Consider the following 144,179-nt stretch of genomic DNA (forward strand, 5'->3'; position numbering starts at 1 on the left):
CAATTTGGGGAATGTTGTCCCATGTGCCTAGATTCATCCAAAATTGTGACATGTCTTCATTCATTGCTCGATTAAGTGCCAATTATTAAGCTATTAAGTTTACTCTTTGTTATTAGTTAATCTCAATTATTAAGTAAAAGAAAGATCGATGGCCTTATATGATTTTCGAGTAAATTTTGGGAACGTTATCGCTATTGTCAAGAATCATCTGAAATCATGACACGTATCACAATTCTAGATGACTCTTGATAACAATGATAATATTCCACAAATCGACCCGAAAATCATATCGGGTGGGGGTTGTCGATTATTAAGTTTGATTTTTATTATTTAATTTATTTAAAATGTACAAATGTATTATGAAATTAATTAGTGCTTTTTATTATTATAATTATGTGCATTATTGACGACGGTAACTTACATGTACATTATATAGAGTATAGTACTTTAAACCATTAATTACTTATGTTTTAACTTTTAACTATTAAAATTTTCCAAAGACTGTGACTAAATTTTATTTTATGTTTTGAAGATTGAAAGTCCAAAACTTGAGTATCACAAGAAAGCACCAATTATCTGAGTATCTGCTAGCACCAGTATTATTGAATCTCGATTTCAGGTATTTAAATTATTATGTAGTGCACTTGCAACAATAGAAATGTTACTACCTTAGGTTTACACTTTACAATTTTTTTTATTTGGGCTTGAAGAAGAATTTTGTCTAATAACTAGTAGCAGGAATGGGCAAAAAAAAGCTAAAAACCTCCAATACGAGTGCAACTAAAAAGGAAAAGAAAGACATTATAGAACTCAGGCATGTGCTAAAAACCTCAGGTTTCACTAATGAATATTATGAATTTTTTTATCATGTTATCCATGGAGATTTAGGAACCATGGGAATTAGAGATTCATTGTTTAACAAGTGGAAAGATCCACATAAGGGGAGAAATTATTTCAAATATAACAAAATTATTGGCATACATACAAATTAACTAGCTACTTTGGTTAATGGATTAGCAAACCTTGATGTACCTAAAGTATTCCCTTGCCTTGAAATTGTGATGCTATGTGCTTAGAATTATGATGAAAATAGAAAGGCATATGTAAACCAAAACATTGAGGAGGAAATTTTATTGATAACCAAGAGTGAATTTTTCACTGTGTTAAACCTAGGGGTAGGGTTTAAAGCAGAAAGCTTTAACGAGCACATTAAGTTGGATAAACTAGCACATGCTTATAACAAACTGGATAGAGTTTTTCAAGACTCGTATATTAAGGGTTTAATAAACTCAAAGTCATCTACTAATCATGCTAGTGTTACTTTTACACTAGACATAGATCATAAGCCTCCTTATCATTATGATATTTTTGTGTCATGAGTTCATAATACTATTTCTTTGTTATCATTTTGTTTGGGATTGGACAGTAATAAGGAAGTGGGGGCCAATGTTCTTGAAATGATTCATAATATCCATTGTCAAGGTTAGTTAGCTAAGAAGATAGAAGTAAGATATAATTATGTTCAGTACATTGTTGAATTTATGCAACAATTACTAATGATTAAACAAAGTACAGCTACAGGAAAGATGAAGACATTTAGGTTCACAAGTTACTTGTGCTACCTTCTTTTAGAAAACCATCACCCAATATTTGAGACTAAGAACAAAAAGCTTGATATTGAAGTCTATAAGTTTGATGAGAAAACCCAAAAGAAATCAGAGATTCAAAGTCTAGTATATGAGTGGACACATAAGATGAGGATGACTAGTAGCGATAATAACTACAACCATTTTGTAGACTTTTTTGGCACCTATTTACCAAAAAATTATGGTCACTACGATGCCTAGATTGTCAGTGTCTTGTAAAGATTGCATTCAACTGGGAAGTCAAATTCAATTGATTGACTAGTTTTTCATGGAAGACTACACTATGTTAAGGTTTTACGGTTCAGCAATTGAACAGTGCAAACTTCTAATGCATGTTACAGAAAGGGTTTTTGCACTTGAATATGTATGGAAGATGGAGAGCACAACTAAACTTTTTAGTGGACAACAAAAGAAACTGATATTTCCTTCCTTGCCTTTCACAATTGGAGGCCTCGCATTTGAGAGAAAGGCTTTCAAAGTGGCAAAGGAATTGGTGATTTTTTTTAGCTTTGATTTTTTCAATCACTGGAATTATGATCTACTGAACATAATTAAAAAAAGACTTACTGCCAATGGGAACTTTACAATCAAATATCAACATTAGGAAATGTCATTGATAGAAAAGTTTAAAAACATGAATTTGTGGGATTAGGTTAAGAAAAATATGGAGAAACATGCAATAGAGAATAATATTTCAATGCAAGAATTGTCATCCCAAATTATGACATTGCACATATTAGAGTCACATAAATCAAATCTTGTGACATACTTCAATTTCTACAAGGAATCCTCTTAACCTTCTAAGAGATCTATGCCGAAAGAAATTAAAGAAGCATGCAGATATGAATTATGGTCTCAAACCAAAATGAACAATTTTTTGGAAATTAGGAAAAATTTGGGTGAACCAAAGACCTCTACAGCTTTTGAGGAAATTGAGGATGATGAACTTTTAGCAATTATTGGAATAAAGAACATCCATCTATAATATATCAATTTGGCACTTGTAATGACAGTGATAGTTAGGGATAGAAGGACTTTGACTCTAATGAAGACATCTAAGGTACTCAGGATCCCAGGTCAACCAAACATATTGTCAAACTTCAAATGAGTGATTCTATTAAAGAAATGTATAGTAAAGGGGCAACTATGATACAATACAGGGGTTATGAAGGTATAGGTCCCATTGGTGCAAGTGGTGAAGGGATTTGGAATTCAATTGTAGTACCAAACTCACTCAAAATTTGAAGTCAACTAGTCATTGGACTCTCCAATGATATTGAAGATGATTAGAAGTAAAAAGGGTAAAAAACATTATACTTCTAGTTTTGAAGGTCATCCCAATCCAATATTTGTTAAATCTTCAAATCCACTGGAACTGGCACTAGCACTAGCATGGGTGAACCTTGTACAACAAAAAAAAAAAAATTATGACAATTGCAATGAAAGCAATGTCAGTGGTTACTTCACCAATGTATGCACTAGTAACTTATAGACAAAACTCTAAAAATAGTCCTAAAACACCGAGATTTGGAACAAGCCATCTTCAAGTTCTTGGCAATCATCAAAATACAATTGTAGGTGGAGTATGTATAACTGGATTTGGAGGAGCATACAACAATACAACTAATAATTCACCTTTCAAACACTCAATTGTGTCAACAAACCAAGATTTTAGTTTAAATGACTTTGCAACAAAATTTGATCAGACAAACAAAGGAAATAGGCAAATTATGAAGACGTTGAAATGAGATGCAATTGCTAAACATCAGGGATCTAATAGTAATAGTATATTTGCAACTTATGACCCAAACACTGAAATGATGAATGTCATGGTTGTTATGCCACTAGCTAGAGATAATAATCCACTAGAAAATCTAATAAATCGTAATGATGTACAAGTTACCAATCTTCAAATGGATTTCTCAAAAGTGAAAATTATTGACAAAATCAATATATCAAAAGAGACCAACAAAATGGTCTACTCTACACTTTTGAAAGCGAAGAGGGAAAATAGAAGGCTTGTAAAGAAAATAGAAAATTTACAAGCAAACCTTGATAACGTGAATGTCAAGGAGAAAGCATCAGACAATAGGTTCAAAGAAAAATAGGATGAAAAATTATTCTTCTACAAAGGCAGCTATCCAAAAAGAAAAGATGAATGAACAATTGAAAAATATAACTAAAGAATTAGATGAGTGGAAAAAAAAAGTTGAGAATGAAAAAGCCTCTACTAAACTATTTTTCAAGTCTATAGAGAATAGCGCACAGATAAAAAATAAATTGAAAACTAACCTGGACTCTGTTGTCAAGGAAAATAATAATTTGAAGATTGAATTGGATAATGAAAGGAAAAAGTACACCTCTATTGAAAATACAATCCATAATTTGAAGATGGCATTGGAGAAAGAAAAGAAAAAATGAGGAGTCTAATGCAATGATAATTCATAATTTGCAGAAGGAATTGGGGAATGAGAAAAAAAGAGGAGTCTAGTGCAAACACAATCCATAATTTGAAGATGCAATTAGAGAATATGAAGAAAAAAGAGGAGTCAACTGCAAAGACAATCCTTGATTTGAAGAACGAATTAGAGAATGTGAAGACAACGAATTCTAGCGCAAACATAGTCCGCCATATGAAGAAGGAATTGGAGAATGTGAAGAAAAAAGAGGAGTCAACTACAAAGAAAATCCTTGATTTGCAGAAAGAACTAGAGAATGCGAAGAAAGAGGAGTCTACTCATACTGCAAAACCACTCCATGATTTGAAGAAGGAATTGGACAATGTGAAAAAGAAGGAGGAGTCTACTGCGAAGATAATCCATGATTTGAAAAGGGAACTCGAGGATGAGAATAAAAAAGAGGTAACTACTGCAAAGACAATCTAAGATTTGAAGAAGGAATTGAAGGATGAGAAGAAAAGAGCAACTAATTGGCAAGGGGAGGTAGAGGAAATACAGAAAAAGAGTGAAATGGAGATGTCTGAAATGAAGAAAAACATGGAGAATGAAATTGCACAAAATATAGCTACATCTTTCAAAGACCAGCATGTCAAGGATAGTATAAGAAACACAGTTAAGCTTATCAAACAAGAAAATTGAGAGAAATTAATGTAGAGCACTGATAGCTTGTTTGAATGGATTGATTTAAATATCAATATCAAAGATGTCTTTGAAAATGTAAAAATAATTGTTGAGGATAAAAAATGTATCTTCAACAGTTCCTTAGAAAATTTTACAAAACAAATTTTGCATAGAGCACAAAGATCTAATGATAGGGAAATGGAAAATCAAGGAATAAAAAACTGCTATGATGTCTCTGTAATGACCTTAGTTGTTTGTCAAAATTGTGAAAAATTAATGGAAATAGATGAAGTTATGAAATCTGCTTCCAGAGACTTAATGAAGATGAATCACAACATACTTCACTTGATAAATGTTGGATTACCAAATCCAGCTAACTTAGACAATAAATTCATTGGAAAAGAAGATTACATGAAATAGTTGCACAACATCATGAACTCTGATTTAGGCAACTTGCCTAAGGAAACCACTCCAGAAAGAGTTGCAAGTTGCATCAAACTACTATCAACAATGAAGGAAGTTATAGATAAATTCCTTGATTCATATACAAATATATCTTCAAATTATTCACTATTGATGAGGTTACAACTATTTATGTACAACCTAAATAAAATAGAGCTTCTAAATGATGCAAAATGGAGTGCCCTAAAGAACATCCTTGGAATTGGGTTATCTACTCAATATGATAGTGTCAGTCATAGCATTAACAAGTAACAACTTAGTAAGTGATAATAGTATAAACTTTTTATTACTTTTTGATATTTAATTTCAACTTTGTTTAATGTTAATTGTTACAGGAATCAAGAACTCGCCTATTAGGATAGTTGGACAGCCTACTAGTACTACCTAGAGTCGATGAAATTTTTTCCCTACTCCTACTTGAAAAAAGTGTACAATTGGCAATGTTATTCTACACACATAATGTAGTAGTGATCTAACTATATATACAATTTCAAAATAACCTACATCTATTATTTCTCCCTTGTATTTGTAAAAATGAATTAAGGGTCATTGACTCATTTGCAAAGGGTTTTAATATTCTACTTCTCTAGGCTCTATATTTGTATAATTGTTAAATGTATTATGTTACACACTGATTTATAGATTTATAAATTATAATACAATTTTTTTAAAGAAAGTTTATTATGTAAAATTCATTATGTTACAATTTCTTAAAGAAACTATAATCAATTAAAATCTCAACATGTCTAGACTCTAAAAACTAGTTTCAATGAAAATCTCAATATGTAACATGTTTAAAAATATATTTAAGCATTTATAATAGGATAGTTAAGGGTATAAATTAACTTCTACAAACATAATTAATTAGTAGATACAGTCATAGACATTGGTAAGACCAAAGCACATAAATGAATTGAAATTGAAATTGGTAAGACAAAGCTACTAGCCTACTACTAAACTCACAAAGAAGTTGCTATAGTTGTCACTTTGGGTGGACCGGCTCAACATCACTATCATTAGAAGCCTCCTCATTTATTTTATATAACATTTGATTGTTCATTGTGTTTTCTTCAGATTCACTTTCAATATGCATGCCAAAGTCAACTTTATCATCATTGCTTCCAATATCAGGACATGAACCACTGCCACCACCATTGTCATTACCACTTGGGTTTGAAATGTTGGCCATCCCTCTTCTTTGACATTTTTTTCTCTAAATGTTAAGAGCCCTATCATAAGGGAAGTTATATAGACCTCATACCTAGAATTATAGATCCTCAAACAATTATCCAATTTTTTGTCTAATTTGTTTCTAACCTTTGAAATCAGGAAGCCCAAAATACTAAAAACTTTCTCATCCAGCTTGAAATATTATGGTATTGACTCTCTCAATTGATTTCTTTGACCAAGGTTTTTCCAAAGTTTTTTTAACACTTCCTTTTTATTTGGATTCTTCGTAAGATCATATTGTTCCTTCATTATATTTGCAAAACAATATGATTGATCTCTCCATCGAGATTCATCTAAAATTCCATTTATAGTTACTCCACTGATTACTTTAGTTTTTAAAAAATGCTTGATCAAAGTTATCATCCTTCTTCAAAATTCACTTGAGTAGTTTAGAGACCAATATTTAGAAAAAAACAATAGACATTTCTTTGAGAAGCTCCTATGGAGGGAATTTGTATCTAATTTGTGATGAAAGATTGTAGCAAACTCGCTTGACAAATTCAAGCATAGAGTTAATGATCTTCTTGAAGTCTTCAATTTTAACACATGAAAGTACCTTCTCTAGTTCAAATTCGACTTCACTTCCTGATTCATTGGGGTTGGACTTGGGGTCAACACGGACACAAAACTACATTGGTATGTCAACTCGACATACCCTGGTACATACCTCATCATTTACACCAATATGTAAAAAATTCCCAAGATTGTTCAAACCTATGATTTCCATCCACTTTGCAAACTTTGATTCATCTAATGGTTTTAATCAATACAGAGTATCTAGGCTATTACATGTTATTTTATGCAACTTATTATATTTTGCAACATATGTAGCTCTTTGTTGAACCTTTTTCATAATATTTCCCATGCCCTCTAGCATGGGGAGAATAGTTGATAAAGTTAAGAGTATCTTAACATTAGTTAGACTTGAATATAGTTGAGGGAATCTATCTCACACCAAGTGGATTAGTCCAAGCAATGATGAATATTTAGAGAATACTCAATGTGTTGGTCCATCCAAAGATATCCATCTGGTATCATTATCTTTAAGAAGCTTCCTCCCATCGGTAAGTCCTTGAGAAAAGTGTTGAAATTCCCAGACTCATTTTGGACTTCAACAAAAGCATTAGTAAATCTCTTTGATTAAACATTCCACTTTACAAACACAACCAAAATCATTGAAAATTCCAAAATCTAGATTCATTCAATGGGCCATGCAATGAATGGGAATAACATAGTGTGCCAAATCATTCTGGATCTTTTTGCAAAGACCGCCTTTATGGCCTTGCACAACCAAAGCTCCACCCACTCCCACACATGCCAACTTTTTGAAAATCTTCATGTTATCCATACCTCCACAATCAATTAGAGTACTATTTAATAAATCATATAATTTTTTTGTTGTCGCACTACAATTCAATTTAGCAATAAATAGTAGAAAGGGTTGATGACAAAGATTGTTTATAATATAAACATGCATGCACACCCAGGAAGGTATTATCAATTGTTGTAACTTCATCTAGAGAAAATTTAATGAAATGTGACTGCTTTATTTTTGCCTTCATATCTTCTTTTCCAACCTATGCAAGATAACTAGCCCATTCTCATCTGTTGTTTACTGACCAGTGACTACTCGAATAGTTTTGAATTTTAAAAAAGTGCAATAAACTAGTAATTGAAGAGTAGTCTATTATAGGATGCCCTCTACTCAAAATATAAAAGATGACACTTAATTAAACAAAATTTCCCATATTTTCCACTTCCATTGCTTTCCTAAGGAAATCTTCAATAAAACCTTTTAGTAGAAAACACTTTTCCTGTAATTGCTTGTGTAACTCGTATAATTTTGTATTCATGATATGCAAATAGTTGTCCTTCATTTTCCAAGTTAGCATAGATTTTTGAACTCCATCTATAGTTTCCCTTTTTAAAACTTTATCAACATGCTTTTTTATGGTATCAAGTTTAAGCTGCAACCTCTTTTCCTTATTTGTTATTTCTGTGCAAATCTTACATCTACATTCTACAAGAGGCTCACCATCATTTGGATTGGGCATGAAATTTTCTACCCATCCTAATTGAAAATTGTTTTTGGACAGATCCCAATGAGATCAAACTTTTTTTTATTCCACTTTTATTTTCCCCTTCTGTACACAAACACCATTATGACATCACTTTTGGTTTTCTCATCCAAATCTATAATATCATTTTGTGACTCCCTCCTCAAGAGAACTACCTCAAAATCATGTTCAAGTTCATCCTTGACTAAGATATTAGGTTCACCAACTTGAACTTCTTCAAAATGGTCTCCAACTTGTGATGAATCTCCTTTTTTAATATGCACTAGAGATGTAGGTTGTGAATCTTGTTGGTTGCCAACATTTCCACCACCAAAGTATGCTAATAAGGTTCTACATTTTGGTGGTCTCTCTTGGCTTTTAGGGATCTTATTGAAACCCCTCTTGTTTGACATTGCAAACCAATAAAGGTTGCAAAAAAAATATCAACTTGTTGAAAAAAAGACTATAATAGTAGAATACATATAATAATAATCATATAATTCCTTCATATAAAAAGGGCATACCTACTATAGTCTACGGTACTACTCAATAAAATTTGCAAACATATCTAAGCAAGTGAGATGTCTAGTGGACAATAAAAAATAACCACATGAAAAATAAATTAAAAATCATTTACCTTTTACAAAAATCACGAGTCATGACTGCTCAATGGGCAATGCACTCAGCACTTTGAAACTTTGCCTTCGGCAACAATAAGAAATTTTAGACTAGAAAAGAGAAAATTTTGTAGAATAATAATATCTAATGAATGTATATATACCAAACTAGGTTGGCGAATTGTGCGGGATTAACAAGCGAGAATGTCAAAAGTAGGCAAAACAAACCTTCCTATGTAAACACAAAATATAAAATAGTTGGCTAAATGGGGCTAATAGGAAACAAACATCAAGAAAATGGTAGGCAACGCCCAACCCAAGGGAAAATTAATTTGTTATACTAATGGCAAAATAATGTTGTCCAATAAGAAAATGATAGGTGAAGGATGGTAAAAAAAATTAAAATAATTGTATCCAAATTGTATATTACAATGGTGATTGGACCAGGTTTTTCAACCAATCGTGTGAAAACAAATGGGTGACTAGCATGGTCTTTGGACCCAATTTTTGTAATTTTTTGGTGACGTGGTTGACCAATTTTATATGCTCTATTCACCAAATGACGATTGACTGATGATACAGGATTGACAAATGGCGAAGATTTGCTACTAAAATAATCTCTAGTAAAATATGAATCATAGAGAATTTTTTGAATTTATAGAGTTGCTAAATGATGAAATGAATAATGCTCAAGGTGTGAATTTTGCAAAAGCAATTAGAGACACATATGATCAAGTTAAGGCTATCCTTCAACAAATTATAATCAAATAAAAGAGTAAGTAGATAAAAAGAGGAGAGATGTATAATTAAAAATTAGGGATTTAGTATAGGCACACTTGAAGAAAGAAAGGTTTTCAAAGAGGAAACACATGAAAGTGATGAAGAAGAAGATTGGCCCACGTAAAATAGTTCATAAGTTTTCCCCTAATTCTTATGAAATTGAATTGCCTCCTAATATATTTATATCATCAATTTTTAATGTTTCAGATCTCATTTTCTATAAAGTTCATGTTGTAGGTACTCAGATATGTATATAAGAGGAAGATGATGTGGAATTGTTGAAGGATCTCTCTGTAATGTCCCCTTTTTAGCATTCATAGCATGATGTTGTCGTTACCCTATTTCCCCACGGTCTCGTAGGCTAACCAGGACATTAAAGGGGCTTAGAGGCCATTTGGCCTAGATAGTTTCAGTTGCAGGTCTTTCTGAGGGGTTTTGAGGCAACTTTGGGCATACTTACTATTTATAGTAAGTCATCTTGGGCATGGGTGGACATCCAGTGGCAACGGTATGTCGATGGTAATTGTTTAAAATCGGCAAGAAGACTTGTTTATCATTGATAAGATTTGTTTTGCATTAATAAAGCTATTTTATAAAGTTAAATTTAAATATTTAACTTTATTAATGCATAGACTATAGTTTGTGGGAAATATTTAAATTAAAAGAGTCCCCTTTATTTTAATACACATTGGAGACATAAGTTACATAAAGGGAGTTATGTTTTATCCCACATTGAGAAAACGAAGGATGGAGCTCTTGTGAGAACAATATAAAAGAAATGGAAGAGCTTTTTTTAAGCAGGCTTGGAAATATCAAAAAAATTGGGGAATTTCCTAGAGATTATGTCTCAATAGTTTGGAGGACGAAATCCCTTCAAGCTGGAAATCTTGACGCCATTGAAAGATATGGTCTTGAGATTTAACATAGTAGCAATCCAAAAAAGCAGGTACGAAAAAGCAGTCCGAAAAAGCGAAATCGAAAAAGCAAGCTAAAAAAGCATATACGAAAAAGCAGTCCGAAAAAAGCGAAACCGAAAAAAACAGTCCGAAAAAGCGAAACCGAAAAAGCAGGCCGAAAAAAGCAGTCCGAAAAAGTAGTTTGAAAAAAGAAAATCAGAAGGGGCAGCATTGAAGAAGATTATTACAGCCATCTACAACCAGGTTCCTTTATTAGTATTATTTTTTAGGGGGTTATAAGTTTCAGCTGTAAGTGTGCATTATACCAGCATTATCATTTTGTAATCCATGTAAATGCCAAAAGTCTTGGCCATATTTCATGAGCATTGTATTAGAAATTTTATTGCAAATTAAGAAGATAATAGTTGCTGGTGTCATTTAAGCAATTTAATATCATTATTTATTAGCTAGTTAGTTTGCATACCAACTATTTGTAAAAATGCTAGTTGGTTGTAGGTGTACATTTCTCATGCTTAGATCATATATATGCACTAAATATTGTCAAAATTAGTAGCACACTCATGTTAGGCCATTGTGTAGTCCATTTGGAGTCTTCTAGCATAAGTTTTTCATTGATGCAAATTGAAAAAGTCATTTGAAGCTAGCTAAAATACTATATCAGTCATACGTCCCTTGCATGTGAATTGTTTGATGAAATTCCTTGAGCTTTCATCAGCATTTTTGAGGGCAGATTTGAGGAGGGTTATTACAGTGGTATCAGAGCTTGCTTGCAAAGTGTTTGACAAAATGTCAAAGAACTGAAGTATAAATATTTTTTGGTGTTTGAAGAAGTTATAACCTATTGGGGTTATTACACTCTCATCACCAAGCCAAATTTTGAAGCTTGAAAGAATTTTGGATGCAAAATTTGTGAAGAAAATTATGAAGAACACATACAAGAAACTATTGGCTAAGTAGAAATGATTACCTAACTGAAAAGTAATTTGGATGGATGAGATGGATATCAAAAATCATTGAAGTAGTCTTGATGAACTCATCTCAAGTGGAGCTTGAGATTCTTTTACCCCTAGGAATATGGTGTAGAGGCACCTCAAAGATTTAGGATGGTTTTGGAGGTCTCGTGGTCTTTCATGATTTAATTTGGATGTAATAAAGTCCTAAGGACCAATTGAATCCTTTTCGTGATGATTTGGACCCACTTGTAAGGTCATTGGCCTTATAAGGCATCAACAAGCCTACTTGGTTAGACTTGGTCAATAAGCAAGTATGAGTCTGGAATGTGTTGTATGGTGTCCTATGTTATTTTGGATCATAAATGATAAATTGGGCATATATTTGAGCTGATAGGAAAGAAAATGTCCAAAATTGTCAAACAGAGCAAAAATGTTGTCAATGTTGCTTGACAACATTGGCAACAAATTGTTTAACTTTTGCAAATTGGCTTCCAATGAGCACTTATGATTTGAATTTTAGTTCGGGTAATGAGAGGAAATTTTAAAATGTCTATTTGGGCATCCCGTGATCAAGGAAAAGGTACTAATGAAGTTTTTGATGATTGAAGCAATAAAAACACTTTCATTTTTCGGCAAATTTTGAGTCTCTATTGCTTATATGAACCAACATGAATTCAATGTTTGATCAAATGGCTATGGTTGAATATAGTAATGAAGTATATTTTATGTTGGTGTTGGTTTGGTAAATTTTCATGTTTTTTTGTTGAATATTTGCAATTTAGTGTAGATTGGTTCAAAATCTTTGTTCACCTAATGTTTCTAATGCAGGAGCATCCAATAGTATAAGGGCAATCCTGTATCACCCAAAAATATTCTTAGTGTAAATTTCTATTAAATGTGTTTACATTTCTAGATACCCATTTGGACCAAATAGAGATTTCAACTCTCATAGTTCCACTATTAGTTTTTTTGGGTTTATATTTGTTAGCACCTCGGGATACGTGTTAGTGTAGAAAATAGGTTATGTTGTAACTGAACCATAATTATGACGATTCATAGGGTGTAAGTTGGAGGATGATCTTGTAATTTCAAGCACTCCAGAAAAAAGAATCAGGTCAAAAAGCTTTATGGTTTGAAAGTTATTGTAGTTTTCAGTTGCTTGGAGACCTCCTAAGATCACTTTAAAGTTAGACTTGAGGGACCCAATGGACTCATATGGGCCCAAAAATTAGGGAACAAGAAAATATTGTTTAAAAGCATATAGAGAGCTTAGAGAGCTTTTCAAAAATGTAAACAATTCGTCAATTCGAGCCCCAAATCAAAAGTTATGCCTCCTAGAAGTTGGACTACCATTTCTGGATTCTTCTAATTTTGCACTAACTTCTAACGTGTCTTCTAGAACCTTCTACTTTGGAAGTGGATGCCAAATGGATTTTTCTAAAATTTATTCCTAACCCTAAACCTAATTTGGGTTACTTAAGGTCATTTCTTGCATTGTAAATGTAAGTTTTATGGAGTTTGGGAAAAGGTACTGTGGGAAGGGTTTTTCTCCAAAATCTTATTATGTTGTAAGCCCACAAGGCATATGATTGAGTTTGTTTTTCTGTAATGAATGTACTAGCATATAATTTTTATAATATAAGTCTCCTATTGTGTTGTATTCATTTTGACTTGGGTTGTATTGTCATCAATTTCACAATAAAAATGTAAGAATCTTAAGTTTGCATTGAAAATTATTCCCATTGGTGGAAAGATGAGGTTTCTGATGTACTTTAGGCTGGTGGTCATTTCATACTAGGAGATGAAGGTGTTGGTGAGTTGGAACCAATAAGTGATCAGGCATCTCTATGTGCTTAGTTATGAACAAATTGAAAACTTAGTTGTAGAGAAAAGAGTGGATGGCCTAGGCTTAATTTGATAGTGGAACTGGTATTTTGGGGTGTTTGCAAAGGTGTTCCAAGCATTGGATTAATGAGAAGAAAAAACTCAAATTTGAGGACTTACTTTGTAAAAGAGGGTTAATTCCCAAATTTGACCTATTTGATCAATGTTGAGTTAAGACCCATAAGGGTGATACCCAAAAAGTGTATCTAGAATTGCATTCTAATTTACAACTTGTTTTAGAGTTTGGGAATTTGTGGAGTAAAAAGCTTGGAAGTAGGGCTAGTAGTAAATTATGCATCTATGAGGTTTTACCAATAAGGTTTTGGGTGCAAACAAATTGATGGTTGTTTTGGGTTTAGGTCAATCCCTAGCAACAAGTGAAGGAAGAAACCCAAGCCTTATGTGCCCAGGATTGGGCCTAATTGGAATGGTCACATCAAAAGAAGGTTTTGATGTAAGAAGTTATAACTATTGAAATGTTTCCAGTGTTGATGCCAATGGGTTGTATAAGTTTATATTGTGTCCTAGTCAAGTGGTTGTTTGTAGTTCATGAAGTGCTCAAAAAGTTATGTGGTTGAGGGTTATGGTGAGACACCTTGTTTCCCTTGTTGCTTTGCATCAAATGCCAAGTTCATAAACATAAAATGTTGAGTTTAAAAGTTATATCATTCATTATGAAACCAATCCATAGTTGGTGTTTTTTCCAAGCTTCCTATAGGAGTAGAATTGTCACATGAGAGAGGAATATGTATTTCAATTGGGGTAGCAAAATACACCATTCGAAGAGGAACTATTTGATTCAACATTTCTTCTTCCCTCATCTCATGCCTTCAATAATCATGTTATCTCTTACCACCATTCCCTTCCAAATTTTCTTGGCCTTGATCGTTGATTGGAAGGCCTAAATGTAAGGTGAAAATTAGACATGTTAGAGGAATTGAGATTCCTCTAAGGGTGAAAAAAAACCTACCATTATCAGAGAAATTTTCCTTACTCCTATTCATTTTTCTCAACCTTCTCTTTATTCTTTAGCTTTAACCCATACTTAGCCCCTTGCTTCATTTTCATATTACAATTTTGAAGTCACCAACTTTACGTTTTCATCTCATCAAACTTAGTAAAAATGGGAGGACAACTTTAGCATCTAAAGTTTTAGCTCTTACTAGATCTCATGCTCCCCCGTAATACTATTTATCATTTTCTTCAAATCATCTCCAACCAAGGAGCCATCTTACCCAAGTTTTCATGAATAAAAAGATCGCACTTATGAGAGGATAGAAAATTCCTCCTAGGTTGTCATAATATACCACCTTTAGATGAGTTTTCCTTGTACTCTCTCACTCTCTACAAACAAAAATTAGTTACTTAAACTTTCTTGATTACGCAATCCAATCATTGATTTAATTATCTTATAATTTAGAAGGGGAAGAATAAACTTTCCATGCCATAAGCATAAAGCATAAATTAAAATGTTAAGAGGAGTTTTGGATCCTTACCCACTCTAATATCCATGTCACAAAAAAACCAATCTTAAGTAATCATACTTCTTCATTTGTTGGATCAGACTGTTATTAAATTGAATTTCCCTCAAATCTAAGGTCTTAATTTTGCATTTTCTTCCTTCAATGTAAGGGCAAAGTTCTTAGTGTTGGGAGGAAATTTGAATTCCTCAAGGCATGGAGAAATTTTTCATCCTTGGAGGAAATTTATCATACATCATGCTTCAAAATTACATCTCCAAAAACTCACTAAACCTTCCTCCATCAACAACACACCTTTGCTTTATCATGGAGGTGTAATTTGGGAAATTTGTGTTTATTTTTAGCCAATCTAAGCTTCAGTGTAAATTTAGGTGGTGGGAGGAATTTTCCTCAAGGTGTGGTGGAATCTGCTAGCCTTGCAGGAATCTTCCTCCTTCACCTTGATCACTTCCCTTGCCTCTAATCAACTCTACACAATAACTAGCCATCTCCTAGAAAACTTTTCCTCGAATATGCCCTTACATAGATTTGGATTGCCTAGAAAATCACAAGGATGATGAATTTAACTCATATTCATCATTTTTAGTATTGTCTAGCCATATTTTCCTTGAAACACCTTAAATTTTTTATTCACTTGTCACTTGCAATCTTAGTCTTAAGGTCTATGTTTTGATTCTTATTACCCTTGTCTCCACCACACCCTTAAGTTTTGTCGTGAATTGCCTATGTTTAAGGAGGAAAAAAATTTCTACTCAAGGGATTAGGATACTAAGGGGGAAATGAATTCCACCCCCTCATGAGAAATCCTATCCTTTGTTCTTGTACAATCCCCAAATCACATTACTTCGTTCAAACAATATATGTTATTTTCATAAAACTAAAGGCAAATTAGATGTTCCTCTTAACTTTTATTAAATGTTAAGTCTGACTTTGTGTTCTAATTTTCATTATTCCTTGTGATTTTACCTTTCATCTAAGAGTTTGACCTCTAAGCTATAACCAAATCACCCTTGATGTAGATTTAAGATATAAATGTCCATGCAATTTTAGGAGGTGGTTCACTATTTCAAACCATAAGGAGAGAGAAGAATTTGAGGTATGGGACAATTATGAAATCCTCAAGGGTAGGTTGATTATGCCTCTTCCATGAGGATTATTTGTCATGCAAAATGTTATTCCCAGATTAGAAACTTTCCTTTTTTCTCAAAATTTCTCAAGGTGAAAATGCAAGAGATGTTTGTTTATGTTGTCCTAAAGTGTCGGAGACTAAACAAAAAAAAATGGTAGACTTAGTCCTCAAAGGTTTTGTCATTGTTGGCAACACAAGAAAATGGATCTAGATCGATAGATTGACACAATTGGTAAGACACACTAATGTGGAACCTGACTCAGAAGTGAAGGAAGAATAAATGGTAAGCCCGATGGAAATAATGGAAAGGGTAATCCATTTACACTTAGCACATTAAGAGTGCTAAAGGAAGCCCACACAAGTAGAAGGAAGCCAAGTGATAGGGATAATAAATAGAGTAGCAAGATGAGTCACCATAAAGAGCATGAAACAAGATACCCAAGACTGCTTAGTCATGTAGAGGGTAAAGAGTGCACTCAACATCACATTTAATGGTAATTGGAGAAAGAATCAAGGAATGGTCAAAAGAATTCAAATTTGAATTCTTTCCAATAGATGTAAATCACCAAAAACACATGGCACCCATGACTATTATACAAACACACCAAAACCTATTAGAACCGACACACCATTGCAATGGGCAACTGAGTTGGTAATGGGAAGGAAATTCAAATTTTGAATTCCTAGATCAAAGCTTCTAAGAGAAGCATGAAGAAACGTATAAAATCAGATGAAGTTGAAGGAGAGAAGGTTAGATTTCCTAGTGAATAGCCAAAGAGCTTGAAGAGCCAAGCTAAAGCAGAATATCATATAATAAAGGAAAGTGATTTGGGAAGAAATCATTTCCAAGGAAGCATTTTTGCTAAGAAGAAGAGAGGGTATCCATACAACACAAAGGGTATCATGTGCTTCAATGAGGTGAAGAAAGTGCACAAGTGAACATAAATTGAAGTTGCAAAGCCTAGAGAAGGTAGAGCACAACTTCAAATTGATCAAGAGAGCCATGTAAGGATCTATGCTAAAATAAGTTTAGTAGCTAAATTATTAGATTAATTCTCTATTGTTTACTTACCTTTGCAACAACAAATCCCATTAAGAATGGACCTTAATAGGTTATCTATATAAATCCCTTAACAAGGTGGAATATTAACTCAAGAGTTTTAAAGTCCTCTAACAAGGCTGCTCCTAACAAAGCAAGATCTTAATAGGTATCATCAAAATCCCCTTATAGGGTGGCACCTCACAGTGTCTTTGTAATATTTTAATAGGGATAAGATCTTGACCAAGCACACTTTAGAAGAGTATAAACTTGTGAGGATCGACTCAGACACTATGGTTTTTACCCTAGCTAGGTTTCCACAAGATAACTATTTTGTTATGTGTTGCTATTTTCATGTGATGTATTTTTGCTTTACCTTGACCATTTGAGTTATAGTCTGCACTAACTTGTGAAGAAGTAGTGAGTGTGTTTTGAAGTTAAAAAGTTATGCACAAAAAGTATATTGATTCCTCCCCCTCTTAATAGATTGACCCTAGGATAGGACTAACAATTGGTATCAAAGCCCAGATCCTCAAGGAGACAAGAGATTAATAACTCAAGGAAAAGATCAAGATGTTTAAAAGACATGTGCTAAGTTCTCTAGGGAAAACTATAACTCATGGTGCAAAAAGATGTGTTTACATATGAAGACTCTTGGATATGCTTATTGGACCCATGTCAAAGTCAAATATGTTGAACCATCTGGCCCACTCAATGTCAACCAACTAAAAAAGAAGGAGATACACGCTGTCACAATTGATGCTCTAGTGAGTACCCTATAATTCTCTACATATAAAGATGTCAAGGAACAAGAGACAACCTATGAAATGTAGAAGAAGCTAAAGGTCATCGATGGTGGAGAAAATGATGTCATGAGGGTCAAGGCTTAAAGCTTGTGAGGAAAGTTTGATGACATGAGAATGAAAGAAGGTGAAGAGATTGAAGCCTATGGAAAGCAAGTGAAAGACATCATGTTATCCATTAAAGCATGTGGAGGAAAAATATCAGAAGATGACTATACGAGATAGATGCTAAGAGCTCTGTTGCCTAAGTATGCTATAAGGGTGTTAACCATCCAAGAGCTGAGAACCATCAACAAGATGGAGATGTTTCTCGATGCATTGATAGGCAAGTTCATTACGTTTTAGCTTAGAAATTTTGAGAACAATCCACCATCAAAGTTTGAAACTGCACTCAAAGCCTCAATAGTATCAGCTGCAACACTAAGAGAAAGAGGAGAACCAAGCTCATCCAGCCATATAAAAGAGTTTGTATGTTGAAGAAGTCGAACAATAAGAGTTGGAGGCTTTGTTCATGAAAAGAATGGTCAAAGGTAAAGGGAAGTATAAGGGTAAGCTTCCTTTCAAATGCTTTAACTAAAAAAAGGTAGGATATTATGTTGCTAGATGTCCAAAACTTGTTAGAGAGGAGACCAACGACTAGAGAGAAAACAACAACTAGAGGGTTCCAGCAAGAAGCGGTCAAAAGAAAAAGAGAAGAAGTTTTGTTACATCATAGAAGAAGGTGTGACTGATGAATAGTCAACCAGTGACAAGGATGAAGTATCCTTTGTAGACATTACAAAAGAAAGGGTGGAGAGAGCCCTGATAACAATTACTAGTATCCATAAGAACTAGATAATAGATAGTGGTTGATCACACCACATGTTAGGTGACAGAAGCAAGTTCCATGAGGTTGAGGCCTACAATGGAGAAATGGTGAAGTTCAAAAATAACTCACCATGCATGATGATACGTAATGGTACTATAGCCCTAAATGAGTCCACTACTTGTGAAGATGTGTATCTAGTGGAAGGAATGAAATATAACCTATCAAGCATGGCTTAGCTGATGGACAAAGGCTATAGATTCAAGATCAGCAAAAGGTCTATATTTGACAAGACAGGAAAGCTACTGGCTATAGGAGAACAAAGCAGAGGTAACCTTTTCTACCTCAATATTTCTGGTAATACTTGCATGGTGACTAGAAATGATAATATTTGGTTATGTCATAGGAGGTTTTTGTTGTGCTAATTTTGAATGTATTGTCAAAATAGGAAGGAAGAACTATGTAAATGGTTTACACCTAATCACCAAACTTGACAATGCGATGTGTAAGGACTGTTAACTAGTAAAGTTAGCAAGTTAAAGTTTCTCAAGCAAGTACAATAGAACATGCATTAGAGCTAGTGCACACTAACTTGTGTGGTCACACGAGGAAAATAGTGTATCTAGAGACATATACTTTATGTTGATTGTTGATGATTTTTCTAAAATGATTGGACTATTTATTTGAAAGAAAAGTCAAAAGCCTTTCACATGTTCAAGGTGTACAAGACAAAGGTAAAAAAAAGAAATATGGTAGGGAATTGAAGTGCTTGAGGTCAAACTAAGGAGGTGAGTTCAACTCACAAGAAGTCAAAAGCTACTATGAGAGTCACAAAATTAGAAGGAAAATGTCAACCCCGGAACACCACAACAAAATGGCATTGCCAGAAGAAGAAAACAAAATAATCATAGATTGTGCCAAAACACTAATGATCCAAAATAATGTTTTACAGATATACTGGAGAAAGGTTTTAAGCACTATAGTGTACACCTTGAACCAAGTACAAGTAAAGAAAATGACAAAGAAGATTCCCTATGAGCTATGGTTTGGTCACACACCATCCGTTAGCTACTTCAAGGTATTTAGAAGCAAGTTTTATATCAAGAGGGGTGAATACCAAGGAAATTTTGAGCCTAAGAGTGATGAAGGTATCTTTTTGGGATACTTTACCAAGAGCAGAACTTATAGGTGTCTGAATTTTGAGACAAACAAAATTGTGGAATTTGCTAGTGCCAAGGTGGATGAATTCTTAGAGAAAAATGAGGAAGACAATAGAAGGGAACTAGAAGACTTCAAACAAATTGGGTACATTCCACTTAGTGATACAATGGAAAGGGTACCAATTGAGGTAAAACCTATACAAGAAGTTGTGTCAGTTTGAGCAAAAGAAGCCAGACCTAAAGAGAAAAGGGTAGAAGCACCCAAAGGGGAACCTGTGTTAGATAATTATGTGGGAAGACATCACAACATACTAGATCATTAGAGACAAGTATGCTAGAGTCTTAACCAGAAGAAAGGCAAGAGATATAGTATGTTTACTCTTACACATAGAACCTAAGGCGACAAAAGAACCATTGAAGAATGGATATTGGAGAAAGGCCATGGAAGAAGAAATTGATCATATAGTAAAAAATGACATGTAGACCTTAGTGACCTAACCAATTGACAAAAATGTCATCAACATGAAGTGGGTGTTTTGAAACAAAATGAATGAAGATGGAGAAGTGGTTAGAAACAAGGTCAAGTTTATTTCAAGGGATATGCATAAGAAGAAGGTATAGACTATGGAGAAAACTTTGCACCAGTTGCTAGATTGGAAGGTGTTATGATACTCCTAGCATTTGTGGCACACAAAAACATAGGTATATCAGATGGACGTAGAGTTTGCATTCTTCAATGGAGTTATGAAAGGGGAAGTCTACATCAAAAAACCTGAGTGATGTGAGAATGAACAATGCAAGAACCATGTGTGCAAACTGAGAAAAGCTCTATATGAACTGAAACAAACAACAAGAGCACGGTATGAGAAGATACACTCATACTTGATAAAGATTGGGTTTGTAAGAACCAACGATAACTAAAACCTATACATGAAGCAAGAGACAGATACAAGTCTATTAATTGTAGAGGTTTTTGTAGATGATATCATCTTTGGTGGAGATGATAAGCTAAGTGATGACTTTTTTGAAGCGATGAAGAAGGAATTCAAAATTTCTATGATCAGAGAAATCAAGTTATTCATTGGACTTCAAGTGTCCCAACTAAAAGTGACTATCTTCATAGGACAACCAAATTATGTCAAAGAAATACTAAAAATATTTGGCATGGAAGATGCAAGACTGGTAGGCACTTCAATGGAAATTGGTTGTAAGCTATCAAAGGAGGATAAGATACCTGAAGTGAATGAGACACTTTACCAGTCAATGATTGGTAAACTACAATATGTGGTACATAAATGACTAGACATAGCACAAGTAGTTGGGTTGGTGGTAAGATTCTTAACAAACCCAAAGGAGTCACATATGGTGGTTGTGAATAGAGTCTTAAGGTACCTAAAATGCATTGAAGAATATGGTCTATTTCTATCATCAAAAAATGGAAGCACTTCCATTTAGGACTAGTTTAGCCCTTCGAGTAGGTGGTTTGGGGTCATGTCAAGTGCCTTGAGTGGTTATTTGACTGGACTTGGCTTTTTCCCCCTGTTTTGCCTCTCTCTCCCTTGTTTCCAACCCTTTTTTGAAGATCTAAGATCTTTGACCTTCTGGGTCAAGGATGACCTCGACTTTGACCTAGGTCAAGGATGACCTAGACACTAACCTAGGTCAAATTAGACCCTGACCTTGACCCTAGGTCCAAATTTTAGGTTCTAGAGGTTTCAAGATGTTGAGCTTCATAAAGTTTTATTTCCTGCTTTTGGGTCAACTGTTTTGGATTTTAGAATGGTAAACTCTTAAATTGTATTTAATCTAGGTCCATTTCTAGGGTTAAAACTTAATTAAAATTTAATTCTCCCATGTCGACCTCTCTAGAAGGTTGTACCCTAAACTAGTATAAGAGGAAGCCTTCCTCTCTCATTTTGACATCCACTTTTCATGATCAAGCATCCACCTTCCATTGAATTTGAGCATAAGTGAAATCAAGTGATCAAAAAAGCAAGGAGAAGGAGAGCATTCAAGAATTCATTCCTCTTCAAGAATTCAAGTATCCAAGCATTCAAGCATTCAATTCATCAAGGAGATCCATTGGTAGCTATTGAAGGATTCAATCTCTTTGGAGCCCTTTTGTTGAAGATTCCAACTTCCACATTCATTCAAGTTTCTTTCTATTACAAGATCCATTCAAGATTGGTGTTGAAAATCTAATGCAATTGATTTGAGACATCCTACATTCAATTCTACATTCATTTGGAGCATCCATACTTGTGGATTCAAGGATTCGAATCCTCTACAAGGATTTCAACATAAGCAACGTGACTAGTTCCATTTACTTTGTTTATCTATATTCCAATTTCAATTTCAAGGTTGATTCCAAACTGGGGTTTGACCAAGGCAAACCCCTCATCCAACAAACAAAACTCCTTTTTCTTGCAGGAGTAGGTGCGGGACAACAAATATCAATGCAGATCTGAGTACCCTTTTTAGCGAGCTTTTGAGATCCATAAACATGATTTCTATTAGAGTAGTATAGGTCAAGGTTGACTTTTTGGGGTAAGATTGTACTCTGGGTAAGATCTTACCTTGGCTTTGGGTCAAGGTCAACCTTCCTCAGAAAAGCAAAAGGTTTTTGGGTTTTCTCTATTTCTACATTTCTAGCCCAGATCCAATTGCAGAATTTTCCAAAACTGCACACAGACATCAAAAAACAACATTTTCAAGATTTACTCTACTTTAAGGTTAGTATTTGTCTTCAATCTAATTAAGATTTCAATACATACTTTTCATAACAAAATATAAGGTCTTCTACTCTATTCATATTCTCCATAGATTGATTCTTTTGTGCATTAATCTTTATGGTTGAACAATTAGGATCTCTCCTCTGAGAAATTGGATTTAGAGGTGGATCTTATATTTTCCCTTGTATACACATCATTATATCAATCATTCCATTTAGGAACACCCCTTTTATCCCTCTACATTTGATGAACACTCATTATTAAAAGGAACTTTGAACTCAATGTCTTTATAGATATTGATTGGGTAGGGAACATAGATGACAAGAAGAGCACAACTAGAGGTTCATTCTTCCTTGGAGGAAGGCTAGTGGCTTGGACCAACAAGAAGTAGAATCACATATTGTAGTCAACTGCTAAAGCAATGATTCCATTTAGGAACACCCCTTTTATCCCTCTACATTTGATGAACACTCATTGTTCATCTACACTATTGTATTCTCACAAAAGGAACTTTGAACTCAGTGGCTTTATAGATATTGATTGGGTAGGGAACATAGATGATAGGAAGAACACAACTAGAGGTTCATTCTTCCTTGGAGGAAGGCTAGTGGCTTGGACCAACAAGAAGTAGAATCACATATTGTAGTCAGCTGCTAAAGCATAATATGTTGCTGCAACTATGAGTTGCACTCAAATTATCGTGATCAAATAACTACTTAAAGGAATCCAAGAGAAAATGAAGGAACCAGTAGTTATCAACTATGATAACACTAGTGCTATTAGTATATCGAAAAATGCAATTATGCACTTGAAGATCAAGCACATATTTATCAAGTACCATTTTGTAAGGGAACAGGTGTAGGAAAAAGAGGTCAGGTTGGATTATGTGCCAACCAAGGAGCAACTAGCTGATATCTTTACCAAGCCTCTTCAAAAATATATGTTTGAGTATCTAAGAGAAAGGGTAGGGGTATTATTCATTTCTAGTATGAACAAAGCCAAACCAAGCCAACATAAATCCATGGTCAAGTAATGTAACACACTCCAAGTGGATTAATGGGAATGAAGGACTACTTCATAGGGGGAATTGCCATGAAAGAAATTGATAAGGAAAGATGGTCGCCTTTGGCATTGCTATCAAAGGGGGAGAAGTTGAGAGGAGGGAAACATGTCATAGATGATCAAAGCATGAAAATGCATTATCTCAAGGGGAGACAATGGAGGAAGAGGAGTGCACACACTCAATGTAGAACATGCCAAAATTACTAAGTGTCACCATCAATGCCAGATGGGGAGATTGTTGGCCTAAAGTGATGAAGACTAACCAACAGATAGATTGACAAACTTAGTCATAAAATGTGTTGTCCTTTCTAACAACACTAAGAAAAGGGATCTAGATTGATAGATTGACACAACTAGTAAGACACACTAATGTGTGATTGATGAAGGTACGCTCTGATACCACTGACGAAGTACTGCTCTGATACCACTGATGATGGTACGCTCTGATACCACTGACGAAGGGCCACACCACCCTTACCAAATCACAACCAAGAATGCAACAATATGAAGACAATTTTATTATACTTGAAAATCCAATTACAATAACATTTTTGCAAGATCTCTCAAGATCCAATCCAAACCCAAGCTAGCCCAGATCCACACTCTGGTAGAAACCTCTGAGATCTCAACTTGTTCTCTCAAGCCACCAAGCAACCTCCTTGTTTCTAAACCGCAATCACTAGCTCTTCTCACAAACCTAATCCAAGATTCAAGTGTAAACTGCCTCACATTCGACGCTCTGTCTACACACTCACAAGTCCACCACAATCTTGCTATAAACTGCCTCACATTCAGCGCTCTGTTCACATACTCAAGAAAACTCACTCTTCACTTCCTCCTTCTCTTTCACACCTTCTAACTTTCTCACCTTCAAGCTTTTCCTTCCAAAGCTTCTACTTCCCAAGCTACTCCTTCTCGAGCTTCTCCTTCTCGAGCTTCCACTTCTCAAGCTTTCACCTTTTTCTCAAGCTTCTACTCCTCGAGCTTCTCCTTCCACAACCTTCTACAACTTCCATAACCTTCTACAATATCCACAACTTTCTACAATATTCATAACTTTCTAGAATTCTACCCACACACCTCGATAAATGGAATGACAACCATTTAAAAAAAAAAAAATTGTATTATGCCACCTATGCACCTCGAAAATAGAAATCCTCTTTTTCTTTCTTTTCTCCTTTTTCCCCTTTTTTTATTTTTTATTATTTCTCCTCTAATTTTCGTCACTTTCTCTCTCCTCCAGATTTTTTTTTTTTTTTTTTCAAATTTTTTTTTCCAATAATTTTCCATGCAAGATGTTCCTGCATCAGAGACCTTAACTCAGAAGGGAAGGAAGAACATATGATAAGCCCAATGGAAATAATGGGAAGGGTAATCCACTTAGACTTGGCATGTTAAGAGTGCTAAGGGAAGTCCATGCAAGAAGAAGGAAGCCAAGTGATGGGGACAACAAATAGAGTAGAAAGACGAGTAATCATAAAGAGCATGAAGCAGGATACCTGTGACTGCCTATTCATGTAGAGGGTAAAGAGTAGACTCAACATTGCATTTAATGGTAATGGGAGAAAGGATCGAGGAACATGAAAACACATTGCACCTATAACTATTGTACAAGAATGCCACAACTTGACAAGTTTGACACACCACTACAATAGGCAGTTGAGTTGGTAATGTGAAGGAAATTCAAAATTTGAATTCCCAGATCAAAGATTCCAAGAAAAGCATGAAGAAAAACATATAAGAAAATGAAGTCAACGGAGAGAAGGTTAGATTGCCTAGTGAATAGCCAAAGAGCCTAGAGAGCCAATATAAAGAAAAATCTCATATAGTAAAGGATAGTGATTTAGGAGGAAATCATTTCCAAGGAAACGATTGTGCTAAGAGGAGGAAAGTGTGTCCATATAAAACAAAGAGTATCATGTACTTCAACGAGGTGAAGAAAGCACATAAGTGATCAAAGATTGAAGTTGTAGAGCCCAGAGAAGGTAGATCATAATTGCAAATTGGTCAAGAGAGCCAACCAAGGATCTATACCAAGCTAAGTTCAATAGCTAAATTATTAGATCATTTCTTTGTTGTTTACTTACCTTTGTAACAACAAATACCATAAAGGGTGGACCCTAATAGGTTCATTGGATAAATCCCTTAATAGGGTGGCACATTAATTTGTGTTTTAAAGTCCTCTAATTGGTCAACTCTTAACAAAGCAAGAAATTAATAGGTCTCATCAAAATCCCCTTATAGGGTGGCACATGAGTGAGAAAGGTATGAAATTGCATCATTCGAAGAAAGTTTTACTAGGTCTAAAATGTGTCCATATGGATTTATGTGAAAGTTGTGTTTATTGAAAACAAAAGAGAGTGAGTTTTGTGAAGACTAGGAAGGAAAAGAAAAATGAGAAATTAGAGCTTGTGCATACATACGTATGGGGACCAATAGGTATCTTCCCTTGGTGGATCTCATTATTATGTTACATTAATTGATGATGCAATTAGAAAAATATGAGTTTATTTCCTTAGACACAAATATGATGTATTTATAACTTTTAAGAAATGGAAATGCTTGGTTGAGAATGAGACTGGTAAAAGGCTAACATGTCTTAAATTTGATAATGACAGTGAATATTGCAACAAAGAATTTGAAGATTATTATTCCTCTAATGGTACTCGTAGACTAGAAAATTGTACCAAGGACTCCATAGGAAAATGGAGTGGCTGAACGCATGAACAAGACAACAATAGAGCATGCAAAGAGCATGAGGTTGTGTTGGTGTAAATAAGTATTTACTATTTACACTTACTTAAGTTTACTTAGGTTAATGTATTATTTAATTATTTTGCATTATTTTATTATTTATTTAGGTGAGACACTTAGGAGTTTGTGTACTCTCATGAGTTACGCAACTCTAATTATGCACATGTTGTCTACAACAAAAGGAGTTTGCATCATTCACTGAGTTGTCATGTTGACAACACAGTTATCTGCACTCCTAATTTAGCACATGTTGTCTACACCATTGATTTGCGTGATACGTCATTGTAGGCTTATCCTCACATCATCACACTTAATTCTGTGCTTAATGGAAGATAACCCATATTTGGTGGACACGTGCCTGGTTGTATGACTTATTCTGTTGCTGACTTCTATGCATTCTAGAAGCTCTCTAAAGGCCGTTATATATAAATACTCCTAGTATACTCTTATGATGGCTATATGGCATATTGAATGAATCTATTGTCATTTTGATCATACTCTCTCTTTGGTCTACTATTGTGCTTGTGTTTGAGTTCCTTGGTCTTGGGTGAATTCTGGCCTAAGTCAAATTCTTACATGGTATCAGAGCTAAGGGAGATTCTCTACACATAGCCATTTGAGACTGTTCATGCTTAAGCACCTAGACATGAATCTAGAGAATTTGCAGAAATTGGGAGTGTCTAGAGCCATATCTGATCTCATCGTTGCGTCCGGAGCTTCAATTCGATGAAGATTGACTATAAATTTGCCTATGTTGGGTGAAAGTTGATCGTGAGGCAATTTCTTTTTGCAAATCGAAACCCAAAGGCCCCAATTTGCAGTTCGGGTATGATCATTTTCGAATCTAATTAATTGTGTTTCAGATTTGAATTTATTTTTATTCTCTGCAATTTATTTTTTGAATTAATTTTTTTGAAATCTCTGTCAATTACCCAATCAAAGAATTTTTTTTGTAGAACTGGGTCGTCACACCTTAACCTGCAGATTATTTTACTAATTTTGTAGACATTATTAATTAGCGAGCTCATTAGTCATTAAATCTAGGTTATATTATTATAACCGGTGGCTATCAACTCCATTGATCCCGGGTGAGCTTTGCCTTCACAATCCAACAGGCTCATCTATTTATCATCCTTCAACAATTTATTGCTTTTATAAAGTTGTTGCTTTCAAATCCACTCACATTTGGGATTAATAATCCCAACACTGGTGGTATATACTCATATTTTGACAATAGTTGGAAAGTATTATGGCGCCCACTGCTTTTGGCTCTCGTCGGCACATCTGTAGGTTCTAGTCGACAATTATATAAAACTGGCATACTAATCCAAATCTCGAACATGCGTTGAAAAATAAGTGGCTCGCCTAGAGCACCACTTGCAAACAACGCCTCCATGCGGCGCAATACCCTTAGCCTATGTGGAAGCCACCTTAGCGCAGGTCCCAACCCCCTATGTCCATGCGACATTTTTCCATTCGCCAGTGACACATCAAGTTTATACAACAGTAGCCAAATCAAACCTAGTCAGTACCACATCAACGTACTTTTTGTCATACCAATCCATACAATTCTGTACATTAGTTGATGTCATGCTAACGTCATCAGTGGGGTAGGAGGATGATGACATCATCAATCCATGAGCCTAAAATTGACAGCAATCTAACCCATCATACCAAGCTAAATTTGAACTATTGCGATAGCCGTATGACCATCAAATTTAACCTTGTCATTCACTAATGCAACCCCTCTCCAAATTGATTTTAGTTTTTGCAGTCCAACTTCGGAAGGGCATAACTTGAACATCCAAACTCTAAATTGAGTGCAATTTTTTTTTGAAATTGGGTAGAATTTCTTAAACTTTTTGCTGGTGCAGCTTTTTTCTGGTTTTGGTACATAGATTTGTCAAAATTTACATTTTTTGGCAATTGTACCTACATAATCCTACATTTTGCAATTTCAAATGCTCCGTACGGGCACATCTGTATTCGAAAATAGGTTCCATTTTTTTTTAAAGTGTGTTATTTTTTGTCTACTTTCCAAATCTACTATCAGATTGTAGGGTTGTGTGGACAAAAGTGTCACTTTTAGTAATAGGGCCTTTCTTTTCTTTGTAATGCTTCAGAATTGTAGCACATTGTAAAGTTCTAGATTTGTAATCTTTTAAGAAGTTGTAACAAGCAAAATCAGAAGTCCACTAAGGCCAAAATTGGCAAGTGGCCCATTGTAATTGCACTACTGATAAAGTGCCCAAAGCATCTTTTTTTTTTTTGGGGGGGGGGGGTTGTTTCTTGATTTAGTGAAAAGGGGGGGTGTTCTTGGTGTTGTGTTCTCTCTTTTCTACACTTTTCTTTCATTTTTTGCATTATGGGCAACTTTAAGTTTCCTAGATTAACTCCTCATAACTATGCAACATGGTCCATCAAAATGTGGTATCACTTAATGCATAATGGAGTTTCACAGTATATAGATGGTACTCTTCCTAAACCAATAGGTGATAATGTATCAGCAAGTGATATTTTAGCTTGGGTAGCAATGGATAGGAAAGCCCTAGGTGATATATGTTTGGGGGTAGATGATAAGATCATGTATCAAATTAAGAAGTGTTCTACATCCAAAGAAGCTTGGGATACCCTCGAAAACCTTTACGATAAAGTGTCTGAAGAGGATGTTTTCAAAATTGAAGATGAGCTCGTCTCCTTAGATCCTAAGTCATATGATTTAATACATGATTTCACCATCAAGGTGAATGAACTAAGGACAAAGCTTATTGATTAGGGGAGTTCTATCAAAGATGACAGACTGATCCATCTCATTCATAACATGCTGCCATAAGAGTATTCCACATTTGTATCTTCTTTTAACACGTCAAAGACTACCTTAGGGTCTGCCTATAAGAAAGTCATTTTTGATGAATATGTTGATCTGTTGGATATTGAAGAAAATAAGTTGAAATCAATGGGGATTCTCAAATCACCTCAGTCAAAAGCATTGGTGGCCAACAATGAGGGTTCTTAAAGTTCAGTTTGACAGTCTTTAAATAAAGGAAAGGGTAAGAAGAAATGGAAGAACAAATCTGAGGTTGTAGAAAAGACAACACCACAATCCAATCAACAAGGCAAGTCCTCTAATTTGAACAAGAAGGGGGACACCAGTAAGGAGAAGAAGAAGTGTGCTTATTGCAAGAAAATAGGTCATGGAGAACATGAGTGTTATATCAAGAAGATTGATGAATTGACCAACATCATGAAGAGACATAATGTTCCATTGCCTAATGCTTACAAGGAGAAAGGGTCTTCTTTAGATTCAAAGAGCAAAGATCAAGCACTCATGGCTAATTCAAATTCTTCAAAGGAATGGATATTTGACTCGGGTGCCTTATATTATATGGGTTCTTTAAAGGAGGATTTTTCTTCAATGAAGCAATTAAAGGTACCACACATCTTCATGTGAGATGATAGAAAAATGGAATTTGAAGGGAAAGGAAACATGGAAATGGATAATGGAGAGTTTCAAAATGTTCTTTATGTTCCAAACCTAAGTTCAAATCTCTTATCAATCTACTAAATCACTCATCTCGGAGATGGACATAGAGTTGAGTTCCTTCCAGACTCAGTAAAGGTGCACAGTCTTAAAGACGACTCATTGGTTGTAGTGGGGAAAGTGAATCATAACAAAAGGTTGTACTCTTTCTCTCATTTTGTGCCCAAGTCTCCTTCAAAGGCCTTGTTATCTCAATCAAATTCAAACATGCAATAATGGCATCAGTGGTATGGTCATCTTGACTTCTGTTGTCTTCAAAAACTTTGCACATACAAAATGGTCAAAGGTCTACCCCAAATCAACTTTTCTAAGGGTGAATGTTCAACAGATTCAGTGGATATGCATCCAGAGGGGAAGTTACAGAAAGGGAAGTCTTTAAGAGCACCAGGTGTTCTACAGATGGTTCACATGGTATTAGCGGGTCCTTTTGCATTCAGCCAAGGTCGCTACATACTTACCTTCGTTGATGACTTTTCAAGGTTCACTTGGGTCTACTTTCTTCATAACAAGAGTGAAGTGTTAGACAAGTTTCTAGCCTTCAAGACTCGTGTAGAACAAAAAATCTAGGAAAGCCATCAAAGTTCTCCAAATGGACAATGGAAGCATGTATGTGAAGAAAAGACTTAAGGAATTTTGTAGACTCAAGGGCATTGATCTTCAAACTCTACCAGCATTTAGTCCGCATAAGATAGATGTGGCAGCTTTGAGGATCCACACTCTTAAGTCTATGGTAAATTGCATGATACATGCCAAGTCTCTAGATCTATTATTAAAAGTTGAAGCAATCTCCAGTGCCACTCACATTCTTAACAGATCTCCTCGTCCAGCCTTATATGGCAAGACTCCTTTTGAGGCATGGTGTGGCAAAAAACCTATTGTGACACACTTTAGAGTCTTCAGATGTCCTGCATGGGCAAACAGATCTTCCAAGGGTTGCAAGGCACAACCAACTCAGCCTTGTACCTTCATTGGTTATGAAGACAATGTGAAGGCATACAGACTATTGGATCCTGAGACACATCAAATTTTTATGGAGAAGGATGCACCTTTTGAGGAGAGTTCACCTAGCTTGTCCTCTACTCCTCTCCACACATCATACAGTGTGGAAACTGATAGTGACACCAATGATAGTGCTTCAATAGATTCAGACACATGGTGTTCTATCGACAATTAGAGTGAGAGGTCACCACATCAGTTCAGTCCACATGCATACATAGCCATAGTGATAGGTCCAACACAACAACGTACATCTAGTCTTCTAGGTCTAGCTTTAATGACAAATTTGGGGGACAATATTGATGATCTACCTCTTCTTCTTGATGTAGAATCACCTTCTTCAATTGTCACAAGGGCTCTATCTAACTCTCTTGTTCATTCTCTACGTGATCGATCCTCATAGGTTGAAGTGATTATGGATGCTTATGATCAGCAGGTGCATCAGGGTTCTTCATAAGTTGCAGAGATAGACAATTCTTTGAGACAGGTTCTTTAGCCAATTGAGTAGGTTTCAGAGACATCACTTAGCCAAGGGATTCTTTCCACACACAACAGAATCATCTCATTTGTACTTTTGGCATTGTTTCTTCTTAAGGGGAGGAACACCATTCTGCAGTCTTGGATCAGCTTCTTCATCAGAGTAGTCACTGGTCGGCATTCTTCTTTTGGGTGGGAGGGGGGAGCCTATCTTGTCTCTCTTCCTCTTCTCATAATTCTCTTATGTATATACTGGATGTACGTCGTAATGGGGGGGTCTTGATTACTCCATCCATCCATACATTGTATGTGTTTTCATGGGGAGGATTTTTCCGTGAGGTTTTCCCTCTTTCTTTGCTTTATGAGAGATTGCATTTTCATTATGTACATGGGTACCTAACATGGCCTAGTAGCTGGGACCCATCATGCATTTCATCCTAGATTTCGTAAGCTTAAGGGCATTTCCCTAAGTTGCACTTAAGGGAGGGTGTTGGTGTAAATAAGTATTTACTATTTACACTTAATTAAGTTTACTTAGGTTAATGCATTATATAATTATTTTGCATTTTATTTTATTATTTATTTAGGTGAGATACTTAGGAGTTTTTATACTCTTATGAGTTACACAACTCTAATTATGCACATGGTGTCTACAGCACAGGAGTTTCATCATTCACTGAGTTGTCATGTTGACAACACAATTATCCGCACTCCTAATTTAGCACATGTTGTCTACACCACTGATTTGCATCATTGCAGGCTTATCCTCACATCATCGCACTTAATTTTGTGCTTAATGGAGGATAACCCATATCTGGTGGACATGTGCCTGGTTGTATGACTTATTATGTTGCTAACTTCTATGCATTCTAAAAGCTCTCTAGAGGCCTTTATATAGAGGCACTCGTAGTGTACTCTTATGATGGTTGCATGGCATATTGAATGAATCTATCATCATTCTGATCATACTCTCTCTTTGGTCTACTGTTGTGTTTGTGTTTGAGTTCCTTAGTCTTGGGTGAATTCTAGCCTAAGCTAAATTCTTATAGGTTGCATGTTGGGTTGCCATTAAACATGTGGGCTAAGGCTATTAATACTACTATATATTTGATCAATAGAGGTCTCTATACTTCTTTGGGCTGTGGTATTCTAGAGGAAGCATGAACTGGTAAGAAGTTAAGTTATTCCTTTTTCAAAACCATTAATTGTGAAGCTTTTTCACATATATATTCTGAAAATAGAACCCAACTAGAAGCTAAATCAAAGTGTTGGACATGACATTGATGAATTTGGTTATAGGCTTTGGGATTTTGAAAATCTTAAAATTGTAAGAAGCGAGTATGTCATATTCAATGAGAAAGTGTTGTACAAAGATTTATTGAAACAATATGAGAAGAGAAAAAATGATTATGTAGTGCTAGATGATACTACAAAAGATGATGTTCCAATCGTTCCTTATGCTCCTAATAACAAATACCACACACCCCAATGAATACTAGCTGATCAACAAAGCTAAGTAGACCTCTAGAAAGATTTTCTACCTCTTTGTATTCTATTCTATTAACATATGCTGGTGAACCTGAATGTTATGATGAAGTTGTGTAGGTGGATACAAAAATTTAGTGGGAGTCTGTAATGAAAGAAGAAACAGACTCCTTGCTGAAAAATAAGACTTTGGATTTATGTAAGTTGCCTACAGGTATAAGGGCTTTACAGAATAAATGGGTTTGCAGGTTCAAAGAAGAGGATGGAGGTAAGAAAAGATTTAAAGTTAGGTTAGTTGTAAAAGGATTTACATAGAAAAAGGGCATTGATTTTGATGAGATATTTTCTCTTGTTGTTAAAATGACTATTTGCATTGTTTTAAGTATTGTGGCTACTAAAGATTTGTATTTGGAGTAGCTTGATGTTAAAACAACCTTTCTTCGTGGTGATTATATATATATATATCACAGGGATATGAGGTCAAAGGTATGGAGAATCTAGTGTGCAAATTGAAGAAAAAATTATATGGCTTGAAGCAAGCACCTCGACAGTGGTATCTTAAATTTGACAATTTTATGAATGAGCATGGTTATACTTGATGTCATTTGATCATTGTGCTTATTTTAAGAGGTTGAATGATGGCAACTATATTATTTCATGTTTATATGTTGATGATATTCTTGTAGCTAGGTCTAACATGGGTCGCATTAAGGGGTTAAAACAATAGTTTTGCTATGAAGTATTTGGGGGAACCAAAAGAAATCCTTGGTATGAAAATTTGCAAAGATAGGAAGCACATAAAATTGACATTATCTCAGATTGATTATATTAAGAAGGTGTTACAACATTTCTCTATAAAGAATGCTAAAGCTATCAACACACCTTTACCTAGTCATTTGAAATTGACTAAGAAGATGTGTCTAAAGACACCAAAAGAGGATGCTAAGATGTCTATGACACCTTATGCTTCAGTTGTAGGGAGCTTAATGTATGCCATGGTATGCACTAGACCAGATATTGCACATCTAGCAGGAGTTGTTAGTAGGTATACGAGTCATCTAGGGATTAAGCATTGGAATGCAATTAAATGGATTCTCAGATATTTGAGAGGAACATCCAATAAGTGTTTACATTCTAGGGGCTCTACTACTAATTTACAGGGCTATGTTGACTCATATTTGGCAAGGGATATTGATACCAGACGGAATACTACATGTTATGTATTTATTGTTGGCAGGATAATAGTGAGTTGGATTTCTCAGTCGTAGAAGGTTAATGCTTTATCCACTATAGACGTAGAGTATGTTGTTGCTACAGAGGAAACCAAGGAGATGATATGGCTTCAATTCTTTGTGGAAGAATTGGGACACCCATAAAGGGATAATTATTTGTTTACAGATAGCTAGAGTGCCACAAATTTTGCTCTACATTGAAAGACAAATAACATGCAATTGTGGTACCATTTCATTCTGTTAGTTTTGGATGATGAACAATTAAAGATGGAGAAGATACATATAGATGATAATCCAACATATATGTCTACCAAGGCAGTAGCAAGGGAGAAGTTGAACTCCTCTTCAACTTCAGTTGGTCTTCTAAACTAAACAAAATAAGAAAACAATAGAGTCCAGGGTGGTTTGACATTCTAGTGGGAGCTGCAGGTTTAGTGGTGTTATGGTCAATCTCCAAGTGGGAGGTTATTGGTATGGAGTCTGATCAATCTCCAAGTGGGAGATTGTTGTGATGTGGAGCTTAATCAGACTCATAAGTTAACATTTCCTTGGTTTTTTCAATGTGATTTCCCCCCAAATTATTACTACAGGGATTTGGGTGTAGCGCCCCTTGCAAGTTCCTATTGCAACATAAGGTGGGGTCAAGGGGCAATGCCCCAGCAGGGGTTTTCAGGGGCAACACCCCTAAAGCCAAAAATGACTTTATTATTGTAAAAGGTGTTGGCTGTTATTTTCTATTGGATGATTTATTCTACCTAATTTTCTAAGCAACAAAAAACTTGTATAAAATGGCTTAGGGTTAGGGATTTCATAATGTATGTATGATGAGATTGTAGCTTCTTGTGGTGGTATTGAGTTGTAAGGGATTGCAGATTGTAATCACTAGATGATAATAATATTGGACTTGTTGTTGGCAAATGTAGCTCAAGGATTAAGTGAACTACTTTAAATTTTTGTGTCTCGTGTTCTCTTCCGTGTGATTTATTATTTTATCATATTGATTATATTTGTATGTAATTGTTATTTTTGTCCCTGGTTAATCCTAATAGTTAAAAAAAAAAGTGGGGGTTCCCATTTGCAATTGGGGCGATGCTGTGACAATCTCACAATAAGTAGCTTTTGGCCTTTTGTTGTAGATCTCTTATGCTGGTGGAGATCATGAATTTGTGGTGACCATAGGTGTGGTGGGCCGTAATGGTAGCATGTTATATACAAGGCCTTTTAGGTCTTGCTGGTAGATCTTTGTGGAGTATGTTGGGACCCTTCCCTTTGTGGGTAGTCTAATTTTCTTTGTGTTTAGCTACATTTTTGTTGTGCCTATTCAATGCTAGAGGGTTATGCCCCATCACGCATCTAGGATTTGTACCTCTACAAATTGTAAAGGTCACGTCTTGTCAAATTTAGATGGAATGTGAGGTGTTAAAGTGGCATACACCAATGTCATTCACCTAGTTTAGGCGAATATTATATCACCATGTTTGTTGGATCCTCTTTTATATGGGAGGATTGGATTTGGGCTAGTGGATTTTGTGGAGGCATTATTTCTACTGATCAGGTCATGGTCTTAAATTGATGGTTGTGGACTAAGGGACCTAGCTTGAGGGCACAATTAGATATAATAAAGTTTCTACCCCAAAGGCTCCTATTAAGGTGGGGTTACCTAGGTTTTACTTGCACTCATAATAGTTCCAATGCGATAAGTATCATGTTGCTAGGAAAGTTGGTGCATTTGGGGTCTATTTATACTCATAATAGTAAAATGGAGGTGGATGTTGTGTTATTAAGTGAGGTAGTGGTTTAGTTTTGGTGCTTGCAATTATGGTGCTCTAGTTTGGATTCTTAGCTCTGTCACTGGTTGTTCCATTTCTTCTAGAGGTGGAGAATGTATGATTACCCTTGTATGACTATTTAAGGTCTCCATTGCAGGTGGAAATGGTGTGTCTATCAAGATCCTTACTATTGTCTTCTTTTGAGGTGGAGACATTTTCATGTTTTGAGGTCTCTTAAAGATGGGTGTCTTCGCCCTCTCTTGGATCTTGCCTAATTAGTTGTTGTGCAACGTTTAGATTGGTGGTTAGTTTGCCTCACTCTTGTAGGATGATTGTAAGTTGGTTTTTATTTTGTAAGTAGCCTTTAGACTATGTGCTACTAAGATTGTGTTTGGCATGAGTGTTGTAAGCAACAAATTGTGGCCTTTTCTTCTGTAAGCAATATTTTGGCTCTGTGTTGTTAATGACTTGTTCGGACTGTGTGTGCTGTAAGTGACTAGTTGTGACATGTTCATATGTGACTTTTCTCGAATCTTTGTTATTTCAAGTGAGCACCCCTAGTATTGCTCCTAATAACAATAAAATAAACAAATTTCACTAATTATATAAGACATTATCATATCAAGTAGACAAAATACTAATAAACATAATAAAAGACTACAATTACAAAATATACACTTCTTACTTCACAATCTAATAGATCCTTCTTTTTGGATCGGAGATTTCATATAAATCCATTGATCCATAGGTACTCTCGTACCTTTCAACTTGGCCGGAAACCACTTTACAATCTACCACGAATTTGCATCCCATATATAACCATTTTCAAGTGTCGAGGAAAACTAAATTTCATTAATGTAAATCGCGTTCAATTTAAGTGACAGAATGAGAAAACAGCCCTTCATTTTGCTGACGTGCAATCTTCGTATTCTAAAGCACTAATTCGATTTTTTAAACCCCGAAATGAGGGACATCAAAAACGTTAAATCTCGACGCTCTAAATTCTTTCTCTCTAATATCTTCTTTTTCGATGGCTTTTCAGGGTTTGCAGGGTTAAAAAGCTCACGTAGGAAACGCAGAGGCCATTTATGCTGGCGCTTGCTTCTCTCAGACAACGAGGTAAAACTTCATTTCTTTCTCTTTATCGCGTTTCAAGTTTTACAGACATCTTCAGAGCTTGAAATTATTGAGGAAATAATGGAAAAATCTGATTAAAGCGGCTGTGAGATGGCTTAATGTGTAGGGTTTTAGCTAGATTAAAATGTAATAAACTTTCTTCTCCTGTGTATACGGTAGCTTTATAGGAATGGTCAAACGAAGATTTAATATTAAAGTAAATGCCCTATTTGCTGAAATTTTGACTCTGTAATCAGACATATCAAGATTTTGAACCGGACAAAATACTTCTGAATAATTAATGTCACGCCCCTTAAAAAGCCGAAGTACAGGAGGTCCAAGAAAACTAGAGTATTCGTGAACCGTAACCTAGAAAAGAGAGGCGAATAAGGGCAAAAGTGATATGGTGAATATTTTGGCGCAAACAGCCCAAAGCATGCAGCTTATAGATATCTTCTATCATATATCTGTATTGATTTATGACAAGATAAGCGTTCGAAAAACAGACCTTATTCAGAACTGGATCTAGTACAGTCCTGGAAAGAATTATTACTGAAAAATTTCAAGCGCATAATAACTTCTATTATACAAAATTATGATGCAGGGAACTCTGGGATGTTTGAAGAACGATCCTCGATTTGAATCAAATTAATCACCTCCAGTTATTATGCTGGAGTCTTTTCAAACCAGTTATACGCTATGTATGTTACAAGAAACAAGAAACCAACAATGCAGTGGAAAGCTGAATTGAAAAGGTTACATATGTGTTTACAATGGTGGCCTATGTATATTTCATAGACCTTTCAGCTTCTGTCTTGTCGATACACAAGCTGCTGAAACGGGACCAACTTATTGATGAGGCTACATATATGGATCCACTCTATACATTTATGATGAAGAAATTTAGATACTATATATGGATGAAGGGATAGGACTTGATTGTCTTCTTGAGTTTCTTAGATATTGTGCTTTCAAGCTTCCTTTTTACCCTACTTTGGAGCCATAGTTTGAGAAAGATCGCAATACATAGAGTAACTTGATTGAGGAATTTGTAGTGGTACATAAATGAGCATAGATTAGTTCTGGTTGCAAAAACACTGGAGTTGTGCCTATGGTTGTACTTGAGATCCAAATCTCTCGAGGCTTCAACTTTGTAGTGTTAGAGGCTGAATTCCATAAGGAATAAACAGATAAACTATACTGATGTACATGCAATCCATTGATAAGACAATGAATGGATAGTCAAAAGAAGATCGTTAGTAGAAATAGTATTGTTTAATTAACGAGATATTACATGTATGGATTATAAGATTTAGCCACAGTGCTTTTCGAATTGCTCACATCAACACAGATTATTGTTGAGATGCACTTAAGAGTAATGACTCATGGACAGTATCTTGATTGTGGACTTAAAGGATATAGAGGATGGCTGTAACATAAAATGATGCTGAGATAGAATGCTTTTGATTGTTTAATCTTGTTATAATATAGAATGTTCTGATTTTCAATTTCTTGTTACACCAGGAGACATTTCTACAATGACAGCATGAGGGGTTGTGGAGGGAATTAGTGGTGCTTGTAGTTCTCATGATGTTACAAATAGTTGTTCTAGATGAAGCAGCGGACAATTGTTTTAGGAGCGAAGATTTCTTTAAGGTATTCCTATACTGGGAGTGGGGTCTAGGAAAAGGGTTAATTTTATCTGTATCATATATACATACTCAAGCAAAAGAAACAGAAATAATTACCAATAATCGCTGCAAGCAAGATGAGAAACTCTTTCAAATACCGTTTTGAATCTATATGCCAAACAAATAAATCTGTACACAATAACTCTCAGACCTGTCACACAAAATATAAATGTTATCAATTGATTAATTACAATGAGAAAAACTAAGACAGGGAAGTTAAGGTTGATATCTCATGCCAGTTTATGAAATATTAATGTTTTAAATTTTAATATTGGCTTCTTGTGAATAATATTATGGAGATTGACATGTTTAAAATTTGAACCATGCTATTTTAGTTGAAACTTATTGCAGGGACGTTGGTTATCTGCATAGTTGCTAGGAACTCCATTATAGAAGTGTGGTCTGCCTTCTCAATTTTGTACTGACACCTGATAATTATGTTTATATATTACATAGCTGCTATGCCTTCTCAATTTTGTACTGACACCTGATAATTATGTTTATATATAACATAGCTGCTATGTTATTCATCTAATTATTCACCCTGATTGATTGGTGTCCCTGTCTTCATGTCTGCACCCAGACCCTCGTGCTTCAAAGTAATTGCAACTTTCAGTGTTTGAAGATAGTTTTTACAAATATGTCTCAAATCAGCATCTGAGTTCAACTGAGACAATTTTAGCTCTTTACAATCAATACATATATGAGTATTAATATTTAGATAAAAACTGAGATATTCCCCCGTTGTTCATTAATGGAAGGCCAGGAGTCACCGTTCAGAATTCTATAGCATCTAATTTATGGGGATTTGAACATGGGTCTTTACACTAAGAATTTAAGGATTTAACAAATTGAACTCAACCTAAGGTCTATCTCTTGGTATCTATGGTTTCGTATGTGAACTTAGAGGATGTGGAAGATGGCTATAGCATAATTGATAGCACAGATAAAAGATAGAGAAGACTTTTGATTATTCTTTTATCCTTTAATATTATTGAATCAGTCTTATTATTATCAATGTGTATGATGTTTTTTTTTTGATATATATGTATTGAGGTTCACCTTGATTTTTGTTAAATCTGAATTTAGAATTTCAGTTTGTTCATTCATTTGTGTAAAACATGATTCATTCTTTATTTTTTCATGTTCATTGCTATTGGATATTTGTTTTGTGTGTGCGCTCCTGTGCAATGTAACAAAACTTATCCCATGAACCAGTGGTACGATGATGATTGTAAATCCTTCCATCGTAAGTTGTGTGCGGCCTCCACCATTCACTTGACATCCTTTTGGTAGCTTAAGGACTCATATCACCACTACCTCTGTTTCAAGAAGCACACCTTCATCTCACACTGCACCCAATACCTTCAAACCTCTCTCCTTCAATCCCCCAAGACCTTCTAGTGCACCCTCGTCTCCCATAGGTCCTCGCTCCCGCCCCGCCTTAGACCACACCTCCACTCTTTACAATAACCCAAACCAACCCTCTTTCATTGTCACCCTCCCCCACATTGCCAGATTATCACCTCACCAACTTCTGAAAGGCGATTATACCCATAATGTAGGGCCTACATCAAATCTAGACAACTATAGGAACATTATGGTGGGGCACACTTCCTCTATAATGTATGCCACAATTACATGATATTTTTTCCTGCGAGCTTGATTGGAGGCACATTTGTGTGAGGGGGTAGGCGGGTTTTTGACTAGATTTTTAGACCATTGACCATATCATGACTCTTAGAGCTATTATCAGGGAAGTTCGCCATCGCTCCTTGAAGATTTTTTGTTGTTTTGTGGTATTTGCAAGGTGTTTGACTCTGTCCCTAGGACAACCCTATTCTAGAGATTTCGAGACATCGGTATTTCAGTGACTCTCTTGAGTGCCATCATGAGATCGTTTGAGATGGTGGTTGGTCGCACAAGGACTCCTTATAGCATGTTTGATTTCACCCTCAACACCATTGGGGTGAAGCAAGGCTGCCCTCTTTCCCCCACTTTGTGTGGACTCTACATTGATGAGTTGGAGGAGTTTATTTAGGCGCACTCTCTTTGGAGGATGACTGTTACTTACACCGAGGGTTGATTTTTTTGTCTTGCTTTTTGCAGATGATGTGGTCCTAATGACCTCCTCCCCTGATGGCTTGTAGAAACTTCTTGACGACCTTGCTTCTCTCTTCAAGCTTTAACAGTTGACAGTGAACCTGAGCAAGACCAAGGTGAATGTCTTCAATTGCCATAAGACCTCTCACTTCCACTTTTTATTCTAGGGCGAGGAGATCAAGATTGCTTTCTCCTACACCTATTTGGGGGTCAAGTTTTCGTGCCCTTGCTTTAGCTTGAGACAGTCCAACCTCGTGTCAACAAGGGCTATGGCTCTCTTGCCCTGTTTGAGAGTGAATACTTCAAACATCACTTGTAAGACACTAGGTCTAAGCCGAGTCTTATAGATAATTTGATTTGACAGATTGTGCTCTATGGTTTTGTGGTTTGGGATCGTCCCTACTGGAGTTAGACTAGGCTTCTATTGAGCGGGTCTAGACCCTTCTTCTTCGACGTATTATCAGATGTTGACAGTCTACCCCACATAGCATTGTTCTTGCTGAATTTGGGGCCCATCCTTTTAGACTTTGTACCATCTTCGGTCTTGTTTGGTTCATACATCGCCTATGGGGTTTCACGAACTCCTTGGTGGGGTGTCACATATATTCATACTTGGCTTATTTCTATTCGAAGGCTATTGTATGCTTGAACCTCTTCAATCGGGTCAGTTGCTGGTTTGCCCAAGCCTTGACTTTGTTGGGGTTTATCAAGATCGATATTGTTCGCTTTCCTCCTTCCAGTACTCCTTGGATGCACTTGCTCATCTTCTACCATCCCAACAGGCGTTGACCATGCATATTAGGATAAACATTTACGAACAAGATATTCATAGTACTCGGACCTATGCCCTAGGGGGCTTTGGCCAAAGATAGCATTCTATGCAGAGCATTTTCTCGAGTTACAACACGAGTCATTGTGGGCCCCTCATACCTATCTCATGGTTGGTCTCATGCTCTTTGTATCTCTCTTGGTTCTTTCAAAGTGGTTTCTCATTAACTCCACATCCAGATTGACGATCATTTGGCTAGGGAGGATAGAATTTGCTAGCTATATGATTTGGGAAGGTTGAGATTGAGACACACTTCATCTTTTGCTTTCGTATTTACTATAAGCATAGTTAGAAAAATTGCCAAAGCCAAAAACTCGTCAAGGCCTAAAAAATAAATTTGGGGAAAACTCGAGAACTAAAAAAATTGCTTAAATTTAATTAGAAATGCATTTTTTTTTTTTCAAAATTCAATGAGAAAGTTGCATCCAATGAGTCAATATTATGAGAACACAAGAGAAACAAGCTTAGTCTAGACATATTTAAATACAAAGTGGGTACAAAATTGCATTCTTGTGGGGAATGCTGATGTCTGGAAGCAAAATAGGAAATGATTTATGTAAAACTAAAAGTAATTCATCATTCCAATTACATCTTCCTCTTCTCAGCTCTAGCAAAAACTAAGAGAGAGGTAGAACTAGAGGGTCTAGTCCTAGAAGTTTGCACTCAGCATGACTGTGCCTCTTTGCTTAGTATATTTGACTCAGTTTGTGGCTCATCCTCCGTCCTAGATGTAGCTCAGCCTCTAGCTTCTCCTAGCACTAGGAATGAGTGCTCATTCAATTCAATGTCATCTAGTGTGAAACCAAGTCCATCGCCCTCCTCCATAGTTTGCCTCTTCAAATCATTGATGTTATCCTCATCAAAAACTCCACTTCAAATATGCTTCGAATCAATACAATTCAGTTTTCAAGTGTTTGGAAGACTATTTCCCCTCTCAACAAAATACAAGTTAAGAAATGAGAAATGGATTTGTTTGGGCTGTTTTTGTTTGTAAGTGCTGTTGTAAAACTTCAATTGAGTTTTTGGTGAAAAATTGGCAAGTACTCAACGAGTTTTTGTCAAAAATTCGACAAGTTTTCGGCGCTAGTAAAAGCCGTAAAAACTCACAAGGCCAAAAAACTCGGTTAGTTTTTGCAACTCGGAGAGTACTTTGCCAATAGTCCATTTATGACTATGAGGTTAGAGGAAGATTCTACTTCTTGTTGAGAGATGCCTGGTCTCTTCTAGCCTTAGTCACACATATGGATAAGAGGTGTCCTTTACTTTATCTTCAAGAGACATGATGGCTTCGGGACCTCACCCTGCAGTGGCTCTCCTACATGAGATCACATTTCAACCAGCTCATCACCGCATTTTTCACTGTGGTTCTCCCATGCAGGGCAAGAAGTGGGCTTTGGATCCCTTGTTGAGGTTTCTGAAGGCTGTGAGATTGCACAAATTTCCATTTGGATTCTTCTTCTGCTTCCAGCTATTCCAAGGGTGCTTAGAGGCATCTTGAGATCTCATGTCCTATGGTATATCGATCGATTCTAGACTTCTTCCTGATTAATCAAAGTAATAAGTTGGTTGTGTTTTCTGGTTTGGTGGCTTCCACCTATTGATTGTTGATTTGCTCCCTTAGTTCTTTGCTCTATCTTTCTTCTAGATACCGTTTGGTGCTTCTGCTGTTTTCTTGGTTGCTGCTTGATTTTTGGTAGTCCCTTAGACCCTTTTGTTGATCTCGTATTGGACATTAATAAAATTATCTTATCTTACAAACTATTTGTAATAGTGTTGTTGCATGTATTGTTAGATTGTTTATGTAGAATATTTGTTACTGTCAAACTTTGGTGGTTGATGATTTTCTATAACAATATTGGTTATAGAATATTACTAACTATTCAAATTGGATCAGTCCTTGATTGATTTAAACATTTGACATATATAGATTTAAAAAGAAGAAGAGATCCATTTTATTAGTCTGTGGTTCTGCATCAATGAGATGACCTCTATAGTAATCTTAGGACAAAAGTGTTGCCCTTGGATTCTTCAGGCATAGAATTCTGCTATTAAAGACGTTTTAAAAAAAAATTGTTTAGAAAGAGAACAAGATTTTTGCAGCGTGAATGGTAGATCCAACGACCTGAACATAATTTCCACAAATACCTTCATCTACAGCAAGGGTGTATAGGCATAGCATAAAGCAAATACCAAGCGTTGCTAAGAATTTTGGTTTAGAGTTTACATAATTTTTTTAGTTATACATGGTTAGGAATGTTTTTAAGGTTGAAACTTTATATATTTTGCTTGAATTGTGTTAATTTGATACAAACTTTGGGAGGATTTTTGTTTGAAACTTATGGAGGATATTTTAAATTATAAACCATGTCACAAAACCATTTCAATACAACTCTTGCAATCTTTAGTGATTATTAATTAATTGTTCTTTTTACGTAAGTTGGTGTGGAATTGAATTATTTTAATATGTCATGATCCAAATTGATTATTTTGATGAAAATTTTGCAATTTTTAAACATCCTTTAGAAGGTTTTATCTTATTTTGCAATTTGTAAGAAAAAGTACTTTTGTGTATAGTTGTCTAATTTTTTGATGCTTTGTTAAAGAAACTAAAGTGTCCTTAAAAAATCAGGCAGCTGTGGAGTATCATGCCACTATGCTACAATAATTTTGTTGCATAGATTTCCAAGCTTATAGAGAGATAATTAATCTACTAGGAAATCCCAAGTCAGAACTCATCTTAAGTTTGAAAGCTTATGGCCAATTGTCGATGATAACCATTACCAAACATGCTGTATACTTCAAATAGAAACAAAAATTTGACAAGCCTAACCAGAAATCCAAGGTGATTGTTGAATTTGGTGAATTAGATGTGGTCCAACTTTATCTCCAAAATTTTACTAGTACCAAAGATGCATGGGATGGCTTGCAAATTGTGTACAAGGCAAGGAATCAAAACTAGTTAGTTGCACTAGGTGGAGATAAAATTGTTGAAAATGTTAAAATTTTCCTTATATTTAGTTGTTGAATTGGGGAACTTTTGTACAATTGTCTTGTGAAAATGTGATTTCCTTTTAACCATTCTCTCGAGATAGTTACCCTTTGCATACACAGTCTTTCTGGCATCCTTAAATGTTTCATATAGAAATTTATGTTTGCTTAATTTTTGAATATGCTTCAATACAAAGGGTCCATTCTTGAGGAAAGCATGTCTTAGCTAGAAACAACACAAGACAAGAAGCCTATGTAGTATGGCAATAGACCTGGCAAGCAACAACCACAACAACAAAGGAAACCACTCTTATTCCTGAAAGAAATGTTAAATTTATGTGAAGGATGCATAAAGGCTTGTTTGATGCAACTCATTTATGAGTGGGTCACCTAGTGAGAAACAAGAAAGGTAAGAAGCCTATGTAGTATGACAATAGACTTGGCAAGAAATCACGAAAAGAAGGGAACTGCTCTAATTCCGAAAGAATTGTCAAATTTGTTTGAAGAATGCATAAAATCATGGTTCTTATTGCCTGTGACATCCAATGTATGCTCATCTAGGCATTGACTATTCAGTCGCCTTAACTAGCACGAAAAATAACCTTTCCTCTCTCTAGGAGACTTATTTGCTCAAGTTGTTTGGCTAGTAAAACATTGAGCTCCTTTTGGCTCTAATGGTCATCAAATGACTTGGCCAGCAGATTTAGTGAAAAACATTCTGTGTGGATACATGGCTCTAAAATGTCCTTAATTTCTGGCCGACATAAAGAGATTTAAAAAAAATTCAAAATTATAATTATTAATATAAGTATCCCTGGTTTGATCCAAGTGGATCTCTCACTAAAAGTACAAGTATCCCAAAATCTCCCAGAAGTAGCGATAGATTGAAAAACTCATTAAAATGAATTTGGTGCAACTTGAATGGGCTTGAATGGAGTTTGTTTGCTTGAGTTATGGCTGGTTAAATTATGGTCAAACTAGGCATAGAGGCCATCAAAACTTGAAAAAATTATCATCCCAAAATGGTGAATCTTAGTCCCAAATTAAAGAGCTTGTCGAGAGCTTTCCAATGGCGTTTGCTTCATCAAAAACAAACTTCATATGTGGAAGTTATGGTCGTTTGAAGTTGGAGGGAAACATAAAAGTATTGATGATGTCATCAGGACATCAACATCCTAGTCAGCATGATGATGTGGCACCTCAGACTCAATTCGGTTGAGCAGTGTAACAAAATTGAGTGTGCAGGTTTGAACCTGCGACCACTTAGTTACAAGGGTCCATGACTGCTGCTACACCACATAATCACTTTGATTATTAAAGGTACATTGTTTTATTTAAACTCCTTAGTTTCTGACTATTATGGTCAACCCATGAGGGTGCCCTTGATTTTTAGGATTTCAACCTACTTCCACAACTTTCAAGATTTAAATTGAGGGTGTGTTTGTTTTCTAGCAAAAAGTTGTTAAGGAGATTTGAAACTGTAACCTCTCCATTCCGAATATTTCTTTAAACCAATATAACACACATGTGAACATGAGTACCATTGGCAGCATTGTGGATTTGTACAGCTGGAAACGTTAAGCTTCATGTTTGGTTGCCTTATCTATGTGTTGTGTGCCTTTCTAAGAACATAGAGAGAATGTGCAGGATTTCAACCCATGATATACGAAAGTCTAAGAGCTTTCTTTCCTCACTAAGCCATGCACCATTTTTGACTAATAGTTGAGCGAATTATCAAAAGACAAAGGAAGTTCGAGGATAAGGGACCCAAGCCCAAATGTAGAAGAAGGGTGAAACTAAAAAAATAAATAAAAATCTCCCTTATTTTTACCAAAATAAAGAAATAAACAAGCTCCAAATTAAGTTAATTGGAGTTATCATTTTTAAGATAGCATAAAATTGGGAGATATGGTTTTAACCCCATTTTACTAAATTGTATGTATAAAAGGCGTCCTAAATCTCTTGTAAAGGCATTCGGATTCAGAGAGAAGAAGAGAAGCAGTCAAAGCATTTTCTCCTGTCTAGAAGAAGAATGGGAGATCATCTTCTCATGTGAGGAGAATTCAAGAGTATTCCTTTTGCTTGTAAAAGAAGTCTAAAGAGAGAATTTCTTGCAAATGGGAATATTGAATCTATGTTGTATTAATGCTTTCCTTTTGTAGCAAAGCCTTTTAGCAAAGCCCTTCTCTTACTTTTTGTGAATCAACCTTGTGGCTTTGAGAGCCTTTATGTGAGCTGATTTGAGTGAGGATTTTCTATCACGACTTTGTGGATGGGCTACAGAACATTGTAAGGCAGTATCTAGGAGGCTCTACCTAGAGATTGTATTGCATCTGGAGCATTATTTATAGATTGGTCACTCAGTTGAGCTAAACCTGGAGATGTAGTCCACTTGGATGAACTCCATATCAAACTGGTGCTCTCTTCTCTATCTCTTGCTATGTGTTGTAATTCACACTCTCTTTATCGTTCCTGATATTTCTAAATTTTAACATCCTTTCAGTTATTCTTAAGGCATTAAATATTTATATACCTTTATGCAATTTCACTTAGCTGCTATTGTCTAGATCCGTAAATCAGATCAATGATGGAAGATATGTTTATTGGCGGCATCGTGTGTTACGGGGCTATTGAGGATGATGGAACATGTTTATTGGTGGCCTTGAAAATTACCTATATCTCCTTGCAATTATCAGATTGTGCTTGTCTAGGGTGAAACCATGTGTGGAAGCAAAAGAAAAAGATAAATAGATGTCCAGCAAAACTTTGAAGTTTTTTGGGGAAGAATAGAAAATTCTGTATACTATGTGATATAATATTACTGGCTGCTCTTTTGACAATTTAAGATGCATAGGGAATTGGTAAAAAATAGTTTATACTGAACTGTTTAAAAGTGAAGTGGAGACAGTGGTTATGCTTAAAGATTTAATGATATCGGTTTTCCACAATCTATAATTGTTGTAGTGCTTTATTTCCAGAATTGATCATGCGTTAGTTTTGAATCAACATTTTGGATCACACTTCATGGTCCGTCATCAGGATGAGAGCTAGTAGATTAAAAATAAAGATGCAGACTGTGAACCAGAGCTTAAAAGGAATAAGAGAAAGGAGATTCTAAAATAAATCCATGAAAATTCTGTTGTGGAGCAAAAGTGATATGACAGACAAGGAAGATATGTAAAATAAAAGTTAATTGGATTTTATATACAAAAGCTTACTCACACGGAAAAAAGGTGCATGACAAAGCAAGGTTGCATGGGGACGGGGGTACTTGGGAACTTAGGATACTGGTACTGGGGTATGGGTATGGCTTTTTTTCAAAATAGGGGACGGGGGTACTTGGGTACACCAAACTTTTTTTTAGACAATTCAATATTTATAGAAAATCTTAAAATGAGTCATGACAATGGTCCTTCAAAACAAGAACAGTGATACAGTATGTAGATGCAATGTATTGTTTTCAATTTCAGATTTCCAATATGTTTGTAATAATAATATATGATAAATGCTTAGATGCATAACGGAGAAGGCAAACATGAACAAGAAGATCATAAATCATATAACAATGACATATTGCAAATTATAAACTTCTGACTTGAACAGTGATATATACTGTTAATCAGTATTGTATCAAAGTTTTCAATCTAATTACGCAGTGAGTTAAGCTTGATAAACAACAAGTTGATACACACAAACCAAAACAAAAATCAGAAATCTTAATCAAGGTCCATAGCTGTGACGCTCTCCACTGAGTGCCCGGTATTTGGGTATGCGTCCCAGGGGTGTGTCTAAGCGTACCCATGCAACCTAGTGAACAAGGCATGTGAATATATATTTTTTTCAATTTATATTAAATTTTTAAGAGTCAGTGTCTCTAAAATCATCATTGGAGAAATCATAAAAGGGCTGGTTTAGGGACTAATTAAAGAATGGGACTGTATTTAATGGATTGAAGTTTAAATGTTCAAATCTTTTAATTGTGAGTTTCTTTTTTGAGTTAAATTTCGGAGATAGTTGTTTTATAGATGGAGAAATAAGGATATTATGGGTGTTTATTTATATTTAGAAAATTGCATTGTAAAAGGTGCATGGAATTTTCAAATGGAGAAAACATATGCCATTTCCAAGTTTCAAGGGCTTGATTTTGTAGATGTCAAATTAAGGTGCAATTAGTTCAAACTGAAAAGGATTTATGGGATATCTGTCATCCCTGCTAGTGGGTGAGAATTGAGATCATTGTAGTATAAATAGATAAAACCTAGGCGATTATCTGAGGAGCCAACTAAGGCAAATCAAATTCCAATATAAAAGGCGAAGTGATTCAATAAGGCGTTGGCTAAGAAGCCTTTAGGGGCAGCAATTTTCAAAGTCTATACAAATGAAATTAATTTAAAGCTGAATCAGCAATTAGTCAGGAAAAGATGCAACTCTTAAAAGGGCAGCAATATTGAAGGGTTCTGTCATCCCTGCTAGTGGGTGAGAATTGAGATCACTGTAGTATAAATAGATAAAACCTAGGCGATTATCTGAGGAGCCAACTAAGGCAAATCAAATTCCAATATAAAAGGGGAAGCAGTTCAATAAGGCGTTGGCTAAGAAGTCTTTAGGGGCAGCAATTTCCAATGGGTGTAGATGAAATTATTTTAAAGCTGAATCAGCAATTAGTCAGGAAAAGATGCAACTCTTAAAAGGGTAGTAATATTGAAGGGGTGTATGTCCCTCAAATGGAAGATATAAAAGGGGAGACATTTCAGTATCCAAGGGAGCTTTGTGAAATATAAATGGTAAAGGAATTGAAAATATTCAGAAACCGTTTGAAGAAGAAATTGGAATAGAAATTGAGAGCAGCAATAAATAATACTCAGAAAATAATTGGTGGCAGCCATTTGAGAATTAATTTATTATTTCATCAAGAGACATATTATTTGAATTAATCTAAAGCTACTGTTCGGGTCTGGGTACAGATGCGGGTATGAGAACCTGGTTTGTGGATATGTGGAATTTTTTGGGGGGTTTGAATGTGTTTGGATACATTAATATATATGTATGTATGTTGTAAATTTATATATATACACAACAAAAAATGAAATAAATATACAAAATTAATTTATTTTATAGTTTGATACTTCACCGTTGATCAATGCCAAACACCAAAGATAAATATTGAATGCCAATTGATAGCTCAATTTTTTTTAATAAGCCATATCATATATGTCCATGTTCATGATTCCAATGAAAATCATTACAATTACAAAATATAGCTCATGATTCATCGATCATCAAAAGGATATTTAAAAAAACATTTTCAGCTGCTGCAAGTTTAAAATCATTTGAGTCCAAAACAGTTCCAATTGCACTAGATGCAACATGTTGTAGGGATGTCATCAACATCATAAGCCATAGTGATTCTAGTAAGATCCTCATAAGGTCTGTTTTAGGGTTTGAGAAATCTCTTTTCATTAAGTGAAAAATTGCTTATGGGGCCTGGATGCACTTGAACTGTAGTTGATGCACATCTGAGTGCATCCACATGGTGTGTAGGAACATCAGGGCAGCATCCTACTACATCCAGACTGCATCCAAGCGCATCCACATCAGATGTGGGGGCTGTTAATACGAATCCAGTAATGGAGGAATAACAATAGCAAATTGCTTTCCAATCTATCTTCAATTTATAGAAATGTCTTGCAACTAGGAAACATTGTCAGCCTTTCGAGTTCACGAGAGTTGGACGAACATTGGGAGATGGATCTTAACAAGTTGGTGTACTTGGTTGAACATAATTCCTTTATGCATTAAGTATGCTACCTTGAGATGGAGGGCTGGAAATCTTGCCATGCTTGTCATGGGCTTAATCAAGGAGGATGGTCAGCCTCCAAGGTGGATTGAAGGATGGATGTACCAAGAATCCTTCCATGCTCTTGCAACACAAGGACAACCATCCTCAAGTTTTCTGTTTACAATTGTTTCCAATGAATTTTTAATATAATTGACTAGAAGGATATGCTAAGGTGGTTTGAGAAATGGATGGACCAATAATCTTTCCATGCTCTTGCAACACAAGGATGACCATCCTTGAGTTTGTTGTTTACAAGCATTTCCAATGAATTTCTAATATGATTGGCTATAAGGAATGTGCCTTTGACCAAATAGTAATGATATTAGCCTAGTAGGGAGTATTGATTTAGATATGAATGATGTTTATATGGATTTAATTGCAGTCTTGATTCTTGATACTTAATGTTTTTTAATGTCCCTGTCTAGTGATTAATATTGCTTGTCGGCCCTAAACCGTGAATATCCCATAAAGAAGACTGCAAATGATAATTTTATTATAAAGTTATATTGGCAAAGATAGTAGGATTTGTTGAAATGTGAAGTCATCATGGATGTTTGAGTCATTAATGGGGTTGGATTCATCATGGAGAATCATCTAGTTGTGTTTGAGTCATCAATGTGGTTTGATTCATCATGGAGAATCATCTAGTTGTGTTTGAATCATCAATGAGGGTTAATTCATCATGGAAAATCATTTAGTACACCATGCCAGCACTTGCCTTAAGGTGACCATGCCGAAGGCGTCCCATTGGAGGTGCAATTTTTTTGAGGCTTACTATAAATAGATGTTTTTATTAGCATTTTGGTGAGTTGCCAAATATAGTAATTTCGACAAGTGTAGTGCATGCAGTTGCATGAGTCATACTAAATTTTGTTTGTGCTCTGTAGTTAGAACTTTACAACTTCGTTGTTATATGCAACTCGCTGTCATGTTTGGAGGTACAGAATAAATATTATTGTAATTGTGAATATTTCTGAGAAATAATATTGAAAGATATTTGCTTGTGTTTTTTTTCTCGGTATAATTTTACCAAGTTTTTTACATGTAAATACCATGTGTATTTTCTCTTCTCTGCAATTTTCGACACTTGTTAATTTGATAACACAATTCTAATCTTAAGCTGGAATTACTGTTACCAGACCAAATTTAGATAAATCCTAAAAAGGGACATTAGAATATCATAGATAGAAACACAAAAAAGCCACAAGACATAGATGAAGCCACAAAATGGACCAAATTCAGATAAATCCCAAAAAGGGACATTACAATAACATATCTAGAAACACAAAAAAGCCATAGGACATAAAGGAATCCACAAAATGGCATGGTTTCAGTATATTATTTGTCTGTTAAGCAAAATCAATCTGAGTTAGAAACTGGGATTTCTCCCTAATAGATTAAGAAACTAGAGTCGAGCAAGATCACTTGATTACTTGAAGAAACTACATTGCTTGTCAAGAAGAACATTACGACATGGAAGAACGATGTTTTTAATGCTTCTATTTCTAGAAGATGGATGTTCAGAAGAATTGCATCCATTAAGCCAAGGACCTCATTAATGGAAAATTGAGGACAAGTTAAACTTTGGCTTCCGTTGAAGGCAAAATAGAAGAATAGTTTTGTACTATTGATGGAGATACTCCACACCATGAGAATGATTAAGAAATCAAGATTATGCAGGTCATAAAGGAGGCTGGGGGCACTGGAGGTTGAGGCATTTTCCCCTTCTCAAGCTAGCTTCTTGTACAAGATGATAGATTGTTTGAGAAGCACCACCATGTTTGTGTCCCTTCTTTGAGCAAAGTGGGCTTGGTAGTATTTGTGCCACAATCTCTGAGATAGAAGTGGTTCGTTCATCTGTATTTGTGTTGTTTTGTGGATAGTGTGATCATTGAAATATTTTTGGCTAACATATCTACACTGATTTTGTTCCTGCTGTTCATTGAAGAAGGAATCAGGTTTCTATAGTATTGGAGGAGGCGTATTAAGACTTTGAGAGGAAAATGGACTCTCGGAGGAGAATTATTCTGTCTTTGTGCATGCATTGGAGGAGGAATTTTGGTGCACTCAGAGCTTGGTGTACCATTAAACAGATTCTGTCTAATTGCGCACAGAGTTTGGGTTTCATTTTCTTATGGGGCATTAAGGACTTGTAGAGTTCAATAGTCAGGATGTCTACAATCAGTTTGGTCTATGTTGGGTGAGTGGGAGATATGGTAGAGATGCTTCATTAGATTTCCAAACGCGCTGTTCTGTTTAGTCCATGCAGTGTTCTGTCCATTGATGTAAGGAGGTGAAATGCTGGAATCTTACATCTTTGGTTAATAGGTCTTGCATAGATAAATAAACGTTAAATGAGATATTATGATATGTTAGAGATAAATGTTTGTTATAGAATAACAATGTTGTATTATGTATTTCCTGTAAGTTGTTTTAAGTCAGGTAGGGAAGTCAAGCAATTGCATCAAAAAAATCAAAAGCTTTCTAATGTCAATGTATTAAAATGTATAAATTAATGAAAAAACCCCTGAATGCATGATACAGTTTTTAATATTTCACTGACTGCAATGTAATTTTAAATATGGTTTAGTTCTGCTAGATTTTGTGTTTGCAATTTTAATCTTTTAATTTTAGCAGGGGACAACTTTACAACTGTTTTGATTTGATCCATTTCCTAAAGTGAGTACTGCTTCCTTATTATTAATAATGGTATGTATTTCTTATAAGTAGTTGCTGAGTCAGGTAGGGATGTTAACCGATTTTGTGGGGAAAATCAAAGGCTTTTGAAAACTGATGTATTGAGATGCAAAAGGTACCTAGAAAATCCTCAATGCATAATATACTTATTGATATTTTTATTACTCTGAAATCATGTTGTAGTTTTCAATATGGTTTAGTTTCACTATTTTTTGTACTTGCAATTTTAATGACTCAATTTCAAGAGGAGACAATTTTACAACTTTTTCAATTTGATTCATCTTGTCAAGTGTCTACAACTCATATATTGTCAATTGATTGGGATTCTTAGTTATTTGACTTCCACTTAGTCTGGAATTATTTTTATTGTCAGTTGTCTTTCATAGGCCATTTTGTAACAAGAGTAATGCCACCTAAATCAGTTCTAAGTTGTGTCTGTGATTAGTGCCATTGCCTATAGTTCAAGAAGACTGATCAGTTCTTCTTGACTAACTACATGAATGAAGACTTTGCGAGGTCCTTTGATGTTAGGAAATCCACATCATAATTTGTTTCTATGATCTGGTCTGAGTTTTTGAGAAGTTTTAAAGAAACACAATTCGCTGATCTACATCTGAGGCAGAGTATTGTGCCGCTGGTGAAGCTGTCTATGAAACAATATGATTATTTGTTCTACTACTAAGAATCACATTACCACATACAGAATCAATGATCTCATACTGCAACAACTGGGCTGTTCAAAAACTTGTTCAGTGCCACTACATGTGTGAGCATGTTCTGTTAGATGATATTTAGCTCTAGTTTTGCTCCATTTGAGATCATTGTCCAAATATACCCATCAAATCAGTTGCATGTGAAGATTGAGTTATTTTAAGATAGGCTAAGCTAGGTTATCAATTTGTAATAGTATTGTTACATATATTCCTAGACTGTTCACATAGCATAGTTTGTTGCTTTGAGACTTCAGTAGCAAATGGTTATCTGCAACCATATTGGTCGGATCTTGAGTAGAGTTTAAACATGTAACATCCAAGCTCGTTATTCAAATTGGTTCACTATATTTTTTGCAACAGGAATTTTCAACTTGTGTGTGCCTGTTTATGTGCCTGTGTGCATGTGCATGTGCATGTTTGTTTGTGAGTGCATGGTTACCCAGACCCAACATGCAGACCTACATATTAAAAATGTTCTGCATGTGTTTATGGGTATGCCTGTGTTTTCAAGCACATGAATGCTTACACAGATTATCCATGAAACATATGAGTTTCTAAGATTATATGTTTGTAACCTACAATTCCACTCGTGCTTTTGCAAATTTGATCTTGAGTGATCTTGATGTTGCAGGTGTTGATTGCTGGTCATAAATGTGTTTCATCTCTAATATTTTCAACCATCTGTGCTGCAGGAGCATTACCAAGAGCTGTCACATATGTCAGTCTAAGATATTTTTAGGGAGAACAGAAACATCTAAATCAAGTGGATTCTTGATAAGAAAGATTGCTAATTGTGAGTCCAGGAAGAAGAATAACAAGAAAATGGCAGGGCTTTTGGATCCGACTACTCTTGGAATTGTATCAAGTGGAGCATCCACTTCGGCAAGTGGAAAATTGGATGAGGCACATGGAAAATTAGAGGAGCCAGATCATTCTAGCAGTAACTGGTATTTTGGCAGAGAAGAAATTGAGAAAAATTCTCCATCAAGAAATGATGGAATTGATCTGAAAAGAGAAACATATTTTCGAAAGTCATACTGCACCTTTCTTCAGGACTTAGGCATGAGACTGAAATTGTACGTAATATTTGTCCTATTTGCATAAGAAAGGACTACTTTTCACTTGCATAAAGTTTAATTTAATCTGTCTTATAGAAAATGTCTGATTCTAAACTTATTCTAATCCATAAAGGGTATGTTCTCTCATTGAAAAATGAATTTACCAATTTATATCAATATGTTGAACACCTGTTGAATGCAAATAATGCAAGCGCAAGGTATGTCAGATTCAATTGTTGATTAATGAAAACATCTTCCTATCTGGTGCTGTTTTACATACGTTTCTTTGTTTAAATTTTATATCTGCACTTAACACTCAAATTTTTTTCATAATTTTTTGTAAGTTTACATCTTGAATGTTCCTGAATGTAGACTTTGGCTTGCAACCAAAGTCTATATAGTGTGGCACCACAAGTCATCTAGAAATGCTAATCTGACTTCAGAAGTAATGTGACTTTTTTTAATTGTTTAGCATGGTTTGAAGGGCAACTAATATTTTTGTTTAATATTCTCTGACATTCAAGATAGTAGTGGTTTTTGCCAGGGTCTTTGTAAAGTTATCTTTTCTTATTTTGAAATAGAAGCTCTGGTTCAGTGGATTTGATATTTACTGGGACAAATAGGCAAATGTACACAGTTCAAACTAATGCATCACCTGTGTTGACAGTCAACTGCCTTACGATTAAATGAAGCAAGCTGTGGGGTGAAAGTAGTGGTAGCTTAAATGTCCAACTGATAGGGCAAAGTGCCCTCCATATTTACATTTGACTGTAACCCTACCACCGTAGCAGAGACTGAAGGTAATTTATAATTGTAAATACACAAGGAGTATAGAATCTGGGGTGATCTGTTACACATTATATGACTGCTTCACAATCAAAAACCAAAACTTACACAATGTAAATAGGAATCAAATATGTAGACCTTAACAGGATACGTGAAAAAAAGGTGCCTTAGTGAGCCCACAGGGCATTGGGTCTAAAAGAATGGGAACAAAATTTACTGTGTTGAGAGTGTGTATCGTCTGCAAAGTACGAAGATACGGCACAAAATTTAGTGAAAATTATATGTAAATCTTAAAACAATTTCCAAAGATGCAAGGAAAACCAAAACAATAAGATTGAAACTAAATTAAATTTGAAGGGAAACAATTGAGATCAAAATTATTGCTTGATGTATAAACTTTAAAGAGGCTGAAGTTTAGCAAAATATGTAGAGGTAGCAGCAAATCACAAAATTTGGATTTTAATGACAGCAGAAAACTCTGGGTTAATGTGTTAGCATCCTCATCTGTGGTACAAATATTACTGCAGAGGTACTTCTGTGTGTGTGTGTTGCCCGCTTGTGACTATTAGTAATACTAATTAATAATGTATAATAAGATATAGGTAATAGAAGAAATGAAACTAATAATGGGAATGTACTTCTTTGTTGACTTTACCGTATGTTGAATTCCCCTGCAAAATAAACAAATGAGTTCAACCAAGCAGATTGTCCATTTACTTGCAATGAGAATAGATTTTAGAAAATGTGGTTTGTAGGTTGTGTCATGTTTTCTCATTTATTAGTTAACAGGTAAAGAATGCTTTGGCAAATTTGAAATACCTTATATGCTAAGTTATCGGTTCGGATGCAGGGATGGGTGTGCAACGCAAGCCCGGTATCTGAGTTCGTAATTTTTTTTGGGTTTGGGTGTGTATGGCTATGTGTGTGTGTGTGTGTGTGTATGCAAAAAATAAGAGAAAATAAAGAATCATAATACTAAATCATTTCATAGCATGATACTCGATCATTGATCAATGCCAAAGATAAATATTATATGCCAAATGATAGCTGAAAAAGGTACTTCAAATTTTTTTTCCTCACTTTGGTTCAGAGTCCTCTGATGCAAAAGTGATAGAAGGTGGTTTGATGCAATTCTTATGTTGCAGTTATAAATTATTGATTACCATCTATCAATTTTTTTAGGCATTACATTTATTAATTTTTATTCTGAATAGAGTTTTGTTAGTTATTGCCTTGGCATGCTCTAGTCACTTAAGTACTATGATATGTTGTGTTTCCAAGCATGTCTGTTTGTCTGTCCATGTGATATTTAAGCTTCAGTATTGGTCATGGCCATCACTGTGTTTTTTATGAGTGGCTACCTGACATTTATTGAATGGACACATCTTAACGGTGGATGTCCTTGTATGTTATGAGTGGACATATTTGAGGAGCTTTCCTTGGTATTCTCTTAAGTTGAAATAGTTATCTGTATTTTTGAAAAATGTGTTTTGAATGAATTATTTGTAGTTTAAGTTTTTGGAAACTCTATGTAAGTTTACTATAAATAATAGATAAAGATATATGTTCTGGTAATGTAAAGCAAGCTACAGTTATGAGAAACCAACAAGAATTTAAAAACTGAGCTTAAATCTTGGCAAAGCTATTAGAAGCTCTACATACTTATTTGCTAGATGCAATTCTTGATCTATTGCAGCAAGTTCAACATTTTACACATTGATACAGGTATGCTACGTTTATCTTTACTTCCTCAACTTCCTTCAATTGAACAACTTATTTGAGCTTGTTGCAAAAATCAGCAAAATTTGGTGGATTGGGATCTGAAGGGCATGTTACTTAGTCCTCCCCAAAAATACTCTTATTAAGAATCATAATACTAGCACTTGTACCAACTGGTACAAGGTTGTAGCTGATATCATTTACCAGTTTCCATATTCACTAATAACAAGGATTATCCCATTGCAGATTTGTCAGTATTTCATAACTGTCTATTCATGTTTATTGGATGAATATCCTAATATAAACAGATAATATTGTACCTACAGAAACTAACCTGTGTAGCTCAAACTCAACGATTCTTATTTCTCTCGAGAATATTTTTTACACCCTCAAACACATGGATAATGACCAGACATTTGGACATGCTTAATTTTCCTATAAATTGTATAATTTGACTTTACAATTGATGGGTTTTCTTTTTATAACACATTGAGCTTGAAAGATGCCATTTATGTCATAGCCGGCAAAATCCAAGCCGGAGATAAAATAAAAGAGAAGCCATTCTTTTTTGGAATTGGATAAAATATATCTACAGTCATGTATATGCATTATTTCAACTCATGGGTTGATACTACAAGATTAAAAAAATACAACCAGCAAATGAGGCCAAGCATGCAACGAAACTATCATGATTACCTCAAGAACTATCTAAAAGATCAGAGAGACTTTAATAATGAAAGGAACATAAGGCAACAAGGGAGATAGAGTTCATTAGGAGCTTTAGACTTTTAGTAAGGTAATAAACATGAAAGTGTTGAAATACCCATATTGAAGAAATAAGAACATGTATGTGATTGCATATTTCACAAACTCCGAGTACATTCATTTTACTAATATCAAAGTTTCAAACGTATAGTAATTGCTCCAGCATGACATATAGAGGATATAGTGCCAAAATGATAACTTAATGAAAGAAAAATATGATGTAAGCATCTCTTAAAGAGTAGAGTTTTATTTTAGGGCCTCAATTAAGGAAAGAGAAACACAATATGGTTGAATAGATCATTGTTTCATAAGCTGTCAAGACTTGGAGAAAATAATGTCATAGTACAACAATGTTTAGGAATAGCTCTGTGGAAGACCTGCACAAATCAAAGAAGAAAAACTATTACAATTTTGCATCATAAATTTAGTATCCTAAGAAAATGGTTGTGTTGTGGTGTGGAGCTTAGCAAACGCATGAGGATAATGTATATATATAGCATTAAGTGGCATATGAAAATTGTTGTGTTCAGTTATGTACCTTAGATTTGTTAGAGTGAGCATTGTTGCAACTGGGCGTCCTCTTTTTTCCTTGAGATCCTCTGTAAGTTGTCTTGCATTTTGGAGTATCTCTCGTAGGAGAACATTGGTTGAATGCGAAGGTCATTCAATGTTCTAACTCTAGACATAGATGTGAATGTCAACCCCTACCTTTCTATCTTCCCAATGTCAATTGTTGCTTTTTACAGTGTTAGACCTTGAGATTTGTGTATGGTTATGGCCCATGCCATTGTGAGAGGTATTTGCCTTCGACTACCCAGTGACACAGGAGTTATGGGTACAACCTTGGGGTCATCTTTGTTCCACGGGGGTCTAGTATAATTATCGATCCTTGTGGTAACATACATTGGAATATCAGGTGGTTTTGAACCAAGACTGTACACAATATCAACTACCTCACCAAGAGATCCATTTACAAGACCTGCTTGTGCCCATATGTTTGTCGTGAACATTATGTGTTGGCCTTTATAAAGTAGCACTTGTTTTTTGAGTTTTTCATCACCAATTGCACTGTCCATTTTGTTCCTCGTGTTCACTACAATACTTATTGCAATAGGGTAGTTCAACAATTTCAACATTTGTTTGTTGTGTAGACTGACCAAATCATTGGTGGCAAATAGGTGCATTGAACAATCAAATTCCTCCCTTTCAGATGATATTACTTGTTTGTTTGTTTGGGTCATCAACAACTGCCAATCTTCTTGCCTTGGCTCTGCATTTCGTATGTTTTGTAACATTCGACAGAATTCTATCTCAAAAAATTGTTTCTAAAGTAGCAATTGTTGTGAACTGCTCCCATATAAACCTAGCGCTAGAGTGTGTTGTGTAGATGGGTTTGTCCATCATAGGTGGCAATTGCGCAAGGTCTCCAACTAAGATTATGGAGATTCCTCCGAAGCATAGGTGTTCATTGTAGGAAAATGCTTGTCGTAGTCAACTATCTATTTTTAATAGTAGCTTTTCCCCTATGAAGCTCATTTCATCAATAAGAATGTATTTTATGTCCTTTAATGCTTCTTGGAATGTTGTCAAAGCTTGCCCTTGCAATGGATGCATTTCTCTAATAGGAATCTATAACATTGAATGTATTGTCAACACATGTATGTTGAATGCAGTTACTCTTGTAGGAGCTAGCATGGGTAGTTGGTTTCCTTGTTCTGTTGTCTCACTCTTGAGTGCATTTCATATACAACATTTAAGTAGGATTTTCTTGTACCAGCTGTCCCTTGAATGATCATGTGAAGTGGTTTAGTACTCAAGCGATTCTTGTGGTTTGTAATTATTTCTAAAGCAATTTCTTGCTTTGTTGCCAATGTATAGCTTGGGATGTCAAAGTTAGACAACATGCTTTCCTCTTACCAATTTGTTTTCTTTTCATTTATGAATTGTGCTACAATTACGTGTAAAGGTTCCGGTGTTGTAACCAAATCCCATCTATTGTTTTGATCAAACTCGCGTCTACCAAGCATGTCAAGATCACTTACGTTGACACTACTTGAGGGCCCCATTTGTGAAGACAATTGCCACTCATTTAGCTCTATTGTTTCATCCATGTTGGTATTACTGTTACTTTCATCTTCTTTTGAGGTTGCTTCCTTTTGGGTAATGCGATTGACATGCCATACAAAATATCTTGTTGCATTTATTTGCTTCAAGTTTGTAATTATTTGATTCTTTGTAAGCCCTATTTTGAGCTCTATATGATGGAAATGTTAATAAAAGAGTAGCTCACTCCAACAAAATATTTCAAATTGCTCTGACTCCTCATCTGGGACGCTGTAGAACTTTGGGTAGATATTGACTATGGCTTTTACCTATCTCCTTTTCCGCTTGCTTTGTTTACAATTCGCAGAATAGGTGTATGATCTTGTAGATTCAAGAAGTGTTAGTGTTTCGAGCTCTGGGGGTTGTTCAGTGTAGCTATGTAGGTAAGTAGACTGCGCTTGGCTCTCACCCTTTTCCCTTGTTATTCGTTGGAATACTTTTCGTCCAACATTCAAGGATGCAAAAGGATGACTACATATGACAAGTGGTAATTTTTGGAGCATGTGACATGTTTCTTGTGCCCCTATATCACTCTCTACAACAATCTCCGTTATGAACTTTCAATATGCAGTGAGGGCTGGCATATCTTCTTGTTGTGTTATTGATATTCTTTTGAGCATATTCATACAAGTATCAAATGCTTTCTCTGCTTTTGATGCATATTTGGCAATGTGTTTGAGAACAAGGTCTCATGAGATAACCGGTTGGCAATCTATATTCGCTCTTTAGATCTTTAACATATCTTTGTTGTGTATGTTTAGCCTATCATCATTTCGTGTAGGTGCATATTTTTTAATCCCATCACTATCACATGATAGAGTGGAGACATTTTGTTCTTTCCATGGAGCTTTGTATCGACACTCTATTTTTTTACCCTTCTGCAAAAATGTTCCCTCTTTACATTTTGTGTGTCTTTGGACATAGTTAATAATTTCTTCATAGTCATGTACATGATCTGTATCGAATATCTCAATTGTGTTGAGCAAGCATGGATCATCTAGCGAAGCCCGAAATATTGTATTGCTTCTATAAGTTGCATCTTGAGGGTTCCAAGGGCATACATACATGTCAAAAAATTTGCATGCTTTTTCAACCTCTACATCATTTTTCAAATCAATTTTTTCCATATCCGGTGTATCTTTTAGCCAAATAAATCCATGTATGTGTGCAATCCCTCTATGTTGCCATTCATATCTATACCAATAGTCCTTTGCACCAAGAAGTTTTTCAATCACCTCTTCACGAAATATCGTGAATCGTTGATGCAAGTACAACGATGTGGTGTGGGGATTGTTTATTATGTTTTCCAAATGTTGTTTGCTTGACCACATTTTGATAGGTGTGTCATGTGCAAACAAACATTATAGATCTGGCCACTTTGTGTTTGCTGCACTTAATGTGAAAAATAACATCGATGCTCCTAGTTGATTGATCATATTTGTTAATTCTGATTGATACTTTTTCTAGTATGGTCTTGTACCTCTGATTGAAGATCCAAAGTGCATGAGCTCCTTCGCAAGTTGCGAGTCTGGGAGGTTTTCTAGATGACTGTGAAGACTTTCGATGGTGACTAGTATCTTCTCTTCAATGTTTCTCTTCATGAAGACTGTTGCAAGGGCTTGACTACGATGTCGCAGCAGAAGATTGTAGATAAAATATCGGAACCGAGGGTGCCTTCCAAACCTATTGCCATGAAACCTCATCAAGTGTAATACATACTCATGGAATTGTACCTCTCGTAGTCGTGGTTGCATGTGTTGTGCAGAACCCGTTGGGAAGAGGGTAGGAAAAGCCATATCCAACAACCCCTCGGTGTTGTATTCATTTATTGGAGAAGGATCTATTTCAAGCCAGTTGATGACATCATCGATGTTGCCCTCTAGTTCCAATGTTTTCTTAATAATTTCTAGCTCACGACATCTATTTTTCAATTTAGACATGAATGATGATGTGCATGGAACACTATTTTCAGTCAGATCTCCATCAATTTCCATCTCGTTATCTGGTATCACCATCTCTTCCTCTGTTTCAATGCTATGAAGCATGCTCGAAACATCTGTTCTTGTTTCTGGGATTTTCGCTAAGCATTCAACATCTATGGTGACATCACTATAATATGGGTCATGTTTGACTTTGTATTGCAGTGCATCTATAACATGACTTCTACTCACGTAACAATCATAATAATGTCCTTGTGTATGCACTCTTTGAATTATGAGCACATGTAATTCTTGTATTCTTCGTGGAAGCACTTTTGCAATGTTTTTTATGTCTTGTGCAAAGCTTATTGTGTGTCCACTGTATTTATACTGCCCCCCAAAACTATGGCTAACTTGCAATACTGCATTGATTCTGGCAATAAGCATCTCTTTGACTTGGATTAGTCTTTTCAACACCAGAGGTTGCTCTCCCAGGTCCATGTTGTTCATTGGTGAGAATCGATGTATCACTTTCTCGTTGAAGCATCTCCTGCAAGATGGTTTTGAGCTTGATGACTGCAAAAGCATGCCTGGATAACATTCTTTGCACAAAGTGCATATTCGTAGGTTTGTGTGAGGCCTCGCCCTGACCCATCGTAGCATAGTGATACATTATTATTATTTTGATACTCACGACTCGAGATGCCAAGACATTATCTGATGCTTTGAACATATCATATTATTTCATGCTGTGTGATGTTACTTCCAGATATTTGATGTTCGTCATTTAAGGTTTTATGTATATGTATGTTGATGAATTAAGTACAAGGTAGGGTTAACATTTTTGGTTTAAGAGATTTTAAATGGTTTTTCGATAATTTTAAAATACAATGTGGCATAAGAAATTGATTAACGAAACAAATGTCGTTATTAAATTAATAACAAGAGTTTGAAATTAATATATTATTCCTCCTCAAGATTTTGAACTTAAGATGAAATGTAGAGGACCTATACTTTAATTGTGGACACAAACATATTGATTTAGTAAATTTTAATTATTAATTAAAAAAAAATAAATTGTGTTTTTGCCTCGTAGTTTGGGCATGACAGTTTGCCAAAGAGTCTATTCGATGACGAAATCTTTTTAATGCTTTCATAAAGTTAGCATTGCCATCTGCTGGTGTTGTGATTTCTAACTCCTTTTGTTTTTGGGCTTCTTTATGTGACGCATAGTATTGTCGATTGTAATCTTTTTGTCTCTGTCTATCTATGCCTTTTGCACGTCTACGACTAACTATTTCATCTCTATGGCGTGCATAGTATTCCCGTTTCCTTTTGCAAGCTTTCTCTCTTTGGATTTGTATTTGCTCAGAATCAATTTCAATCTTCTCATTGCAAGATTCCATCGTCTGCATTTCGGAACTACATGTTATGTTAGGTTTTCATCATAATTGCATTTATTAAGAAAGATTAAAATTAAGAAGCCAATTGTTATAGACTATCTATACTGCTATTTAATTCTTATATCAATCTTATGTTAGGTAAATTAAAAACAGATATTCAAGTCTAATACTATAGATGTGATTTAATCCGCTCTCAATAGAGAAAACCTAATTTTGTTTTATCTATTATATAATTCATCATCAAGCTCATATAAATTAGAAAATATTGCAAGACATAATAAATATTTATATTAATGACATAGGTTTTTTTCATATATATTTATCTTATAATCCAAAGATAAGTAAATAAAGTATGATAATTTGATATATTAAACCTATTTATACCGATCAAAAAATATTTTAAACCTATCTATAAAACTTTGATAAATTTCCATCATTGGAACAAGATATTCGATTAATGTTCTTAAAATAATATTTAATTTTTAAACCTACTTTATTATTGAGGCAGTCACCCCTATGATATCAAATTCTCATTTACTCAGAGGCCCAGGCTATATAGTTTACTTAGAGAGTCCAATGCTATGTGTATGGTAGTAGCCTATTTTCAACCTACTTACAAGATAACGTAGAGGAAGTATGATAATTTAATATATTAAACCTATTTATACCTATCAAAAAATATATTAAACCTATCTCTAAACTTCCATGCCCATACCTTGTTCCAAAGCTCCTTATTTTAGAATGGCTAGATTACAACACCAAATCTGAACCACTTGTAGGTAGAAATCTGCAACACAAATCAAATGGGTTATTTACATTGAAGATGTACTAAATTTTATGGATAAAAATAGAAATATCTTTTTCATAAGATGGCATAAGAAATTCCCAGCCAACAAAACAAGAGGTCTCTACTTAACAGGCAAAAGCTGTGGAGGTAATAATAATTGGAAGATAATGTATTTAGAAATTCAAATAGAAGTAATGTAAAAGTACAACCTTTTAATCATTGTGGACATTGGTACTCAATTGTTTCCTGTTCAATATAACAACTGCAAATTTATTTTTTGAATGTTAAAAGCTCAGAGATTCTTGGACAAGGTAGATATTTTTATTGACAATTCCAGATCTGGTATTATGCTATTATGCAATATTTCTCATTCTCTAAACTCTTTTGACTGTATGAAAACATAATGAGGGCTAGTTGATTTTTCTTTGGGTTTTCTGCACGCAGGTTTGAAATATTTTATTGCTGGTTTCAGGCTTTGAATCGAATAATATAGATAAGGACATCCAAATATAATGGATTTGTAAGATTCGCATAAAAAGAGCTTCCCAAGGTTCACAATACTACATATGTCAAAGACGATGGATGAAGTTAACATTAAATGGCACCCATAAAGTTATGAACAGTCTGGTGGAAACTCAATAGTCATTTGCGAGATAAGCAAACTACAAACACTGTGTCCTATAGAATTGGCTGGATAAATACTTCACCTGCTGCATAAGTAGCTAAAGTAGGATGTGAGTTACTCCCCTGAGCTCTGATATGCTGTTTTCAATTTTGCTTTCCGATTGGTAATAGGAAACTGCGTACAGGTGCAAGTGTAAATTAATTAGGTTGTATATGAAAGAATAAAATCTTACGAATCATAAAAGAAAATCTAACAACCTGTATCGATCAAGACTGAGCAAAGCTGTAATCGTGTAATTTGGTGACGGATTGAAAATGAAAGAGACAGCATAGAAAAGGGGAGGAGGATATGAATGAAAGTTACCTCCATTCGAATGACACGTTCCAATGCCGTGGGTGGTTGTCTCATCTCCACGTGCCAATTGTGTGGCCGGATGTCTCTTCTCAACGCGGTCAAACATATCCGGCTCGGTAAGAATATTGACGGATCGGCTAATTAGCCAATAATTATTTTTCTCGGCGTCTAACCTTGAATTCCAGCGGGCATCCCCACACAAGGTAGCCTATCGGCTAATTAGGGGGTCAAAAGATCTTTGGTTTGTGGTTAGAAACATGATTGGGTCAAAGGGGATCTTTGAAACACCGTTCTTCCTGCATGTTGTTAAACATGCTGAAATTAAAGCATTAGCATTGGAAGCTGGACCAAACTCAAAACTTACAACAGGTAAATCGTAGCCACTCCTTAACAAAAGCAACCATGTCAAGCCACTACACAGATTGTGGTGGCATTGGTGTTCGTGAGCTTGCCATGTCACTTGTTAAAGGTTAAGATAAAATCATTGTTTGATTTTTTATGTATATTCTACTCAATACCCAATTTATACGAGTAATAACAAAACTAAGAAAGAGAATAATGGAGTTAATTTACAAAGAGAGATGTACCAATGTGTAGACTTATTGGATTCATGAATCAAGGAGATGACATCTCTAAGAGGTGACAATTTACCTCCCAATCATTCTCAATCAGGATGGGAGTTAGCTCACTTTAACTAGCATTATAGACGGAATATAAATCACCTAGGCTAGTTAAGTGTCAATCAAGGGCATTAATCAAGGCGCATGACTAATTGACACAACTGCTAAGTGTACCTAAATGGAGCGAATAAATAATATAAAAATAATAATTTTTATGCCAAGAAACATTGTACATTGAAAGTGTGGGCCGTGGTAACAAAAAAAAATCTGCTGGATGAATTTGACATTTGCATAATGATTTGAAGAATCTCTACGTCAGCTCAGCTACCTTGGCACCCATTGTGAGGTTTTTACACCATCACTCCATTGCAAATGGGGACCCCATCTTCTCACTTAGCAGTAGTTTTAGTGATCTTAGGTGGTCTTAGTAGCAATTTCCAAGGCTCCAAATTTGAGAGATGAGTTTGAGGAACTTCGTCCCATTTAGGAGTCAAGACCCAAGCCTTAAGATGTGAAGGGGAGATCAAGATCTAGTGTTTAAGACTTGAGAGGTAAAAAGAAAGTGGGAAACACCATTAAAGGTGATGGCCATGGAAGTTGTAATGAGAAACAAGTCCAAATGGCATTGATGTAGAGTGTGAGATTCAAATCTGATTAGAGCTAAGGTATGAACAAATGAATGAAAGTGTGAGAGTGAATTCAAGCTTGATTTAGATTGTGAACAAGGTATTAAAATTGAGGTGAGAATGGGAGAATCTGAGGATGGAAAGCGGGAAAATGAAAATTGCAACATTCAAATAAGAGGTGGAGCTCACTAAAATCTGAGGTAATTATGATCACCAAAGGCCTAATTTCCATGCAAAATGACCAAGCAAACTTCAGTTTTGATTGAAGGAATAAGACCCCGCGCTTAACTGAAATCTCTCTTCTTTGAGATAATCCTGAGAACAGGTCGGATTCCGATCTAGTTTCAGGATTCCTTGTCCTGACAACTATCAAAATTCCGTCTCCGTTCCTTGTAAAAATCTCGACATACCCTAGAATTGTGTCCAAGCCTAAGGTCAATCCAAGGTGAGATTTTGACTCCAAATCGATGCGGATGATGAAAGTTGTGCATGTAAGATGGAAACCAGTCGAAATCTTGGAGATAGGTGATCAAAATTGAAGAAGAATATGGATTGAAAATGAGATTTAAATGAAATTGAAGATGGAAATCTGATTGAAAATAATGAGAGTGAGGATTGAAATGTGAATTGAAGACATCAAATGATAAGATGAAAATCACGCGAAGGAGCCCCAATCTTGACACTAGGTCAGAATCCAACCTCCTGTTAGAATTCCCAATCCAGCCACTAGGTCGGAATCCAACCTCCTGTTAGGATTCCCAATCCTGACATACCTCAAATTTCAGCCGCTAGGTTGGAATCCGACCTACTGTTAGGATTCCCAATCCTGACATACCTCAAATTTCTGCTCCTTGTTGAGGTGAGTTCTAAGTGACAAAAGGGGGTGAACTTCAAATGCAAATCAATGAAATAATGAATGTAATATACCACCCGGATATTCTCCTAAATAATTTTCTCAATAAATTTCAGGATTATTATTAGACAATTTCATGCACAGTTTTGAACAACAAATACTAGAACAATGCCCAATAAAATATACTCAGAAAAGCTATTGTATTATAATATTCAGCAATACAATAACTTCATAAATACTTTGACCTTGGAAACAACAACAATAGTTAGATGAACCTGTAATGCAAGGTGAACTCTGTCACAAATCCACTTTGAAGATGAACTGGGTTTGCATCCAGTCCACTTAAGAAGTTTGAAGGGTTCCATCCTCAGGTTAAGAAAATGAAGGAGCAATTTGACATGTTTTTCAAAGAGAAATCTGAAAACAATTTCCAAATCCAAGCATAGCTGCAAATGAGCTCCTCTCCTTCTTTAAGCTCAACCCAGTGATTCTTCACATTCCTCCTGTCTTTCGTCTTCTTCCTCTTTCATCATCTTTCATCACCTTTTGATCTCCTTTTTAATGTTAACAATGACTTTAAATAATTTGCCTTAAGTTCCAATTAAATCACTTTAAAATATTTTACATGTGTCGAAAGGGGACATTACAATCAACCAAAGGGAAAATGATGTTTTTGCAAATCAAGATCAATGCAAAATCCAATAAAATTCAGATCCAAATGAGAGGAAATTATGAAAAATAAATGGTGAAAAGTAGATTTTCAAGTGGGATCCATGAAGTTTATGGGATTTGAGAGTTAAAATGAAGGAAAGCATAATCCCAAGTGGAGGTCAGAATCTGACTGCTTCTTAGGATTTACAATCTTGAAGGGCCTTGATGTTCTGTCCTGATTTCTTGGTAAAATCTTGACAACTTCAAAACCCTACCTAGGCGTGTGAACTTTCCAATGAAGATTCTCAACTCCAAGTTGGATAAAATGGTGAAGCATGAAGTTTATGGCAAAAATTGATGGAGTTTTGATTAGAGAGGTTTGAAATTTTGAGCAAGTAGTAGTTGGAAGTTGAATGAAAATGGTCTCTGATGAGTTATAAATGCAGAGTACAACTAAGAATATCTAATGATCAACTCTTGAAATGAATTTGGTAGAATAAAATGAAAACCTGAAAGGGTAAAGGGCAGATTGAAAGTCCAGGAAAATTAGAGGTAATCCTAACAGAGGGTCTGATATCGACCCTGTCTCAGGATTCACAATATCAACAAGAACTCAATCTCTGCCATGGTAAACAAGAAAGTAAGCTTCGAATGAGATGAGATGTCTCTCCTCTCTAAAGGCAGATTGAATAAAATAAGAGACAATTTCGACATATGGGTAGAATCCGTTCCCTTGTTGAGATTTTAAATCTTTAATCATGTCAAATTTCCACCCAAGAAAGATAGTGGGCTTGAGGTAAGACAAGAAAAACTGGAAGTCAGATTGCATGGGTGATAGGAAAAAGTTGATAGTAAATGGGGTTTCTGTGCCAAATGCTGGGCTGCCATGGATGCTTAATAATGTTTCTAGGAATGTGCATTTGGGGCTGGTGTTGCTGCAACTTCTCTATGGATGTTCCTGCTTCTGGAATTACTTCCTCACCTATGTTGTGCAGTCACCAGATACTCTTGCTTATCTCACCCACAGTTTTGGAGTCAGGATGCATGATTTTGAGACTGTAAACAATATTGCTGATCCCTATTTCCTCTTCACCAGAACCGTTAACTACACGCTTTCAAATTCAGTATATTTTTTGATGTTAGATTATAGTTTATGCATACTTATGAAGGGAATAAGACACCTGCAATTAATTTAGAAACTAATCTAGATAAATTGTTGGAATAATTGATGGGATATGAAAATGGGATGAAATAATAAGTAGTAATTGTGTACCCTGGAGTTTGAGATGGAAAATGTTGTGATAGATGATGTAAATTACTAAATTTGGTTTCTATTTTAGTAACTCTTTAACTTTGTGAAATATTTTTCTCTGTATAATATAGAGAATTTTGTTCCATGCAAGTAGATCTAGTGGTGAGGCAATTTTGTTTCAAAACGAAATCTCTTGGCATACTTGATATATTTAAAATAAATGAATATAGTTATGCTAGTTCTAGCCTTGTGAACTAACAAGAGTTTAGACTTTTGGAAATATATAAGTACTCTAACAATCCATATGGTATACATCTAGACAATTTTAGAATGACCAAAACATAATATGATATCCTCGTACAACTTCACCTGGGAAAGATAACTTGAAAGGTGTCTTTTGAGACACTAGCTATCATAATCAAGGTGACTTCTTATTACTTAGAAGGGCTTCTAGCTCTCCACTTTTCACCACCCTCAAGCATCCAGCAATCTAGATTAGTGAAAATATTTAATTATTCTAACAATCAACGTGGTTTACATCCACACAACTCCAATACAAACAAATCATCGTATCTTCACACCACTCCACATGGGAAAGCTAACTTGAAAGATGTACTTTGAGGCTCTAGCTATCCTAATCAAGGCCATTTATTATTACTTAGAAGGGCTTTCAACTCTTCATATTTAAGTGTTTCACGACTCTCAAGCTCATTGATGATCAAAAGGGCATTAGATCTATCCCTTCGTTTGGAGGCAAATCCAGCACTCCATTATATTCAAAACAGGAATACATGAACTCAAAATTTTGACCAAGGGAAATAATGTCTTCAACTAAAGTGGAAAGTTCAATTAGGGCAATAAGCTTTCTACAAGTGCCAAGTAACATTAGATTAAGCATCCCCTTACCAATACTTCTTTACACCCATTAGCCTTTGCCAAGACTATAGTCTGGCTATCATTGTCTCCCATTAACTTAGTTGCTGGATGAGTCCCCAAAAAGAGGAACTTTATATCAAATTAATCTCCAGATCTGTTCTAGATAACAACAGTGGCTCTCATTGGGCTTGGGTTTCCCCTAGAAGTCCTATTGAAATTCAAGTTGAAGAAAACATCATGTGGAAATAATCATTTGCCTTTTACTAAAATCTATATTTTTAACCAGGAGAGCACCAAATTCATAAGCTTATGCTTCTAGATTGGGTGCAAAGAGTTTAGCTGTCTTGTTTGTCTATCATTTAGCATTACTCTTTTCTTTGATGCAATAATTACTCACTGGCAGGTGATGTAGATTTTCTATCAGGCCCTTTTGATGTGTTCCTCCCTTGCGTGAGGTTCCAACTCCAAGAAGCAAACTAAATGTTCTTTTTTTAATGAAATGTTTTTTATTGTTAAGACACTCAGAACTGCTTAGCATAAGTGTGATAAAATTCTGCTTGCAACTCTACAGCATCCTGTAAAGGCATGATTTTTGGGAATTTACAAAAAGACTGTATTGCAAAAATAAGATATCTACCAGAAATATAAGCAGTATTTGTTTGTGAAGCCAGTATAGCTCATAGGCACGCAAAGGCAAATTAGTGTGAAATACAGAAAGCAAGTTATTGTAAAAGAAGGCAAGGTAGTGTGGAAGAAGGAAGGTCAGTTAGTGTCATTGTCCAGGGCGGTTGAGAAAAATATCTTTGTCTTCTGTGAAAATACAGAAGATGGTTCAACTTTCAAGAATCTGCTGAATGACACAAAAATTAAAAAATTCACGGGAGGCCTGGCTATTAATAAATTGGTTGGGAAAGATCCAAAGTGCATTTTTTGGAATGGAGGAAGGTTGTCAAGAATGGAATCAAAGAAGAACAACTCTTGGGCCTTGCATCATATCTAATTGGGGCAGTAGTGCAAAAGAATGGGTGAAACATATGATAGAAAATATCACCCTGATCATGACAGATTCCAGGCAATCTTAAATCTGCTCCAATGTCCACAAAACTGCAGAGTATAGCACTTGAAATTGTAGTGGCAGGCTCTAGCTTTACCTATGATATTTATTAGGGGATGACTGATCTTTGTTCTGGAATGAATTTTGAGCACATTAATTTCTGGGCCTCTAGGAAATCCTTAAGTGATTTATTTCATCACTAGGGAAGAGAATAAGTTTTTTTGTTTAGTGAATTTAGTTCATGTATTGAAAAGGGAAGATGAAATTTTCTGTTTGAGACTAAAAGAGTGTGGAGTCGGGCTTGGGCCAGTGGTTAGTCCTCCATTTCCTGGCACATTGAGCACTGTCTTTCACTGACTTGAGAGGCTCTAGCAGTGCATGGCAATTTTATGTAGTTCTTTCCTTCTTTCTTACGACTGTGGAGTGGATTCCTCAGTTGGGGAAGAAATATTGTATAGTTATTATGGCCAATTTGGACAGGCCATAGGTCCTGGTGAAATAAAGCATTTGCAGCCAGGTGTTTGTTCAGGGCAAGGAGTACTGATGTATTTACCAACTTGTAGCTGTTAGGTGACTTTTATTTGCCAGGAAGGGCAAGGAGCAGACCGGACCTTAGTGAGTGCCTTTAAATAAAGGAACATGCAGACCTATATAGAAATCAGAGGTTTTGTGGAAGATTTGCAATTTCAGGAAGGGGTGATCTTTCCCCTTTGTTCATTGATCCACTCATTTGATTCATTAGGTATGGATGTTTATATTCATTGCACTAGCCATGGTTACTCAGAGTCGAAACTTGTCCATAGATACTTGTCCTCACACTTGGAATGTCATCCCTTTGAAAACAATCTGGTGGTGTTGTGATTTTGGAGGGGCTCTGCTGTGGGTGGGATTCTTTTATGCATTTTCTGGCCTGGTTGTGAACCCATTAATAAACATTGAGCAAAATGAGGTAAACAAACCCTTTATGAAATCCATCCTAAAAGATATGAACACCTAGGAATTTCTTATAAGCTATATGCTATAAGGTTTGGTGCAACTCAATCAAGAGTTGGTGGAACACATTGTGCACTGAAGGTTGAAAGTTAATGCTAAGTGATGTTTCTCCAAATTAGTGCTCAGCGTGGAACACTTTTTTGTACTAGGGCACAAGTTCTCAAGACTAAGAGGCTTGATTAACTTGAACATTGGTTTGATTCTACTTGTGAATGGGTAAGTTATGTAAGAAGTCTGTATTTATAGTCGAAAATATTGCACATGTAATATTTTTAACTCTTACATTGTGGCATTCAATTTTTCATTTTTTTAATCTACACTTGAATAATTCTACTTGGTTATGTATCTTAGTGTTCTGTAACATAACTATAGCTATGACTGGTTATAATTCAATTCTTCCTCATTTCTGAATAGAGTAGTTTTTCTCCAATTTCTACTTGAGATTTGGGAAACTCTAGGAATGTTTCTAGTGAAATCACTTGGTCTGGATCATAATAACAACTTTATTGATTACAAGTTGAGTAGGAAGATTGAGGAGAAAGGCATTAGTTTTGGTAGCTTTGAGAATAACAGGTGGTCTGTATTTGAAGGGTTTCAACTACTAATTTTATTCAGACAGAAGTGCTTGCTTATCCAAATGAAGCCAAACATGAGCAATTTTGAAAGAATCAGGAGCTCATTTTGGATATGAAGCACTTCATTTTGGCTTGAGTTTGTTTTTAAATGTCTTGAATATTTGTGTGATTATTGGCCAAAGTTCACAAACAATAAAGCTCTAATTCTGCTATTGCAATGTATCTGCAATAAAAAGAGCAAAGAAAATTTCATAATGTGTTAAGGTTTATATCCTAGAAGCATAAATTGTTTGGGCAATAAATCGACAAATTGAAGGAGTAGGATGTTTTGGAAAAGTTGGAAAAAAGCCGACAAAGAATCAGGAAAAAATGGATTTAAAAATAAGTGTAATAAATTTGAAGAAACACAATCAATAACTATTTTCTTTTTGAATTAAAGGACGTTTTTATAAAAATAGATGATAAAGGACTTATATAAATGATTCAAAGCAATTGCACAACCTCTTGATACATTTTTTGACTTGGAGAACTCAAAGTTTTAACATTGATTTTGTTTTATAAATTTCAATCAAGCTATGATTTGAAGTAGCACCAACATATGATGTGGCTTTCTTATTTTTCAAAATTAGAATGAATCCTTCTTTACAAAATTTTGTCGATAAAAGAAAATCTTCATATTCATATGAGTAGAATTCATTTTCGAGAATTATCTCAAGTTCCTTTTATTATATATATACTCAACAAACAAAAATATACAAAGTTGGCATATAAACCCATATGTGAAGTGATATATAAACATTTATATACCAAAACAACTTTATATATGTTGAACTTAGAGATTGAATTTGTAATGCCCCGCTTGAAGATCCTTGGAAACAAGGATTCAAATCAAGCCAAGATATTTTTTTTTACAAGTATGAATGCACAAGACAACATCATACAGGGATCACAAAGATCGCAACGGAAGACTTCAACACAATCCCGACAACCAATGAATCTCTGAACGCCACTACTAAACTGACACACACAAACAAAGCCAACAAAGACAACGCACATGATGAGGGCACAAGAAACAACCACTCATCAACAAAACCTCTTGATACATTTTTTGACTTGGAGAACTCAAAGTTTTAACATTGATTTTGTTTTATAAATTTCAATCAAGCTATGATTTGAAGTAGCACCAACATATGATGTGGCTTTCTTATTTTTCAAAATTAGAATGAATCCTTCTTTAGAAAATTTTGTCGATAAAAGAAAATCTTCATATTCATATGAGTAGAATTCATTTTCGAGAATTATCTCAAGTTCCTTTTATTATATATATACTCAACAAACAAAAATATACAAAGTTGGCATATAAACCCATATGTGAAGTGATATATAAACATTTATATACCAAAACAACTTTATATATGTTGAACTTAGAGATTGAATTTGTAATGCCCCGCCCGAAGATCCTTGGAAACAAGGATTCAAATCAAGCCAAGATATTTTTTTTTACAAGTATGAATGCACAAGACAACATCATACAGGGATCACAAAGATCGCAACGGAAGACTTCAACACAATCCTGACAACCAATGAATCTCCGAACGCCACTACCAAACTGACACACACAAACAAAGCCAACAAAGACAACGCACATGATGAGGGCACAAGAAACAACCACTCATCAACAAAACCTCTTGATACATTTTTTGACTTGGAGAACTCAAAGTTTTAACATTGATTTTGTTTTATAAATTTCAATCAAGCTATGATTTGAAGTAGCACCAACATATGATGTGGCTTTCTTATTTTTCAAAATTAGAATGAATCCTTCTTTAGAAAATTTTGTCGATAAAAGAAAATCTTCATATTCATATGAGTAGAATTCATTTTCGAGAATTATCTCAAGTTCCTTTTATTATATATATACTCAACAAACAAAAATATACAAAGTTGGCATATAAACCCATATGTGAAGTGATATATAAACATTTATATACCAAAACAACTTTATATATGTTGAACTTAGAGATTGAATTTGTAATGCCCCGCCCGAAGATCCTTGGAAACAAGGATTCAAATCAAGCCAAGATATTTTTTTTTACAAGTATGAATGCACAAGACAACATCATACAGGGATCACAAAGATCGCAACGGAAGACTTCAACACAATCCTGACAACCAATGAATCTCCGAACGCCACTACCAAACTGACACACACAAACAAAGCCAACAAAGACAACGCACATGATGAGGGCACAAGAAACAACCACTCATCAACAAAACACCAAGCTGGGGTAAAATGCAGAATCCCGAAATTTGGCTAAGCCTGAAATCCTGAAGCCCTGAAAATTGGCTAAGTCTAGATTTCTGAAGCCCTGATATTTCCATAACTTATCTCTGAGAGGTCTGAAACCTATCTCAAACGATTTGTCGCATATATTAAAATATATCATAAGTATAAGGAATTAAATATACGTCAACTTATACTTAAACGATATATTTTAAACCCCTAGGAAATCTGTTTTGAACCAGGAAGGTGTAAAAACCAAAAGGGTGTCCAAAACCAACTTCCGAACTTTCATCCGACAAGCCTAGATAGCCCCTGTTTCTCGCGCGAGAAAGAAAAATGGTCTTGAGTCTCGCGCGAGATCTTTCACCGCTTCGCGCGAGGACTACTGAGCTTCGCGTGAGGATTCACATTCTCACGCGAGGATTCCCTACACGCCGCGCGAAGATTTACATTCTCGCGTGGGAAGTGTATTCTTTCGCGCAAGGAAGAAAAAGTCTCGTGCGAGGAAAATACAATTTTGCGCGAGGAAACAAATCAGCGCGACACAAAACGCAAACAAAAAGCTAAACAAACAAGGAAACCTCCACACCGGGGAGTACCGGATCCACGTAAATCGAGGAATGAACACTCGAGAGCACTAACAGCAAGAAAAGAGGAACATCTAACCATCTAAAACATAAAAGCAAAGCACATACTGAAATAAACATTGCAATGAACAAAATACATTCAGAACTAAACAACCAAATAAGTGCGTGGCTCCTCCCAACCGTCAATAGCATCATAAGACCATCGTGGGTCCTAGCCATGCCCCGCGCGTAACATCCCAAGCCACCGACCAGATCGTCAGTACTGTCGTAATAGGGATGTCACTACAAAAACATGCAACAATATAAGCACAAGGAAATCTAACATGCTAGTAATAACGCATAAGATAATCCTACAGTAGATAACATCACCTATCACATGCTAAACAGCAATAAGCAACAGATATACTACTAAAGAAAATCACATCATCTAATCATATGCTAAACATCATAATAAGGGAATGCGCCAAATAAAATAACATCACCTCAACATGATATACAAGCATCCCAATGAAAGCATAAATCACAAGAAAGCATACTCCTGAACTCGAAGTACGAAGTGAAGACATCCAGCAATGGTCGCACTAGGACAAAAGATCGTCTCTGTACACAGATCCCTAGCAGTGGTGAAGGTAGCTACGCCTCCCAACCACGTGGCACCCGTAGGTCCACACCCGCTGTGCTAATGGAGATAATGATCCAACCACGAACACACATAAAGCACAACATCCAAGGCTAACACTCACGCCAGACAGTATGATGGCTGCAACCAAGAACCTAAGACAATGCAAGGAGTATAGGTCCTGGTCAGACACTCAATAGGCTACTACGTAGGGACTAGCATCATGGAGAGTCGCTTGGCATCGAAAAGCCCAAGCTTGGATCGTGCGTTTCAACTCCTCAACGGAGGGCCCCGCACACACATTTTATTATCTTAAGTTTAATTACCAGTCACACATTTTCTTTAATTATCACTTATTTAAAACTTCCTATCCTCTGCCAACCCTATGGGACTAAGGTCACCAGGCTGCGAGATAGAAGCCCCCTCCATATGCTACCCTACCCTACCCATGCTCATCCTACGACAAGTGCCCGTGGGCATGCATACTCCCATCCCAACCCCAATGATCATAACTTCCAGCAAATCCACGGAAGATCGGGCCTTGCAAGTCACCCAACAAATGTACGCGTACGTACTCGTGTGTGGCGCACCACCATCACGAAGATCATAACACAAGGACAGGAATGAGAACACAATGCAAAGAAAACACCCAACTGAAAGCAACACGAGAAGGATGGATTCTACACGAATCCCAAAGCCAATAAAACCATACATCATGAAATCACTCAACCGGCCTCAATCCAAGAGTATGGATTCTACACGAATCCCAATGATGTAACAAGACCAAACATCATGAACTCACTCAATCGGCCTCAATCCGAGAGTATGGATTCTACACGAATCTTAGCGTTCACGAAACAAAAGCAAAGGTCCAACAAAAACCATAACAAGTGTAAAATCACTCAACCGAACACAACGTCGGGAGTACGGATGCAACACGCATCCCAATGCAACATAAAAGTGCAAAAGTGGTCTGACTGATATCCAAATGGATCATCAAGGTCCACGACCCACATTATGCCAAGGAAACCCGAGAAAACAGGGCGGCACGCAAAACGACGTAAAAACCCCAAAAATTTGGAAAACTACAAAATTAAAACCCATTTGGCCTTTGGGTTCAAAAACCCCAAAAATCCAAAAAAAAATGAAATCGAACACCGTATGCAAAAACGGCCAGCATAACGGTGCAAAACTCCAAACCCTCATCCCGAAAAACAGGGAAATGTTCATACCCGCCCAACCGGGTAGAACTAACATACAGAAACGGAGGGGAACACTAGTTCTCAGCCTCCAAGCAAACGGCTACCAAAAATAGAAGCAGAAACAATAAAACAGGAAAGCCTTACCTCACAGACAAAAGGGCAAAACGGGAATCCGAACCATAAAATAAATATCTCGCAGAAGTAGCTGAAAATCGTGGCAATCTAAGGTTTCCCCGAGCTGGATCCAACGAGCCCAACCTCGTGACGATCCCATGCCCGTAGCTCCCACAACGAACAAAACAGTAAATCCTCATGAAGAGGATTTTGGGTTTTACTCTCCAACTTTCCAATTTGAAAGTGAGAAGTGAGGAATTAAATTCCTCTTTGGATACTTATTCACTTTTCAGGTGAATAATCGATTAGGGCATTTAACTAGCCAATCCAGTTAAACCCCGAATCGACCCAAACGAAAACAGGCTATTCTTATAAATAGGAATTCATCTATGGCAAAGCTGCCAGAAATTAAAATAAAACAATTAAAAAGCCCGAAAACCCAAAAACACATAAATCTCCTTAATAACTTTCGCAACAATGCGAACCTCTAAATGCACGGACACGCTTACTGGTCTAATCACATAATGCAAATGAGTTCGGATTTAATAATCACCGAAAGGTTTAAATTAAACATTTAATAAATGATACATCGACCATACAAGGACGACATTGGTAAAATATGAAAGGCTGAATCACTAACTCCATGTGCCACTGCCAGGGATATAATCCTGCACACTAAACAACACGATCAAGTGCAATTGCATATAATAACATAGCCGAAGCAATAATGCGTTAGATCACCTAATTTAACCATTTATTTAATTATATTAAAACAATCTATTTACATCACTCACGTTCGAATAACAACGCAGGAATGAAGTAAATAACCATAGCATTAAATCCATCACATAACAAAATCAGAGGTATGTCCAAATACCAGATAACCAGATATCATCATACAACACACTGTCATCTCAAAATAGCATCATCATGCAATATGATTAACTGAACAACATAGTAGTCTAATATCTATGATACTGGAATCAAAGAGTAACATTTGACCCTCAAGTCATCTCAAATGTAAATCATCACATAAGAACAGATATCTCTCAGATCAAAATAAAACAAGGTAAATGTCCGCAACACATAACCAAATAATCCAACAAGAATAATCCATTTCTAATCATTAATGCATTTAATAAGGCACTTAAAACACATAAGCGAACACAGTCATAAACATGACTAACCACTGCTACAGGAACCTAGTCCAGTGTAGCATGGTAAAAGAACATAGTGCAATCTCTGCACACATCTCAGGGTAATCACGGAACAACCTCATGATACTACATCGATCCTGGTAAACACTGGCCCAAACCTCAGTGAACCAAAAATCACATCATAATCTCAAAGATCAGTCAAAAGCATAATCAATGCAATCGATAAAGAAACATAAATCCAAACACCTCAATGGTGTAGACCACTCAGGGTCACAATCATGATCCATCACAACAAAAGATCAGCAAGGGTGCATCCATCAGGACGACTTACAAAAGTCAAATGGGAGAGGCACTACAGAATTCCATGAATTATTTAATTTAATTTTGAGTATAGTTTTAAATATCTACCGATTTGATTAATTGTCCTAAAATGATTATAATGATTATTGTAGGGGTTCTTTGTTTTCTCCAAAATAAGTAAGGCAAAACTTTGTTACCTTGCGCTTTTAGATAATCTTGCAACAACTAAATAAGGCAGCTCTGTTACGATTATCTTTTGTTTCATATTGCAACAATTTAAATATTTGAAATCAATACAATTAAATCAATGTCAAAAAAGGAATAGTATCAATCAAGCTATACAATATATTCAATGTAGAAAGAGAGGAAAAAATTGTTTTTTATCACTCATCTCCTATGCTACTTCTCAACTCCGCAACACTTCTCATCTCCCCAACACTTTTCGCCCAACTTTTTCGGCTGTGTCTTCTGCACCCTGCTTTGATATCATAGAGAATCATATCACGTTTTTCGACCAGCGTCACTTTTAGTGTTTTTGCTAGTTTCCTGCAATTTGTTGTAAAGTTTCTGCAAATTTTGAACAACCAAACTGATATATTGTCTTTCTTGACTTGCTGAAGATGGTCTTGATAATATCAGACCTATATATGAATTGTTCCTTGGAGTATAATAATTATTCTGCTAATATTTTATATGTGCTACAAATTGTATGTTAAGTAACATGGATTGTATTCTGCAAGTGTACTAACATTGCCAATGTGATTGATGATTTCCAAATGCAGATTTGGATCTCATATAATTATGAGAGAGGAGACATGTCTCTTCAAGAGACATGTCTCTATAGTTAATCATCTTTAGCTAACTATAACTCACCTTTAAGCATATATGTAATATTAATATATTAACCATATATGTAATATATATTACATTATTATACTATTATATAATATATATAATATATATTATATTACATATATAATATATTATATATATATTATTCTTATCAATAATATAAGACATAAAACAATGTTCATATAAATCATGAATAGAAACACTCAATGTAATGAGAAATGAGTATATCACTTCGAGTGATGCTATACTTCAACACTCCTGCTTAGCAAGGGAGAAGTGACAAAAACATTTTATGAGCTATCAGTATCAAGGATATCTATACACAATATATATCCGACTTTTTAACACTCTGAAATAGTGACTTGTCAGATAACTACAATCACAATGTTATGAACACTATCATAACATATATTATGATCTCTAATTGTCCGAAACAATATCTAGAGTAATCATAATGCTTTCATTATTAATGACTTAAAGGTGTATCCAGAACAAAAATTGTCATAATAACAGGCCTATCATTTGCAAGATCGTCATCTTCCAAAGATTACCTTCTATTTGTTTGTTATCATGGTGTCTGGAAAAATCCAGCCCAAAGAGCTATGATAACAGGTCTCCCATTTATAAGATTTTCATTTTATAATGGTTACCTTCTATTTATATATGTCAATGAAAGCTCGTCACCTTTCATTACATATCATATGTGAAATAGTAACCACCATGACCCCAATCAGTGGGTGGTACAAAGGGTTTTCACCTCATACTTATCTCTCATAGAGGAGAGCGCATTATAAAGAATTCTCTTAGAACTTCTCTTCAAAGAGAAGATATCATCCACAAAGGATTGTATCTCAAAATTTCTCCCTCTGAACATCGATCTTGGGAAGTAAGGTTCTCTAGTTACTTCCTCAGAAACTCTCTTTACCCAAGGATGTCTGTCAAACTAATCACTCCCTCATGACATACGTAGGAGTAGGTCCATAAACATCATGCAGTCACCCACATGTATTTCTAGACTCCCTCTGAGTATCAATTTTCTAAGCTCCTGTATTGCCTCCGAAGAAGTGTCATACTCCCTCTTAATGTAGAAGAATTTCATAATCTTAATCATCAAAAATGTTTTCTTCAAGAGCCTCACCTTATCCATCTTAATCATCAGGGTCTTTGGAACTACTATCATTAGATTTAGTCTGCACAATATTTGGTAGCATATATAAAGTACCAACCTTATTTCCCTGTGAGAATGTCCTCAAACATAAAGGAAAAGATCAAAGAAACTAACCCTTATAGTATGTATAGAAATAGAAATAAATGCATATATAAATGTAAAAGATACAAGTATTTATCTGCCCATGAGGGTCATGGAATATCTCCTTTTCTAAGGATGGTTCAAGTGGGAATGAAACATTGCCTATTATTTCCCCCCACAATTTAAAGTACCCACTCTTATATCATTGAACAGTTTTACATCACATCAATTTTGACGACTTCTTTCTAAGTTCCAACTTGCTCTTCTCATCCGTTGAAGCTCCAAACATTCATTAAGCTTAATAGTAGAAGCTAACACAAACTCGTCCGCAATATGGCAATATCTTGATTGAGTATGTGTGACTTGAATGACTCTACAAGTCATATGTCAAGTATCATTTATCAGTTCTTCTAGATGATTCAAATGAACTCACCACTTCATATGATGTACACAAGGGGTAGGTCCATTAAGATCACATAGTTGATTGAATTATAGTCCTCTTGATTGTTACAATTTATCAGTCATTGAAGATTCTATCACAACACGATTTACTCCCTCTGAATCACTATGATTGAGATCATCGAAGATTGATTGAACCATATCTCTAGTGCTTCACCAACATAAAAATATGCCTCGTTGATTATTGTCAAAGTACGCATCTTCACCAACATGGCTAGGATCCCATCTTCTATGCTTTTCAATTCAGCCTCGTGACGAATCATTATAAACACTTGACGAAGGTTGACCAAATTGACAAAATGCTCCAACCTTAAGAATCGGCCATTCTCTTCAACAGATAGTTCGTTGTCTTCATTGATGAGCGGTACATGTAAAGACACCGGCTTTGATATCCCCTTGGGCATCAATCCGTTGAACTTGTTGTCATTGCTTGTAGGGAGTATATGTAGACGTTGCAGGCAACTGTGCTTACCAATCCACTCAGCCAATGGTTCTAGATTCGGGCACAGAAAAATGTCAAGGAAAAGAAGACTCTTGTTGTTGTTAACACATTCTGGTACCTAATTGATATTTGTCCTTCCTAAATTTAAGTATGAATCTCCCTCTTTTTCCTAAAATAACATTTTCGAGCGAAAAGATCAAGGCACATAGCTTTTATGTATAGAAATACAAATAATGAGTAGACAAATTCAATACTTAATAATAATAACTACTTATCTCATATGCATCAAATAAATAATAAAATGCCTTCATATGTGATAAGTCAGGAGCAAAAATTGCCTAATACTATTCTAGACATATGTAACTTATCTTGGGTTGTATTCAAGATGGCACCAAGTTATACTTGGATCGATCTTTCCATTATAAGAAATTATAATAATCCTTATAAAATATCAAATATTTTAATAAACATACCAACATCAATATGTTATTGATTTCACAATCTTCTATAGCTTGCATTTATATAATTAAATATATAATATTGCAATTCTTCATTTTATAAAAATAACATAATACTTTATTTACTAAGAAATAAATAAAATAATTTCATAAAGTACTTACCTCTTAATACTCTTCTACTTAATCAATATCTCCAGTATTAGGATAGCATATGACTTTATAATTCAACTTTGAAATTAATTTTATATTAATATATCTATATATATATATATCTATATATTTCATAATTATTTCATTTACTAAAACATCATACCTTTTCCTTTTTTTTTCCTTTTTTCTTCATGAGTTTGTGTGTGATGCCTCTACCTCCCAATGAGCGCAAGTACTTAGACTTTTGGCTTCGTCCACAAAATTCCCTTAAGGGGACTATACCCCATATCCTTATTAAATTCCAATGTTATGTCTTCCTCATTAAGTGGCTATTGTTATAATTGTTCTCAGTCTCTTATGGAGTTGAAATCATTTTGGAGATCTTGCGACGTAATTTGTGGATGGCCTAATTTGAATGCGGTGCTCTTACACATTTAAGTGAAACCCCAATGTTCTTTTTCCTATCACCAGCTCATATTCGTACCTTCTGCCCCAACATCCCTTTTATAATATTTTCCCGTGATATACCCTTTCTTGCTATGTTTGCATGGGTATTGGTTTACATTGTTCTCCTATGATTTCAAGACAAAACCTTAAAATTTAACCACAACATGGTCCAGCAGTGAATATAACAGGTTGAGAGCGGAAGCCATAAATAAAGCATCACAATATTTGAGGTCCTGTCTGCACTGAATAAAACCCCATCCTTTTCACAGCTTCTTCGAAAACTTACAGCATTTCTCAGAGGTGTGCATGACCGCTCAAGATCTTACCGACCTTTCTTGCCTAGCCAAGGCAATATGTGATGAAATTTACTGTTGGAGAGGGATGAAATTTCTGACATTGCTGTGGTTACCCTAATTTGACGACACTTGTGAAGTCCCTGGATTTATGTAGTTTGTCCCAATTCTCCTCTGTGATTTATGAGAGTAAATATATTTAATTTGTTTTGACTTGCAGATAAGTCTATCAGCAGAACACATATAATACTCGGTCTTCCTTCGTGATAAAGCACATCAGTTTCTGATTCAGCCTTAATAATATTTAGTATTTTTATCAGTGGTAAATGTACAACAACTTCTGACATTGTCTTAGATATATATAATATTAAAGACTGCTCAAATGATATAATAATTGCAGAGTTATTACATTTATATGGGAACGAATATATCAGTATATTCACAAAAAATATAAGTTCAAGAGTGCCATGTTCTTTGCTTGGGATCTACCTTCAAGCTGTTTAGGCTTTATAGTCTAAGGAACCTTGCTTTGATACCATGTTAAGTAACATGGATTGTTTTCTGCAAGTGTACTAACATTACCAATGTGATCGATGATTTCCAAATGCTAATTTGGATCTCATATAAATATGAGAGGAGACATGTCTCTTCAAGAGACATGTCCCTATAGTTAATCATCTTTAGTTAACTATATGTATAACTCAGCTTTAAGCATATATGTAATATTAATATATTAACCATATATGTAATATATATTATATTATTATACTATTATGTAATAATATATAATATATAATTTATATAACATATATTATATTACATATATAATATATAATATATATATTATTCTTATCAATAATATAAGACATAAAACAATGTTCATATAAATCATGAATACAGATACTCAATGTAATGAGTATATCACTTCGATTGATGCTATACTTCAACATCGTATAGGGCAGTAATGCTAAAGGAGCAGACCTTATGTTTTTCGTGTGTCCTTATCTACATTCTTACCCCTTATTTATATTGCACTCAAGATCTATGTCCTTAGAAAGGACATAACTCTTTCCAAGTTGGCCCAATATAAATTAGTGATTATCTTGCCAAGATCGGCATCCCAAGGATATTATAATTAGTTAGTAAATATACTAACTATACTATGCAAATAGAACATTAATAAATGCTCCCATTGAAGACGCCAATTAGGTTATGCATATAAGGTATTTAAGAGGCCGATCCTTTCTAAGAATCTCCAAGCTTTACTAGATCTGATGATCTGTAGTTGAGACCAGTTATGATTATCAGAGTTATATAGAATTAACATTTATTTTGCCTATTAACCATTGCTTTTTGCCAATTAATCGCTGGATAAATTGCAAAACAATTGTGGACTAAAAAATCCCAATTTTTAAGGGAATAAATTGCTGCACATGCCGACTCCCGATTAACTGCATATAATCGCAGTTTTTTGCCATTTACTGCTTCTATGCTATTAATATATAATATATATTAATAGTCAATAATAATTTAAATTTTGAATCTATTTCGTAATATTAATTATAAACTATAAGGGTTCACTTAAATGGTTATCTATAATAGTACATTACATATTTGATCTCATTAGAATCCATGAGGTGAGGTGTGCAAAGAGCTTGGGTTATATTGAAACTGAGATTTAGAACAAATTCATTAGCTGATTCGGCACCATCTCTATTAGGATTAAATAAACATAAATAACAATTACATGCAAATATAACTAATAGGATAAAATGATAAACCACAAAGAAGAGAACACTAGAAAAAAATATTTAACGTGGTTCACCCAATCCCTGGACTACGTTCACCAACAATGAGTCCAATATTCTTATTATCTAGTGATTACAACTTGATCACAATCTATAATCCCTTATAGCTCAATACCGCCACTAGAAGCTACAATCTCATCGTACACATAATGAAATCCCTAACCCTAAGCCAATAAATACAAGCTTTTTGCCATTTACAAAATTAGGGCTAGAATAAGCTGACCAATAGAAAAATGCAACTCCCGCTGACCCAAGGACGCCACAAGGGGCACTTCCCCAGGACCCTGCAGGGGGTTTTGCCCCTTGACCACTAGAATCTAGGGGGAAACCATGCTGAATGAACTGGCAAAAAATTAACCTCCGAGTTTGATTAGGCTCCATATAACAACAATCTCTTATGACCCCTACAATTTAGAATGATTGAGGCCCTTTCAAATTTCATTGATGACCACCATTACTACTTTTATTCCTCTGTTTTGGGTTTTCCCGAGGTTGGAAAGAAAACCAGAGGGACAGAGATACAATATTTTCCATGCTGATTTGAAATTGACTTTGCTTCCACTCTAGAATTAACCCTATTTTTGAGCGATTCATCAATTCCATGTGTTTTTTGTTGGTTTTTGTAATGATTTTCTACCTTTTTGGCCATTTTTAGGGATTTTAATGTGCTTTAAAGGCAAAAAGGTCATTAAAAATCTGATCAATAATTGGTCAAGGATTTTTTCAGGTAAAAAATCAGCTAGCTCTGGGATTCTGGATTAATCGGGATTTTTTGCAGATTTATGCTCCTATGTAACTTTCTTTACTACATAGACTTTCAAAGGAGGATGCTTTACTTGTAAATATGTTGAATGAAATGCAACTATCTGTCCTGTTACTTGCTCATTGAACGAGAAATTGGTAGGGCATGGATTGATGCGTGAGTAAGAAGCTTATTCTGGCCATTAGTTTGTGGATGAAATTAACTGGAGAAGTGCAACTAAAACTCAGAAGCTTCAACAATGACCAGAAAAAATGACTCAAGTGATTGCAATTGTAAAATGATAATTAATGATGGCCTGAATTTTGGCCCAAACATGCTTGAAGAATGTATCTGCAATGTTTGGTTCATTAATGGTCTTTGTACATGGCGTAAAGATTGCTATTTGAAAAAACCGCTAGTAATCACAATGATGTTTGCATGCTGGCATTGAGTATTTGAGTGTTTAGCAGATCACTAATGAAATTCAAGGAAATGGATTCTCAAGGTTGTAGATAATGTTGATGGTTGACTAATTTAGCTTTTGATTGGGATGACTTAAGAATGATTGCAAAGAGAGCACCAAATGGTGTAGTATTTAACCTGTTTCCATATGGGAGGTCAATATAAGTAGCATTGGAAGTGCGCAAGTTATTCTGTATGCCAAAATGTCCAACAGAAGACACGCAGGCTTCCTTTAGGAAAAGTCGACAAAAAGGCCTAAGGAAGTGCATAATGAGCAAACTAACACAACATCCTATCCTTCAAGTTTTTGTCAAGGAAAAATGTTTAGTTCATCACCAAAAAGGGCAAAGCTGAAAGAATTAGATGAAAAATCTATGTTGAGATCTTCCCTTTCACCATAAGCTGCAGACTCAGGAGCTAGGATGCTTACGTATGGAGGAGGATCGCCAAGAATTCTGTGATTCAATTTATGTGCTTTATATTACCAGATGAAAATGTTGAATGTAAGATGCCCAGTTGATATGGCTATATTTCTGTACCCAGGATGCTTATGTACAGAGGATGACAACAATGAATACTGTCACTTCATTGATCTGCTCTTTTACCAGTGAAAATGTTGTGTATGATGCCCACTTGAAATATTGATATTTCTAAATCTGCGATGGTTGGTGATTGGTATGCATAATTATCTCTTTATCAAGAAAATAATGTCAGTACTTTGACCGGGGCATATAATTTTTTTTTTAACGTATTGTAATTGAGCATAGTTTGTAACAATTTCTTCGAATGTTGAAACTTCAATATTTTCCCCCACTTAAGTAAATACTCCTATATGCCATAGATCTTATATTTAAATATTCGTATCAAATTAGGGGCAGAAAGTGCTGAATTGGGGCAAAGCCCTTTTCAAATGGCTAAATGTTTGAGTGATGGGTGTTCTAATTGAAATTCAGATCTTTTCAACTAATGAGTTGATGTAGATATACCAAAATTTTGAAGATATGAATTGTTTAATGGAGTTAGCTTCTGGACTGGAGCAAAGCCCTTTTCAGATGGCTAATAAGTAAAGTGCGTTCTAATTGAAATTCGGATCTTTTTTACTGGCGAGGTGATGTAGATGTTGACATGGAGGTGGGGGGGAGGGTGGAATTTCAATAATCGTGAATACATTTTTGATATAAACTTTATACCAAAATTTTGAAGATCTGAAATGTTTAATGGTGTGAGCCACTTTTGAAGGACCTATACCTATATCTGCATGTACTCTGTGGTCATTAATGAGGAACCATAGTATATAATTAAGTTCCAAAGGACATAATTATGTAGAGTTGATTGAATATGCTGTTGTCAAAGAAGATTTAAAACTATTTGCACATTAGCAAGTTGGCAATTACAGGTCTTGCTGTAGAGCAAGGTGGAATAAAAAATCACATTAGAATTTGTGAGTTGGATGGATGAGTTCAAAAGATGTGACCTTGCACTCATAGCATCCGAAATTGTTCTTGGACTAATCTTGCGAGCATAACAGTGATACACTTAAGACTTGGTGGCATCTAAAAGTCAAATTAATCTTTAGTGAAGTTCTCGGGTCAAAACCTTTTTCAAGTTCAATTGACTTTTCTATTCTTTTGTACCAGTACATATCTTTGGCCATTTTGTTATTATTTTGGAATCTGCTGAGATAATTGCATATGCTATACATTATCATTTTCTGATCGGTCAATTGCAACCAGAGAGGTTCGTTCTCATTTATATGAAATCAAAAAAGATATAATACAGTTTGTAATTGGTCTGGCTTGAAAGAAGTTATGTCCAGAAATCAAGGGATAGACAAAATCCTTGTGGTTACAGATATTATGTATTACAATTAGTTATCTAATTCTATATTTATCACTTGTGACTAAAGAAATGTTACTTTAACTTCTCAGCTAGGGCAAGCAGCTCCAATAAGGCTACCAGCTTGACCAAATCAAAACTTGTTTCAAGAAGGCTGCCCTTTTATCTGTCTTATGCCTTAGCAGTGAAATGATCTCAGAGCATGAGTAAAAGAAGATGGGGTAACATTCCACAATATTCCCTTTGGTTTGAAGCTGAGAAAAGTCTGTAGGGAGAGAGACAGCATTGCCATACCAGACAATTTCTAGAATTTTCTTCAAACTGCCATGAAATTGATGCTTGATCAAGATCTTTATCATGAATTTTAGTGTCCTCCATTTCACCCAAATCCACAAGACTGGTGATGAACATAGAAGCAATATCAGTGTTGACTGTGTATTTGTGCTATGTTGTAAGAACCTCATCCCCTGGAATCCCTGCACTGCAAGCAAAATAAGGCTGCTGTGAGTTTTGGATACACGAACTAAGCCTTTTCTCTGTCATCTTCCCCAGGAAAGCCATTTTTCTTTTGAGAGCAGAGTAGCCTAATCAGGGACTCCATTATACTCGCAAAGTAAACCCATAGCAGAAACAATGAAATTGAGATGTGAATAAATCCTTGATAAAACCACATATAATCAATTTAACAAATTTTATTGGCAAGGAGTACTTAAGGTATCATGACCATTGTTTTGTAATGCTTTAGGTGGTGTAATCTCCATTTCCTAGGGCATTGGCAGAACATAGTAATCATTATAAGCACTCTGAATGATAGATGGTGGCTGTATCCCCAACTCGGCTGAATCCTGTGCGTTGACAACAATTCTTTCTAACTTGATAACAGTTGAGTTGGCCAACACATCAGACTTTGTTGATCTCCCTAAAACTATTATTGTTGGTGCGGAATTCTAAATTTTTTAGAAGGGAGAGCACCAAGATTAAAATAGGTCAAGGTTGCACGGGTACATGGGTACGGGAACGGGGACGGGTACGGGAACGGGTACGGGTACGCATATTTTTCAAAATAGGGGACGGGGGTACGTGTGTATGCCTATTTTTCTATATTATTAATATTTTATAGAAAATATAAAAATCAAAATATATGTCATGAGTCATGACATTGAGCATTCAAAACAAGAAATTTGAAATATATATATATGCTATTGCTGAATGTTTAATGTTTAAAGTATTTTTCATAATAGGGGACGGAGGTACTTGGGTATGTCAAACTTATTTAAAAATTATACCTTTATATTTATAAAAACTCTGAAATTATGAGTCATGACAATGGTTTTTCAAAACAAGAACAGTAATAAAGTTTGCAAATGTAATGTATTGTTTTCAGTTTCAGATTTGCTATATGTTTGAAATAATAGTACATGATAAATGCTTAGATGCATAATAAAGAAGGCAGACTTTAAACATGAACAAGAGGATCCTAAATCATATAACAATGACATATTGCAAATGATAAACTTATGACTTGAACAGTGATAAAGTTTATTGTTAATGAGTATCAAAGTTTCAAACTGATTTGGTATTGAATTAAGTTTGATAAACAACAAGCTAATACAAAAATAAAAAACCAAAATCAGAATCTTAATCAAGGTCCTTAGCTATGATGCTCTCCACCGAGTACCCGGTACGTGGGATACGTGTACCCGGTACTTGGGTACGTGGGTACTCAGTGGGTACGAGTACCAGGGGTGTGGGTACGAGTACCCATGCAACCTTGAAATAGGTACTAGCTTCCATTTGAATGAAGATGTGGATCTAACCACATTAATGACCATTGTTGAAGTGCCCTCAATTTCTGTTTTCTTCAATTCGAGTTCAGAGCATAATTGCAACCCCAGAATGAGAGCTTGAAATTGCATTTCATTGTTCGTCCCAGATATGAGATTTTTGGATAGCCTATTAGGCGAGACCTAGGGCTGCCTTTCCAAGACATATTTTTATACATTATTATTGCAAAATGCACATGTTAGTTTCTCTCTCATTACATCACATATTAATTTAAATTTTTAAAATTGTTTAACTGTGCCAAATTATTTAGTTCTGCAACATAACTTTTCTGCTTTTGGTGCAGGCCTCAAGTAACAATAGCAACTGCTATTGTATTCTGCCATCGCTTCTTTCATCGTCAATCTCATGCGAGGAATGATAGATATGTGAGTAAATAATTTATGTACATGCAGATTTTGAATGTTTTTAGCTTTCATGTGAAGAAAAAGTTGGTTTAGAAGATTATGTGTAAAGTTGTTTTGAAAGGAATCGTAGAAAAAGTTACGAATTGCATTTACCACAAGATTTTACAAATTTACACAAGTAGTGCTGGGACCAGAAGGGTTTTATTGAGGATCCACTAAGTCTTTTTAATCATACCCACTTGAATTATTTATTTAGGTATTTTATAAATATATACCATTTACATGTAGTAAGAAGTAGCAAGGAACATTTGAAAAGGTCAAAATTGTGCTGGGAAAAATCCAATTCAAGAAAGAATGTAATGCTGATGTTACTAAATTCCATGGTAACATGGGGAGGTGTCCTCCCTCTTTTTACCTCATGTCGTAGAGACTTGGACGCACCAGGGACTTGGGGACTCCGTTCCCCTGTCCCCAGCAGTGCCACCAGATTCTGCCACCTCCGCCGAGGATGGGGGACGTCTCGGTTTTCACTATTTTCTGATTTGACTATTTATGTTCAATGTTTAATGTTCCAATTCAATGCAATGTTCAAGTATTTACTCTTTTACATCTTTATATCTTATATTCAATACATCTCTTCATAACTAGCATTCTAAGTACCATATGTATAGTATACACAACCCCCTCCTGGGCCCTCGCCACTGTTCCCCCGCCATCCCCCAACTGTCCCCAAATTAAGGCCCCCCTGTTCCCTTGTCCTGGAAATTTGTCCCTCATTCCGCTGTCCCCCCATCCCCAAGGGCTTTGTAACTATGCTAAATTCAGTTTTTCAATTGAATGTACTTGGGCACAATAAGCTATGTTCTTGGATTCGGCTGCTCCACTCCTCACCTCCTGCCTCCAGTAGTTGTGTTCAGTTTAAGCTGGGTTCTGATCCCGGGACAGTACTGCCTATGCATGTTTCCAAATTTCATCAGGTACAAACCCATGCCAGTGATGAATCCAGCTTGTACCCAGGATGAACCTTGTACTTACTGCCATTAAATATTAAATAAATAAACAGACAATTTTTTAATTTAAAAAATAAAGTCATATCCATAAATTATCACTTAAATTAAGGGGGAAAAAAATCAATTTTTGTCGTTAGTTTTGTATATTTATAATAAAGATATGCCTGACTGGTGTGTATACTCAGGTGAGGGATTTATTACTGAAGTTTTCTTGAAACCTTGAAGACTTGCATGTTATGCTGTCAAACTCATTAACAGAGAGTAAGGGTTAAAAGCTACTGGTTATGTACTAGTTCAACCTTAGCTTGGATGATAATAGATGGGATTGCTCTGTGATTTGTCTGTAGAGGTGCTGGATATTTTCTGTCATGATCTTTGAAGAATTTTCATTACATTGATAAATACACATTTTGGTGTTTCTACTAGTTGAATGATTGGAAACTCAAAACAGTATATAAAAATTGGAATGGTACAAAATAATAAAATCTGTCACATACTTGATAGCCCTGAAATGTAGTTGCACTGATAGAAGGGTTAAAAAACACCCATCAAACAATGATATGCACTGTACAGATTCATTCCACTCAGGTTTGTGTTATAACAAATAATAATAATTTTCTTTCAATTTTTTGGGTTTTTACAGCAGATCTAACAGAATCGGCAATTTTTTCAAGCAACAAAGTTCCTATGAATTTTAAGATAAAGCGCTTTTATATTCATAGAGTTTTCTGATTGTGGTGCATTCGTTTTCTCATAGAAAGTAAATCTAATTGGAATGTGCATCTCAAATAAATATTAAGCTAATGAGTGTGCCTGGAGCGTATTGCAGACTATTGCAACTGGTTGCATGTTTCTTGCTGGGAAGGTAGAGGAAACACCCCGTCCTTTGAAGGATGTAATTATTATCTCATATGAAATTCGTAATAAGAAGGATCCTGAAGCTGTTCAAAAGATCAGGCAGAAGGTGCGTGGATATAGCCACTCTGTTGCTAGCTCTTAGCCTTTCTCATATGCTAATTTTCATGTCCAGTGGTGTTTAGGATGCAAGCACAGATCTCTGCTTTATGTTTAAAACCTATTTGCTTTGTCTGATTTTGAAAAGATGGTATTGTTTTATTTGTGTCTTATTAAACAAATATGTGGTTTAGGCTTTTCGATTAATGTTTTGATCTTACATACAGGAGGTTTATGAACACCAGAAAGAACTAACTTTGTTTGGGGAAAGAGTTGTGTTGGCAACTCTGGGATTTGATCTCAATGTTCACCATCCATATAAACCGCTTGTTGCAGCAATTAAAAAGTTCAAGGTTGCTCAGAATGCACTTGCTCAAGTGGCATGGAATTTTGTAAATGACGGGTATGTTTTCTTGACTGTATTTGGGATTCCTTTTTAATGAGAGGTCCTTGAAAGGGGTCTCTTTAGTCACTTCTTTTGAGCTCATTGGAATGAAGCAGTGGAAGGGGTGTGCAGGCTGCGCACATCGCTCTGCCTGCAATTTAAGCCTCACCACATTTCTGCTGGGGCCATCTTCCTTGCGGCTAAGTTCCTCAAGGTCAAGCTGCCCTCTGATGGGGAGGTGGTCTGGTGGCAGGAGTTTGATGTGACTCCACTACAATTGGAAGGTTTGCAGTAACAATTTTATGTGGGTCCTTCAGGATTGCTTTTTTAGTTCTGTACTGTTCATCTTTTCCTTTTTCCTTTTAATACGCAAGCATTAAAGTTTTCTTTCACTAGTGAGATTGTATTTAATATTTATCCAATAGTATATGATGTCAAATGTTTACCTTCAAAATCTGAATCTTGATGCTTTATTTCTGTGCTTCAGCTTTATGTATCCAAAGCTTGTAATTACATAGTGACTTGCATTATGTTTCATTTTACAAATTAAGGCTATCTGTTCATTTGGAAATTTAGCTTTATATCATTGCCGTGTTTTTTATGTGGTGCAGAAATCAGCAACCAAATGCTCGAGTTATACGAGCAAAACAAGGTTGTTCCTGCTGCACGTGGAAGCGAGATAGGTGGAAGCTCTGGTATAAACAACCACCAGAATTTTGGGCACTCACAGTCATGCACTGATGCTGTTCCTTCCAAGAATGGCTATACTCAGGTTCCTAAATGTGGTTCTCCAGGTCAACCTTTAACAGCACCTGCAATGGGTGCAAGCCATGTACCAAGTGCAGATGTTAGAAACAGTGTAAATACTGCAAAATATGGGGGTGCTTCTCACATGAAACAAAATGATACTTTTGGACCCACAGACTGTGAAGTAACTTATGGCATTAGTGGAAATAGCACAAGGACCAATGATATGAAGGACCGTTTGAAAGATGATTGGTTAAATGGCGATTCACATCAGGATTCAGATCTACTTGCCAATGATGGAGGACAAGGTAAATTTGATGATACCACTAACAAACATAATAACAGAAGAATGAAACATTTTGATGAGAAGGAAACTGGCAGTCCAATGGAAAATGAAATAAAGGAGCTAGCAAGTTCAAGGATGATTGTGGAAGAAGAGGAGAATAATAGAGCAGGGAATGACAGTGGACAGAAGTATGTATGCGAGGATAGTAAAGGGAAGAAAACATGGATTGGCTTAGGAGAAGTTAATAAAGACAAAGTCAAGGCAGCCTTAGAAAAAAGGCGGAAGTCACGTGGAGAGGGAATGGATCCACATCCTATAAAAGGAAAGTTTGATCCGGTAGATGTGGAAGATCTCATTGAGAGAGAACTGGAAAGTGGTATTGAAGCTGCTGCTAAAGTTGAAAAAGCAAAGGAGAGAAAAGAGAGGGTTAAATTATTGTACAAAGCAGAGCAGGAAACTTCTGAACCTACAAAGGAACAGAGGGAGCACAATGAGAATGGGCGAAAGAGAAAGAAATCAAACACAGAAAGCTTTTATGAGAAGAAAGCAATGTCTTGTGATGAGGATACTGCCGAAGGACACCAGGAGAGGGATGTCCCAAGGATTCCTTATGATTGTGCAGAAGAAGGGGAGCTTCCAGACATTTATGAGCAGACACATTCGCCAAGATTGGCAAACAAGCTCTCTCCAGGGTCACATGAACTTGAGAAAGGAGTAAGTCCTGTCAAGAGGCGTGATAATGGAATTAGAGACCAGCAGGGACAGAGGGATGTTCCTCATGACAACAAACATCGACATGGCAATCATCACCATCATTATTCTTCTCATCAACAGCAACAACAGTACCGGGGAGACAGTGAGAGGGATCGTCATCTTTACAAGGATAGAGAAAAGCAAGAACGAGACCATAAAAAGATCAGATATGAGCATGGAAATTGAAATTGAGATGCCATTTGACACGGAGAAAAGGATGGTAAAAAGATCATTCTTTATTTTCCAGTTTTCCAGTTAGGTTCTGGTATATTTTGCTACAGAGCTTTAAGGTATTCATGGAAATTCTGAATGGTATATGAGGAAGGCTCAGTTGATTGCTATAGTTCTGTGGTAACTTGGGTATGTACCATACTCAAAAATTGTATTTATTTATTCTAGCAATTCTTCCCTGCTTCATGATAAATTACAATGAGTCTGCCCTTAGATATATGGCCACACTTTTTCAATCTTCAAATTTGTTACACATTCCCAAAGCTGTACAGACATTCCTTACAAATTCTTTCAGGGACTGTTAATTTGTTGATTCAACTTGTTTAAGATAAGGTTCTAGAGTATATCAAGGGACATACTTTTCCTCTAGATTCTCAGTTAGTTTATGTGTATTCTTCCATCCATGACTTAGGTCGTAACATGGATAAGAAAATTATCCAAGCTTGAGAAACATTCAAAATATTCCAATTGTCAGCTCAATTTGAACAGTCAATTTTTTCTAATGAATAAAATGATCTGTTATTTGTCAAATAGGATGAGCACATTATCAAATTAAATGATCTGGAATCTGTGCTTTGATAATGGATACCTGTTCAATTCCCTGGGAGGTATGCAACGTTGTGCAAATGTTGAAAATGGAATTGGATAATATATCACATCCAATTTTTGCTGCGCTGTATGACAATGGACAATGTCCAGTACAAGTTGTTAGTGAATTCTATGGGAGAGACGAGAAGATTCATGGTATCTAAACTGAAGGTCATCTCACAAGGGGATATGTTAAACAATAAAAATAATCATCCGGGATTAATCCTGGTGGGTTTCTATAAACAATAGAAGATGAACATGGGCCATGCCTGAATCCCTACGGCATACCTTGTAACATTCTCAATTTTTTACCAAGACTGGATCTATACAAACCACAGATGTACATAGGCCATGCCTGAGACATTATTGTATACCTTATATAACTGTTAACATTCTCGTTTTTGACCAATTAGAAGCACTAGACAATACATTTTTTATTTATAAATGTAACTAGCAACAGAAAGGCTTAACTAGCATCCAGCATATACAAACATAAGCACAGTCAAAGAAACTAATTTTTTAAAAACTACTGCTACCCATTTTCCACAGCCACATTCAATCACAGAATAATGAGATACCCTATATTACCAATGACTAAGGAAGCCAAAAGTAACGGATCTCCATAGTCGAAGCCTCTCCAACAAACCCAAACAGGCCAAATCATTGGCTTTGACTAAAACCAGGTGATTAATGCTACTAACAAAGTACCACATTTGGAATCATGCTTGCTTAGTAGTCCCTAAACAATCACTGGCTGATTCATTGCTCTTTTGTAGAATTGTTTTGTACGTTGCAGTATATAGCTATATAACAATTAATAGCTGGTTCTTAGCACTATGGTAGAATTATTTTGGTCAAATAAATTTTGGACATGGATTGATGGTTCAGTCTCAGTAAGTCCAATTCATACCTCCAAACACTGTCTCATCTAGTTTTGGCTACGTTAATTTAAATACATCTCAACATCAATATTCTAGGAAAAAGGTACTGCAGTATACTTGGATGAGGTAATTTTTTTTAGATGAGGGACACACCGATTCCAATATTTTAATTATAGAAACTTTGGCTCAAGAAGGTCCACTTCAAGCATTGACTGGTAGCAGATGTGGATTTAAGATCACTTAAGGGAGGAATAGAAGTGCAAGATGCAGATTCCAATTTTTTAATTAGGGCCTGTTTGGCTGCGAGAATAGGAATTTGTTATTCTGGATTTTTTTATTCCAGAATAACAAATTCTGAATTTGTTATTCTAGACTCGTTTGGCTGGACACAACTGAAATTAGAGATACAGTCGAATTTGAAATTTGTAATTGGAATTACAGGCAAAAAGATTCTAAATGCTGTCAATGGCGGTGGCAAGGAGTTGAAGAAATGTGCTTTACAAGTGGGCTCTAAGGGTGATTTTTGTTCCTTATTTTGCCCCACCAAAATAATCTCAAAACCCTATGATTCAAAACTCTCATGAGTACGGATAAAATACAAAGTCTATGTCAAAAAAAAAATTCAATTTGAACAATTTGGATATTCATTTGAACCACTCCTCACATTAAACCCTGTTCATTTGTCTGATTTATCCATGCAACAGCTTTATTCTTTTAATTACCTTGCGCAGATCCAACATCCATCTACACCATTTTTTGTAATTTCTCCCTACCCCGAGGTTGCATGTTGAGTCACGTTACTCAAACAAAACATCAACAAAGCCTCATATTTTGACTCACTTCGAGCTTATGAGAAATGCTGAAACAACATTTCTACACACAGACAAACATGGGGACGATGGGGATGATGCTCCGTTGAATCACTGTCAGTCAGTGCTTACTCTGCCATGACGTCTTCTACAATCTGCATTATCTCTCTTGAAACTTATGTGGGTCAAAATGAACTTCAAAATTTTATCAAATAGTCAAAAGTGAAATAGGAATAGGAATGAGAATTTGATATTTCACCTATTTAGGAATATGTATTCCTATTTTCAATTCGAATAAATTTTAGGAATTTACAAATGCCTATTCCAGTCTAAACATATTCCTATTTTCAATTCGAATAAATTTTAGGAATTTACAAATGCCTATTCCAGTCTAATTCTTGCTGCCATACAGGTCCTTACAGAAACTTTTGGCTCAAAAAATTCAAATTTTTGATGTGAATTTTAGCTCACTCAAGGGAGTGGAATTCTCTAGTGTTATTGATTTTGTGATTGGAACACTTGGAAATATCATTTAATGTAGGGTACTCCCCTTACACACCCAAACAAACAATTATACTTGATGAATGGTTACTCCACCCTACATTCATACATGGTATAACAAATAGAATAACACAAACTTGCCTTAAAATATATAAATGGAATACAAAATTTAGAAATCCCACTCTCTTTTAGTAGGCAACACTTTGCCATGAGGAAACATTTAGCCAATAGAAGACCGATCCTTGCAAGCCTCTTTTACTTTCAAAGTTGGGCAGCTAAGAGAGATCCCTCCATTTTCTCTGTTCAGTTTCCTTGTAAATACTCAACGTTCCCTAAAGTGGTTGCCTACAAAAATGACTTATTTATGCTCTGTGACCACCACTGTGACATTTTTCAACAAGTCTTTTTCCTAACTGATGCCAAGGTGGAAAATTGCTTCATTTTTCTCTCTAATTATCATTAACATGTCCGTACTCGTGAAAAATACATTTTCCAGTTGACAGGCCATAAAGAAGAAATTATTTTATCCCTTATGTCCCTTGAACACTTGTACACCTACATTCAACGCTTAGGGTCCATTTGGTTTTTTGAGGCGATTCAATTTGAAACCCTAATGAGAATGAACTCAGAGTAATGAAACCATTTGCCAATGACAAGTGATAGAATTAGAGGCAAATTTGAAAAATTAAAAAATAGCATTTACTTCCAATTCTCATTTTAGTGTAATTAACAAATCCCTAGTTCCATTTTTAGACTTTGAAAACAAACTTTGAAGATGTGAAATTCTAAAATTGACAATGCTGATTTCATGTCAATTCCACCAAACAAATGGGCCCTTATTGAAAATAGAATTATTCATCATTACGAAAGTAGTTGGGTGTGTGTTGAATCCATGACGATGGAAGATTACGAGCGATCCAAAGACAAGATATATATGTGAAGTCTTGTGTGTATACCTTTGCACTCTCTTCCTCTCATATCAAATTGCAGAAAGGTGGTTGGGTTTTGGGGTGTTCCCCACTCTCTTGCGTTGGCAAATAGTTTACTTCCTACAATAAAATATCCCATTAGAGTATTTTTGTAGTGTGTAATAATATACAACGATAATAAGAATAGACATGCTAATTATTAATTTCTTAGTATTTTTGAAAGCGTAGGTTGTTGGCTTTTGGACGATTTCCTTAATTGTACTTCGAACATTAGTAATTGAAACCCCATAGTTAACAAACATTACTATTAATGTAGGGCTTTGGTGGGCTGATCACAAAACCGAGGGTAACCTAAACAGTAGAGCATCATTTTGTTTGCTTTGAAACAAGAGAATTTTCAAATTTAGAGGGCCTGTCCTTTGAATATTAGTGATTAATTTCAAAACAAGGGGTAACCAAAACATTAGCACACATTTTTCTTGATTTTAAACAAGAGAGTTCAAGTATATAAGTTTTTGAGAAACACCATTTTAGAAGAAAAATAACATTTTTGTATTGAGTGTTTTTCATCAAGTTCATTTTGGGACGACTTGATCATAATGATGTTAGCTCCTCCCCCTTTCATGATTTACCTCACCATTGCAAGCAAAATTCATTTTTCATGGCATTTATGCAAATCTTCCATATTGTTGCATTTATTTGCATGTTATTGAGAATTACATATTTGAAATGGTTACATATAATGTCATATAGCAAAAAATATGGCAATGTCTATCGAACTTTCTAGTGTGTATTTGTAAAGATTCTGCAAATTCTGTATCCTTTGAATCAGACTTTTATTTCAGTCCTTGATTGCTGAGAGTGGTCTTCTAATAATCTAAATATTGAGGAAGTTGACACCTATATTTCTGATCAAAAAATTATATACTTCTGCAATAGATCAGTATGATGATATTGCTTGAATAAATAGACTTAATTGTGTAATGTGTGTGGAGCACTGAACTTCTTTAATGCCGATACAATAAGGAATAATCAACCTTTGATTGAATGGGAGTATCTTTAAAAATAATCGCAGGATATAGATGCTTAGAGGAGCAGATTGAATTGTTACTATGTGTCCTCAAACTACACCGATAAACTCCCTATATATTCTTGCTTAAGGGTATATCCCTCAAAGGGACATGTCCCTTCCCAAGTTAGCATAACTAATCTTCCTATAAGTTGGCGATCTGAAAGATAAACACAATAACATCTAACACACACTATGTTAGATTAGTTAAGGATTATCAAGTTACTTCTTGAGAAGTCGTTGACTCCTAAGGAAAACAAGGGGCGCATGTGCCAAAGTTTTCGCCTTCATGTTTTTATGGTTGACTGGAGTAGCTTTTGCAATGATCTCTATCTTGTCAACGCCGTTGTGTTTTACTGATGGAAACTTATGGCTCAAGATAGTTTTTTGTGTTTATTGAGGAACCAATGGAAAATGTTGAAGTGTCTTTTAAAATGGAAGCGTTCATAACATATTTCTGTATATATACAACTAAGCTAGTGTTGATATCAAGGATGCCTATGGACCATGGGATATAATCTTATACGAAGAGAGAGCTAAAAGAGAGTGATATTTTATTATAAGGACAAGTAAAGGTAGAATAATATAGACAGTTGAAGAGAATTTGAAAAATATTAATAATTTTATTATTTTAAGAAATATATAAATAACTATAGAAATTATATTATATGAATGAACTACTCATTTCTACCAATTCAATTATAAGTTGAAATATTTAATTAAAAAAAATGTTGATTACTTAAATCAAAGTATCAAAATATGTAGTAAGTTTGAGGGGTAGTATTAATGGTATAAAAAAAATTGAGCAAAATTGTAAAATAGTAGAAGATAATAAATGTGTTTAAAATAAGAAATATATTTAACTCTTTGATTAAAATATTTATATTTGAATAACATTTTACAAATTACAAAAATAAACATCAATGTAAAACTAGTAATAAATATATTTAAAATAAGAAATATAAAACATTGAAGTCTATATTTGAAGTTGGTAAGTAAAATAGATAGGAATAATTAATATTGATTAGACATATTTGTGAGGTGGAAGATAAAAATGATTGTTTTAAAAAAAGTTTATCCCCTTGTCACAATGTGGAAAAGATAAAGTTGCAATTAATGCATTCATTAATAGAGGTGTTAGAAAAATGATTTTTTTTTTTTTGAAGTTTATCCACTTGTCACAAATGTGGAATAGATAAAGTTACAATTAATGCATTCATTAATAGAGGTGTTAGAAAAAATATTTGTATTTTTGTTGAAGAAAATTGAATTTTTTGATTGCCTTTTTTAATCATGAGCTAGTACAATTTTTAAAAAATTGTATTTTTCAATTCCAAAAAAACATGCAAATTAATATAGCTTTTGCAAACATTAGTATATCTTGAAATTTTTAGATTATGTAATTAATACAGAACCTCATGATTCCATCCATTAGTTTCCTTGGCAGGAACTAAAAATATATAATCTAATTCCAACGTAATGATATATTAGGGTAAGAAGAAGAAGTGTGGTCAGCACTTCCAAACTTGTAGGTTATCTAGTTAAATATACTTAACACTCCCTCTTAACCTGATAATCCTACAGAGATATATTATATCTAGCAACACCAATACAGATGAATAAGCAAAAATTAATACTTTATATCTGTTTGACTCTCCTTAGTATGTGGTATCATAGAACATATGATACAAAGTCATGTTACTAAACTTGTGATATGACAAATCACTGCTGCTAGTGATAATATATAGGATAAATTTGAAGAGTAATTTAATCTTTTCATTAATCCAAGTTGTGATTCATAGAAACTGGTATTTTTATATCACAACAAGATCTTAAGATCTACTAGAATATAGGATAAACTCGGAGTATACTAAAATTCTTCCTTTATCCAAATTATGACTCATAGACATAGCAATGTCAACATCACAATATGATCTAAAACTTATCTAGAGCTTACAATAGAACTCTACTATTTAGCACATTATCTAAGAGATTATCATATCTCATTATGTCTTTTGTACAATTGTTCATTATCTCAGAGATCGTCACCTCTTTAAATAATGAAGACAAATGGTGGAACCCATAATAGTCAATAGCCTAACAAAAATAAAATTATTTTATTAATAATTTAAAGAGTACAAATGGATTACAACTCAAATATACCAAGTCTCCTCTTGAAGTGTTCTATCTTCACTTTAGATAGAGGTTTGGTCAGTATGTTTACTGTTAGACCTGCAGTGCAAATGTATTCTAATTTTACAGAATTCCTGTCTACCATATCTATTACATAATGGTAAGGAATTTCAATATGCTTGGACCTCTCATGAAAAATTGGATTCACTGTCATGAAAAATTGGATTCACTAAAAGCTTGATGGAACTCTGATTATCATAATGAATAATTGTAGGATTCATGACTTGCCCAAATAATCCTACAAGTAACTTCCTTAGCCATATTGCTTCTCGAGAGACCATCACTGTTGCAATGTATTCAGCTTCTGTGGAGCTTTGAGCTACTGCAGATTGCTTTCTGCATATCTAAGATATCATCGTTGATCCTAAACTAAAACAACATCTTGAAGTACTTTTTCTATCTTTTAACACTTCCACCCCAATCTGAATCAGTGAATCCATGTAAGTCTAAGCCAAGTTTCTTGTATTTGAGTCCAAAATTAAGAGTGTCTTGTAAGTATCTCATAATGTGTTTAACTGCAACTAGGTGAATCTCCTTTGGTTCACACATAAAACTGCCTTAAGGCATTAATTGCATAGCAAATATCCGGTCTTGTATTTACTAAGTACATAAGGGACCCAACCATCTATCTATAGAGAGTAGAATCTATGGAAGCTGATTTTGCTGTTGCTTCCTTAAGTTTATGTAGATTAGTCTTCATTGGAGAAGAAATAGGTTTGCAATTCCACATTCCAAATCTCTTCGAAATGTCTAATGTATACTTCCCTTGATTAAGTATGATACTATCAAAATTTTGTTGTGCTTCTAGTCCTAGGAAGTAATGAAGGAGTCCCAAATCTTTCATCTCGAATTCTCTAGTTAGATCTTTCTTGCATTGATCTATGAGATGATCATCACCTGTTATTAGTAAATCATCAACATACAGTATCCGAATAACCATATCATCTTTATCTCTTTTATAATATAAATTGGGATCGGCTTCATTCTTAGAGAATCCTAAGCTGGTAAGATAGTTATCAATTCTTTCATACCAGGCCCTGGGAGCCTATTTAAGACCATTGAGAGTTTTCTTGAGCTTGCAAACAAAAGCGTTAGAATCATGAGTTTCAAATCCTTCAAGTTGCTCCATATATACTTCTTCTGTAATCTTTCTATTTAAGAATGTTGTTTTTACATCCATTTGATGTACTTTCCATCCCTTCAATGTTGCAATTGCTAAGACTACTCTTACGAAGGTATATCTAGCAACAATAGCAAAGGTTTCCTCATAATCAATCCCTTCTTTCTGAGAAAATCCTCTAGCTACAAGTCTAGCTTTATACTTTTCAATGCTACTGTCAGCATCATGCTTTATTTTAAATATCCACTTAGAAGCAACAACAGATTTTCCTTTAGGTTTTGGAACAATTTTTCAAACATCATTTTTCATAATAGATTGATATTCTTCTGTCATAGCTTCTTTCTAGGCTGTATGTTTAATAGCATTAGAAGGATTGGTTGGTTCTGATTTGGATAAATTACTCATGATTGCTATATAATTAGAGAATCTTTTAGGTCTTTTACTTTCTCTGACTATTCGAAAAGGTGCAACAAAGTCTTGAGCTGCCTCGATTATTTTAGTGGCCCAAATTGATCTTTTCTTTGAATTTTGATTTTCATCAAGATTCATATTTTGAATTTCATCTTCAATTTCTTCTAAGTTGTCCCTTTGGGACCCAGATTCACTATTTCTTTCAGAACTAGATAAAGGAGAAGGTTCTTTAGAACTTAGGGCTCTTTTGAATGCAAGATCTTCTTCAAAGATTACATCCCTACTAAGTTCAATACTTTTCTGTTCAGGTATGAAAATCCTATATGCCTTAGATGTTTCACTATACCCTACAAAAATACCTTTCTTCTCAAAATGTTCTAACTTGGTTCTCTTTTCTTTTGGAACATGGTTATGTACAGGGCATCCAAAAATCTTAAGATGACTTATATTAGGTTTGACCTTAGTAAATACTTTTTCAGGAGTTTTATCTCTAAGGTAAGAATGAGGGCTTCTGTTTTGAATATATACAACAGTACAAGAGGCTTTTGCCCAAAGATAATATTCCAGATTTTGATAAAAAATCATGGCTCTAGTAGCTTCTATAATTGTCCTATTCTTTCTTTCAACTACCCCATTTTGTTCTAGATTATAAGAAACAGTGTACTCCCTCTTAATCCCTGATTCTTTACAAAACTTTTTAAACAACTCTGAGATATATTCTCCTCCGTTATCAGTTTTAAGGGTTTTAATTTTATGCCCTGAAAAGTTTTTAGTTAATATTTTGAATTCTTTAAATCTTTGTAGGATTTCTTCTGATTCTTTGCATCTTAAAAACTAAATCCATGTTTTCCTAGAGAAGTCATCTATGAACAAGATATAATACTAGAATCCTCCAAGAGAAGGAACATACATAGGTCTACATAAATATGAATGAATTAATTCTAGTACATTATTTGTTTTCCTAGTACTATCACGAAAAGGACTTCTAGTGTTCTTACCCAGAGCACACCTTTTGCAAATACTTGAGTGGTCTTTATTTAGTTTAGACAATCCAATAACCATCTTCTCCATAGTTGATAAAGTTTTGAAATTTAGATGCCCTAATCTTCTGTGCCATATTTCATTTATAACTGCAGCTTCATGAACTAAGGCTTGAATAGATCAACTAGATTCTATATTCAATTCATACAAATATCCTTTTCTTTGACTAATTAACTTTTCTTTCTTAATGGAGGAGTTCTTTGCCCAAGTTAATACTTTTCCATCCATGAATGCAACATTATGCCCATCATCTTCAAGTGCTGTAATTGAGATTAGATTTCTTTTAATTCTTGGTACGTAGAGTACACCTTTGAGAAGAAGAGTATTTCCTGATTTTAGTTTCAAAATGCAATTTCCAATTCCTTCAACGGAGTGTGCTGACTTATCACCAATGATAACTTCATTGTTAACCTTCTTTGATAAAGAGTCTAATGTTTCTTTTCATCCTGTTATATGTCTAGAAGACCCACTATCAATTACCCATGCTTTATTTGAAATTCATTTGATAGTGAGGAATACAAAACACGGTTCTCAGGATCATACATATCTTCTTCCCTAATAACATTTGTATAGTTTGCTTGTTGTTTGGAATTTTAAGGACAATTAGATTTGTAGTGCCCAAATTTGTCACATTTGAAACACTTATTTTAGATAGATCTTTCTTGGGTTTCCCATTCTTTTGATGTCCCTTTTACTTTTTGAAATGCTTCTTCTTGCCCTTATAGGAGTTTGTATTAAGAACATAAAGTTCTTCATCTTCTATTTTCGGTTTCCCTCATTTCTTTAGTTTTCTGAATTCCTCTTGAAGACAATTATTCTTAAGTCTGTTGGAGTCTAGAAGATTATCTCGGGCACTTATTCCTTGTGCAAATGCCTACCATGAATCCGGCAATCCATCTATAGCCATTAGTGTTAATTCTATGTCACTAATAGTGGTTTTTGTACTTGATAGTTCATCTTTGATGCCGACAACCCTTAGGAAGTAAGAATTTATTGATTCTCCTTTCTTTATCTGAATGTGATTTAGTTTCCTTTTTAGTGCAAGAACCCTAGTTGCATTGTTTACTTCATATGCATTTTGCAATGCATTCATCATATTAAAGGTAGTTTGATGTTTTGTAAGCACAGGTATGATATCATTTTTTACTCCATCTAAAATGATTTGAATGGATTTTCTATTTCCTTTCCTCTAGATAGATTTATTAGGTTCAATTGGTGGTTGTTTGGATGGTTTATCAACAAATTGTCTTACATCATTCTCTTCAAGAATCATCATGATTCTGAATTTCCAAGCCTCAAAGTGTTCTTTCCCATGAAACCTATCCTCGGGTTTGATTGTGTATGCCATTGAAGATAGGAGATAGTTGCTAGATATATATGAAGTTTGATTACTAAATTTTGCAAAGCTTAGGTTCGACTACCAAAGCTCTGATACCATGTAAAGATTTAGCAAATTTTGTATCCTTTGAATCAGACTTTTATTTCAGTCCTTGATTGTTGAGAATGGTCTTCTAATAATTTGAATATTGAGGAAGTTGACACCTATATTTCTGATCAGAAAATTATATACTTCTGCAATAGATCAGTATGATGATATTGCTTGAATAAATAGACTTAATTGTGTAACGTGTGTAGAGCATTGAACTTTTGTAATGCCGATACAATAAGGAATAATCAACCTTTGATTGAATGGGAGTATCTTTGAAAGTAATCGTAGGATATAGATGCTTAGAGGCGCAGATTGAATTGTTATTGTGTGTCCTCAAATTGCACCGATAACCTCATATATCCTTGCTAAAGGGTATGTCCCTCAAAGGGACATGTCCCTTCCTAAGTTAGCATAACTAATCTTCCTATAAGTCGGCAATATGAAGATAAACACAATAACATCTAACACAATGTGTTAGAGTAGTTAAGGATTATCAAGTTACTTCTTGAGATGTCGCCGACTCTTAAGAAAAATATATAATCTAATGCCAACCTAATGATATATTAGAGTAAGAAGAAGAAGTACGGTCTGCACTTTTAGACCTATAGGTTATCTAATTAACTATTCTTAACAGTATTTGATTATATTTATGAATTAATTGGAATTTAATATGAATTTTAATAATAAGTAAATACATTCCAATTTACATTTAGAATTTTGGATAGAATGTATTGATCATTCCTTTCCTAATATATATCCTTACTAATCATCAAGGAAAATGAAAAAATAAATTAATAATGATGGAAAGGAGGATATTTTGAAGTGTCTACATTAAATAACATCAGTCTCTTTTGCAACATTCCACCTCACTATCCTCTTGGCCAATCAACTAAAAATAGACCAAGTTAAAGTTCTTGTAATTACCTTGGAAGTTGTATAAAAGGAAAATTGAAAAAAGACCATTGCATTTTCATTGTATAAGATAAGATAAGATAATATTAATGTCCAACAAGAGACCACAACACAGGTCTATGGGAGTGGGAGCTTACAACCAAGAAGATAGCCTCAAATGGAACACCAAACGGTGCTGATAAAAGAGCAAGCACAAACCTAAAATAGAAGATGAAGAAGAGAGAAAGAGTCACCTCGAACATGATTAAGGTTTACAGATCCTTCCTAGAAGGGAAGAAGGGCAAAAATGAATGAGATGGATGGGGGTGACCAGGGGCTCTATTTTGTCATTGAGTGTTGTGGGAGGAGTGTTGCTAGCGAAGAGGAATGCTACAAGGTTTGACTAATTTGGAGTGTCAGGGAAATACGGTCGCTTCGTACCTTGGGCATGAGATAAGGCGAGAAGGAGGTCATGATAAGTTGTACCTGGGTCTGACCTTTGGGGAAAGATAACTGCAAAGTGTGAAACTATTTTTGTTAGGAAAATCTTCATAAGAAAGAAATTGAACACCTTTTATATTGGCTGGAAGTATCTTTGTAATAAAGAAGTTGAGCAAACATCTTTATAGGCATAGACACTAAATGTTATCAAGAAAGCTAATGTAATTCTAACTATATATATGTCCATTCACAACATCTACAAGATTATGCAGGAGTATACAATGTCCTACATTCCGTCATTTTAAAGATTAGTTTGAATTGTGCTCCACAATCTTGAGTCTAATTTTGATTTACAATTTGTGTCAAGGGACAAGTTCCCAACTTCCAATGATATGGTTATAATTTTCTTTATTTATATAATATTAATTGTAGTATAGTAATAAACACCAATTTAGTGTATTATAGTTTTTAAACTAAAAATATATATAAATGAATGACACCCTTTTCTCAATCTTACTAAGTAAGGTTATTAATTAGTTTTGTGGCCATTATTTTCATAGGACTTGACAATCCTATGCTTGACTAATGAATCCCTCCTTATGGGTAGAAATAATACACACATGTATGAAACTCTTTGTTAGGACTTCACAACTATCCTACATGTGGCCATTGGTCACTTCTAAGAAAATTAATTGGTTGTATGGGGAGTGTAAGGTAGTAGGGCACTTAACGCTGACAGGTTCATCATATCTGTGAACATCTTGTCAACTTATTTTTTTGTATCATAGACTAAAATTACAATGCTTGTTTTAAGTGTTTATGGAAGACTATCTTCAACATATTTATTTTAGGAAGGTTTTTAATTGAAAAATGGTTTCTAAATTCTATATTAAGTTTTTGTTTTAATGCTAGTGTGTTCATATATAACTTATGAATGCAAGTTAGATATTTAATTATTTGTTTAAATACATTTTTAAAAGTTATATATCTTTATTTAGAAAGTGATATTTTACTATCTAGTGTTCTCATAATTATTAATTATAAATATAAGTTTCTTTCCTTGTCATATTTTAGATGCATGCTTGCTAAATTATAGTACACGAGACAATGACAATGAAGGATACTAAGTTCGCACTTAGAATGAGGCTTGAAAAAATAAATAGAAATGCATGCTCAACATATAATATATTTCTACCGTCCACCTTATTTATTTGTGTTATAAATATGTCTTTATATGTAGTATGGTTGGTTTTTGTAAATTGCCATTAAAGATGGTAATAATATTTTCTTAAGCTTTACTAAGTTAAGTAGGTTCACCATTGTTAATTTTTCTTTGTCCACAAATTCTATTCCCACAAAGTCCCAATTTCTTGAAGATTACCATGAAGATCAACATGTGTTGCCTACAAATTCTACAAATATTGCAAAGATTGTTTTCTTGTTGGGTTTCATAATGTTATGAGCTTGAATTACTATATCTCAAGTGTCACTATGAAAGAAGGTTTTTAAAAAGGTTATAGGTTTTGCTGTTAAATATAAAGTTTTGTGGTGCTATAAAGGTTTTAATGGTGAATTGAAATGATTGGGTAATGACACAATTGTTTCTTATCTAAATATAATACAAAACATCGACATGGAAATTGTTTATTAATTATAATAATTAATAAATACATCCAAATTTGCATCTAGAGTAATGGTTAAAACATATTGATCCTTCCTTTCCTAACATATTTCCTTACTAATCAAGGAAAACAAAAAGACAAATATAAGTAATGATGGAAAGGAAGATATTTGAAGTGGCCAAAAAGAGATATGCATTAAATCACTCCCTCTTTTTCTTGGACATTCCATCTCAATATCCTCTTGGCCACTCAACTAAAAATAGGCTAATTTGAAGTTATTAGTTTGGCCATTTTGTAATTACCTTGGAAGTTGTATAAAAGGAAAACTGAGCAATAACCATTGCATTTGCATTGTATAAAAGGTGTGAAACTATTTATGCTAGGAGTATCTTCATAATAGAAAAATTGCGCACCTTTTATATATGCTAGAAGTATCTCTATAATAAAGAATTTGAGCAAAGATGTTTATATGGGCTGATACTAAATGTGATCAAGCAAATTAATGGAAATCTAACTCTATGCGTGTGTGTGTGCGCGCGTGCGCGCGCGTGTTTGTGTTCCAACATTTTAAAAATTAATTTGAATTGTGCTCCAAAATCTTGAATCTAATTTTGATTTATGATTTGTGCCAAGGAACAATTTCCCAACTTCAAACGATATTGTTGGAATCTGATTTATTTATATAATATTAACCGTAAGGTAGGAATAAACACCAATTTATTGTATTATAGGTTTTAAACTAAAATTATATACAAATGACAAACATAGATAATTTTCTTAATCTTACTAAGGGTATTTATTTGTATTGTGGCCAACAATTTTATAGGGCTTGACATACGAATCCCTTCTTGCGAGAATAAAAAAAACACATATATGAAACTCTTTGTTAAGACTTACAACTGTCCTACATGTGTCCATGGGTTACTTCTAAGAAAACTAATTATTTGTATGGAGAGTACAAGGTAGTAGGACACTTTATGTTAGCGAGTTCATCATTGTTGTGAACATTTTGTTAATTTTTTTTTGTTTTGTTTATAATAGTCTTAGTTTACAATGTTTGTAGAAGATTATCTTCAAAGTTTATATTTAAGAAGGTTTGAAAGTGGAAAATGGTTTCTAGATTGTATATTAAGTTTTTATATACTAGTGCATTTGTGTTAAGGAAATAAGATCATATTTAATATCTTTTATTTTATGAATCTCTCTCTTTAATGTGCTATAAGTACTTTAATTTGAATCTCATTGTTGACAAACTTGTCTAATATCCTTCTTGCAGGTCTATATATGGCAGCCAACCTGAAAATATTTCTTTAAATTTACTTTCAATATACCTGTAATTATATGTGAGAGAGAGTGCTGCAATTGTAATAACACTGTTATATATATTTCTGCGTGCTCCAATGTGCAATGATCTTTCATTGTAAATATGAAGGTAGGAGATCGTGTACCATGTACGAACATGACCCTACATGGGCATTTGCGATGGTTTATTCACATCGGTTCATAATAATACCAAAGATGTCGTTTCATATTAATACGATCTGCATCATGATCGCTATTTGTCAAGCACATGATCTATTTAATATAGATATATTAATTGGCAATAACAATCAAAGTTGATAATATCAATCGCTATGTATAATGAACATGATCTACATGATATATTGATCGACATATGCATTAAATGATATGTATAACAATTTGTCAATTATTGATTCCATCAGATTTGAATATTGATTATTAAGTACTCAGATTAATAATCATTAGATGATATAAACACTATACAAGCGTGTATATATATGAATTATCTAATGATCATTACTCAGAGATAATAATGATTAACTAGTAATCATAATGATTGAGTAAAATAGTTTATCTCTTGATCAAATCAATCCGACTGAAGCTATAACATTAATACTCCCTCTTAGCTAGGTAGGACTGTCTATACTTGATCAACACAATGTTCTCTTAGATTTTATAAATTGGTGTAACGAATCATTTATATGTTACCTTACAATATTATTAGAAGTATGGTACATTCGAATATCGTAAGATATTCACCATACTTATATATATTTTGGTATGTGCATTGGTATCAAGTCTCATGATGCTTACCAAGGAAAATATTTTCACATGGTGTCTCCAATTATACTATGTCTCACAGTATACACCATGCCATGTCTCAGTATTGTAACTTCAAAAGTTACATAAGAGATATGTACTATCATGATCTCCATAGATATCAACCAAATGATATCCATTGTGATAGTAGGTTAAACTATTGTTAAGATCGACACCTTACATTAGCAACCACAATCAAGCATCGATGGAAGATCATCACCTTTCATGATTTTCTACATAATCATGTAGTAACCCACATGATAAAAATAATATGGTCACATATATATTATAATTAATAACTTAACTAAGACTCAACCTTAGAAAACGTAATTACATTTTAATCATATCAAGTTTACTTATGAAGTGATCCACTTTCAATTTGAGAGGGGCTAGGTAGGAATATCAACAATTTGCTCATTCCAGGTGATATATCTCAGATGCATGACATTTATTTCCACTATATCATTGATATAATGGCAGGGGATGCCGATATATTTTTATCTGTTATGAAATAATATTTTTCTTAAAAGTTTTATGCAACTCTGATTGTCACAGTATATAATAATGGGATCCATGGATTTTCCAAACAATCCTACCAATAATATCTTTATTCATACTTCTTCTCAAGCCCCCATGGATGATGCAATCTACTTGACTTCCATAGAGCTCTATGCAACTGAAGATTTCTTTTTTGTTGAACTAGGACATAATGACACAACCTAAGCTAAACCAACACCCTAAGGTACTTTTATGATAAAAAAAACCGCCAGCCCGATCTGAGTCTGAATATTCATGTAGACATATATCAACATTATCACATTTTAATTCATGTCTAATAGTTTCGTGTAGATACCTCATGATATGCTTTTCTGCTACAAGATGCATTTTTATGGGTTTACATATGAACTAATTGAGAGCGTTTGTACCGTAAAAAATGTGTGGCCTTTATTCACCAAATACATTAAGGATCCATTTATCTGTCGAGAGAGAGTAGGATTGACTAATTCTGACTTAGAGGATGCATCTTTTAACTTATGCCAATGGTCATATACATATGTTTGTAGTCCACCATTCCAAATTTTTTTAGAATATCAATAGTGTATTTAACTTGATTTACAATGATATGATTTTCTTCTTTCCATACTTCTAGTCTGAGGAAGTAATGTAGGAGACCCATGTCCTTCATATTAAATTAAAAAGAAAAATATTGTTTGCATTTTATAATGAGATAATCTTCACCTATGATTAGTAAATCATCAACATAAAGAACACTGATCAACATATCATCATTTGTTACCTTGAAGTAGAGGTTAGGATATGCTTCATTTTGAAGAATTCCAACTTGGAGAGTTAACTGACTATCCTTTCATACCATACTCTAGGGGCTTATTTGAGGCCATAAAAAGTGTTCTTCAATCTACAAACATGAGAATTCTGTCATGAATGATAAACCCTTCAGGTTGCTCTAGATATACTTCCTCTTCTATAATACTATTAAAAATGTAGTCTTTACATCCATCTAATGTATCTTCCATCCTTTTGAGGTGGTAGTAGCAATTATGATCCTTACTAAAGTGTACCTAGAAATTGGAGAAAATGTTTCTTTGTAATCAATTCCTTCCTTTTGGGAGAAGGCTTTGGCAAAAAATCTAGCTTTCTATTTTTCAATACTTCCATCTGCTACATGCTTGATTTTAAATTTCCATATGATGAGACAATTAGTTTTTTCTTAACTCTAGGTACAATGTCCTAGACATCATTCTTTATAATGGATTAATACTCTCATTACATCCTTCCAAACTCGATGTCTTAGTGCTTCTTCAACATTTGGAGACTCAGACTTAATAAGTTCACTCATAAGAGGAACATAATTTGAGTAATCTCTTGGCTTCTTTCTCTTTCTAAATGCGCCTTTAGGTATATCATAATTTATGCTTCTTTAAGAACTTACTTGCCCAAAGTGGTCTGTTTCTATTATTAACAGGTTCAAGAGGTTCAAGAGTAGAATTCACAAGTTCATTATTTTTTACAAGTATCTCCCTTTGAAGTTCAATGTTAGGGTCCTCTTCCATTTCTTGAGGTGAATAATTATTTTTCTCACTAATTTTTTTAGATGTTTTGAATGCTATGTCCTCTTCAAAGGCTACATATCTTCTTAGTTCAATCATTTTTGAGTAGGGGCTTTGGATGATTCATTATATCTAACAAATATCTCTTTCTTTCATGACGGTTCTAGTTTTGATTTCTCCTTAGGAATGTGAATATAGATTGGGCAACCAAATATTTTTAAGTCACTTAAGCCAAGGCTAGTTTCTATCAAAATAATCTTCAAGAGTACTTATGTTGTCAAGACTAGAGTAAGGACATATTTTTTGAATGTAGATTGCAGTGTTAGAGGTTTCTACCCAAAATGAGGTATGAAGGTTCTGATCATGCATCACAGCTTTAACAACTTCTACTATGGTCTTGATCTCCCTTTCTACTACCCCATTTTGTTGAGGATTATATGGAACATTTCACTCACTCTTAATCCCAATAGTATTACAAAATTCTTTAAATTTTTCAGAGATTTACTATCCCCCATTATTTGACCTTCAGTTTTGATTCTTTTCCTTGTCATATTTTCAACTATCAGGGATAACTTTAAGAAACCCCCTCCCGAGAAAATTTATAAAATGTTGGCGAAACCATCATTTTTTCCAGAGGAAAAAATATTTTCCCTTGGAAATTTTTTTCTTTCAAAAAAAATTTAATTTTATTGGCTATTTGTTTCCAACGTGGAAGAATTTCATAAAATCGAGGTGATTAATTCATTTTTTTGGGTGAAATACATAAGTCATGCAATGTTTTCCCATTTGATGGAAAAAATACATAATGTATGAGGCAATTTTTCCCCTTAGCTAGAAAGGGTACATAATTAATGAGGTGATTTGGTTTCTTTTAATGCAAAAATATGTAATGCATTGGCGAAAGTTGTACAACTTGTTTTCAAAGCATGTGGAACATGACAATTAATTTCCTTTTGGCATTAAATGCATGCTTTATAAAACCAAGTTGCCGGTGAAAAAGAGAATGTGTACTCAAAGCACAAGATTTTTTGTAGATTAACAAGTATAGTTGGGATAGTTGATGAGCATGGGACTTCCTATTTAGGAGCATCCAACATGAGATGCACCAAATCCTATAGTGCACATGGGGAAGGTTAGGTTTGAAGAAGATCAATATGATATTATTAGTAGCATGATGAATGCTGCATGGGATCTCCGGATAAATTATCCTAGGTATATCAGTGATCAACATGAATTGGAGTAGGAGGCAAAAAGGGAGGAGTTGGACTAGGCAATTCGTGATTTGTGAAAATAAAAGAGGCTCAATCCACATGTTACAAACATAGAACACATTGACAATTTATTGGCAATGTTTTGAGCTATGCAACAAACACTTCATTAATTTTCTTGTTTTCCAAATCATTTCATAATTTTTTTGGGAAAATTTTGCAAATTAGTTATTAGTTACCAAAGAGTATGAAACCTTCATTTGATATGCCTTTACATTCTCAAAAGACTGGAACAAAATGTAAATCTTAATAGTCTATGGCTTCTTGGGCTGTTTGCCCTCTTGTTGGGAATTTTGGTGTGTCTCTTTTGTTTGTCGGGTGGTTTTCCATAGTTATTTTAAGATCCTCATTGTTTTTACTTAATCAAAACCAAAGAGTCTGAAGCTTGCATGTACCCCTTCATTTTCTATAAGAAGGGGTACCAAGACTCTTTGGGAGGTATTAAAAGGATATCTAATAGGTATACTTATAAGTTATTGTACTCTGTTTAATGTTCATAGAACAAAAATTTGTATAAGGCTCTTATAAGGTTATGTAACTATTTCAATTTTCAGCTCGATTCTACTTAGAATTTTCAAATTAATATAAATCTAGACTATTTTATGCCTCACTGGATAATTGTTGATCAACGTATTTTTTTCCTACTAGACTTTATCTTAAAAGACCCTCCTTGTTTGGAAAAAGTACATATTTAAACATGTTACGTAATAACTGTCAAATGACAATTGGTAATAAATAAAATATAGTGGAGTTGTACCAAACAACGGTGTACCATTCGATGATTATATATCATAGTGGAAGTTTTATTTTGGGTTGAATGCCTAGAATGAAACCTCAATCTATTTTAATTTTCATAATTGTGACAAGTGTCCACTTGTTGTAAATATAAGAGGAGTAATTGAGAGGGGAGGGGTGAATTAGTTACCACAAAAATAATCCCAGATCCCTTAGATGTTAGTACAAAATAAACTCTGCTGATGCTCAGTTAACATATAGAATAATGTTGTAACTCGTTAAACACTGAAAATACTCAACAAATACTCAACATGAAAATCTTAAGATATTATCTGTGATTACTATTACTTTAACTTAGATACAAACACATAAGAGAAATAACATGAACACATTTGACACTAAGATTTAACGTGGAAACACAATTTGGGAAAAACCACCAATTGCAATTAGTTACTGATTTTCACTCTTTTGAAGTGAACCCTGTTAGGAGCCTGATGAGAGCCAATTATAACCTATTTTAATCTATTTCATGCACTTTCCTACTCACTTTCCTATTCCATTTCCATCCCATTTTGTTCCATTTTATCATTCTTACGTTGCATATAGTTTAATATAAATAAGTAGTATTTAATATTGTTTTGGGATCAAAATATGGAAAATTTATTATTGATTGCTTATACTAATCTTTGTTATCATAGTATGTTCATGTGTGAGTAGATCTTCCTGTCACCTCCTTGATAATATCTTCCTGTCACATTTGAGACATCAATTATTGTAAATAATGTTGGCCTACAACTTATTTGAATATTATTATTGAAAGACATTATTGTGGCTTTCACGGTGGTTTTACCTCTTCTAAATGAATCGTGTTGGAATGTATATTTATCAACTGGAAAAAGCATTTTCTTCTCCATTGCAAATTTCATACATTGAGAGAACATCCATGATGAATTACATGCCAACAAATTAAAACAAATGTGGCCAACCATAAACCTATTTTTTTGCCACGAATAGTAAAGAAATATCTCTCGGCTAAATTCGTAAGTGGACAATAGAGAATCCAATCAAGCATTGTTGCAAAGGAGATGAGATAGTCTCATGTTTAAATTAGAACCACTAAACTCCAAACCATTTCAAATATTGTTTGCAAACCACATTGGCTAATGATAATACTGTTGTTACAAATAACAAAATGTTAGCTATTCTTAGCACAAAACTATAAGATTGCATTCAATTTCTGGTGTATTATTATACCAACTATTATCTGAATGGTCAATATCATTGAAATAGTTGCATAATTATTTCAGTTGTGCATATATAAGCAGCATAACACAAGTTAAAATGTATCATTGGTCCCTCTTTGTTAAGTTTGAGGAATAAAATAACAGTTCTTCTGATCAACCTTACGTAGAACATCAAAGTTTCTTCAACTCATCTTGTAGACCAGAGAAAGGGCCCCCTCTTGGAATGTTTGGTGAGGTTGTTAATATTGTGAGTTATTTTGGGTTGTTTGCTAAGTGATTTCTGTAGCTTAAGTTTGGCGTGCTTGAGTTTCTATAGAATACTATATTATTTTAAAATAATAGTTAGTTCATATTAATGCATTTGCAATCTAATTAATTTCAAGCTGGATAAGATGAATTATCATATTCTCATTATTATACAGATTATTAATAACAACCAACATATTTTGAATTTTCTATCATATTAAGAGATAAATCAATATAGCAATATCATATTTATATTAGTAAATTATTAATTTAGATTAGTTATATTCTTGGTGTTGGTATTGTTTTTTATAGATTAGTTGAATTTGTGAATTGTTGCCTTTGTTATCATCATATTTTTTATGTTTATTTCTGTTTCTAATGTTCTTGTCACTAGGAAGTGACAGTTCTTGTCGCTGGGATTTCTTTAGTTTTTTATAGATTCAATTTCGTAAGCTATAGCTGCATTCATAATCCCTCATTTCACAACTATCATCCCTTGATAACATATTGCTCAAACACCTTTTGTAAGCTTACACTCTCGATTGACATGTATAGACTAGCCAAACTTCATTATAAATCATTAATTCTTTATTATTATTTTCCCTAGTGTTGGCCTATCAAATCCAACCTTGTTAAAGATTAAGAAACACACTATTAGGTGTGACCCTATTAGATGATTTAGTCACCTTGTTAGGAGTGGCCTTGTTGGAGGTCTTTTGATAATTCAATAGAAATGCCACCTTGTTAGATGATTTACAAATAGCTGTTAAGCCAACTCTGTTAAGAGATTTGGATCACTGCTATAATGGTTAGAAAGTAACAATGAGATGACCTGATTTTAGATGCAACTGAATTGCTGATTACAGATCTCAATTCTGGCTTGTATACTTGATCCTTCTTGATCAAACGTATCTTTTCAGCTTTACAAGGATATTCTTCTTATCCTTCTGATTTTCTTCCTCTTAGCATCATTAAATCTTCAATTATCTTCTATGCATTCACCCTTTCTAAATCTCAACTTGACATTATATTTATATCTTTCATATTATCAAGTCGGCAAGAATATAACTTAGAATAATTAATATTCATCTTCTTAGTTGGCTAGAACCAACAGATAACTCAATTGAACTTAATATGCCAAAACAAGAAAATCCTTTGTTAGCCGACCCTGCTCGGTAGACACTAAGAAACGATTTTCCTGTGTTAAGCAAGTGAACTCGGTTAACACTACATATTCACACAATTCTTTTAGTAACCGAGTGAGCTCGGTTAACACTGGTTCCATCCAACTTTTTTTCATTAACTGAGTGAGCTTGATTAACACTCAACTTTTGCAAACTTTCCTTTGATGCCTGAGTGAGCTCGATAGATACTACTTCTAAACTAGGCTAACTCTAGAATGCTGTAGACACAGAAAACTATCTTCAATACCCAAGTGAGCTCGGCATGCATTGACTAGTAATGCTATGACATTTTGTGTAACATCAAAGACAATACATAATTAATCAATTATTCCAACAATCTCCCTCTTTGGCATTATTGGCAACACAATATGTCATAATGCAATGAAATTTTTAGAGCAAGAATAAGGTAAGTTATTTATCCTTAGTTTCATCCATGAGAACTCCCTCTATCCATGTGAACTCTTTCTGCCTTTAGTTTCTCCCTCTATTAGAAAACTTCTGTCTACTACAACTTCTTCTGATAACAAACTCTACCTTTGATATCAAACCAAGTTCATTCTCCCTTTGTACATCTCTTTACAAAATTTCTATGAGTTATGACGAAAAACTTCTCCCTCTTTGACATCTCATGCCAAAGACAATATTAAGTGAATATCAATGTACCTCAAGTACTGATTCATTTGCAATACGCCCTTGTCAATACTATAGCAATTGATTGATCTTCAATATGCTTTGGTTGATGCATCACTAAACTTCATTTAGTGAGCTTGAGATAGGGGAATGACCCCTAGCTTACCTCTTAGATACATAAATGCATCATTAGCTAATGACTTGGTGAATATGTCTGCAATTTGTTCTTTTTTATTTACATATTTCAATCTTACTCTTTATTTTGTGCCAATTCTCTCAAGAAATGATACTTTATAGAAATGTATTTTGTTTTGGTATGCATTACTAGATTCTTTGATATTTTGATTGCACTAGTGTTATCATAGTATATAACCACTAGATCCTTGATCTCTATCTTCATACCTGCTAATAGTTGTTTGAATCAAATAATATTAGAACAATTAGCTGCTATTGCCACATATTCTGCCTCTGCTGTGGATTGAGAAATACAATTTTGTTTCTTGCTTGTCCAAGACACGAGTCTTTTACCAAGAAAGAGTGCTCCACCATTGGTGCTTTTTGTGTCATCAATACTTCCTACCCAATCAACATCTGTGAATAAATTTCCTCCTATTTTGTACCATAAACCATATTCTTTAGTACCTTTTAGATATCTCATGATTCTTTTGATTGTCATCATGTGATTTTCCTTGGGATTTACTGAGAATATTGCCACCATACCTACTACTAGTGCAATACCAAGCCTTTTATGCAATACATACTGCAATTTTCCAATCATTATTCTATATGTGGTCTGATCTACCTCTTTGGAATCATCATTTTTGGAAAGCTTATGTCCAATAGACATAGGGGTTCCAGCTATTCTTGAATCTTCCATTCCAAATTTCTTTAGTATTTCCTTGATATATTTAAATTGAGTAATGTAGATACCATCTTTCTTCTACTAGATTTGCAATCCAACAAAGAATTTTATCTCTCCAAACATAGACATTTCAAATTCTTTACTCATTTATTCTGAAAATGCCTTGCATAAGTCATCTTTTTTTGTGAATAAAGCATCATCAATGAATATTTCTGACAACACAATCTTCTTGTTTGGTCCTTATTTGATATACAAACTACTGTTATCATTTGTTCTTTGAAAACCAATCTATACCAAGTAGTTATGAAGTCTTTCATAGCAAGCCCTAGGAGCTTTCTTGAGACCATATAATGCCTTGTGTAATTTGTAGACCATGTCTCTTTTGCTCGGATCTACAAAACCTTCAAGTTGTTCAATGTAGACTTCCTCATCAAGAATTCGATTCAAGAATGCAAATTTTACATCCATTTGATAAAATTTAAATCCTCTGTAGGTTACATATGCTAGTAAATTTCTAACACCTTCTAATCTTGCAATAGTAGAAAAAGTTTCACCATAATCAATACCTTCTTCTTGAGAATAGCCTTTACATACTAACCTTGCTTTATTTCTAGAAACTTCTCTGTCTTCATTTAGCTTATTTCTAAATACCCACTTCGTGCCAATTACATTCTTATCCTTGGGTCTAGGAACAAGAGTCCAAGTTTTGTTCTTTTCTATCTATTCTATTTCTTCATTCATTACCTCAATCCAACTTTCATTATCCAAAGCATTTTTAATACTTCTAGGTTCAAATTTAGTAAGTAAACATGTACATTTTAATTTGTTTCTTTTCATTGTTCCATCTGATTTGTTTCCAATGATCTGCTCAGGTGCATGATGCCTTCTGACATATCTTGTTAACATAGGTTCTTTAGATTTGGAGTTTGTTTCTCTGATTTCATCATGAACTTCTATATTAAGCTCGAGTCCCACTGTTTGTGATTTGGGTCCATTAGACTCAGTTTTCTCTAGTAGTAGCTTGGTAGCTTTTGACTATAACTCAGGTCCTTCAGACTGTGACCTGGGTTGCACAGATTGCAACTCGATAGCCATTGGAGATTTTGGGGACTCAGGAGGTGAAGCCTCCTATCTACCAGATAGATTTGGTAGGATATTAGTTGTTAGTAAATAGATCTTCTGTAATCCTCAAGCTCTTTGTTGCTTTCTTTGTCACTCTTTTCTACAAACTCATCAATTCTCACATATGCACTTTCTATGATTTTATGAGTAGACAAATTCAAACATTTGTATACTTTACTTTTGCAGGAGTATCCTAGGAATATGCCTTCATCACCTTTGACATCAAATTTACCTTTCCTAGATTCTAACATTTGCTACCAAATAATTTCAAGTAACTTACATTAGGTTTGTAGCCATACCATAGTTCATAAGTAGTTTGATTTGAGTCTTTCTTCAATTGTACTCTTTTCAAGGTACTATAGTGCAGATTACTTTCTTCTAGTATTTGATTGCAACATTCTTTTCTATCATCAATGTTCTTGCACACTCAATGATGGATCTATTCCTTCTTTCAGCTATACCATTCTGCTGAGGTGTACTAGGGGTTGATACTTGTCTTTTAATTCCTTTTTCAATGCAGAATTCATTTAATTCATTGGAGATGAATTCACCACCTCTGTCTAATCTTAAACATTTCAACTTCTTTCCAATTTATTTTTCTACTCTTGCCAAAAACCACTTGAATTTTTGAAAAGCTTCAGATTTTTTTTGTAGATACATTACAATCATCATTTTAGAATAGTCATCAACAAAAAGAATGAAAAAATTATCTCCACTATAACTCTCTATTCCAAGAGGTCCACATAAGTTTGTATGCACAAGCTCTAAGACTTCTTCAGAATGATAGTTCTTGCTTTTGAAACTAGTCTTTCCCATCTTACCAATTTGACAGTTTTTGCATAGAACCATATTAGGTTTCCTAAAAGCTAGGAATACCTCTCACTCTTCTATTTTTGCTTATTTAAATCAGATTATCAAAGTTCACATGACATAATCTTTTGTGCCATAACCAACTTTCTTCTACTTGAGCAATAAAACATGAACTTTCACTAAGATCTAGATAGAATAGATTACCTTTTGTTTGTTTTTTAGATCCAACTAGATTTCCTTTTCCATCCAGCACTTTGGCTTTCCCATTCATAAATTCTACTTTGAATCCAATGTTATTCAATTGTGCCACACTCAGTAGATTGTGCTTTAGTCCTTCAACCCAATAAGCATTATTGTATATAAGTTCATTGGTCAAAGAGATACATCCTTTTCCTTTTATGCAACAAGGTTCATTGTTTCCAAATCTCACACTAACACCATCATAATATTCCATGTGCTCAAACTTTTTTTTGTCTCCAATCATATGATGTGAGCAACCACTATCAATAATCCATGTATCATTTTTGTTAACATGAGAGATAAGTTCCATCTTATCTCTTTTGTGATCAAATTCATCTTTTACAACAATATATACCATTTCATCTTCACTGTTATCAAAATCTTTTTCCATAAAACAATATTTTTTACCTTTGTCCTTGTAGTCCTTGTAGTTTTTGAATTCCTTCTTGCCTTTGTACTTATTACTTTTCTTTTCATCCTTGATTTCTCTATTTGGGCACCTAGCAACAATGTGACCAACTTCTTTACAAGAAAAGCAAATTAAAGGAATCTTACCTTTGTACTTTCCTCTACCTTTGGAATATTTCCTTGCAAGTAGGGCTTCAAAAAATTTTAGACCACTGTCAAAACTTTCTTCTTCTTCTTCACTTCTTGATTGATAGGCCTTTAATTTCTTACTCTTTTTCTTGAGTAAAATTTTGACTTCAAATGTAGACTCAATACCTTTGGAACTAGTAACATAGTTATCATATTTATTCAACTCAAAAGCTATCAATCTTCCAACTAGAGTATCCAAAGTTATATTGCTATTTGGATCACATCTCATTTTTTAAATAGTAGACACTCTAATTACATAAATAGGAAGAAGGGTTTTGAGTACCTTGCTTACAACTATTTTGTCATCAATATCTCCTCCAGATGCTTTGATTGCACTCACACTTGCTTTGATTCTTTCAACATATTTTGCAATGTTTTCATCTTCTCTCATCTTCATCTAATAAAATTTTCCTTTGAGACTTTTGGCTTTGGCTTTTCTTACACTGTCATCTCCTCCATAGATGGCTTTCAATTTGATCCACATATCATGAGGTGTAGTACACCTTTTGACTTCATCAAATTCAACATAATTAAGAGTAGATGCAATGTCAATCATCATGATGTTATGATTTTTTTTAGCAATATCTTCAATTGATAGTGTTTCAGTAGGAGTTTCGTATTAAGTATTAAGATACTTACAAACTGAATCACTAATAGTTGCCAAATGTAACCTCATAAGTCCTTACCATGCTGCAAAGTTCTCTCGGTTCAACTTGAGAATCTCTCTTCTGTAAGACATCCTGATCTTTAGCTTAGGTCCTTGAAACCTTCTCTGCAAGCACCAAATGCTCTGATACCGATTATTGGAAATATAAGAGGAGTAACTAAGAGGGGAGGGGTGAATCAGTTACCACTAAAATAAATCCTAGATCCCTTAGATGTCAGTACAAAATAAACTCTAAAAATTGAACTCTGTTGATGCTCAATTTATTGTAACTCGGTAAACATTGAAAATGATCGGCAAATACTTAACATGAAAATCTTAAGATATTATTTGTGATTACTATTACTTTAACTTAGATACAAACACATAAGAGAAATAGCATGAACACATTTGACACTAAGATTTAACGTGGAAACCCAATTTGAGAAAAACCACCAATTGCAACTAGTTACTGATTTTCACTCTTCTAAAGTGATCCTTGTTAGGAGCCAACCCTATTAAAGGTTACAAAACACACTGTTAGTTGTGACCCTGTTAGAGGATTTAATCACCCTGTTAGGAGTGGCTTTGTTAGAGGTCTTCTGAAAATTCAATAGAAATTCCACCTTGTTAGAGGATTTACAATTAGCTGTTAAGCCAACTCTATTAAGAGATTTAGATCACTGCTACAATGGTTAGAAAGTAACAATGAGATGACTTGATTTTAGATGCAACTGAATTGCTAATTACAGATCTCAATTCTGACTTGTATACTTGATCCTTCTTGATTGAGTGTATCTTTTTATCTTCACAAAGATATTTTTCTTAGCCTTCTGATTCACTTCCTCTTAGCATCATTAAATATTCAATTATCTTCCATGAATTCACCCTTTCTAAATCTCAACTTGACCTTATATTTATATATTTCATATTATCAAGTTGACTAGAATATAATTTAGAATAATTAATATTCATCTCCTCATTCGGTTAGAACCAACAAATAAGTCAATTGAACTTAATATGCCAAAACAAGAAAATCCTTTATTAGCCAACCCTGCTTGGTAGACACTAACTTAGAAAGGATTTTATTGTGTTAACCAAGTGGACTCGGTTAACACTACATATTCGTAAAATTCCTTTGGTAATTGAGTGAGCTTGGTTAATAGTAGTTTCATCCAACATTTTCTTCTTTAACCGAGTGAGCTCGGTTAACATTCAACTTTTGCAAACTTTCCTTTGAAACCCGAGTGAGCTCGATAGATACTGTCTTCTAAACTAGGCAAACTCTGGAATGCTCGATAGACATAGAAAACTATCTTCAATTCCCGAGTGAGCTCAACATACACTGATTGGTAATGATATGACATTTTGTGTAACATTAAATACAATACATAATTAATCAATTGTTCCAACACCACTGTCCTCATCGCCACCTCCACTTAGCACTTACAGTGTGAGTTGATATGAATTAGATGTCCCATCACTATTAGTTATATTCGCTCTTCCATCCTCTTCATATGCTTCACTTTTGCTTCGATACTAAAGAAAAATTATAAACTATAATCCTAGATATGTTGGAAAGATTTTCAAATATTTTCTACTAAAAAAATTTAACTTTAAGGACTAAGGGATAGAGAAGGTTAAATGAATGCCATGGCGGTTAACCTTATTAAGTTATTAGTAGGCTATTTTCTTCATTATTTATCAATTTTTTTTTGAAGTGACTATGGTGGTGTTTGGTAGTGATAATTTTTGTCTAGTTTAGAAAAAATCTATCTAGTTTAGGTGAATTCCCCCTATCTTTGGTGTTGGTGGTGCAAATTGTTTGGTTTAGGTAAATTGTCTGCAATGGACACTCTAATAAGATTGAGGTGCAAATTGGGAGAACCACAAAGGAAATTTCTAGGCCTTTTCTTGATGAAAAGTTAAATGAAATTTGCAATATGTTGGTTCTTTTGTCCTCGAGGCCATGAAAATGGCGCTCGATCGTGAGTTTTTGGAGAATGGAAATAGGTACTATGTCAACATAGACATTACTTCCTAATTTCTATCATCTTTCCTCAATCTTAGAAGACAAAATATATACATGCTTATGTTGTTGAGGCAAACATTCAAAGAAGTATATTTGGGTGATGACATTGATGTCATCACACATGTAGAATTAGAAGTGGGCATCCCTTGGGTTCGTTAATTGTGCAAGCTTTTACAACTTGGCTAGAATGTGGCAATGCAATTGCTAGACCTCAGTGTTGGGTAGTTGAAGTACCGCAAGAAATGGGCTCAATGTGGAAGAGACTTTTTAAGAAAATAGTTTTATTTGGATGTTGGGATTATGGAGGGCCCTGCATATAACATGTATCTTGATGAATTTATAGATTTAATCCTTATGTGAAAATTCTACATTGATGATGGAAACCACCACTAGGATTTCCTAGGGTTAACGACCTGTAAATGTCATAGTTTAGGTTTTGTTTTGATTTAACAAATTACATAAAAATATGCATCATTCCTCGTGAACATTGTAATTACCATTTGAATATTAATAAAAATATCCAGTTTCATTTCAATTTTTGTTTAATGGATTATGGACTTGTAGACTCATTGAAAGATTTGGAAATGTGTTTTTAAAGTTAAATATGATTAAGCTTTCATCTTAAAATTTTTTGCATTCGTAATGAAGTTAATCCCTTTAAAATTTTTTGTTGTTATTCCCTACAAAGAAAAAACATTCCCAATTTACTTAAACAAAAAATTATATTAATAATAATAGTAATAATAATACAAACATTAATTAATGTTTTCACTTATGAATTTTAATGCCATAAATAGTGAACATTCATTGCCATTTGTTTGATTTAAAAAAAATCAAAGGCTCAAATTGTATTTTAGACAAAAGTTGAGAGTCAGGATTCATTTTTTCAGTTGTCCCCCACAAGGAAGATATGTGTCCATATTTTTTTGAGATAGTTTGACATCATGTATCTCTTCTTAAGGTTCTTTTCTTTTTGGTAGCTTGCATTTACTCTTACTTATCACATCTCTCATTAGATGACATCTTTACCAAGAATATTGTCATACAATATACACCTTCTTTATTTCTTTTGTGTTAAGGGCATTACTTTTTGGAAGATTTTCTTAGGGATTAAATTGTATGCCTTTATGGCATTTATAGTGATAGGCTGGAAAAGATCCCTTCAACTATTTATCTCAAGGGTTGGCTTTGTAGGCTCCACTCTTCTTTAATGGATACTTTGATCAAGCTTTCTTGCCCCTCGTGACACATGGATTTTGATAGACTGATCAAAATAGAGCACATTATGCAAATTGTCAAAGTAAAGAACATGGTCATTTGGCAGGATGTCCTATGATGCTTAGGGACCCAATTTGTTAACAATCATAATAGATTCTAGTCCAACTCGAGTATTGTATCCATGTTCATTGTAGTTGCTTGCTATTTTTATACGGACCATGATCTCATAGCCACCTTATGCAGGGAATTGTTTGAAGATGCTCTACTTGGTGTCTTTGACATTGTCCTCCAAAATCTTAGGGTTGACCTTACCATCCCATTAGCAAAAAATTATAACATGCTTTATGTTTGTTGGGAACTTATTGTCACCTACCCAATCATCTTCATAGAACCTGATTGGCTTTTGGATAGAAAGTGATTCCTACAAGAGGAACCTATGTTTCATCTTCTATTTCTACTCAATCATTGGGCCCTTAAAAGAAGATTGGATGGAGTGGTACTTCATGGAGAAGGATATCCTATAGGGTAGAACCCTTAGGGCCACTATTGAAGAATTTATAGAGGCCTTTACAATGGATTAGTGACCATCTTGTTCTTTTTGTTTTAACTTAATCTATAGAGCTCACTAAAACTCAAGCTCTAAAACTTTCATTACATTTTTTTAAATTTAAGTTTACTCCTAGTGCTTATTTAAATCTTAAAATTATCATTAATCTATTAGCATAGAAAATTTTAAATAACTATGTTGACTATGGATGGTCTTATTCGATTTTTTTTTGAGTCGTTGCTAAGTATAATGATGAACAATGCTCTTTGTTATGAATTTCCTGGAACATTTGGTTATTTAAGGGATTTTATATCAACCAAATTTAGGGGAAATCCCTAAATGGTATTTACTCCTGTGAAAATTATAGCTAGTTTTAAGGTTTATTATACTCTAACCCTATTCAATGCTATTTTGGCATGGCAGTTTCTATTTGTTGTGGTAGGTGGATTGAAGACATATAGAGGGTTACCATCAAGGTGTCACTTCAACATTTCACTGGGTCTATTTTTAAAAGTAAATATCATTTGTAAATAACCTTTAACCATTCTCATGCTCATGAAATTCATTGTAATAGGGGCTATGCCCCCAATATTTCTTGTAAAAGAGGGATTCCCTCTTCAAGTCCCATTTAGGGAAAATGTATGTATACAAGACTTTGGTCTTGGGCTATACTAGGGGTTTTCTTTACCCAATTCATTTTCCTCGATACCTGCACTTTGAACGAGGTTGTATGGAAATATTTTGATACTAATAAAATGGGCATTTGATGTATTTTATGGGCATTTCTTGTAAATATTTTGCCACTTATGGGCATTGGGCATTGATTGTTAGATCACCAATGATCAACAATGTCTGGTGGATTTTAGGCCGAAAGGGTAATAAACCCCAAGATCTTGACAGGTGTTATAATATTAAAATATATAAAATATAACTTAATTTTTATTGTGGCCCACCTTTCATATCAAGTAGTTTTTGGGCAGGAAGGGGAAACGAGGCCAAATATTTACCAAAGGCTCCCACAATGATGACACATGGACTATTAGACATGTCAACACAAGGTAATAGGGATTAACATCATTGTGACCTTACATCAACTGTTAGATCACAAAAGATCAACAACGTGAGGTATATTTTGGGCTGAAAGGGAAACAAACAACACATTTTACATAAACATCCTTGTAATGATGACACATGTCCACTCTATCAAATCACTACGTGTTGTGTTTCAATCAACGACTATGTGTATGAGCTTTAGCTCTTAGCTGTAGTATGTACAATCAAGAATGTATGTACAAACATAAATAAATACCCAATATGTGTCACGTACCAAACATAAATTTTAAAAATTATGTCTTTGTGTAAAGTTGTTTACACTTGTGTTTTCATTGATCGATAATAGTTTTTTACTTCTAAACTTGTATTTAGCAACATTATTTCAGAATTTGAATCATAGAAAGGCTTCTTGGTTGAGAAATGTAACATAGTCTTTTGACTCTTTCACCACTTTCAGTCTTTTAGTTCTCTTCTCAAATTCAGTTTCTGGGTAAGATCCTAAGGACTAAGTGGTTTACAAATCACTACATTGTAATTGTACATTGTAGAATTTAGGGTTTAATTTTGAATCATGCATGTAAATTTGTAAGCCTAAATCATTAGCAGTGAGTAGTTACAGGTCAAATTCTAGATCTCTAGCTAAATTGCAACATAAATTATAGAATTAATTAGTTTACTTTAAATTTGTAAAGGCCAAAAGGAGTTAGTATTTAATTTTAATTACCCTTGTAAATTATATTTTGCGATTATGAATAGTTATTCAAATTTTGCAACCAGTTTACAATGATGAAAAGAAACACGAAGAGTGTAACATAGAATCAATGGAAACAAAAAGATTTGACATCTTCGAACAACTTAAAACACAAGGTTTCACTTATGAATTTCACAATATTTATGATCTTGTTATATATGGGAAAAATATCATGGAAATTATATTTTCACTTGAAAATAAATGGATAGATCCAAAAAAAGATGAAAAGTATTCTAAGCACAACGCTAGTGTAGGGATCATAACATATAAAATGGCAACATGGCCTGCTGGAATAGCCCATTTGGAATTTCCTCTAGTATTCCCTTGTCCAAAACTTGTCATGCTCTGTGCCAAAAAATATGATGAAAATAGAAAGGAAATTGTTAATAAAAATACTCAAGAGGTAATTTTGTCCATAACAGAGACTGAATTTGCTAATCTATTGGGAGTAACATGGGTAGAACAAAACTCAAATGTGCACATTGACCTAGAAAACTTGACAGACTCATATGAGAGATTATCGACAAATAAAAAAGATTCCCATGTTAGAGGACTAATGTTATCCCCATCCAATGTTCAAAGTGATCATAAGCCTCCTTATAAATTTCATGTTTTTTTGCAATGGGTTCAGGATACTATATCCTTGCTATCATTTTGATTGGGGTTGGAAAGTAAAAAGGAAGTGGGTGCCAACATTTTGGAGATGATTTACAATATTCATTGTAAAGTAGTACTAGTACAATATAATTTTATTAGGCACATTGTTCATAGCATGCAAGAAAAATTGTTAATGATTAAAAGTGGTTCTTAGAAGATGTTTAGATTCACAACCTACTTGTGCTATCTTCTACTATCAAAGCATCATCAAGTATTTCAAAGTAACCAGCTTAAGGTTAATGTTCAAGATCAAGTATACGAATGGTCACCTATTATAAGGTTGAGTGATAGTAGCAGGAACTACAAGGATTTTTTTGACTTCTTCTTGGCACCCATGTGTCATATAATTATAGACATTTCAATGCCTAGATTGCTTGAGTCTTGAAGAAATTGCATTCAATTGAGAAGTCAAATATAATTGGATGATTAGTACTTCATGGAGGAATATACTATGTTAAGGTTTTATAGTTCAATGGTAGAACCCTTCAAAATTCCAATAAATGTGACATAGATGGTTTTTGCATTGGAATATTTATGATAGATAGAGAGCAAAAATGTACTATATTATGGTTAGAAAAAGAAAAGACATTTTTTACTTTCCTTTCTGATGTAGAGGGTTCACATTTGATAGATCAACATTCCAATTGGCACACGAGTTTTTTAACAATGTTTAATTTTGATTTTGATGCTTACTGGCAGTATATTCCAACAAACATAATTGGATAAAAGCTTGTACAATATGGGTACAAAACAACCAAGTATGTACATGAGAGTATCCCATTGATTGAAAGATTTAGAAACATGGACTCTTTGGAAGCCATCACAATAGAGATGGAGAAATGTGCTGTTGAAAGCAATATTTTAGTTCAAGAATTGTCAACACAAATTAGAGAATTGCACAACTAGAAAAGAAAATTGGAGCCCATCACATCCTACAGTTTCTACTAGAAAGTGGATAACCCAAGTAAAATTCCCATTCCAAGAGAAATAGAGATTCATTGTGACCTTCAAGGTTGGACTAAAACAAAAATTAGAGAATTTTGGACAATGAGGAAGAATCTCGATGAGCCAAAGACCTCTATAGAGTTTAATTATTTGGATGATAATAAAATATTTAGCCAATTATGGGATGAAGAAAATCCATAAGCACTAAAATAACTACTTGGGGATGGGTATGAAAATGATCAAAATGAGTCTTCTATGGATCCCCAAGCTACTTCAAGTATAAGTACAGTATCACACTTTTCATCATTTGTACTCAATACAGAGAGAATGGAAACTTACAACAAAGGGGATGACTTGATACGAAAGATGAGTTATTTAGGTGTTGGTGGGCTGGGACCAAGTTGTGAAGGAATTTGGTAGCTCCACAAAAATGTGGTGCTACTCTAGTCCTTGAGAGTGAATAATCTCTATCAGGTTCCTCCATAAGTGGTAGTGCCATTCCTAGATTTCCTAGTTTTGTCTCACATTCAATTCAAACTCCACCTACCACTACCCCTATTTCTAATGGTGCAAAAGGATATTACAAGTGGATATGGATCAAGTTCAACTAGGTAGTGAGAAGAAGCAAAAGGTTATACCAAAGATTTTCATTACTTATCCAATGATGAGCTCAAAAATTGCCACTAATACAATTCTTTTAGGACAAAACCCTCAGAGCAGTCGAACAACTTCACTAAGTAGTGATAGTGGGACAATATTAGGAATGGATCAAAGTGAAATAATTAGAACATTAGATATAGGTGGAACTAGAGACAACTACATCAATGCAAGTGTTATTTCTCCTTTCAAACATCATTTTATGTCTGCAAGCCAAGATTTTAGTTTCAATGATTTTGCTACAAAATTTCAATAGACCAAAATCAATAATAAACAAAATAGAAAGACATTGAAGAAGGGAGCAGCTATCATAGATCGTGATGAAGAACCTGAATTGACTAGGATATTTCCATCTTATGACCCAAATAAAGAATTGATGGAGTTCATGGTTGTTGTGCCCCTACAAATAGATAATAATCCACTAGAGAGCTAGATAGATCCATCACAATTATAGGTTATCACCCTATCAATAGATTTCTCGAAAGTAAAAGATGTGGACAAAGCCAATGTGGCCAAAACAATGAACAATGTGGTCTACACTTCACTATTCAAGTTTTTGAGAGAGAAAATAAGATGGAGAAGACTATTGAAAAGTTAAAAGAAGACCTTGGAAACCAAAACACATAGGAGAAAGTAGTGACTAACAAGTGTAGAGAATTAGAGAAACTAATAAAAGATGATTCCTTCAAAGAAGAAATCAAATATAAAAAAAATGGAGGAAGAATTGGAAATTCTAAAGAAACAATTAGAAGAAAGCAAGCAAAATGAAAAAAATTGGTGATGTAAACATACAGGAAGTAGAAGAAATAAAAAAGGTGAGGGAACAATTGGAAGAAACAAATAAAAAATTGGAGAAAGAAAAAGATTCCATGATAAGTTTGTCTAAATAGGTGGAGTCTGCAACAAAACTAAACAATAAATTAAATGAGGATTTAGAGAATGAGAGGGAAAAAGAAAAACAATGGGAAGACAAAGCACAAGAAATAAGGAAACATGGTGAAGATGATTTCTCAAAATTACAGGGAGAGCTAAATGAGGCAGATAAAACAATTAGAAACTATGAAAATAGCTTGAATCAATCAGTAGAAAAAATGAAAAATACAATAAAGAAAATAAAAGAAACCATTTGGGGGGAAATTAAAGAAAAGGGTGATAAGTTGTGATTGGTTTGAATTGTATGATAGTTTTGATGTTGTTTATCAGAAGATCAAAGAGGATGTTAAGAAGAGCATTGATCTTTTTTAGAAGGAGAGCACTACAAGAAAGATTTTATAAGAAATCAAGACAAACGATGATAGGTATTTGGAAAGCAAGAAAATTTATGACCATGTTACTACAACATTGCACACAAGCTATATCATTCAACATTGTCACAAATTGAGGGAAGAAGATGAATATTTGACATCATTTCAAAGAAAGCTCACTAAGATGATTGATACAACAAAATAAATGAAGGGTCTTGGTTTTCCAAATCAACCTAGAACTACAAATTCAATGCAATTCATTGGAAGGGAAGGTTACCTACAAGAGTTGGAGAACACAATGAGGTTTGAAGTAGTCAACTTTCCAATGAACTTAATTGCTCAATGAATTGTGGATTGCATCAAATAATTGGAAAATTTGAGGGCACTATTGGATGCTTTCTTGCATGCAAATATGAAATTCTGACAAAGTTATAGGTCATTTACCGTAACATAACAAGTGTCCAACTTCCAGTAGAAGAAGAATATGACATCCTAGAAAAGCTAGAAGAATCATCTCATATTTGATCGATTATAGTATGTGAAAGTACTTTTAATCATTGATTTATTTCTATAGTGTTGTACTATATACTTTATTTCTATTTGTAATGGTTAGATAGGAGTTTCAAGTTTTTACTTTATTTCTTGAACATGATAAATATAGTAGAATGTTGAATCTAAGACTAGGTTTTGACTATTTTGTGTCAACACACTTAAGATATTTACTAAGTTCATGCTGAGCTAGTAATACATGTCGAGTAAAATATGTATAGATGCTGAGTAAATAGTTGATGCTGAGCTACAATGTATGCCAAGCTAGACAAAACTACAATAGGTGCTGATGCATCTTCAGGTGTCGAGTGAAGATCAAGTGCCAAGAAAAGTATAGATCCCGAGTCACTATAGAAGCCGAGTGCAATATAATTGCTATAGGTTTTGAGCGAGCTAATTTTTCTATATGAGCCGAGCATTAGAGGTAATAAGTGCCGAGTAACATAGATTGGACATAGTTTTCTGTAATTGCACAAACACCTATGTAAACCATTTTTTGAACTGACATAGAAGAATCTCAAAGGATATTAAAGATAAGAATGAATCTTTTATATTTCCTATGAAATCAGCATGCAACCAATAAGAAAATTGGAGAAGGCATGTAAAAAATAAGAAAAGTGCAAGGAATGAGTGGGAAATGAAGATTTAATATGGATCATAGATTCATACCTAACCCTAACTCTTCAAAATCTTTAAAAGGAGGAAGAAACTCCATTATATGCATGGATGAGAGAAGTGTATGGTCAAACTATAACAAAATTTAGAGGGAAGTGTAAAAAGACTTAGAGGAAATTTAGTTGATCAAGAATAGAGTATCAATACATTGTAGAGTGACATATCAGATTAGGAAAGGATCATAGTGACAAAGCAGAACAAGGATTTGGAATCAGCAATTGGAGATTGTAGAGCTATCAGGTCAAAAGTTTTCTAATACTCTCTAGCAATTGTATTAGATAATGAAAATCCTATGGACTTAGGTTGGTTTAGTAGCCATTTGTAAATCCTTTAACAGGGTGGCATTCCAAGTGAATCTACAAATGTCCTTTAATCAGGCCTACTTTTAGAAGGCTAGTAAAATCCTTTAACCAGGTCACTTTTAACAAAGTGTAAAAGTCTTTAATAAGATAGGCCTTTCACAGGGTAGACCATTGGAAGTGGTCAAACATTGTAACCTTGAACAGTTACACATTGCTACAGTGATATTTTGTAGGTGTCATCCCCACCCTAGTTTTACCTTGTCATTTTGAAGGGTTTCTAGGTTACCAAATTTGTGTTTTGTCTATTTTCATGCATGTCTTTACTTTTAAGTTTAGTAGATAGATTGAATGCACATGAATGGTTTTAGTTAAAAGAATTAAAAAGGGTTAGAGTTAGTTACTTTTGATTCACCCCCCCCTCAGAAGTAAATCTTCCCACTTGTTAATTCCAACAATTGGTATTAGAGCCTAGTTCTAACAAGAAGGAGCCTTATAGCTTGGAGAAAATATCTGGAAATGGAAGTCTACAAACTTGGGAAGATCATAGAGAATTAGGCAGTTAACATATAACTTGCTTTACATTCTTTGGAAGAGGCTAGAGGAGAATTGAGAAAATCCTTAAAAAGAAGAAGAGAGATTGCTATAGTTAAGAATGACACATAGTACAAGGAGATTGACACCTCAAATCTATTTTCAAATGGAGATTCCAAAGAGTTTTATGCAATGATAATAGACCTAATGGAGAAGAATAGAGCTCAAGCAGAAGAAATCAGAATACTCAAGCTTGAACAAGAATCACAAGCCATAATGCTTTGTGAAGTGATTGAACAAAATAAAAGAGCCATTGAAGACAACACTATGCTAGAAGATGACAAGAGAAATCTTACCAATAGATTGGAGGAAAAGACAATTGATTTTGAAAGAATTTCTAACATGCAGCTGGACACCTTAAGTAAGATGATGAATGTACATCATGAACTAAATATGAAGGACATTAAGATCTCTACACTGAAGATGCAAAATGAACAATTGCAAAATGACCTAAAAAGAGAGAAGGAGATTGCAGAGAGCTTCAAAAAACCAAATGAGGCCATCGAGTACTTTGAGTAGCTATTAAAATCACCAAGGGCTAGCAATGATACTTTAGGACTTGGTTACATCAGCACCGAACAAGAAGAATCATCCAAGACTGCAGAAGAAAGGAATAAAAAAGGTAAGAACACTAAACCTACTTGTCATTTTTTTGGTTAAAAGGGACATACTTCTAACGTATGCAGGAGCAAGAATGCCCATCAACATGATAAGCGTAAGAATGCAAGCTATTGTTACAAGTGAAAGAAGCAAGGACATCAAGCACATGAATGTAGGACTAGGACTAACAGAACACCAACATTTGAAGGACACTTCTACAATTGAAAGAAGTATGGACATAGAGCTTTTGAGTGTAGATCAAAGCCTATGCAGATAGAAAATGAGCCAGCAGGAGAAAATCATGGTCATCACTACAATTGGGACTACAACACCAGGTATAACTGTCATTATTATCAGGAATATGGACACATTCCTAAAAATTGCATAAGAACACATTTTAGATGGAACTATAGTAGATGGTTAAGTCAAATCACATGTTTTAGTTGCTTGAATACTGGTCATATCAATAGGAATTTCCTAACAAAGTCAAAGGCACACAAGATAGAAGTCAACAAAGGAAAAGAGAAGGTAGATGTTGAACACATCAAAGGACAAATGAATAAGACATGGAAGAAGAAAGATGAGGTTAGCACATTAAATGAAGGGATTACTTCACCTGACAGGTCAAGTGATCACACTTCATCAAACTAAGGAAAAGAAGGCATGTGGGACTAATTTACAAAGTTTTATCATGCATCAGTCCTAGAAAAGATAGTAATAAAAAGAAGAGATCAGCATGATTAGATATGCAAAGTTAAAATTCAAAGTTTTCACCAATATTGCTGAGTAGTTCTTAGATGCCAAGAAAATGTCAGTATATGCTGAGTTACTAGTAGGAGCCAAGTGATTGGTCACAATTGAGTTGGTAATGGAAGCCAAGCAAAGAAGAAATCTAGTTGGATTCAAGTGATGAAAAGTCAATGGAAGCTGAGTTATGCTAAAATCCTTAAGGAGCCAAGTGTATAGTTGTATACACATTAAGCATTTAATGCTATGTCTTGAAGAGTATAAGGTCAATTTTTTGATCATTTCTCATCATTTAAATGTAGAGAAAAAATGAGAAGAGCACATAAGTGATTGAAGAACAATAATTGAAGCTTTTGCACAGATTTCAATAAAGATCAAGCACCATTTTCATTGATCTAAGGTATTCCTGAAGTGCCAAGTTGCGCAGTTATAAAGTTTAATATCTTTTGAAACCCTAGATTTGAAATATGGCTTCCAATTCTAAAAATCATAAGGAAAAGGAAGGTTTCAAGGTTTAGTTAGTTAGCAATGAGGTTAAACAACTATATTTTAGGCTGATTCCAAAAGTTGCATATAAGAATGATCCTACTGGTGCACTATCCATGATTCCACCCAAAGTCATAATGGTGCAAGATGTCAGGAAATGTTACAATTGTAAGGTAGGAGCAATAGGAGACTTGGATATTTATCAAGCATATGATAAACTATGTGAGAATGGAGTGCTTAAGGAAGAATTTCAAATAGTTGAGAAGAAGGGCTTAACCCGTGCCCTAGTTTTCTCCACAATTTTAAAAATAGAATGGATAAGAATTGTTCTAAGAAGAATACATAATGGTTGCTTATGGTTAGAAGGAGGTTCTATCAAGATAACAAAGAGAATTGTGCATAGTGTTATAGGTTTTCCAACCCTAGATCGGTACAAGACCCTGTGAAGTGATTCTAAAGAAGCTATTGAAAAGAACACTAGGGAAAAATGGAACAAAAGGGGCATGACTATTGATACAATCATAGATCCCCTTTTGGATTTTGTAGTAAGGATCATATCTCACAAGTTCTATCAATCAAGTAGATTGAATAGTGTTCCATGCATTGCTGTGGATGTGGCTTACAAAATTGTCAAGAAAGATCATACATATGATCTAGCAGAATTGTTATTACAATAGATCATGGAGAATCTAGGAGCAATAAGAAGATTAAAAGGTGCTCAATGTAAGTTTGGATCAATTCTGATTTGTATATTTTTCTATGTTCTAGAAGAATTTCCCTCTTTTGAAAAAATAGATTGGAAATCAAATAAGTCAGCTATTACTCAAATCAATGAGTACATTGAGCAAATGGGAGACAATTTTGACTCTCTATGACAAGTTACTTTGAGGATTTCAAGAAAACCATGAAGCAAAGATTGAGGATACTAGTTTCCTAAGTGGAACAACACATCAATGATATTTGTTTCTTGGTTGATATTGATTATACTTATATGCAAGCAACAATTCCAAGGACTAGATGGCTAAGACCATTAGATATGAGCTAAACATTAATGAAGCATTAGTAGCAATCACAACATTTATTGTAGAGGAGATTGATAAGGATGCACCACACTTTGTAACATATGATGTGGTGCGATCCAAAGTGGATATGGAGCTGAAGACTACCTCCACTTTAAAGAAGAAAGACAAGCTTGTGAAGAAGCTTAAGGAAAAGTTTGGAGAAGGCACAAAAGGAGAAGTAGAAGGTCAAGGTGCTGAAGCCAAGGAAGAAGATGATGATAATGAAGAGGAACATCAACCCCTTGCATTGACACAAGGCTTAGGTGAGGATGAAGAAAAGGAAGAAGGTGCGAAGGAAGAAGAAGCCAAGGAAGCACCAGCTCAAGCCAAGCCTAAGAAGAGAAAGGACAAAGCTTAGCCTATAGCCTAGCCTAAAGAAAAGAAGGACAACCCAAGAAAAGACAACTATACTAGTAACAAGAGCCACCACAAGAGCCTCAACTCAAAAGGCCAAGGAACAAGACAAAGAGAACAAGAAGGCTACTAAGTAGACTGGTCCAGTGCAGAAGAAACAAAGGAGAAAATATGTTGGACAACTAGAGTTAGATGATGAGGAAAGGATAGAATTTGAAGATATCAGCCAATTTAGAGTCGTAAGCCATGCTTCTAAGTCCAATATTGATAAAATTTGTGATAATGTTAGGAAGAATGCATATTTTTCTAGATTGAAAAATGTTGATTTTAATAAATTAAGTAGAGAGGATTAGAATAAAGTTGAAGAATTAGTATATGCCATGATGGTAGAATTCAAGAACACTCCTCTTGAATTAGACAATACAATGCCTAAGGAATTTTATGAAATTGTTGAAAATAAGTGGCTTATTGTTTGAAAATGGAAAAAGAGATAAGAGAATCGACATTGGCGCGAGTAATGCCAGACTTGAGTAAAGGAAAAATCACTAAGGCAAACAAGAAACATGGGAACAATTTTGCACCAAAATATAGAGCATTTAGCATCTTGCAGAATAAAATTGAAGATGTTGTCCATAAATCAAAAAAAATGTGGAAGTTGATATATGGCTTGACTATTTTCAAGGATGGAGAAGAAGATCCCTTTGCAGAACAAAACATTGAAAAGGATAAAGATGCAAATAAGGCTGAGGCCAACAAGAAAGAAGAAGAAAGAGAAGAAAAGAATGAAGGAGAAAAAGAGCCAGGAAAAGAAATAGTGGAGGAAATAGAAAAATAAAATGATATGGCAATAGTTGAAGAGGAGCAACAAACTGAACAAAATGTACAAGATACACAATTGCCACCTCCTAGTCCTCCACATATAACACATACAATTACAATCACTATAAAGGATGTTCTTGATACTTCTGCTCAGAACATCAATCCCTTAACTACAGAGGATCTCAAGAAGATCCTTCACCAATCAACACTACAAGCACAACTATGCACAAATCTAGTATTGGTGAGTGTTGATGAGCTGTGTAGAAAGCTGTAGCAACAATAACAAGGGAAAAGGAAACTACACAAGAACTATCAACACAACCTCCTACAAATACAACATAGAAACCTAAAGAGAAAGAGGTACAAGACAAAATTGCTAAGGTTAACTCTAGAACAAAGGTGACAACTACTACCGAGGAGCCTACAAAGGAATCAACAGGACAAGATGTTCCTATAGTAAAAACCCTAGGTGCACCTACTCAAATTGTCATTATTGACCAAGGCAGCAGACAAGAGGAGAAAGAAGCAAAGAAAATCCCTAAGAAGCAAGAGGCAATACAAATGTTGGTGAACTTGCCTACTTCAGAGACTCCTCAGCAGAAGCCGAGCACTAATGCAATGCCATTGCAAATCTCTACACCAGGTTCAAGCTCTACTAAAGTTACAAGGGTACTTTGCTATGGAGACCCTACATTAGATGAAGAAATAGTCATACCAAGCTATGACTCAAAGACAATGAACCTGCAACAAATATACGAAGTGCAAGAGGCACTAGAAAAGAGGAAAAGACAAGAGATACTTAGAAATGAGTATAAGTAGAAGCAAGCATTGGTAGAAATAAAAGAAATATTTCTTGATGCATTCAACTTGCAGACAGTTGATGAAACCAAGCCTATATTGGAACAACTATCAGATATTGTAGAATAGGTGACTAATAAAGACTAGGAAACCAATGTGAAACTCATGGAATGGTTTGAGAAGAAGTTTCAAGGAAAAGTTAATGAGAAAATATCAAGTGAAATAGCACTGTCATAGGTTGAATTGGAAAAAAAGATTGACAAAGTGAAAAAGGTATTTGAGAATGTATTCTCACTCTACAAAAAATTGTGTGATTTTTTATATTTCACACAGGAGACAAGCCAAAGAATAATGAGCTTGGAGAGAAATCTAAAGATTTCCAACGCTTAACTCTGAAATGATCCAGCTCAGAGTGAGAAGTATTTTTGCTCAAACACTTCATACTCAAAAAGAATTAGCTATGTTGACAACTAAAGAGGCCAATATCAAGGCCAAATTGATGCAAATACAATCTTCCATAACCCCACATCTGAAAGTACTCCATAAAGAACAAGCCTATGCAGAGAATGTTCTCAAGAAAGATCCTAATCTTTCTAGTTTGGAAGGACTTGTTCATCTTGCAGTAGAGACAACAATCCAACATAAATCATTAGAAATTGCTTTAAATAATTGGGATGCATCTCTCAAGATGATTATTGAGGTCAATAAAACATTTTTGGAAAAATATGGTCTTAACCCTTAGAACCCTTTGACATAAGTATAAAAAAGGGAGAGATATAGTAAAGGGGGAGAAATAATTAAGAGGGAGATATAATGTTTTGGGGGAGTTGTAAATAAGAATGGAAGGAAACACAGATACAAAGTTATAGTTATAGGAATAGAAATGGCACAATAGCTTGGGGGGGTTACAAAACTTTTGAGGTATATATATATAGATAGTTTTCACAGAATTTTGAGAAGTTTTGAAGTTTTGTATATATGCTGAATTGTATGTATATTTTACTTGAAAAAATTAGACTTTGATATATTGTTAAGTGTTTTTGACACTCATGTCAAAGGGGGAGATTATTGAATCTAAGACTACTTTTTGACTATTTTGTGTCAACACACTTAAGATATTTACTAAGTTCATGCCAAGCTAGTAACACATGTCGAGTAAAATATGTATAGATGTCGAGTAAATAGTTGATGCCAAGCTACAATGTATGCCAAGCTAGACAAAACTACAAGAAGTGCCAAGTGATCTTCAGGTGCCTAGCAATCTTCAGTTGCCGAGTGAAGATCAAGTGCCAAGCAAAGTATAGATGCTGAGTCACTATAGAAGACAAGTGCAAAAAAATTGCTATAGGTGCCGAGTGAGCTAGTTTTTCTATATGAGCCAATCATCAGAGGTAACAAGTGTCGAGTAACACAAATTGGAAATATTTGTTTGTAATTGCACAAAATTACAAACACCTATGTAAACCATTTTTTGAGCTGATATAGAAGAATCTTGAAGGATATTAAAGATAAGAACAAATATTTTATATTTCCTATGCAATCAACATGCAGCCAATAACAAAAATTGAGAAGGCATGCAACCAATAATAAAAGTGCAAGGAATGAGTAGAAAATGAAGATTTAACATGAATTATAGATTCATACCTAACCCTAAGTCTTCAAAATCTTTAAAAGAAGGAAGAAACCCCATTGTATGCATGGATGAGAGAAGTGTATGGGTAAACTATAGTGAAATTTAGAAGGAAGTGTAAAAAGACTTACAAGAATAGAGCAACATTGCAATATTTAGTTGATCAAGAATAGAGTATCAGAACATTGTAGAGTGACATATTAGATCATGTAAGGGTTAGAGTGATAAAGAAGAACAAGGATCTAGAATCAACAATTGGAGATTGTAAAGCTATCAGGTCAAAATTTTTCTAATACTCTCTAGCAATTGTATTAGATAATGGAAATCCTATGGACTTAGGTTGGCTTAGTAGCCATTTGTAAATCCTTTAATAGGGTGGCATTCCAAGTGAGTGTACAAAAGTCCTTTAATCAAGCCTACTTTTAGCAGGGTAGTGAAATCCTTTAACCAGGTCACTTTTGATAGAGTGTAAAAGTCTTTAACAGGACAAGCCTTTCACAGGGCAGACCATTGGAAGTGGTCAAACATTGTAGCCTTGAATAGTTACACATTGTTGTAGTGATATTTTGTAGGTGTCATCCCCACCCCAGTTTTACCTTCTCATTTTGAAGGGTTTCTGGGTTACCAAATTTGCATGTTGTCTATTTTCATGCATGTCTTTACTTTCAAGTTTAGTAGATAGATTGAATGCATGTGAATGGTTTTAGTTAAAAGAATTTAAAAGGGTCAGAGTTAGTTACTTCTTAATGATTTCATTCATACTCACTTCAATATCTGGTGAAACATATTTTATTTCTTTCTTGTTTCTACTAGGTGGAGGAGTCTACTACTTGACACTGCCTTGAGAGTTGGTGAAGGGGTGCCACCACTCAGTCCTATTGGTGAATCTTTGCCTGAGAGAACAATAGTTACACTCGGTTCAACTTCATTTGATTCTTTTCCTTCCTCAATGTGAGGTGCTAAAATAATCTTAATATATACACTTGTTTCCTTCTCTTCACCATCTACCTCTATATCTGTGAGCCTTGACTTCTCAACCTCTAGAGTGTTAAGGGTGTTGGCATGTATAGGAGACATGCTACCTTGTGGACTTGACACGCCTAAAATTTCTCCACTATTGTAATAATATTTGATGTTTACAGTGTCTATTACTCTTGTCTTTGGTTTTAACCCAAAAATGATCTTCCATAGCAACTAGCTTTTCTATTGTACAACTTCCTCTTTATTTAGTAAGATAAAATATGTTCTATATTTTGGAATAAATATGCTACTATGTTGCTCCAAAAATGTGTCCTTTTTCTCTTGGGATAAGTTAGGCATTACTTTGACTAATGCATTAGTTCTTATCTTTTTTTCTTCCTTCTCTACATGTTCCCATCTTATGTTCAATCTATCATATAAGTGTTGAGGTATCTTCTTCTCTATTTCAATAGGAGCTAGTTTGAAATTTGAGATCATTTCTACCATAATGTCCTTAAATTTTATTTCTATCATCATTATCTAGTGTATCATAGTTGAAAAATTTGAACCAAAATAAACTTGGGGAACTCCTTAAAATTTCACATATCTCATCAATAGACTTAGGTTTCCTCTAAGATGTTCCTCTGGCCAATCTCCTTCTTTTGGTTTTGGGGGCACTAGGCTCTATAGCTTCTGCTACCTTCTTATTTATAGATTGCTTGACACTAGCAGTTGCCTTGGTCCTTGGCTTGTTTGGTGGTAGAGGTGTCATTTTCAGCTTCTTCTTTTTTCTTTGAGCCTTCTTGCTTGGTGGCATGACAACAACTAGGGTTTTCCCTTGTCACCTTCTTCTTCCTTTTCCTCATCACTGCTGTCTTGTTCTTCATCTTTAGCAAGACCTTGTGTCAATTGTAATAGTTCTTTTCCCTTTCCTAGGGTGTCCAATTTTTCTTCTAAATCTTCAATCATTTTGTTCCTTTTCTTTTCCTTGGAAGGTATCTTTATATTTACAATTATTATTGCTTTAGCTTATTCATATGTCCCAAAAGATTTAGCCTCAACATCTACCTCTTCTTTTAGTAGTGCATCAATGTTTGCACTCACTACATCACTATCTATCTCATATTCAAAACTTTGTAACCAAACCTTCCTCGACTTAGCTTCCTATACAAAAGTGTTGTCCGTATCAACAAGAAAACATATATCACTGTAACATTTTGTGACCAAATTTTTAGGTATCCTCATTCTCTTTTTCATCCTTTTCTTAAATTCATGAAAATAAGTATCAATTACATTCAAAAAATTTTCTCCCAACTGAGTGATATACTCATTAATTTTTTTTTTGTCACTAGTTTTTCTTTCTCCCATAAAAAACCAAATGTAGGAAATTACTTCTCAATGTAAAAGAAAATATAGAAAATGAGGAAAGAAAACTCATGTTAGAAAGGCCAAAGTTTCTATTGCATTAAGAGATTGACCTGGAAACGCTCGATGTAGACACCAAAAATTGTCCAAAACCCATTTCCTAGTCAATTAAATAGATATTTATTATCTATTTAATTACCCTATGTTTAATTAAATAAATTTGCATTTATTTAATTATACTCGCCTTACCTTGTTTTAAATAAACTAAAGTTTATTTAAATCCTAACCTATTCCCACTTGCATCTAACCCATTTCACTTTAATTAAGTATGTCATTTACTTAATTAATCCTAGCCTAAATCTTACTAGGAATTAAATATTACATTTAATCCTATTTGAGCACATGGCTCCTACATTTAACCCTCACCTAACCTCACTAGCCTACCTAAACCATCATGCTAAACCTACCCACTTCCTTAATCATGCTTGCTTTGCATAATCATCCTAGCTAATCAGCTCTTAATCCTAAGTGTGTTCTCACACATGTGTGAGGAATCCTCACACATGTGAGAGATGTTCACACTTTCCTCATCCCTCATACCTTGCATGTTTCTTGCACACTTGTCCTCTTACATGAGAGTCAAGGTGTCTCACACATGTGTGAGAAGCCATCCTTTTCACACCTCTTGCACACTTGTCCTCTTGCATAAGAATCAAGTGTCTCACACACATGTGAGAAGCCATGCTTCTCACACCTCATTGATCATGTCACCATCAAAGGTTGCTCACACATGTGTGAGCATATTGCCCCCTTTGAATGGTCAAAACCCTAATCCATGTGGAGTCTACTTGTCCTCCACCTCATTGACACCTCATCGATCCTGAGAGATCCTAGCCCTCCATCTTGCATTCAATCTTAGCCATCCATTGCATCCATTTTCCTATAAAAGGAGAGCCATCTTCTCATTTTTCAAGAAGACTATCTACCTCATTGTTATGCTGCTGGATTTGTGAGCAACCACATCCCATGAGTGATGAAATCATCTCCACTTGATGGTTTCATGAGGTTTGCATAGTGCTATTTTGATGTCATTAGTACTCTTGTTTGTGTCATGTTGTTCATTTACATGTTTTCTTTCATATTTTGAGGTTTTGCATGATAATGTAGGAAGATGCATTAGTTGTTTAGTGTTTTCCTTTAGTTACATTTTTATGCAACACATTTTTAGCATGCCCGATGGGACCCACTTCACGGGTTTGAACTAACCATCTAATGTGTTCTTGAGTATTTTTTGAGTGTTCATGCTTGTAGGTTAAAGGCTTGCATTTGGAGATCAAGTT

General features: G+C 34.6%; 1 protein-coding gene across 1 annotated transcript; it reads left to right on the forward strand.

Moving 5' to 3' along the window:
• The first annotated feature begins 36,970 nt into the window (after positions 1–36,970).
• Positions 36,971–95,633, forward strand: LOC149553452 (cyclin-T1-3-like). Its single transcript, XM_089788898.1, has 7 exons — positions 36,971–37,210; positions 54,760–55,143; positions 90,676–90,757; positions 92,576–92,710; positions 92,928–93,103; positions 93,218–93,369; positions 93,697–95,633. Exons 2-7 carry the CDS (start codon positions 54,890–54,892, stop codon positions 95,055–95,057), a joined length of 2,160 nt encoding a protein of 719 aa, XP_089645024.1. The 5' UTR covers positions 36,971–37,210; positions 54,760–54,889; the 3' UTR covers positions 95,058–95,633.
• Positions 95,634–144,179: the final 48,546 nt, after the last annotated feature.

Source organism: Cupressus sempervirens, chromosome 6 (assembly GCF_028749045.1).
Source record: "Cupressus sempervirens isolate cs-2001-9-10 chromosome 6, ASM2874904v1, whole genome shotgun sequence".
NCBI classification, from domain to species: Eukaryota; Viridiplantae; Streptophyta; class Pinopsida; order Cupressales; family Cupressaceae; genus Cupressus; species Cupressus sempervirens.

Coding starts and splice junctions, on each gene's coding strand:
- LOC149553452 (XM_089788898.1), top strand. CDS start 54,890: ATGGCAGGGCTTTTGGATCCGACTACTCTTGGAATTGTATCAAGTGGA. Junction 90,758..92,575: donor ATGCGAGGAATGATAGATAT/GTGAGTAAATAA, acceptor AGCGTATTGCAG/ACTATTGCAACTGGTTGCAT. Junction 92,711..92,927: donor TTCAAAAGATCAGGCAGAAG/GTGCGTGGATAT, acceptor TCTTACATACAG/GAGGTTTATGAACACCAGAA.